At 41.2% G+C, this 144,179-nt stretch overlaps 1 protein-coding gene across 4 annotated transcripts; it reads left to right on the forward strand.

Annotated features, from left to right (window-relative positions):
* The first annotated feature begins 2,074 nt into the window (after positions 1 to 2,074).
* Positions 2,075 to 57,051, forward strand: pcdh19 (protocadherin 19). 4 transcript variants are annotated; one of them, XM_036549154.1, is made up of 5 exons: positions 2,075 to 5,400; positions 9,570 to 9,915; positions 34,314 to 34,372; positions 36,304 to 36,476; positions 55,347 to 57,051. In XM_036549154.1, the coding sequence occupies exons 1-5, from the start codon at positions 3,251 to 3,253 to the stop codon at positions 55,904 to 55,906; spliced, it is 3,288 nt and encodes a 1,095-aa protein (XP_036405047.1). In that variant the 5' UTR covers positions 2,075 to 3,250; the 3' UTR covers positions 55,907 to 57,051. The 4 variants fall into 4 exon arrangements, with proteins under 4 accessions (XP_036405047.1, XP_036405049.1, XP_036405048.1 ...); XM_036549156.1 differs by having other exon boundaries at positions 9,570 to 9,702; XM_036549155.1 differs by having other exon boundaries at positions 9,588 to 9,915.
* The last annotated feature ends 87,128 nt before the right edge of the window (positions 57,052 to 144,179 follow it).

Below are 144,179 nucleotides of genomic sequence, written 5' to 3' on the forward strand. Positions count from 1 at the left end.
GAGCACATGTACAGCTGCACAACATCGTATCCAGGGCCATCTTTAATTTTACAAGAAGAATGTGAATTGTAGAATAAAAAGGCAAGGGATTTGCTCTGTACTTCCCAATAACATTTTAAGGGAAACTTCCTGAGTCCTGGAATTGTGTGAAAACTTAATGAGGAGCAGTCTGTATGACTTCAGCGAACTGTTCTTGTTAGCAGACAGAGTGAAGTAAACAGCTCTTTCCCAAAATCACAGTGGGAGAACGCCTTGTTTGCACCATCTGTGCGCATCGCAACCACACTGTTTCGGTTTTAAAATGGGGCCGGCTCATTTTCTATCAGTCACATTCGAGATGATATATAGCCTGAGAGTCATTCACATCACTGATTACCTTTCATAAGTCCTTTCATTACTCCAATAAATAGTTTTAAGTGCATTTGCAGAATATACGTGATGTACCCCCAACCCCGACAAACTGACACAACTTGCACACTTTCTGCTTGTATCTTAAATATATAAAATTCAGATTAAATCCATACGTTTCTCACCTCATACCATAATTAAACATCTACTTTGTTTTAGACTGTACAAAACTCAGAGAAAAGCGTGTGCGTGTTGTTGTTTATATCCTCGCTGTTCCTATCAGGGATCAAACACAGAGTTTATCCCTGTACCAGAAGTTATCTTATGAAGTGTGCCTGTGACCGGCCAAGCGATTGGACATTTAAGAGGAAAAGTGGCACAAACATGTGTAAAGCTCGAAACAAGCTAAACAGACACAGAGACACGGGAAAGCTTTTAATGCTCAAAGACGTAAGATGCGATGAAATGTATAACCTTCGTTGAGGGTGTCGTGTTTTACTCGCTTTCGTGTTTATAAATGGAGAATATTATCTCTCTGCATTCATTTGTATTCTTATCAGCATCTGCGGGTTTGTAGAAAAGGGAAGTGATGAATGTGTGGATCCGTTTCTGGATGGCTTTATTCCCTACAGAGCTATCAAGTATAATTAAGTGATTTTGCTCTTCTTAACAATAGACATAGTTTGAAACTCTCAGTGTTCATTTAATGACAGCTTCCTTCACCACGATATGGAGAATTCCAAGTGAAAAGATCTCTCGTGTTTTTAGCGACGCAGGTAAGAATGATTTTCACTGCCTAATACGGACGCTCCCTTTATTGCAAGCTAACTTGTCGTAAAATACATTTTACGCTCTTGATGGGAAGATTATGTCACCTGACATTCCTGTACGGTAGTTTTCCTTTCACACTATGCTTGTGTTTCAGTGTCCTTGCAGCATCAAGGTGAACTTTAACGCACAAGACTTGCCCTCGAAATCAATGACAGTCTGGCATTCCACAAGTAGTCGTTTTATCCGGTTACATAAAGCAGTTTAATAAAAGGGTGATCTGATCAAAGCAGTGACGTGAAACGCCAATCGTGCCAATAGATCATCTTTAATTGTAGTTTTAAAATTAATGGTTCAGTTTGTAACAAAATGGAAACTGAACAAACATATATTTTCAGCTTTCTTTCAAACGCTAACGTTTTTACGGATGAGTTTCAATTTACGCATGCCGGGAATCTTTCGAGGAATTAAGCGGCTGGCAGGTGGCGTGGAGGAGGGGTGGGGTCTGCAGAGGACTCTCGAAACAAATACACACCCACTCTATTCATGTATTGATACGTTACCATTGGCGTGATAAAGCAAGCATCCCGACATGCTACGTTAAAGAAATCACGAACAGCAGGTGCCAAGCACCTAAATTTGGAATAAATTAAAAGCGACATAAAAAACTGTATAGGGTATCACGTCACAAATGTATTTAAGGTTTCGGAAATGTAGGTAACCCCATACAGTGATGCTTTAAAGCTAAAGAGAAAAACGGACCGAAATATGTGCAATTCATTCACCCAGAGTCTGGCGCTCAGTTAAACGAGTGCTGCGAAGTTTTTCTGAGTTTCAATTCTGTGGTTAACTCCGCCCACCACCCAATCCATCTTTCAGTATAGGCTCTGATAGGCTGAGAGCGTTGCGGGTCCTGAGACTGAGCGGCGGGCACTAGGCTGTGCATTCGACAGTTTGCACTGGAGAAAGGAGAGGAGCGCATACAGGAGCCAGCTGCACTGCACACCGCGGTTCATTTTGCGAATCATTTACAGGCTGGATAATTTTAATGCTTCTGATTTCACCGCTAGCCTACCGCGAGCTGCTGCTTATCAAAGCGGCATTATTTTTATTTATTGCAGCGGTCTTTGATTGGGAGATAATTCGTACAAACTGAACTGGAACCAGTTTTTAAATGTTTTGTGTCTTATCTGAAGAAATTTATTAGCTGCATAAAATCTGACTTTTGAAAGTCTGAGAGACCTCCCTCTGCCATTCTGGAAATACTGGGTGTTCGGCACTGTACGGGACTGTTAGCACTAAGACGTGTTCGTGCTCCAGCACCGTTTCCCTTCTCTCGTGAGGTCTCCGACTGTTTTTTTTTTTCACGGCTTGATACATCAGTTTTATTTCTCAGTAAGGATTTCTTTTTTTTTTTTCTCCGACCAGAGGCTGCGCGATTTCAGATAAATGTTGTTTGAGAAAGGTAAGAAAACCTTTCAGAAATATTCTTAAAAACTGGATGGAGCAGATGCTTTAACAGAATTACTGAAATTACATCTGGATGCATCTGCAGTCTTACGATGCTGCGAAGAACCACATAGATACATTTTTAGCCCGCTTTTCTTAGGGCTTTTTTTTCTTTTCATTTTATGGACTAATTTTACGGAATTCTTCAGTATTATTTTGAGGCTATAAGCTTTTTTCTTTGCTCAAAATGGTCTGTTTACAATTCCAGTCGTGGCTCCCAGTTTGTAGCATATTATGAACTACATTTAGATTTACAAGATTTACATGGGTAAATTCTTGTTTATGAATACTTTGAGAATGTGGCGTTATAACCCTTCTTAATAGCATTACTTTTATTTCCATGTAGCACATCGAAATGTACAGTTATTCGAATACCATATACAATGTCAGTGCAATCTAGATATACTGTACAGTATTTAAATCAGATCTAGGCGCATCCCTTTTTCTATCGGTAGCGTTACTGCTTTATTTTGCCTAAATTTGACATTTTCTTCAAAACTTTTTTGATGTAATAAGCGCCTTAAAACAACTTGAACGTTGATTATGAAAAGCTCTACTGTAAACATATGTAAATGGTAATAGCAGATGCAAAGACTGATTTAAGGAAGAAAAATCAACAGGTACAATGTCCTCTAAGGAAATGGATTTTGTACAGATCATTCTAATAGCTCTCTCGTGCTGGACTGTGGCCGAAGCTGTGATCAATCTGAAATATTCGGTGGACGAGGAGCAGAGAGCGGGGTCAATCATAGCGAACGTTGCAAAGGACGCAAAAGATGCAGGATTTGTGGATGATTCTCATCAGCCTTCCTTGCGAGTCATCTCCAATTCCGAACCGCATTGGGTGGACATCAGCCCAGCAGGACTTTTGATCACCAAGCAAAAAATTGACCGGGATGTAGCTTGCCGACAGACACCAAAGTGTTTTATCTCTTTGGAAGTGATGTCCAATTCAATGGAAATCTGCGTGATTAAAATTGAAATCAAGGATCTGAACGACAATGCGCCCCGATTCCCCACAGATCACATAGACATTGAAATTTCAGAGAACGCGTCCCCCGGCACCAGGTTTCCCCTAGAGGGGGCAAATGACCCGGATTCGGGGAGTTTCGGCGTACAAACATACGAGATCACCCCGAATGATCTGTTTGGACTAGAGATTAAGACAAGAGGGGATGGGTCCAAGATTGCCGAGCTTGTGGTGGAAAAGACGCTGGACAGAGAAACACAATCTCACTATAGCTATGAAATCACCGCTGAAGACGGAGGAGACCCCCCAAAGTATGGCACTGTTCAGCTTAATATTAAAGTCATAGATTCGAATGACAACAACCCAGTCTTCGATGAGCCCGTGTACACAGTTAACGTGATGGAGAATTCTCCTATTAACACGGTAGTCATTGACTTGAACGCAACAGATCCAGACGAAGGCACAAATGGTGAAGTAGTGTACTCGTTCAACAGTTACGTCACCGAGAAAACAAGGGATGTATTCAAAATTGATCCTCGAACCGGTGTGATCACTGTAAGTGGAGTTCTGGACTACGAGGCAATGCATATCTATGAGATTGATGTTCAAGCCAAAGATTTAGGTCCCAATTCTATCCCGGCTCACTGCAAAGTGACTGTAAATGTAATGGATGCAAACGATAACGTGCCAGTAATTAATCTGTTGTCTGTGAACAGCGAGATAGTAGAAGTCAGTGAGAACGCGCCACTAGGATACGTCATAGCATTGGTGAGGGTTTCAGACAAGGACTCTGGTGCGAACGGAAAGGTGCAATGCAGACTGCAGGGTAACGTCCCTTTCCGGCTGCAGGAATACGAGAGCTTTTCCACCATACTTGTTGATGGCAGGTTGGACAGAGAACAGAGGGACATGTACAACCTGACAATTCAAGCAGAGGACAGTGGTATCCCATCACTGAAAACCACAAAATCGTTCGCAGTAAAAGTGACGGACGAGAATGATAACCCTCCCCACTTTACTAAACCGTATTACCAAGAGATGGTCTTGGAAAACAACACCCCTGGCGCCTACTTGCTTTCTGTGTCCGCAAGGGACCCTGACTTGGGTTTGAATGGCACCGTAACCTACCAAATTTTGCCATCACAGGTGCGAGACATGACCGTTTTCACCTATGTGTCAATAAACCCAAATTCTGGAGACATTTATGCCCTGAGGTCCTTCAACCACGAGCACACCAGGACTTTTGAATTCAAAGTTTTGGCTAAAGATGGTGGAAATCCATCTTTAACCAGTAACGTAACCGTGCGAATTGTGGTATTAGACGTGAACGACAATACCCCAGTCATGACCACTCCGCCATTGATAAACGGTACAGCTGAAGTGTCCATTCCAAGAAATGCTGGAGTTGGTTATTTGGTTACCCAGGTAAAAGCCGATGACTACGACGAAGGTGAAAATGGAAGATTAACGTATTCAATCTCGGAGGGAGACAGGGCTTATTTTGAGATAGACCAGGTGAATGGCGAAATTCGGACTACGAGGACGTTTGGGGAGAACGCAAAGGCGACCTACGAGATAACTGTGGTGGCTCACGACCACGGCAAGATGTCTTTGTCCGCTTCGGCTTTTATCATCATCTACCTCTCCCCGGACCTGAACGCACAGGAGTCTATCGGACCCGTAAACTTGTCCCTCATCTTCATCATTGCCCTGGGCTCTATCGCAGCCATCCTGTTCGTCACAATGATTTTTGTGGCAGTGAAGTGCAAAAGGGATAACAAGGAAATTCGGACATATAACTGCAGGTAACGCAATACGTTTTCCATTTCCCCCATTAATATTTATAGCCTAATGTGTTAGCATTAATATTTTACCGCCCATACTAAGTTATCATTATTTCACCCTGCATCCAGACATACCAGGTCTTGAACAATCTGGCGCATGACCATAGCAAGCTTTGTGTCTGTGAGTGGGTTAATGCGTGCGTGCACGTATGCAGAGTACATTTAGTGTGACATGTTGCCTAGAAGGAACAGCATTAACTGGAGGAGCAGCGGTAGTAAACAGCGATGTCTTATACGCAAGTTTGTCCAATTTTGTTGAACGGAACGTGGCTGATGATGCGGTCCACCGTAACTCCGGTGATTCGCTGGCGTCTATGTCGCTGGTGGACTTGAAGCCGTTTGATGCAGCTGCTCGCACAAGCCAAATGCCACGGCTTTATACGGCATCCCGCAGTCTCTCCCCCTCCCTCAAACGCACTACCTGCTTTACACGGATTTCACGAGATCCGTAAACACCCTAGCATAGTTCTTGTTTATATTTGATCAGATCGCTTGATATGGGTGGTGCTCAATACCTACTGAAAGAACAAAAAAATAGTAATCATCCTTTTGGCTGCTCATCAGCCAGTTCCACAAAGTGATAAGTAAATGTGCTTTAGTATTAAATCTCATTGAAACAATTTATTTATTTAATGCAAATACTTAAATATCTTACTTGAAAGGATGGACTCTTCAGTACAAGGGAGTATGAAAGCAAATATTGCAGTTTCGAGGGTGTGTCAGTATTTCAGGAGCGTTTTCTAGTATTAAACTGAGAATGAGCGGCTGTTTTGTAATCTGTAATGCATCTGGTGAGTCAGCATATGAGACGCTTTCTCAGAAGTATTTTACAATATTTTACTATATTGCCGCATACAGAACTACACAATCGTGCGCTTTTCTTATTTTAACTAGGATACGTATGTAAAAGGATACAAGGCAGCCTACTCTTCACACGGACTTCGCGACGAACCTCGAACTCAAAATACATGTTTTTGGGTACTGAATTATAATCTCGTTGATCCTTCAGCATTGCTGAACAGCATCGCTGTTTTACGGTATAAGTAAGGAGAGTAAGGATTATCCCATTTCCCAATTGTTTACCAATACGGAGTTCAATCGATTATTTTGGTAGATTGTGAGCTATAACGCAAATGAAGATCGTGGAATAACTGGACTCCGCATATTTCTGTACTTTGTAATTCATATTTGATTATTTAGACGTTTTTTTTTTAACACAAACTGCAATGTTATTATCTTGGTTTTCCAGAACCATCACTCCCCACTTGTTCCCGCATTAATGGCCCTATTCACCGGAACCCCAAAGTGCCTCATCCTTACGTTTTCAATTGTGTGCACAATTTTCGCATCTTAAACCCCATTGTTGTAAGGTGGTCGGTGAAAGGAGCAAAAATTGTATGCCATGAAAAAAAAAAAAAATCTAAAATTTAATAAAATCCGTCAATCAAATTTAAGGACAAGCCACTCTGGGATTAGATTGAATGAAACCAAGCGTGTACGCAGATAACTTACATTTGATGAGATAGATTAATAGCGTAAGATTACTGTTAGATACCTGGTAAACCTTGCATGTAAGTGATATAAATAATGTCATTAAAGTTTAGGGTGTAATGTATAATTAATCACGATGTACCAGCTGCTAAAATACAGATAGACTATTCAGTGTCTGAAGTAGGGCAGACTATTATTTTCTTAATCTATCATCATAATAAAAAAAAAAAATCCTTCATTATTAATCCATAATATAAGATCCCAGGTTGATTTCTCGTCCCTGCATTACCACTCGACATTTCCATATAAATTACATTTGTGAGTTTAACCTGAAACAATTTCCATATTTTAGACTGCACATAACTTTTGTTGATATTCCAGAGACGTGATGTTATAACTGAACACTTTCACGGTGATGGGAATGGATATTTCACTTACATATGGAATAACGTTCATCTTAAAATGCAAGCAATTAGAAATAATTTTAACACAAGCAGAGCTTCAGTTTACATAAGTCAGAGGCCAAAACGGATGTATGGGCAAAGTGATGGAGTCAGTAAATGATAAGTGGAGACTTCTCTGTTCTCAGTAGATAGTCAGGTGGAGTAGCTTGTACATTTTTGCAGTACATGTGTGCATTATTTGCTTTCTATCCCCTATTCTGTGTTGACATGAGCATACATCTTGGGTGCTCGCTAGTTGTGTGGTGTGGCTTCATCTTCATGCTGTCAGATTCAACTGAGAAATTTCCATACAGAAAACACAATTGCTGAAAAAAGAGCCCTTTGTGTTCTAAAAATGGAATTCATCATATCGTTGAGAAACCCGGCACCCATTTTGAGTAGACATAGAGGCTACAGTTTTTAAGCTTAGGTTGTAAGTATTCAAGATTTCAGAGTTTGTCATTTTTCTTCATCTTATTGTGTACCAAACAGACTGTTCTGGGTAACTGATTCAAGTAACTCTTTAGCGTTAGCTGCCTTGAGGTGCTCTATAAAAGATGTGCAAAGATAGTGCAAAATGAGTCATTATTGTGGCTGCCAGATTCTAATTTGGTGACTCCTGATGCCGCTGGTGGAAAGGGCCTAGCATTATTTGCAGTTCTTGTCTTTGTCTGAGTTTTTTTTTTTCTGGTGACATGGAGTCTCCCCACCCTTACAAGAATGTGCTACATTCCTCTTAATTGATCCATCCCATTTTGAAGCAGCACAGAGTCAGATGGTTTGGCACCATAAACATTGCTCCTAATTATGCTCATTAAGGTAGTGGTTCCATTATGGAATCCAAACCATAAAGCTACCAGATAAATATTAGATGGCACATTTCAAATTAAAATAAGACCAAAGCAAAAGCAACAGAGCAAAGAGAGAAAACTAATCCCATGTGCAAAAAAAATGAGTTCCCTTAACACTCTCTTTTCCCTTTCAAACAAATGTTTTTGTTTTTTCTTTCATTCCCCTTATACGAAGCTTTACCTGCTGAGAGCTTTAAACTATATTGATGTGCAGTGCTTTTTAGGTAGCAACCTCCTCCAACGTGCACCCTACTTATTTGCAATTTGCCGTTCACTGTCGGTTCCACTAAGGATTTTTCCTGTCTGCTTTCGATTTAGAACACCAAAGTAGGGAGAACAATGACAGAATGAAGCACTTTGATTCCTGTTATTACGACAGACCTGAGCCACTCTCGCTCTCTCTCTTTTTGAATCAAGAGAGGAAAACAGTTTTGAGATGCCCTTAGAAAGATAAGGTTCTGCGCTGTTATTAATTTTTTTTTTTTCCTCAGCAGCAACAGGGAGGAGCAGGCAGGCACAGAGAGCATCTCAATGAAAAACGGAATGTAGAACTCAAAAAGATGGAACCTCCTGGGGTTAGGGGTGTTATTTATGCAGAGCCAGTGTTTCATATGCATGTCTTAACACTGGGAGGGGAAAAAGTGTTCTCCATCCAGCAAGACCTAAAAAACAAACAGACCGTAATAGAGTGTTGTGTAAGGGTATGCAAATGTGAAACACTAAAAGAACTGTGTGTTGTAGGCCTGGGTCAGAGAGGGACAGACCGTGCTAAACGCAAATGGCCAGTCTGCATAAAACACAGCTGTAACTTGAAAATTCTTGAACAGAAGCATTGTTCCATACACCAAATTGTTTATCAGCTGCATTGATGAGAATCAGAATGCACAGCGCTAGCTAAAAATAGCCACATTGCTAGGCTAAACTGATTGGAATTTACAGATCTCCTGCGCTCCTTAATGCCAGCAAGTGCTTTAGGAATGAAACAAAAAAAAAGGGGGGGGGGGGGGGGGGGGCTCATATGGGCTGTGTTTTAGATGTGATTGCTTTGTTCTGGTAATGCTCGTCAGTGTTGTTTGTGCCTGTATGTGCGTGTGTGTGGTATGTGTGCGTGGTTTAGTGGTTTGGCATGTTTGCATTTACGTGTGCTTGCTTTTGACATGTGGATAGCAGAGCATGGAATGGATGATTACATCAGAGATCACAGCTTCATTGGTGGCTGGCGGTTACTTGATCACAGCCTTTCTCCAATGCCTCCAATGAGCTGCGGCCTCAGCGCCATGGCTGGCCATTATGGCCGCCTGGCCTGTGGGGTCAGACGGGACACTGCTATATTGAGTCTGTTCAGTTTCTTCTACTTGCGTAGGGTGGCGGAGTACTCCTACGGTAACCAGAAGAAGTCCAGCAAGAAGAAGAAGCTGAGCAAGAACGACATCCGGCTGGTGCCGCGCGACGTGGAGGAAACGGACAAGATGAACGTGGTGAGTTGCTCGTCGCTCACGTCCTCGCTCAACTACTTCGACTACCACCAGCAGAGCCTGCCGCTGGGCTGCAGGCGCTCGGAGAGCACCTTCCTCAACGTGGAGAACCAGAACTCGCGCAATGCCGCCCCAAACCACGGCTATCACCACAACTTCACCGGGCAGGGCCCTCAGCAGCCTGACCTCATCATCAACGGCATGCCGCTGCCAGAGGTGAGACCCGCTCTGTGTCGCTGCCGCCTGGGGGGAGGGGCTGGGGTGGCACGGGAGGGGACTTGGGGTGGGGGGGATTGGGGCTGTTTTGGGCCTGCCATTTCTCACATGGATGTATACAGAAGACCAGACGAGTCCTATCATTATGTCAAAGCTACACCCGGCATGCGTCACATCACTGTCACATCCATCAGGGTTGTGTTTTATGGAATCTACCAAAAATGGCGAGTGGTACCCAGGGGGGTTAGCAATATCATTGGTGCCAGTCATTTGCCCTCACGGGCCACATGGCAACTACTCTGGGGAGAATTTATCTGACTGCTCCTTTCGGCTTTCTCATAGATCTTTCTTTCCATGCCTTATATAAAGGTTTTTGTGCTTTATTGATTTGTAAATGTGAGAAGGGCATCCCTGACCATCTCTGGGAACCCAGGTATGAGAATGGACATGTGGTTATGATAATGGAGCCAAGTGGAATTTGGAGTGTTGACAAAATGTACCGTTTTTGGCTTGCCCTACCTTACTTGTTTTTGTGCGTGGAGAAATTACCGAAAGACAGGTCTTGAAAACCTGCCACGTGACCTTGCCAGTCAGCTGCACCTCGCACCATTTTCAGATGTCGCTATCAAGAATCATCAACACCTCAATACAGAGAGTGCAAACAAGCTAACAAGGCCTGTTTTCCATTTTTCTGCACAGTACACACTGTTCAGTTTCTCTATTTGTAGCAGCAAGACATGTGTCATGTGTAGGTTTCTCTTCTGTGTGCAGTTTCCTGAGTTGGAGAGACAAGGCCGCACAGCAGAGACTATCAAAGCTGACAGAGTGTGTGCAGACCAGCTGATCTTTAGTTTATGGATTTTCGGCTCTATGAACTGGTCTATCGGATTTCTCAGACAAACCCTTTTCTGACCCAGTCGTTTCTGCGTGGGCTGGTGTGGGTCAGGTGGATGTTACCGCCACATGCAGAACTAATGATGAGAAGAAGAAATAAAAGCTCAAGTAATTGACACAATGACACCATTACTGCATATTCTCGGGAAAAATGTAAATGAGAAGCACAAGAAAGGCATCTGTCTATTGACTTGCCAATCCAATAACGTGGATCCGATGGATCGCAGGGATCGATGGGGCGCACTTAAAGTAGTGGTGATTTATTGCGGATGCTGATGATGAGGGGTGGAGGGGTGGGGGTGGAGAGGGGGTAAGGGTGGTGGTGTGGGGGGGGTGGGGGGTGGTAGGAGCGCCTCTGTGTCCGTTGATTGGTGAAAGGACAGTCTGGTAGTCAACACATGTTGTTTCATTTACCTGCTGGTAGCATGCGGGTAAGAACAGGAGTCAACAGGGGAGTAGACTGGACGGGGGACAAAGGAATTACGCAGCATGGTGAAACTGAGCACGGCGGTTTGGCATGGAGGTTTAACCATCCAACAAAGGGACCTTTGTAGCAGGTTTAGCAGGCACCTATTTGTGTTGCTTATTTGTAATAGAAGGGTATAAAGAAAAACAAATAAGATCGCGGATTGATTTTGATAACCTCACAGGTGAAGCGTATGTTTCTGACGGGTCCATAGTAGAGGGGTGTGCCGGTTGTGGGGGCCCCATTTTATTGTGTCTTTCGCTCCGCTCTGATCCTGGCCTCATAATAGCGGGGACTGCTTTGCATGCAGGCTCCATCGTGAGCCGCACTCCGTGTGACGTTGACAAACATCTCTTTGACCACAGCCTCGGTGCATTTGCTGTGGGCAGACAAACAAGGTGCTGATGGGTAGGGGGGGGGGGGGTGAACGGGTGAGGGGGCAGCTGGCTAACGACGCATGTCACGCTCACCCCAGCATGTGCACAGGTACTAGCTGCTGTTCACAAAGCCAGCAAGACAAAACAAAAGTTATTTTCGTAAAAGTCGATGTTAAGAAAAGCAGCGCTCGCGTAATTACCTACCTATTTATATGAGGCACAAATGCTTGTGCTGTGAAATGACAGATAATGGCTCTGTCATGGTGAGCAAGCCCAGGCTTGAAAGCGCCTAGCTCCACAGGTCCTTATTTCTCAGAAGCCCTGCTGGGACAGCCTCACCATTTTGTGATTAGCGTTGTCCCTCTGTCCCAAATTATCTCCCTTTGCCCCGAGGGCACCTTGCAGTTGTCCCAGGTTTTAAAAGGATTTCAGGGTGAGGTTTAAGTACTTACTCTGTGGCACCCCAAATAGTTTAATTTCATGTCTGTTTGTTTTTTTTTTTTTGGCAGGGCATTCGTGGTACTAGATTATCATTTTGACAGTGACTGAAATAAGGTCACTTCCTGGGCACGGCGGTTGTACAAATGTTAATCGCAGTCATCATATTAAAAAAAAAAAAAAGAAATTTAAATCAGCCAAAAATAAAACTAATTTACGCATGCAGACTTTGATGGATTTTAAATTAAGCTTTGATAAGACACACGGAAACGAATCACGAACCGTGGTTAATTTTTGGAACGCTTGAAGCGCCCTTTATCTAATTCCTGTAGTATTGCCCACAAGAGATTTAGGGTTTAAATGGGAATTCTTTTTTACTGGGGTGGAGGGGGGGTTGGTGCCCATCAGATTAGCAGCTCCAATCAACAATGAAGGCTACCCTCTTACTGCCCTGCATTTTGAATGGAGCATCTTTTGGACCAGGTTGACAGAACCTGGCCGGTCACCACAGTGGGCACATTAACACTGACCAAGAGCCAGACAGACTAACTTTTGTGTTAGATGCAAAACAACAGTACCTACAGTTCACTTCACAAGAGTGAATGCGGGTTGTTAGTAATTAATCCTTTCCTTAATGGAGTTTTACAAGCCCCAGAAGAATCCCACCCTGCAAAAGCAATTGTTTTTGGAGTATCAAAGGAGAGATTTGTTGCTGGGACCTGCAAATGGTTCTCAAGGATGAGATTTTAAAAGGATGAATGTTAGTGCATGGTTCGGCCTTCTTTCAGTGTTATCAAGTGGACCATTGAGGAGAGAGATGATTACATTGTTGTGTACAATGGGTACTCTAAGGAAGTTTTTGACAAACAGCACAGCCTGTAATGCATAGTTGTAAAATGGCCGACTACCTGCGAGTTTACATGAAGAAATAAAATGTCCATTCAAATATTGATTTTTTTTTTTCCGCACTGACCTTATGTGTGCAAAAAAAGATGGCTGATATGAGTAATTGGACTGCATTTTTGTGCTAAATAGAACGGAAAAGCAATGCAGCCTTCACATCCTCATATGCACAGTATTTGATTTTGTGGGGAAAAAAGTCCAGCGTACCTCTTTTCGCTTGCTCTACATTTTTGCCAAGTTTTGTTCAATGTTAATTGAAGTGCTCCTCTTCCAGATGCCTCCATTCTGCTACCTTAAAAATGGTTACATGACTCTATTGTAAGCATATGGCACTTAGATACAGTTTAATTTGTGGGTTTTGTTGCATGACAAGGAAAGGTAATTTGATCATTGGCACACTAAGTGTGGAAATAATGACTCAAATTTCTATTCTTGAAAGAAGGGTGTGAAGAGTACCTGGTTTGTAAACAAAACATGGTGATTTAAATTGGTTTGCCCATAGTTTGTGCACACATTAAATAAATACTTTAATTCCATATATTTAAAATGACAGCCCTGTAATGGACGTGAGGTTTATTTGCAATAAATACATTTAAATATGTTATTGTAAACAGAAAGGTAGATGTTATGCTATTGTGACACTTAGCTGTCTCATGTGACAACTGTTGCTACTGTTGATTTCCTGCATTTTTGTCATTAGATGCTGTTTTTTCCTCTCTTGCCATTTTCGAATGTTCTTGCTGCGAGCTTAAGAATCAGTGTGTCTGCTCTGCTACTAAGCCTGAGTTACAGTGTGTTCAGTTAGAAGTGCTGTAGAAATTTAAGAGGACACTGAAGATTCAAATGAGTCTCTCTGTGGCCTAGCCTGTCTCTCGCAACATTTGAGCAAATCCCATCCATAAATCTTATCAGTGAGCTAATTGCACTCATGGCTTTCCCTGAAGTGACTCTCAGTTGTTCTGCTCTGAAGTTTGCTTGATTTGCTTTCTTGACCTTGTACCTACCTTAAGGTACCTACCATTTCTGTGTTTATACACACTGGAAGCAATCGGTTTCATGTCTAGACTGTGTGATCCTATGAATTTATTTATTATCCAAGGATCTAAGCTCAGGCACTCTTTAGTGAGACCAAGAGAAGGGATGTTTCCCTCAATCTGTTTTGTCTCATTTTAAAGCCACTTAAATGTGATGCATATCATACAGAATTTGCTGTGAATTATTAAAAAAAAATATTCTCATCTTAACTTAATAGTCTGGGCTTTGTGTTTCTCTTAGTTTCATCAAACTAATCCAATTAATCAGTCCAAATCCCCAAAACAAGATGAAGGAAAGGTCACAGCATGCTGTCTCTCTGAAAGGCTTTGTGCAAAGACTTCACTGAGCTTAGTATCTCTGATGAGATGGTGTGATTTCAACTGTTTCAAGAGGTGGTGCAGTGCACCGCCGGAAGAGGAAAGCTGAGAAACAGAAATGTAAAAATAACTAATTGGAGGGAAAAGCAGTATCTGGTGTCAGCTGCTTGAACTCAGATGGTTTTTGTTTGTTTGTTTGTATTTTCTTTTTTTTTTAATCCACTGATGAAGTAGCTTTGTGCTTCAAATGAACCTCAGAATAAAGCATCTTATCTCAAGTGCATTCAGATGCACGTGAACTGAATTCAGGCTGAGGAGGCTGAAAATTGTAAGTGTATGTGAGAGTTGAACTCTGCAAGAGACCAGTTTGGCACCTTTTAAGCATTAAGAAAACATGAGAAAACAAAGAATGTACCAGGATGGCCATATACAGAATATGGGCTATGACCTTTGGCGAGGTACCAACACAGTCTTGACAATACTTGACTACTTCTTGAGAAATGTCATAGGCCATAACTTGCTGAAATTCATTCATGTCAAAAAAAATCTACATATTTTTTGTTTTTATTAGATGTTTGCGGGGGAGGTGTAAACATGTCAAAGCTGGGGGCAGACGAGCAGCCCAGAGATGCTTTGGCCTCTGTGGCCATCTGAAGCCTTGGGGCTGCAAACTCTTGCTTGGATCAGTGAGTGCGGGCCCTAGACAAAGTGTCAGAAATGACATGACAGACACAGACTGACATAAGCATGTCACTACATTGTGCCTATAATCAAATGTGATGTTGGCTCTGTCTGTGCATTGGATTGAGAAAGTGCACAGAAACAGGAATAAAGGGGGGGGGGGGGGTGGGAGAGAGAGAGAGGGGGGGGGGAGAGGATATATTAAGATATATGTCATATTACTGTTTTTGCCTCCATGTGTCAACAAGATTTATTTTAGATTTTAAAATGATTCATGTTCAGAGCTAGCACAGATTAAATGTACAGTAAACAGTGTCACTTTGGTACACACAGCCCAACGCTATGTGGTACCAATTCCTAAAACAAATTCATTTTTTTTATTTTGCAATTATTTAGAAGAAAGAAAAATAAGTTGGAATTCACTGTGGATTTTCAGTGGGCCTTTCTGCTTGTGAAACAAAACAAAACAATTCAGTTCAGCGGATACACCTCCTTAAATTATACACTCAAAAATCTGAAAGTAAAAAAAAAAAAAACATTTATCCCATAACAATTTTTTGAAACTTTGCACTTCCTTCCTTTGAAGTAATGGCCAAATACCAAAGGTGGGAAATTTAAGGTTTTTTATCTGTTGAAATCTTCTGCTGTTCATGTTTAACTATAATACTGTAATGGCATATGATAGAATTTAACCATGTAAACAGCTTCCACATTGCTCATTAATAATATATCCTCATATTTCATGGTCTTCTCTTTTTATATAATTTCCATAATTGCATTTTTGAATGGTGGAGACATGACTTGCACAACACATTGGCTACAACAGCATCAGTTGTGGGGGCACTGTTCAGCTCGTGGTAGCAAGGAAAGGAGAGTCAACTACAATATAAGAAGTGGCGAATCTTAAAGACAAATCAAATGACCACAAATCAAACCGTCTGTACCAAGTGCAAGTTCCTTTTCTTGCCAAGGTAGCCTTCTGTGGCTGAATATTGGAGAAACCACTGTCTTCTTATTTAATTTTACTAATCTCATTGGAGATACCATAGTAACACACATCATTGACCTCTACACTCATTTGCAGCATTCCAAAATGTGTGTTGACATTGAATGAAAATCATTCTAAACCTGTGTTGATAATAACCACAGTACTTTTGAAGCAACATTGCAAAAAGTGCAATGCAGTGCTTAAGACATTTATGACTAATCACAAGGTGCTACGTGAAAGGACTGCTTGTTACCATAAAAATATGAATCAGTGGAAACATTCCAAAATACCACATACTGGAAATCTGAACCTGTTGGATTAATCTGATTATGGTCATTAAAAAGTATTCCTATAGCTGTAATGATGGCAATGATACTTCAAAGCTGCAATAATAACCATGGAAATACACATGAACATTTAAGAGGGCATGAACCAAGCTGAACTGTAATAACCTTGGTCTTAGCAATATCATGTAAAGTGAGGGAGGACATGCAGTCTTCTTGTCATATTGTCATTTACATGTATCTGGTATTCAAACCAAATGACACACTAGCATGTGAAAAGTATTTCTGAAAACTACAGTATTTTTATCCCTGGAATGGGTTTCAATAATTGCTTTTTCATGGATGTGCAGCCGTCGGTTTAGGGAATAGCAAATTGAGCAGAAACAATCACATGAAATCAAGTAGAAGAAGCACTTTAAGAACAGACAAATGAAGTAAACACGATAACAGGAGAGAGGAAAAAAGGTTCATTACCAGGAATGATACATGTTGATAAACCTTTAATTACCTATTTAAATTGGGTTACTGCAATAGCTTTTTTTTCCAGCAATACATTATGCAGTACCTTGACACCAGTATGCTACATGCATTTTCATTCATGTAATCAGTGTTTCCTCTAAGGCAGATATGCATTCTTCACAGCAGCAGTAGCATACACAGTTCAAGGTAGATGCATTACCTTCACGGTGCAACAGATGTTTCCCACCGGCATTTTTTTCACCTTGTTCATCAGCTTACAGCCTCAGAAATATAAGCAGAAATATAAGAAACTCTGACATTTGCTGTGTTCAGACTACAGTGTGTACACTTTTGAGTTCATTTCTCAATATTTAAAACCCCACACAGCCAAAGCAATATCAGTGCTACTGGAGAATCTGATTTATAGTAAATACAGTGTTCATGCATGCACGTGAATATGTGAAAAGTGATGATCACAACACATATTTACACTAATAAAAATAATTACCTTCTGAACAACCTTTATTTGATATTAATTTAATAATATATGACATATATAATGTATATCTTTTAAGCATATTCCTTCAAAGGTTCCCATATTGTAATAATACTTACAGTTTATAAATCAGTACTGCAATGACCAGTCATTAAGAACAGTATATTGGCAGCAACAATTTCAGTGAGAATGATTTCACACTCTCCAGCGCCCAAGTTGGACGTGTGATATTTCTGAGAGGCATCCCTGCGCTTTTTCAAGGGGCATGATGGTATGAAAGTAGATCTAATAAATCCACCCCAGTCTCAGGATATCTAACTTCATTAAATATTTTTCTCCCTCTTAACCTCAACTGTCATTAGACAGATTTTGCTGCCAGCTTTAAAAATGCCTGCAGTTAAATTAATGGGATACGAAAGGTCGTCTTACATTCTTTAACACTAGATAGACCAGTTGTTATTGCCATCGGCTAAGGAGAAAGGCTATTGTCCCCCTCATCAATATTAAAGAAATTGTTGTGTATGGGCTAATAAGCGTGGCCATTTTTGGAGGGCGAGTCCACAGCAGTCGATTCTGAATCCAGTGATGACTCATGAATGGGGGTGTGTATATACATTTGGTGAAAACAAAAATCTGTTTATTTACCAGAGATAATACGGCAATGTGAGTAATGGCTATTTCTAATCTAAGCCTTTCCCTCTAGATATCTGAAGCGTGACAAAAAAAAAAAGTATTTTGGTTGAATGCACTGAGTGTTCTGTGTGCAAGTGGACACCGTTCCAATGTGTTTGCATCCTGTGTCAGATTAGACTGGCAGGGGAGGTACAGGCAGTGGTTTCTAAAACAGGCTTTTTTTCCCCTCATATTGTGTTTGTGGGAAGGTGTGAAAACCAAACCTGAACCCTCTAGTGATTTGGAAGCTTTAATTTAAATAACTTTGGATCACCATCCTTAATAATAAAGCTCTAGGATTTAATTTTACTGAAATGCAAGAGAAAGGGTATTTGCTTTTGTGAATGAATATTCAGAAAAGGGGGATGGGAGGACAGGCTGAAGCTCAGACAGTGTTTACTGGGGCACTCTGTAACTGAAGGATTATACCTGACTCCTGCGTCTCTTCTGTCTGTCCTGTGACCTATGATCTTTGCTTTAAGAAGCCATGCAGATGTAGATGCTCAGAGGCAGGAAGTGGGAGGAAGTTGTCAAAGACAGCTATGCGTGCTGGGAGAAGAAACGGTATGAAAGCCCTTATATTTGAGGCAATAAACTGACACAAGTGGGGAATGACCTTTTAAATTGTCCTGTTTTTTTTTTCCTTTTTTGCCTTAAACAAAGGAAGTAGGAGGATTTTTTGTTAACGTTTTCCTGATGCTGTTAAATGTCAGATTCTGCATGCATTATGGTTGCATCGTATAGGAAATATACAAGATAGCATGGACTGCTGGAGAAATAGGCTTTTTTCATTCCAGCCTCCTTCTTGAGAAAAGTCAGCATGAAGCAGTTTTATTAAGACCAGCCGACTGCTGCCGTTTGCAATCACTGATTGATGTCAATAATGGCAATCGCATGTATTGATTTGGTTGACACATCAGAGGAAATGTACCTCTTATCTTCCGCTAACTCTGGCTGGTGAAGATCTGCAGTGATTGCAGTTAATTAATGAGGAAGACTGGAGCTCCATAGTACACCTAAAGCACTAATAAGCACTAAGATCTAATATTATGTGTTCACAAAACAAATGAGAACAGGTGACAATTTGACATGAGGTTTAATCTAAAACAGCCAGCAGGGGAGTTCTCGCTGCCATGCCGATAGGTGCTGAAGGTCTGTATTCAGTCTAAATACAATTATTTGTCCTTGAAAAAAGTTAACACAATTAAGCATTAAACATTTTCTGGATTCTTGCACATTTTGTTCATTTATTCTCACTAAACACTATTTTATGTGTGGAGAAAAATAAGACTTGGTTAAGTTTGTCACTGAAAATTTAACACAGAGTGCGATGTGTTTACTGGTCTTATATTAGCTGTGGGGATTTTGTTTTGGAATTCTCAAAAGGGATACCTAAAAAAACAATACCCTGTGGTCATATCAGAACATTCAAAATCAGGCTATTTATTGACTTGCTCATTGTTTGTGCTTGTCTATGAAGGGGAAGACTGTAAGCATTAAAGCAGCAGCGTGTTTGGCTGCCAAACAGCAGGATGGCGTAATGGTGCATTGTTCATCCACAGAGCAAGAGGCAGAGCATGTAATGAGCTGTAGCACTCTCTCACGTCCGGCCTAATGGACTATGACCAGGCATAGTCTTCTCAATGATGTTCTCTTCATGTCATGACTGCTCTACGCTTTCTCACAGGCACCGTCTAGTCTCTCTTTCTCCATCCTCCTTCACTCTCACTTTCAACCCTCTCAGTTTCTCTGTCCTCTCTCTCTCTCCAGTAAACTCCCTCCCCCAATCCATTTTCTTTCTTTCCCTCACTCTCTTTCTCACTTGGCCCAGGCTGTCTTGCACCACTCTACTCACAGTCTCTCTCTCAATCTGTCTTCTTCCCTCTCTTTGTTCCTGACTGTCTCTCTGTGTCCCTTTATTTCCCCCCTTTCTCTTCCAGTTCTCCCTCTCTTCTTTTCTTTCTCCCACCCTTCTCAGTTCATACCGCCTGTCTCCCCCCTCCCTCTCTCTTCCTCCTCTCTCTCTCTCCCCATAGGGGTTCTGGACCTAAAGAACTTTTGCAGGGTCTCTTTTTCTCATACAATGCAGCCTATTGAGAGTTTCAAAATGACCTTCACAAAGAATTCTGGGGTAAAATAGTGCAGACTATCGATTGGGAGGATCTGTAGTAGTACATGAAATAAGCAAAACAAAGCAATTCAACAAAAGCAAACAAACATGCTGATGTTAGTCATGGGATTTTTGGTTGGAGCTCAGCTCTGTGCTTATATTCTAATCCTGTTTTGCATTTTGATTGCACTAGTCACTTGAAAATGATTCAGGTGGGCCTTTTTCATTCCGACACGTTTTCCCTGGAACAGGCTTTTTAGAGTGGGCCCAGGTATCTTGTCTGCACTCATCCCCAATTTCCTGGCTAGGTTGAAATATATTAACGTTGACCGAAATGTCCTGAAAACAGGTCAGGTTGGCAGGACTAGGAGAACAACAGACAAAAACTCAATGTTCCCAGCAACAGAAAACAGAAATAATGACTATAGCTATCACTACAGACATCTGACAGAGCTATTCTGAGTGGTCCGGAAAGACATTTTTGGGGTCTTTGGAACGCAAAAGGTGGTGGCCTAAAATCTGTCTCGCTTTCGGTGAATGGCGCCCCAACATAATTACAGCTCAGCGAATGAAACCAAATGGTGGGACCTGATTGGCTCTGGTGTTTTCAACGCGGCAATTTCAGCTTTGGTTCCGCTGGGGGAAGCAGCTGTTCTCTGTCCCGGCTCAGGCGGGGCGAGACTGCTGCCAGTCTGAAGGAGGCCGTGGAGATTGCAACTTGTGTCTCCACTGTAATGACGGGGATTTAATGTGTCTCCAGGGAGAACAGGACCAGGTCACCATGGAGCCTGCTCTGGTGCTCTGACTAAATGTAATTGCTGAGGGATCATTATCCTAAACACAGCTGACAAGTCCATTAATAGGAAACACACATGAACACTCCACACCCATTTGCACATGTGGGAGCGTGCGCGCCCTCTCACACACACACACACACACACACACACACACACACACGTACACACACGTACACACACGTACACACACACGCACATGCACACACACACAGCTTGTCCAAGAATTTCCCTGGCTTATATAAGCATAGTTTACGTTATCTGAGTCACTCGTAGCCCTCATATTTTACACCATCTTGGGTGTGTCATAACATGAGATAGCGTAAAGAAGGCGTTCTCTGGAGGGTTTTTACTGTGCTGGGTTTCTAACTTGAGATGCCTTCTCTAGAGGGTATGAGTAATTGTTATTGCACTCAGCCTATTTTTTACTGTTCATCCTGAGCTGGGGCGAGGCATTGTTGGCAGTAACTCAAACATGTTGCCGTAATATTTCTTAGTGTGCCTTGCTTCAGTAACAGCATGTTGTTTTGTTCCACATTTCAGACAGGGAAAAGGAACACTCAGCAATACATCGAGCGTCTAATTCAGATTCTGCATGGAGAAATACGACTGCTCTCTGTCCTTTCTTCTCCCTTTCCCTGTCTTCCTCTCTCTGTGGCATTGGGTCTGCCAAAACAAATTCCCCCTCCTCTGTGCATATTTTGACTTTTATTTGTTTACCGATGGAGGAGCAGACAAACACTGACTGGGAAATAGGAGTGGCCTTATGACTATTCATTTGTGTACTCGTTTTAATAATGATTATAAATTTGCGAACTAAGCCCAGATTTGGCCTTGTCTTGCCTCAGAAGCTGAGACAAGAGGGGATACTGCTACCGCCCACCCTGGCTAGGAACACTGTCTGGAGCTAAGCTGGATGGCTAAGGGAGCCAGGTGCAGAAAATGCAAGACAATGGGCAGGCAGCCGTGTGAGGCCAGCTGGGGAGAGAGTCGGCCGGGACGGGGGGTTTGGCTCGCCTCGTACCTGGGCGCCCCGGGCCCTGGTTACTCGGCTGGAGACAGAGAGCGTGTTTCTAATTATAGCCCTCCGGTCGCCTTGTTGTGGTGGACCATGCCAAGCTCCGGCTTGCATGAGCAACTACAAAAAGCTGACTTTTGGTTTAATTTGGAGGACTAGCAATAATCCAGACTAAGTCTCTTAAAGCTGCAGCTTCCCTTCCGCTGGATTAAGAGAATGTCTTTTAAAGGATCAGGGCTGCTTATCAGTGCTTTCCTCAACATTACTTAGCAACTTCAAAAATGGAAGAAGGTAGGTACCCCTCATCAAATACAGCAGGGTGTATGGCATTTATGTAACCAATACTGCCTAAACAATTGGGATCCATAATAATGTTTTAAAAACTCTCAAAGCATTGTGAAAACACTTCATACAAAAAAACATTCCTATACTACATGATGTTGTATACATGAAGTAGCAGTAGAAGTCAAGCTCCATGTATTCCAAGGTCCATGTATTTTGATTAGCTTTTGTAATCACCATGCACTCAACAGGTCACATAAAGGAGGTTTAACTTGGCTTGTTTTTTCCCTCCAAAAATATGACACTAACGGTTATGAACATTTCATTAATTCATTTCATTAATATTTTAATGCTAGAATTGAACAGATTAAAACCATGTATTTAAATTCAGTTCATTAGCAGCATTTTCTTTCTGCGACTTTAGCAGAATAAGTAGCCCCCACAAAAATGCTGCTCGTCCTTGTTGAAAACAGCAAATTGACAGTGAAATGTCATTCTATATATATAATTTTTTTGGATGATGATGATGAGGTACAGGAGAAACTTCTTCCAATTTAAACCTGTTTGTCTCATTTATCACTAATGAACTGTTGTTTCTACGGTTGACTAGTTGTCAGGGTTGCAGAGGGAATATGCACTGTGCTTGTGCACGTTGTTTAAACGAATACGAAAGGGAGAGCCAGTGGCTTGTGTCATGGCTGGGGGGTGTCCCCTTTGGCAACTAACAAAGAGGGGCTGGGGATGAAGGGACAAGCTGTTGTTGCAAAGGGACCATGCAGAAATAGAGGCAGCGGTCCATGGATACTTGTTTACAAGGTGACACCTTTTAGACTTCATTCATTAACCTCTACACCTGAGAGCTGGAGAGATGCACCAGAGCACCAGTCGCTTTCCCTCACAAACAGCATGTGGAGGACTGCTTTTAAAAATAAAATAGAAAAACATCTCTAAAACCTCCAAAATGGAATCCTTATGAGAATACATCAGTATTAAATAAGTATTAAAGCATTAAGCATTAGCTGAAGAAAATGCACGTTTTTCCACAAATTATGTATAGCTGTAGCTCTATGTAGGCCCAACCAAGAGTAGAACATAGCTCACAGTAAGTGCTATGTACTTTAATACTTATTTAATACTGAGGTATGCTCCAAAGGATTCCATTTCCACAGCCACTGTGCTTGTAAGCCTAGATCTCTCCTTTATGCCCCCTCTCTGAACTCGTACTTCTCCTTCAACATGGTTCACTGTGTTGTTCTGCGAAAATGTTGTTTGTTTCCTCTGAAAACAAAAAGAGAAGGATAGCTATGCAATGAAATTCAAGAAGTGAATCCTTTTGTCCTCATCTGCACCTCGGTCTTCCTCCCATTCCACATGCTGCCTGCATCCTCACTAAATTGTTTAGCATGACCTTTGGTACTGTAGTGCTAATTATTACCATCACAGGGACTCTGTAAACCAGACTGGTAATTATGTTGGATTTATCTGAAGGGACAGTTGTGCTACTCTTTACAGTTCAAGTCATAGCAGCAGCCATTGAGGGCAATACAAACTTGCATTGTAGAGGCCAAGTAAATTTGGGTGATTAACACACTTGCTACTGCCCCCTTATCAAAGGGATCTGTGAGACAACTGGATCTTTGAATGACTTTAATTTCAATCAGAATCAGATCTCTGATTTCTAATAATTTCACATTAAAATAAAAATGCTTTTAATTTAAAATTTACAACAACATCTTGGACTACGACTGCTACTAATGCAACTACTAATGCTGCTACTCCTACTACTACTAAATAATAATAACAATAATACTACTACTACTAATAATAATAATAATAATAATAATGATAATGATAATAAAAATAACAATTACAAGAGGAGTAACTTGAACTGTCAGTATTTCTCTGCTATCTGGGTATTCTGTGCATGGGTGGCTCCACAGACGCACACATGTCTACCAGCCATCCATCAGAAGCAACAATTATGCCTGTCATTTTGGCAGTGTACACATATACAGCAAGTGTATAACGGCATGCCCAATTACATACCGGTATCACAGAGAAACAGGGGAACGAGAGTCACCACAGGAAAAATGGAAATGTTGTTGCCAGACGGTAATCACCTTTCTGGAGAGCCAGACCATTGTGAATCTCATCTTGGTACCACACATAGCCATTCAGCAATTACCACCAAAAGACACAGCGCTTTCAAAGATTTTTAAAAATTGCTCATTAATTTAAGGTCCTGCACCCTGGGGTGTCAGATCTCTTGCATTGCATGACATGCGGTTATCATAGGAGGTAATACATTTCAAAGCTCAGACATGAATGAATGGGGAAGAGCTGGAAAGCTCTTTTGGTCGTCGTTGCATTACTTGTAATGAGACTAAGCGAGGCCCAATTATTCCACTTAGGATAAAAACAGGAAGGAAGAAGTACTTTTTTTCTTTCTTTTTTTGTGTGACATTTTTGACAGGAATACCTTTTGATGGAGGCGGAAAAAAGTGGGGACTGCTTAATGGTCTTGAACCGTCTAGTGTTCTCCTCCAAAGAGGATCAAGGCAGTTGCCTTCTCACATTAGCTCTCGTATTATTTTTGGTTTTGTTTTTTTTATCTGCCGGTAATAAAGCGAATTTCCTTTTGAACATGGTACATTAGCCTCCTTGCTGAACCCGTCTTTGTTGAGGTCATTTACAAGGGACAAAAAGGACATGTTTATACATTCAGAGCTTCAGAGTGTATCAGACAGTGGCTTTCGTGTAGTCACAGATTTTCACAGAAGCTTTTGTTGAACTACACAGCGGGATATAAGCTACTTTGATCCACAGTGTAGGTCAGACTGTAGCGTGTCACCTCAGATGCTCAGAGATTTTCTTTCCGTATTACTTCCCGTCACATTCGTTACAGTGAAATAATTCCTTTGCTCCTGAACATGACCTTGGACGTTAGACAAGGCCAAACACTGAAAACAAGGCCAAATCAGAGATTTCAAGGCTAATGCAAGGATTTCACTGCTGTAGGGTATCAAATCTGCATCAGCTAGAAAGTAGATGAATTGTTATTTAATTATGGAAAAAGGCAAAAAAAGGCACCTTTATAGTAAAATCCCCAAATAATAGATAAACATCTGCCCTTCAGATATGTTTTGAATAGATAACTGCTCTACACATAATACACACAAAGACTGCTTTGATAAAACAGCAATTACCACAGGTTGTTTATGGTAGCGTGACAAAAGGATTCCAGGTCTTAATTTCAAGGAAATCATGGTGGTGAAAGTTACGTTCAAGGTGTATTATTCATATCAAAGTAAATTAGGACTTTGTTATGTCTAGGGAAAGCAGCTGCTGAACCGTAAACAAGGTCTTATCAAGATGGGCTGACAGGGAATGCACCACGTCCATTCTCTGTTGATACACTGTCAGAGACGGAGGTCATGACTGTGTACTGCGTCTGCTGTTGTTTGACTGACCCCTGGGTTTTACCCTCTCCAAAACCTGTTTGCCCCCCTAAGACCGCCTAATACAAATTAAATGAAATGAAGGCCGAGCGGCTAATCCCTGTGTGTTTCAGCTGCTGGAATCCCTGATGAGCCCATGGGTCAGGCCTGGAGCATCTGGCCCCACTTGGCCCGACCAGCTTTCAAGCTGCTATGCTTTCCCTGTGTGAGAGCAGAAGGCTGGCCCCTCTTTCATTGTCACCCTCAGGGCCACTGCAGCATAGTTGTGTGTGTATGTGTGTTGTCACATATTTCCATGTGTAGTAACAACTGGGTAACTTCCTAACAATAGTGGTAGAGACACACATGCGGCTGCTGACTGTGTAAGTTTCGATTGGAATGACTTTGTTTCCCATTAGCCTTGATGGGGCTGCTGACAAGTGTCATAAGTGTCATTCCTTACCTTACAGAATAAGCCGAAGAGAAATATGAGCAGTGTTCACAGGACGTCAGTGGATAGAGTACCGTTCAGTCCTGTTGACGGCTGACATTTGTAATTAAAAGCTGGTGTTTTTGAGTCTGCAGATGTGCGGATGATGTGTTGAGGGGTAATGCGCTCTGCTAAATCCCGGTTTTGACAGCTGCTTAAAAAGACCATCCGAAATATTAGTAACAGATGTGCCTCGCATTTTTCAACCTAGCGACGGGTTCAGAGCTAACTACGCATGCTTTACTGGATCATGACTTCTGCTGATTGGCTAACTATGCTGTGGTCAGCCCCAGGTTTACATTACCATCTGTCTGCTTAACCGCTGCTGTGTGCACACAGCCCATTGTAACAAATCTCACCCCTATCATATTTACCAGACATACAGATACTCTCGATCTGTAAAACAAAGTTGGCCAGCAAAGTGTGACACAGATGCTGCCAGAGCGGTATGGAGAGAACAGTTCAGGAACTGGGCATGTAACCAAAGGTAGACGAAACTAAATAATAAACAATACTTCTGCGTTTCTGCAAAACAAAAACCATCTATTCAGAAATTCATGTAGTCAATTTTACTGCATTATCTAATTAATGCAGTGGTACCAAGATAGAATCAACAGAATTACATTTTCCCTCTTTAACCCTCACGTACTTCATGGTGGATATATGCAGCGTGTAAACTGTTGTCTACTGAAGTCAGTTCTAACTTCAACGTCAGCCATTGAACAGTAAATACAAAGAGGGTGAACATCTCAAAACAAACTGTTTTTGTGAAAGTGATAACTGACCATTTAATGTGCCTCCAGTAAAAGAAGTTAAATCAGTCATGATAATCGTTAAAAATATGAGGATACTGGGATATGAAATTACCATAGCTTCAGATGTTATAATGACACACACTGCAATCATTTCACTGCATGTTTGTGTAACAAAGAAGAAAAGAAATGATTTCCCAGAAAAAGTAAATAAGTACATAATAAGATGTTCCAAAACAACATGCCAACGGGGGCTGGAATTGCCAGCTAGGGTATTGTTGTTGCACGCCTGAGCAAAAATACCAAAGTGATTTGGTAAATACCTCACTGCATGAAAGGATATTACGGAAAAATGTGAGCTATGCATGTCACCATGGGCGAGGGCATCCACAAAGCAAATAATGTAATGTAATTCAGACTGCGGGGGGAGGGAGACCAGCACCTGCTTGGGTGTTTTGAGGTCCAGTGTGGAATCGTTCCTCACCAGCCAAGATTCAGGGTAAACACCATTTGTTTGAGCGAGTCGCCAGGGTGCCAGTATTAATGAAAGATGATGAAGTTCCACCTGTATCCTCTCTGCGGCTCCCTGCCTGCCGGAGTGGTGCTGATGCGTCTGGAGGCGGTGACTCATCGGTAGCCGAGTGTCAGATTAAGGGATGTCAATAACAAGACCGACTCAATCCATCTCTGAGTGAGAGCATCCACACGGTCCTGGAGAGCCCGGGAGTCTGTAATGAGGTGTTGCAAATCTCCCATCGAACAAAAAAATGTCGGAAAAGAAGCCTCATCATCTTGATGGGAGGAGCAGGGGGTTTGCAGAAAAAAATCTCCATGCTGCTGCACTGATATAGACTAAGTGTTGGCCATTAATGCAGGGAGGCTGCCAGTTATTTTGGCAAACGGATCGTGAGAGGTTATGTCATTATTTTGGAACACACAGTCAAAGAGCCACTTGATTTATGACCTGAATTCATAGTTCTTCACACCCATTAAATAATCTCAAAGTGCCAAACAGTAAATATGGCATCAAAGCAGGAGACACAGAATATACAGAATAATGGTGTTTTTTACTTTAAATCAGTTTTTCAATCTAAGTACGCCCACACTATTATCATAGAAACAAGTCGTTTATCCACAGTGCTATGCCAATGACATGCCGTATTTAGTATTTCCCAAAAATTAAAGTATTTAGACTCTTCATTTCCATCATCATTGTAAGCACAATAACTAATTACCCTCAACTGTCTGAAATCAGTGATGGCCTATTTAAGTTTGCATCAGTATAATTTCAGATAAGGGCATGAAACTGCCAGCCAAAATACCTCGGGCTCCTTGAATGTAACATTTGAGTTCCCCTTTCGCCATGTTAAACAGGTAAACAAACACACATCTAATTGAAACAAATGCAGACTTAATTGAAACCAGCCTTCAAATATCCTTGCTTCTAATTCACTTGGAAGGCAAATACTGTGGGTATCAGCTACGATTTGTCATGCTTATTTCCACAAGAATCGGGAGCTCTGCAAGTCTACAGGGATTAAATCTGCCGGGTTCTATTTGACGGTGGATTTTGGGGCCCGTTTGGGGAGTTGCTATCCACCTGTGTCAGGTGACAGCAGAGGATGCCGTAGGATTTCAGATGAGGGGCGTTCAGGTTTTTCTCCTGACATCCAAATTAAGGAGAATCCTCTGGGACAGCCCCTGGGAAGTTACTACTTTTTTGGGTTTGCTTAGGTTCCGCAGGCTTAAAGAGAAGTAAGCCGATTTATCCTTTGCAAAACCGTTGCGATAGCCAAGGTTTTTTTTTTTCCTTCTTCCCTTTTAGAGTGTAAACCAAAAGGTCTTAATCGCATTTCATTATTTAGGCTTTCTCCGAAACAGGGAGGCAGATACTGTAAGTCTCCACAACATGCACATGTTAATTCATGACACGAGCAAGCTTTCAAATTTAACCACAGTTATCTCGTCAATTTGCCTGGTGTTTTGTGCTGGGAGGCAACAGGGCATGATGTATGCAGAAGCACCGAATGTACTCGCTGCTCTCGGCAAATACATCGTCTAAGTGATTTCCATACACCGCAAAGACCAACTGAAAACAACACAGGTGCTATTCGATAACATTCCTGACTGACAACCTGAAAAGAAGATGTGGCTGGTTTGGTCATAATCCACTGTTATGGAAACAAAAAAAAAAAAAATATATATATATATATATATATATATATATATATATATATATATATATATATATATATATATATGAGAATGCACCACATCAAGCACAATGTAGGAATTCAGACGCAAGTCCCATTATGTAGCCTTTTCATCATCTTGAAAAGGGGAGAGCTGCCTTGACATTGATGACCTCATGACTTATTAATGCAGTTGCTATTAATGTATGTATAATTAATCACGTCTTTACTGACTGAACACAAATGGACCCTACAGTCCTCACTCTGATGTAGTTGCATCCTGGAAATGAAACTATTACAGGATAAAACTTCAGGACGTTCTCTCCGTCTATATATACTCCATGCAGATGCAGAGCAGAAAAAAGGCCTATTCCCGCTTCCTCAGTTTACAGTTGTGGACAGCGGGTTGGGGAAACAAAAAAAAGGGGGAAGTCATTTGTTTCTGTCCACATGGACAGGCCGAGTGTGTGAAAGAATGAATCAGGAAAATACATTGTGTATAGGTCTCTTGTTTCTTTGTGTTCTCCTGCCCCTGAGGACCATGAGTTTCGTTGTTAAAAACAATGCTAAAGCTGCACATTGTGGGATAAGACCCAGGACGTTGTTCTATGCAGTTCAGGACTAAGCGTTCAGTTTCCGTTGGGAACAGCACAACTTCCTGCCCAAAACAAAAAATGGCACAACAGTAGAAGGGCAAAGGGTTTTTTTTTTGCTTTAAAAGTGGGACAAATGTTTAAAACCAGTGCATGTTTCAGTTGCATGTCCCGCAATCCCTTACAACCTCTGCTCTCTGAAATAACTCGCTTTTCAAGTAAGACTGATTCACAGTTGATGGGAGAGTTGGGGGCTGTTGGGGCTGCTGAGGGGAGTGCTTGTCACATGAGGTTGCTGTGATTGATAATTTATGATGTGAGTTTGTTAGGTAGCCGGTTGATATGAAATGTTCACATGTCCTCTTATTCATCATGGCTTTCCTAACAGGGAGAAACAGAAAATGTAATCTTATCCAGAACCGAGGGTGCGCCTGGGGCAATCCTTCACCCCTTTTACTGCTGAGCCTCCCTGGGGGTCTCGGCGTTCTGACAAGGAGAGGAAATCTATAATCTACCAGATGGCAAAGGATCTATGTGAAATTCTGTAATCAGGGGTTTGGCAGCTGTACAGTGGTATAAGAAGCATTTCCACCCTCTAAAGTGGTAAAATAGCGCTAATCTGCTTCTGCCAGGTGCGGCGTGTCCCAGACGAACCGCGGCGGTGGTCTGTTCCGTTGTCACGGGTGCCACACAGAACCAGGCGGAAAAGCTTAGAAGTGGTTTTAAACTGGGAGTGGCGGCAGCGGTGTGTCGGAGCGTGACTGGTGGAGAGGCTCAGAGATGAGTGCTCTTCCACCGGGGGGTACTGAGGGCGTGAGAGGGTGGGGTAAACGAGGCGGAGCAAGCCCCTCTCCACACACACTCCACTGCAACAAGCTGTATCACTCAGAACGACATAGGAGCGTCCTACAGTCTGCACACTGTAGTGTATACACTTCTTAGAGGAGAAATACAGCTAACCTACAGTCCCGTCCTTTCCCATCTCACTCTGCTAAAATCCCTACCCTCGTATACGCAGCTTGCCTTGCTGGTGTGGGTTGTGTTATTACAGCCAGGAAAGGCTTGCTCTGTTGCCTTAATAGGTTTGCCCCCCCCCACCCACCCTCTCTTTTCTGAGTCCTACTGGCAGTGCTTTTCCAGGGGGAAGTGTATATAAACACCAGGCCTCATTATGTGAAACATTTCCTTCCTGGACTCGTGGGACTCCGTGCAGAAGCTGCAAAAATTAGTAAAAAATAACACCAATAAAACTGCTGAGACAAATCAGACAAATGAAAAAAATGCACTGCTGTCACCGTCTAATGACAGCTTCAGTTCTTTGTACCTTTACACCCCCATATTCCATGGTGTGACACATAGGTGTCACACTAATTCTTGCCGTTTACTCTGTGATTGTGTGTGCGTGCGTGTGTGTGTGTTCGGGAGGTGCTGCACAGGACTGCTGCAACCTACCAAGTAGCGTTCATAGCCTGTGTTTTAAGGATAGGGTTTTATTCACGCGACACTTTCATTCCAACGAAATTCAGGAGCGTTTTTGTCATCCAATTAAGTGTTTGGCTCTCTGAAATAAATTAAACGGCGAATTAGCAGGCATTTTATCCATTGCTCAGAAAATAAGGATACAGCCTGATAATTAATAATTTGCTGTTATAGCATGCTGCTTCAATTAGTCTTCAATTTTATGCATCCTACCATGTGCAATTGTGAGTTTAATGCTGCCGGCTGAAGTATTGGTCTGAACGGAGATAATGCAGAAGACTGAGGCAGCTGCATGGCGGGCCTCTCCTGGGCATTTGTCTCATGCTCACATGCTCACATGCTCCACGCGCGTCCTGCTTGCATTACCTGCACAATGAATACACTTGCATGAGGACTGCGGAGCCAATTGTCACGGCGGGAGGAAGGCAAATCGAATCACACGGCAGCAGCTAAGCGAGGAGATTGCTTTTCCTCCTCTCCGGAGCATCGGCAGCTCTGAGGGAAGGGTGGAGGAGTGGAGTCCCCCCCCCAGCCGGTGCTCAGTGAAGACGGGGTGAGAGGACTGGCTCCTCACGAGGGTCAGATCTCATTTCCTCCCGGACCCGTCAGCCCCGGCTCGGCTGGCCTGTATTTGTGTCCACTCCAGACAAAACGCCACAACGGCCGTCTGGATTGAATGACACCGACTGCGGAACTGGGGGCCAGAAGGATCACAACAACACACTGTACAACCTAATTAAGTGGCCATTTGTGGTGGCCATGGGGCAGTTAGGCAGCCCTCACCCTGAGGCAGGAAACTCAACCTCTGAACAGGAGATACTGACGCACACTCTTATTTGATGGTTGTCAGAGGCAGAGGCATGTAATACATTTCTTGACATGGGGCTGCTGTAAAAGCAATACATTTTTCCTTCAGAATGTGCTGCTTTGAGTTCTTTATAAATGTTCATAGCTATGTCCTCATATGTTCAGTGTTTATTCATTGCTATTTAGGGGGTATTCAAATGCTGAGATTAAAGCCTCCTGACGAGATCCTCATTAGGCAGTACATAATAAAATACAATGCATTATGGGAAACGTGGCCATGCGGGCCACTGTGGGCCCATAGATCCAGAGTGAATCACCCCCTTGAGTCAGTGTTCCTATAGCATTTATTTTGTAGGTTCAGGGCAGAAATCATTGCAATGTTCGCTGTGTCTTTAATGCATATTCCCCTTTGTTACTCGTGCTTTTCCCATTCATTAAGCTCTCATGTCGTGCCACTGTAAAGAGAGAAGCATTATAATGAGTCCTCATAGGGCCCAAACAGGAGCACAGGTGGCATGTTCGACAAAAAAATAAAAATAAAATATATTTACATACCCTGAAAGAGAGCAGGAATAATTGCCAGGGCCAATTACTTTGATATTAATGGACTCAAGCTGGACAAGAACAAAGAAGTGAGTTACTACCTCATGAGTAGCGGTGAGAACAAGCAGTGTATGCTTCAAATTAGGGGCTGCTAATAAAATGTTAATTAAAATTGCTTCTTACAAATTACCTCCTTGATAACAATGAGTTAAGGTTTAATTAGTGGTGAACAAAAAAACCTTGACGTTAACCTTCAGTGCATCCAGATTGCATCGCCATCTCACAAATCTCACTCAGTGGCCTGCCCTGCTATCACCAGTAATTAAAACATTATCTCGCTGTGGTGATAATTAAGAACTGCGGAGGTGAAATAATGCACAATGCCTTATTTGCTAATGATTGAAGATACTGTGGCATGACTGGTGGAAAATGTTGCTTTCAGAAATAACATTTCTGAAATCAAAATGTGCATGTCTGCATCGTTCAACTTATGAATGGAAGTAACGGCGCGGACCCCAAGATTTTAAATAATAGCTGTACAGCAACAAAAACATCATTGCATAATCCGAAGCATTATGGTCTTTGAAGCCTGGGGAAAATGGCAGGGATACTGAGCATAAACCAAACAATGGCTCGCATTTTCAAAGCATTAACAAGCTGTTACACATTTAAAAGACCACAGTGGGTCATGGGCGGTTATGAGCTGGTAATAATAATAAACACACGTATTGCTGCCATTTTAAAAAAGGACTGCAGTGCATGGGGAAGTTTTTTAGTCAGTATGTCATGGTGCAATTAAAACAAGGTGCCAATTTTTTCAAGAGGGAAAGAATATGAATATAAATGTGATTATAGTTTTTCATCAAAACACAGTTTCTCGGGCATAATGACCATGAAGGCATGTCAGAAATGTCAGAAACAAGTTTCAGAAAACCACGACTGCGCATGCGGGTTTATAGTACCCTCATGATTACCGGTGGCCTTCATCATTGTTTGCAAAACTTCCTTTTGTCAGGATGGCATTTCTTTGCTCTTTAATCTCAGTGTGAAATCAGCAGAGTACAGGTTTATAAAAGAGATATGTCTTGTGTGTAAGGTAAACACCTGCAACTTGTCAAAATATCAGTTGTAAGGGTAGTATGCCATGCTTTTGTGTTTGATGAGAAAGCAACAAAGAAGAAAAAAAAAAAAGCTTTGCAAGTCCTTTTAACACCGTTTCTATCAGAACATCTGATTGCAGGTTATTTTGATATGCATCAGGCAGATTTAATGCTGGTTCATTTCCCTTTTTTTGTTGTTGTTTTTCATGCCCATATTTTACACCCTTGTGTCCTTTACAAAATGTAAGAGATCTTAACTGCAAGATGCCTTTGAACTCTGTTATTCAATGTGGGTCAGATATCCAGCGCATGCAGATTCGTCGCGCTTTTTCATCCAAGATCGCTGCATTAGAAAATCCCCTGACACATTTTTAATTTCTTTCCCCCTTAAACATTAAAATATTTATATATTAACGTATCCTCAAAATTTTTAAAAAAAAAAAAAAGATTTTTAAAAAGAAAGAAACTTTTTTTTTCCTTCTCTCTAACTGCATGATGTACCATCCTCCCTAATGACTCCATTTTGAAGACTTGGGCCTGACTGAGTGTTTAATGTTGGGGGTGGGGGGGGGTTTGCAGTAGTGAGGCAATACTCACTGCACCACTCTGCTTAGCGCTGCGCACATGTGCTTTGAAAGACAATGTATTCTGCCTTTGAAAACAGAGGCAGCTCACGGGGGCCTTTGTGTAAAATAACATTTCTATTGAAAGGCAATTACCGGTAACATTATTTTGGTCCCTACGTAATTAAATGCATCTCTGTTTTCTCTCCCTCTCTTGCTTTCTTTCAGACGGAGAATTATTCCATTGACTCCAGTTATGTAAACAGCAGAGCGCACCTTATTAAAAGGTATGTCTTGATTAGAAGATTAGGGTAATTCTGTCTCACCCATTGTGGTGCTTAATTGTTCTTGTTTAATTTCATAGTCTACAAATGGTGAAATGGTGCTCAAGTAGAGCTGTCTAAAATGGTTAAAGAAAGTGACTGATACTTTTGTTGAAGATATGATATTTGCAATAAGTTCAGTGAGCTGACTCATTTTGGTGAAATACATCACATAACTTCAGAAGTGTAAATGTAACTGAATTTCCCATATTGCAATAGGCAGAACTGTTAATGTCCTTCTATGCCCTCACATTCTAAGTGAGTCAGGATGGTTAACATTTCAGAATGCGGATTCTCTGATATGAATAATTCCATCAATTTCCCATAACCATGTATTCCTTTTGCATGATAAGGAATATTAATATTGCAGAATTTCGACTCTTTAAATATCTAATAATAGTGTATAAACAGACAAAAAAATCAAAGGGAATATTTAAACTCTGTTGAAATCATATACGTTCGTTTGAATATGAGAAAAATGCCGCAGAGACAAGTAAGATAGGAGCACCTTCTCAAACAAAGGGGCATTGTGAAGACAAGAAATCATTACTTTAATGCCATTTGCCATTGTTGGCTGAAATAACAATGAACAAGGGCTTCCTTTGTGAGCCAGAGGACAGGTCAGAATTCCTGGTTTCACCTGGAGGGGGGTGGGAGGCTGTTGTGACGACCCCTAATGACCGCCCTCCTTCGCACGCCCGAGGGCACCGCAGTGAGATCCGGACTACAGGACTATAATTTGCCTTTTACCTGCAGCTACAGAACAATCTGGCCTGCTTTTTGTGTCAGGCTGTCTTGCATTATTTTTCTTTAAAAGCCATTACAGCAATTTCCCCTCAAAAAGATTCCTGTGTTTATGTAAACAAAGAGCATTCAAGTACAGGCACTGCAGTTCACTACAAAGAAATCCCCTCAGGAGGCCCTAGTCCTGTGCTGTGGGACAGGTGCAATTACACTGATAACATCAGAAATCCAGCATTACCGCCACTGCAGTCTGGGCCAGGCGCTCACTGAATAAAGCAAGGGGGGGGTTGTCCGCTTTCTCATTTCAGCAAGGACTGCAATGGCACGTGTTCATGTACACATTTATTCCCACCCATCCACTCTACCTGTACTCTGTGTTTTTTGCTGTTGTTTCAAAAAACAGAATACATTCTGGCAGCGTGGCGTCGATCAAATGAGGTGGGATCACACCGCTGCTGCTCTGAAACTGTAGTTAGCCACCAAAAACAAGACAGATGTGGAGATGTTCGTTCTCTGCCTTGTTTCTGTAGCGGATTTCAAGGAATTCCTGACTAAGGCAGTGTTTTCCTTGGCAGCGCAAACTGAGGCCGCCCACATTTAGATTAAACCTGCTCACATTACCCCACTCCCCTTAAAATGAAAGCCTCCATCCTGTCCCTTTCAGAATCGGTCAGACCCTCTCTCTGCTATCACTGGACTGTTAAAAAAAGAAAAATATCCCCTTAATCCAAAAGCCCCGAGTACAGTTCATCTTTCCTCTCTACTCATGAGGATTACTCGTTAGAGCTGGCACATTTCCCCCACACAGGGAAATGGTGGGCAACTTTCATTCCAGCAAAAATGCTGAGCGCATAATTCATACGGCCCAAAAACTCTTTGACCCTCGGCTTACTTCTGTGCAATGTGGTCACAGGTGACAGAGTGTGTGTACTCAGTCACGGTTGGACTGGACTAGCTCAGGCTAGCCAGTCATTAATCAGGTGTTTCTATAGGCCCTGGCTGCATGCTGTGCTGTGTCTCCTGTGATGCTCACCTCCACCAGAAAGGGGAAGCATGTGTGAGAGAGAGAAGTGTCACATGACAGAGCTTGATGTGAGGCTAAAGGAAAGGTTTTCCTCCTCCCCCTCTTTCCCCCTCCTGCCATGTTGTAGCACCTCCACGTTCAAGGACATGGAAGGGAACAGCCTCAAGGACAGCGGTCACGAAGAGAGTGACCAAACCGACAGCGAGCACGACGTTCAGCGAGGCCACTACGCCGACACCGCCGTCAACGATGTGCTAAACATGAGTGCGCCGCCCAACGGCTGCCAGCTCCCAGACCAAGGTAAGACGACCTTGTCCCGCCTGTGGCCACCTGTGTCCAACTGCAAGTCGATCTCGTGCCCTTCGGCAGGATCCATAAAGCATGAAGGGAGAATTGCAGCCTAGCTCGCACTTTGATGTCTGAAGCACTAATGCAGGATGATTTCTCAGAACCAAGAGCTTCCTTGACGCAGGCCCGATAACATCACTGCCTTTAGTTGCCCTGCACGCTTTTGGCCTTCCGATGCCAGGACCACACATATGGCAACAATTAGGCTGATGAAGGTTGAATGTAGAACTTTGCATTTGGAATGCGATCTCATGCATTATTCAGAGGAACCGTTTCGTTTGGGATTTAACGTTGATGTTTCTTTCTAACTTTCCATTTAAGAAGACGACCGATCTGTTGTTGGGAGTCAGCTGAGGGGTCACATTTGTACTGTTAATCAGGGTATACTGGAGTGATGAGGTGTTCAGCTGTGTTTTGCCTCGCGACTTCTTTACCTGGAAACCTTTTCAGACCTGAATGTTTCACCTATGTTCTACTGTGTTTCAGGAGGTCTGAATATCTAGCTGCAAACATAATGTCAACCTTTCATTAATCTAACAACAAAGTGCTTTATCCTTATTTGATAATAATTATAGAATTAGGGACTGTTTAAATTGAATTAAGGCATTCCCTTGGCAAAGTTGTCTCTTCAGAAAGGAGGAAATGGACATCAAAATAATAATTATGTGCTGGCTGGCTGTGAATCATGAAAATGTAACTAACTGAACTAAACTAAATGTAACGTAACTAACTAAAATTCTTTTACCTTATTCGTATGTGAAACAAGGCCTTTCACCTTAGTGACTAGAAAGACAAAGCCTCTAACAGCCATGTAAATGTGTAAAAACTGACTTAAATTCACATATTTATACTGTATATCCGTGTGAAAAGTTGTTTCCTCAAAATTTCTGTTTGAGCTTTGTATTAAAAGAAAATCTGGTAGCAAGTGTTTTCATGCAATGTGATCGCAAGGCACCTCTTACTTTCTGCCAGGAATAGACAAGCTTAGTGGAGATGTATGTTGGTGGTAGGTTTTCATTTTTTTTTTCATCTAGCCCCTCAAAGCTTTTTTTTTCCCCTCCATATTTTCGCATACACTGGAATTTGTAAGTCCCTTGGAAATACAGACCCTAGACACAAGGCAGAGAGAAGCACACATACCCCAGACGCAAGACAGAGAGAAGCGCACATACCCTAGACACAAGCCCGAGAGGAGTGCATTTCCACATTTCCATCATTTCCAGCCTGCATTTTGTCCTCCAGCTTCTCTCTGCCTTGCTCAGGGAAGGAAAGTTTAATGAGTGAAGGACAAGAGGGAAAAGGAATCACACTTTTTAAAAAATGTGCTAACGGCTAAGAAATTATTTATAAGATAGAGGAAAAAAAATTCTCCAGCACAAGCTGAAATGTGAGGAATCGGCAGAAGAACCAATTAGGCCCTTGTTAACACTGGATCATATGCCCCAATGGCTATTCCAGTAGACTAATTAACCGGTAATTTTTCTGCATGCTTCTTTGAATGGGAAGATTTAAATGCAGGAGGCTGTGATTTCCTGGATTTCCAGACCAGCTCTGAATCTGCAAGTGTGTAAATTCTGGTTTAGCTTCCCTGACAGTTGGTAGATAAAGTAATGTGTGTGCTAGGATGACTGCTTGGACAGATTAACAAACCAGAGGGTGCTGGGGTCAAGGAAACATTTGAGGGTGGGTTTGCTGCTACCGTACTGTCAGATAGTAATACTAAATGATGATAAGTGAGTTAGCTGTCTATTGGTTGTCTTCCATAATTACCTCACAACCAGAAAAATGCCAGTGCCTGTAAAATGCATGCTGACAAGCCCTTCAGTCTAGGGATCTCATTATTAGGAACAATTAGTAAGAGCGTACATGAGGAATACTGCTAATGAGAGAAGGTCTCTTGGTAAGCTTTTCAAGACATCGTTTTCTGATTAGTGCTCAAAGCGATTACATTTATTTCCGACAAACTGACATACAAACAGACACATTAGTCAGCTCTGTAATAATGGCAAGTGAATGATACAATATCACACTGTTGTCTATAATTTTGAATCTAGCTGTAGCAACAGATTTTTTTAATCCATAATACAGAATTTAGGGCACTGTTTTATCCAGCTATTGCCACGCAATTTGTGTGTATTTTACCTACTGACAAACACTAAACACTGAATAAAATAGTGGTGTTTGAGTCTTTTCCTTCATTGTCTTTGAAATGAATCTGTCGTAACGTACTGACTTGGCAGTAATGAGAGCTGTTAATAATTATTAAATGGATTGGCCAAAGGCCCTTACCCATGCAGAAAAGTAATGACATTGCGAATGGAATTGTCATTCCATTACGAGCTCAATGGTCTAATTATAAAGTTAAAGTGCATGATGGGGCTGCTTGGCTGGGCGGAGCTGACACCAGGCACAATCGAATCCTCCACACTGTGGAACAAGGCTTTTGTGTTAACCATTATTTGTGGTTTTGTGGATTCATTTCAATGTGGAATTGCTTCAATGACACTACTATATATATATATATATATGTATATGGTTAGTTCAAAGTTCAAAGTTATTGGACATTAATCATTAGCATCACTAGCTAATCTGAAAAATAATGGGAAAACAACTGAACGCAAACAGAAAAATGCACAATGCTCAGCCATTTAAGATGTGCGCTGGGAATACTTCACAGCTGCAGTTTGCCTCTCTGGTTATGGCGACAGAGATTAATCGGAGCAATTGCCAGAGGACACAAATACAAGCTCCTGTTACGAAGCCTTCCTTTTGTTTTTTTTTACTGTTGTTTTTTTATGTTTTTGTGTGTAAAGGAGACAAACAGAAAGTAGAAAGAAGCACTGCAGTAAAAAAAAAAAAAAAAATCCCTCGACTTGGTTCTCAGGGCGTTTTTACAAGTGTCAATATTTACTGTTCTCGTAGTGCCTCGCTGAAGGTGCTGTTTGCACAGGGGACACGTCGTTACCTTTGTTCGGGGAACGTCCGCTCCTTCTCTCACTGCAAGGTAGTCTGTGGGAATCCACACATAACAAAACCATTCATGAAAACTCCCCGTCTCTTTACACAATAAGCACATTTCCTCCACAGAGCTTCCTTTTATTGCTTTGATTCTATTACCTCAATTTTGTCCATTTCCTGCAGACCACCCCTCCACACACACACACATTGTCACAGACACACACACACACACACACACACATACACAAACACCAGTCCCCACATACACCAAGCTGGGTCTACGTTTGTAATTTTTGCGGTGAAAAAAAAACAGATGACCCTTTGACCTGATAGAGCGGAGGCACGCAATGCTGCAAAGCTAAGACAATGGCTAGACAGCCTGACAGATTGATTTAGTCGGATTTGACAGCCTAGATGCACCAAAGAGGGGTGGGATCTGGTCCAGTGTGTTGTGATCAGCGGCATCCTGACACTGGAAGGGATGAAGGAGCAAAGATGGGCTTAAGGTTTCATTCCTTGGAAAACTTTAATCTCCAGAGCCCCTGCGTTTTCAGTTCATTAAGTGCCCCTACCCCTCCCTCTGAGAGCAGCGGAGAGTGATATCAGTTGTGCTTAGTGGTATATCACAGCGTTAAGACGAGCTGGGTGAGTGGGTAAAGCCGATGTTGCCTGCTGTTTGTTCCTATCTGCTGATGAGCATGGCACAGACACCATACCCGTTTGCATCGATACACACAGACAGTTCTCCATTTGAGCACTTGCCACTAGGGCTGACTGTGTCAAACGGGCATTGATTGTTTTTCCCAAACATTTTATTTATTCTTTTTTTTTTTTGAAGACACTCCCCACATGTCTGGATATTTCTCTGACACCTTAGGGATTGTTGACTAATGTTTGTAGGTTGAGGGAAACAGTCCAGGCTCTGAGCTTTGCATTGCAGGCAATCGCTCTGCCAATAAACAATCCACTGTCACTAGAAAGCCCCCTCCCCTGCATGTAGCCCAGAGGACACAGGGCCGCTCAATTAGCGGCAAGTCTTACTCGTAACATATTCCATCTCCCCTGAGCCTTTTATTCATCAGTCCCTCAGTCCTCCACTCCCGATAGGCATGTTCCTGAAGCAGCAGTCCGGCGGCGCAGAATTCCTGCCCGTTCACCGCACACCCCCATTACTGCGCCAACCACCAGGGGCCTGCTGCTCCTAATTGATTTTGATTTTTTTTTCCCCTCTTTCCCTTTCTTGTGTCGGAACATCCATCTTAACCGCAAATCCCCACTTTTCAACTTCCTGCTGGTCTTGCCGCCTCCTGTCGTGCGGAATTTAAGTGATGGCAACACGGATCGCTTGTTTGCAACTGTAAACTCAACCAGGGCCCGACGAGGGAGAAGTAATAATTTGGGGTCCTCCGATCTGCTAATGACAACACTGACACAAGTGTCACAACTGGGAAGGAGGCCATTGCGGGGCTCCTCTGAGAGACTGGAGTGGAAATCTTCTAAAGAATACAAAAGGAATAGAAAAAAAAAGAGACAGGCACATCACAGAAACTGTTTTTGAAATAAATATTAACATGCTAAATTAAACAAAAGACCCTATTGCAATGTATGCTTAAGTAGTCCAGAATCTGAGCTGTCTGCTGATCGGTTTAATTAAAAAAAAATCATACAATGGGATCATCCATTGAAATGTTGATTTGCTTCGTCAGATGTTCAGGGCGTTTTAGATTAAAAAAAAAGCACTGGCAAGCATTTGACGAGCGCACATGCTCACTGCACCACTCATTCCCAAACAATAAGCGCAATCATATTTCAAAACGAAATGATACTCAGGCACAAGATAACTTGTTTGATGAGGTAACGTGTGAGTCTCACATTTTTCTCACATTATTGCAGATGTCTTACAGTAACAGCATGTGCGAACTGTGCTTTTGCAGAAGCCAATAACGCAGTTGCTTTCTCTGCTTCCTTCTGTGCTTCTGCACCCCCTTTTTCCTCTCCTCTTTTTTTTTGTGCTTTCTCAAAATGCAGCTAGCGAGCAGTTGACTGCCATGCTAGGAGCTGAGGCCAGAGGCAACGGCAAACACGTCCGTGGCCTTCTATATGTCTCACCGGTATCGGCATCTGCTGTCGGGACAGGGTGATGTTTACTTGTTTCATAGTGGGTTTTGTCAGTTGGGCTAGTTTATTTCCCCTAATGTTCATCTGTGTAATCATTACACAATAATTCCCATACATTAGATTTACTGTGACAGGCACTCAGGTCAATACCCTGCTGCTGAAAGGACATTTTCCCATCACTTCCACTTTCGTGCACAGAGGCTGTTCTATTTTTCCACTTTTTCACCCCTTTCAGCAGAAAAAAAAAGTTCACGCCCCATGGCAGACACACTTCCATAGTTGATTTTGCAGGTGTCCTTAAATAATTACTGCTTTTAAGCCTTGAGCAGATTCATTCAGTTCATTGGATGGTTAAGGGTGCAGGAGAATGGGGGGAAAAAAAACCTCAGAGGCCCTGAGGCCCACTCTCATCTCACACACACACACACACATACACACACACACACACACACACATACACACATACACACATACACACACACACACACACACACACACACAACCCTGAAGATCACATGACTGAGTAATAGTAATGCTATAATGGCATCCCCTGAACCACAGGCCTCCTGAATACATAGATTGCATTAAATCAGCTTGGTTTTTTGGCTCCTTATCTGCATTGCACTTGTTATGGCTAACATATAGGATGGATTGGAGGGAAATATAAGAAACAGCTCATTATTTCCAAGGCTAGCAACAATGCTGATCTCACTGAAAGCCCTCTTACTGACAAAGCCCAATTCTTGACAATCCTTCACATTTGGTCTATGGGTGGAAAATAAAACAGCGAATTCTATTCCTTATTCATGATGCCGTTACATCAACGTGTGCTAATAATCCCCTCTGAAACCCAGTGAATTGCAATTGTTTGTAGAACATATATGTCTGTATAATTCATGCCGGATGGGAATACGGCGAGACCAGGCCCATCCTGAACATAATAAGAGAGGCTGAAAGCTAATAATGGGGGGGGGGGGGGGGGGGGGGCGCGGTAGTGGAGGGGGGTTGGGAGTGACTGAGAGAGAAAAAGAAGAAAGAAAGGAAGGAAAAGGGGAGAGAGAAATCCCCTGGTCCTTTGGTTCTTGAATGCAGGCTGCCTGTGGGAATGTGTGTCTCTGGGTGTGTGCGTCTGTATGTGTGTGTGCGCATGTGTGTGTGTGTGTGTGTGTGTGTGTATGTGAGAGAGAGTGATTAAAGGTTAATGAGAGAGAGGGGAGGTTTGAGGGGGGAAGGAGACGGCCTGTAATTGGAGTTGCCCAGCGCTCTCTACAGTCTGCCGGGCAGTTGTGGGCCTGATTATCTGAGCAGATTGATCAGAGTTTGAGGTAGGGTGTCGGTGGCATGCTGGGGCTGCAGAAGGCGGCTCTGTACCCCAGGTCCCATCGCCCCGGGCCCATCTGTCACTGCCCTCTGGGGGTCTCTCAGGGCGTGGCCTCTCTCTATCCTAGTCCCAGTGCAGAGAACACAAACTCACGGGTCATAAAACCCCGGGGCTAAAGACACCTGGAGGTTTGGATCAGGGGATCAGGGACCTGACAAAGCAGCAGATTTGCACCCAGCTCTTTAATGCTTTAATCAGCGAATGAATAATGGTCAGTGAAGCGGATGCCCTCCACACTCAAAAGCTCTTGGCCTTGGTCCAGGGCAGTCGATTCTTTAGCAACTCTAACCTCAGAACCCTGTACAGCTCCTGGTGGATCCTACATTCATATATATATATGATGAAACAAGTCATAATTCAAGGCATAACTGCCAAATCGGGTCGCGACATCACAAATTGTCCTAATAATGTTGATACCGTGGATCTGGGTTAGGAGCCCCCCACCCATCTCCCACCCCCCAACGCAGGTGGGCTGGTTCGGGTCCGGAGAGGCAGGTTGTGCTAGAACTCGGCTCGTGTTTCTTGGATCATGGGGTAACTGACACGAGGCAGAGCTCCCTCTGGGTCCGAGCAGGGCCTGGCAGCCTTCCCGCTGCAGACCACAGCGAACCCCATTAAATCCAGCAGGCTCTTTCATTTCAGAGTGAATTAACTCCCATAATGATGGCCGGACTGCGTAAAAACTCTGCTAAAAGCCCACCAAAAAAAAAAAAAAAGCACATGCACATTACTCAGGCCAAATTTGTATTTTGTGTTTTTTCCCCACTATTTGACTTTGATATGATACATGAGCAGTGTTTTCATGTAAACTGATAAAGATGGCAGCTTTCCTGAACATGACAGTTCGCTGTAATATTCAACTGCCATTTATCCTGAGAAGCATGATTAAGCATATAGTCTGCACTGTTTAAGGAAAAATCAGCTGTCTTCTGACAAGTACATTGCAGCCTGCAGTTTTCTGTCCAGAATACAAAGAGACATTTATCACTGCAGCTGGGGATAGAGAGCTGCTTCTCCACTGCGGCAGCGAATGCATCACGAATTTAAACCCCACCCACAGACCACAAAATAGGGTTTGGATGGAAAAAAAATGTACCTTCTTTTACATCGAGGGAGAAAACACTCATTGTTCTCCACGGGATGCCTCTGCTGCCATTTCTGTTTTGATTTATCTATTTATTTAGTTTCTGTTCATTTGATATGTCTGCAGCGATTTACTCACCTCCACTCAGAGTCTGCACTTGCATCTACTGATAAGGCCTGCCCTTCTGTCTGTAATTAAGGTGGTAACGAAAGGTTAATACCCTGGGCAGTTGGCATTTCCATGTCCCCGCTACGCTCATGTATATTCAGTGAGAATTATTTATTTCATTAATGTTGATTTGTTCTGAACACAGACCCCCTTTCAGAGAAACAGAGCATGCAGGAGGCCTGCTAAGAAATGTAAGCTGGCAGACACCGTCCCACAGACTCGTGTGTAATCTGAGAGAAGGCACAAGGGCAGGTTAAGGAGCCCTCAGAGTGATACACCTGCTCCTTGATCCCCCCTCTAATCAGCCACTTCATCCTCTGCTCCGCGCAGATGCGCCTCGCCACGTTCAAATTCTGAATTTTGATCAGTCCTCAAAAGAGAGGATGAATCCAACAAACATAATGAGCGGGGCTGGAGTGGATTATCACCTATTGATGAAAGATTTGCTCAAAGCAAGTGGAGGACATTGGTGCATTCCTTTGGATCTGGGACAGCCCCCCTGCCTGGAGGCAGTGTGTCCGTTCCTGATACACAACAAGAAAGCCTCCCCGCCCAGCCCGTAACTCCCCATCGCCCCTCCCGCGACTCATGTCCACAAACATTTGTGTGCAAATGCGTTCCTCTGTCAGAAAAGAACACTTTGTCCCAGATTTAAGCAATCTCAGACAAAAAGATAGAGCGCCAATCTATGCATTTTGTATTTAGATTGAGTCCTCCCTCCCATGCCCCCATTTGTCAGAGTTCTCCATTATTCTCCCATTGGTTTTCCCCCATTTTCCCTTGGAAAGGATGGAATTCAATCACTTCAACCGCTGAGCAGCTAATTAACCTTTATGATTTCAGAGACTCCCTCTCAACCCCTCAAAAAAAAGGATAAAAAGCAATGGAAAAGGCTGGCTGTTAAGTTTAATGGCAGGCAAGAAAGCTTGAGGGCGGCTTTTTTTTAATGATGTAGCCGTTTGCTTGTACAACCTATTAAAGAACACGCCGAACTGCGGCTGAGGAACAGTGTAGACGGAACAAAAACAAATAGCCACAAATTCATAGCTGCTACAGTGGGGGAAAAAGTTGTTTTGTCGTTTTATGGCTACAAATAAAAGTAGTAATATGTTTTGGTATTGCACCATATACTTACTCCTGCATTGTAAAGGATCAAAACAACAAACCTCAGTGGCAGTAAATCTTGTAGTCAGGGAATAGCATTTCCCAGAATTTTAGCTTTCTCTGCAAAAATGGTATAACAGTGTCTACATTAAACCCAAAAAGAAAAACAGTTTTAAGCTGAAGTGAGATCAAGAAACAGAAAAGAGAAAAAGACGGGGAATTCAGACAAGAGTGTTACAGCTTGTTAGCTGACATAAATTCAGTTAGGACATTTCGGCACCTGCAGCTTTCATCTTTAAGATTGTCTTAGATTCCAGAATGAGAGTAAACTAGCTACTTTAACAGATGCAACTGGTTACCTTGATACTGCAAGTGGACTGGTTAAGATTCCTACATTAATGTTTGCTATCCATTATCACGTCACTTTTGTCACTGCCACACATCATTTCATTTATCGTCCATTTCATTTATCATTCATTTCTTTGGTGAATAGAGAGCATACATACCAATCCTCTTGCTGTATGCTATATTGTTTTCCAGTTGTAAATACAAAATACCCAGCAAATGGATTTGATTGATAGTTTTGATTGACAAAAAACCCTGCAGGAGTCAACTAGGCCAACCGAATTTTGTCCGGATCATTGTTTACAGTACTCGCTGAAGATACAAGATATTCCTTAAGAAGGTCAGCACTCTTCATTGCCTTCCCCACCCCAAACCTTGTTGTTTATAATCCCTGGTACTCGGCTTGTTGTTATTGACACGTCCTCCCCCTCCCTCCCCCACTGATGCCCCCCAGCCAAGGCTCCAGAAGGGGGTTTTTCCCCAGCTGGCACAGAAAGATGCTGGGTGCCAGGAAGAGGGCCCCCCCAGGCAGGCTGTGCTGCAGCTGAGCCATGGAAGGGGGCACGGCGGAGCCGCCACGACACGTCACTGTCACTCTTACTCTGCCCCGCTCCCCTGCCACAGATAAGGGCATTTAATGTCACAGCCCAGCATGCATCCACAAGTGGGCACAGGGCTAAGGAAATCCAATTACAAGTAGCAGTGCATGGACTGCATTGTGCACAGCAGAGCTACCCCCCCCCCCTCCTCCCCCTTTCCCCCACCATGGTCGTGTTCCTCAAATTGTAAAAGATGTGGGTATTGGTTCATCTTTTAGCTTCATTAGTTTCCCCTTGCAGGCTGCACGAGGCGATACCAGCATCTCCTGTTGTTGAAGACTTCTGTGTCAGTGACAATCCTCTCTGGCGTGGCAAGGGCTTGTGGAAAAAAAAACCAGAGCCAAGGCTGTGATATCGAGATGCATGCACAACAGGCCTTTTCATTTGTGAATAAGGTTGAGCCTCTGAGAATGCTGGCATGCGTCAAGACAGCAAACAAACTGGCCTTTTTTTTTTTTTAAGATAAAAGACATCCCACACAATGACCGTCATAATACTTGTTGGAGTTTGAGTTGTGACGGACAATGATTAAAAAGTTTCATTTTGGCATCTCCAAGGACAGATAGGCCACTGAAACAAACAAAACTTTTTCAGCATAAAACAGTGCAAAAAAAATAAAAATAAATAAAAATCACACAGTGTTTCTGTGCATAGGGATGTGAAGCAAAGAAATTTCTGATCTCTCTGTCACTGCAGCTACACCTGGCTGGGTTTGCCTCAGTGAGTCCCAGACCAGCGCAGCTGTGCGGTCCTGATCAAGTCCAGCGCCAGGGCCCAGCACAGGACAGTATTACGCCACTCTCCCGGGGGCACCGCAGTTAAAACGCTACTGCATGCATGGGCGGCCATCCGATATTCAACATCCCACATTGTCCTACTTCCAAAGATTGTCAAAGATGCAGGAAAGGAAGAAAAAAATAGCAGGATGAAATGGTTGGGGGTGGGGGGGGGAGGCGAGGGTGGCACGTGCCTGCTTTAGCAACAAGATAAAACGGAATATAAAACACAGAGTACAGGCCAACATAGATCACACAGTCCACGGCTGAACGAGATGGCACATTACATTAATTATGTAAAGGCTCCATCCATGCAGGCAGCATTTTCTGACATGAAGTCTGGAGATGTTAGTGTTCTGGCAGAGATGTTTGGGGCCCAGATGATGGAGGAAGACACATTGATTTATCAAGATCAGGTTACTGGACATGTCCAGGTGGGATGCATCTTTACTATACAGATAGGCATAGGGTCATTTGCATACATTGCCACAGAATAGGGCAAGACACTTCACAGTTAAAAAAAAAAAATGTAAAGGGATCAGGGTAACTTCATTGTAGTGCAAATGGAAACCAGTAGGTATGTGAATGGACCAAAGCTAACAGGAAAAGGAAAATCGCTCTTTTCCAAAATGGTCCACTTTTGTAGCCATGATGTAGAATTGTGCTGGAGATAAGATAAGGCTCAGCAGTTTTCAGAGACAATCACTCCTACCCCTTGCCATCTCCTATCTTCCTGCCTGTAATTCCAATCCAGATTAAGGTGACAGATTACTGGCATTAGAATTTGTTTCCTTGCCTTTTGGTGCATGTGTTGGTTTCATCAGAAAGCCTGACAGTATTTGGTTGCTTTGGGTACTTTGACCTATTTTAGTTTCTCTGGCCTGCCTGGATATTTGAACCTTTGGAACCTATTATATTTGTGCTATGTCTAAATATATACAGCCCTCACAAAGGGCAAACAAGTACTATGCAAGGTAAGAATAGGACAGTGTGGTACAAGTACAGTAATGGTGAGAATATGAAAATGATCAGATGTAGGTGGATATTCAAGACACACTTACAATTACAACTCATGTTGAAAACATAATGTAAAGTGCATGTACATGAAACAGAGTATGATTTTAGAATGTATTTGAGATCATCCTGACAGCGTATGGTGAGTGGAAACTGAAAATAGGTCCTGCATTCATCATTACATGCCTGTTTACATTCTCAAGCTTGAATGCTGATCTGAAGAAAAATAATGACTCCACTAAGAGAAGCATAATACAGGCCTGCCCAAACAAAGGCAGTCCAGGAGATTCAAAAGGGGTGGATTTAAGCAATGTGCATCTCTCAGATCATTTCATCATTGATGATGCTTACTCTGGTCCATTCTCCCTTCCTCTACCCAAAAGCCCAGCTGCTTCCCACATAGACATGACTTGATTTGTCTCTCTTCCTCCCCACCATCTAAATTAGCAGCAAATTATCCAGATAGTTTTGTCTAGATTACCAACAGCAGAACTGTTCTAGCAGAGTATTTAGAGATTGCCTCAACAATTTGCAAAGACGTATAAGCACCAGGACTGAGACAGCATCTGTGTGCTTGTTCTCTTGAAGGTTTGTCAGTGAGTACATCATGTCCCTGATTTTTTTTTTTTTTTTTTTTCCACGGAGCAGAGCACGGATAATATTCAATCTACCATCAGAATTCAGAAGGTTACCTTCACAATAGCTTCCTCTTTATTGTCTGTGTTTAATGAATGCGTGTGGAATTTCCGTGCCCCATACTCAGGGGAATAAATTGCATACCCTGACCCTCAGCAAACACATTGATGATTAGCTCTCTGTGAATGTAGCCTACGACTCAGTTTGGAGGCTGTTTGGCTGCGTGGCTGCATTCATTGCCATCTCCCTCATCACCCTCTCTTGGGAACGCTGTCCGGTCTCCTGGGCTTTGCTTCTTCTGCGTGGCAGGGATGCGTCACAGTCCACCAGCCCTGGGAGAAATCCCGGCCTGAGGGGAATTTGTGGCTTCTCCATGCGGCCTGCTAATCAGACACACAACCCAGCGAAACTTTTCACTGGCCGTTTTGTACTTGATTGGTCTCAGTTTACAGCATGTTGAAAGCACCATACCTAAAGCCATTGTCTTTGTTTTGCCTGCCGTTTTTGCACCACCATAATCAATGTTGAAAAAGTAAGGTTGCTGTCAGCTTTATTTTTCACTGTTTCCACTTAGAGCTGGGGTTTGTGACCTTTCTAGTGTGTTAAGGAAGTAAAAAAGCTGGTTCCCTTTTGCAGTGGACAGCTGCCTGTGAGTGAGAGAGAATTCGTTCCCAGCTGTTAAATCCAGCCCACACACGTGTGCCTTCATGGCATTGAGCTACGCTCATTACTAGAACATAAAGCAACCCGTTGGCTTGCACTTTTACTATTGAGCAGCAGCTCTCTGTGATGACAGTGTGATTTATAAAATAACACTGCAGATGCTTTTGTTTCTGTGCAGTTACACAGCTGTTAAACAGATACCGTTTGTACCAATTTAAAATCCAATGCATTGTTTGTCAACACTGCTTTAGAGATTCATTCATTTACCCAGGATCTGCCTTGTTATGGTCGGCGGTGAAGGCGCACCGAATTTGGCAAGATTTACAGTCAGCTTTTATGTTAATTAATGAAAGTAATTCTTGCAAAGAAAAGGCAACATGGTGTTGACCACAGATATAAGTTACCCTGTCAGTTTGCATTACGTTTTAAAGAACCTCGGTGCGGCTTCATTGAAGTGATTAGCTGTCAGACACACTCACCACTGCTCAACGGCTGAGATCATGAATCGCTTCCTGATAAATTGACTGGTACTAATGCAAAGAAATGGAAGTGGCCCGACAGAACACTTGATTTACCACCCGTAAGACATCCTTTGCGAGGCCTCCGAGTTACTGTAATTTCCCCACTAATTAATATTTGACTGTGAGGGGGCGAAGAATCCTGTCAGCTCAACTGTGAAAGCAAATGTTTGTTGGAAAGTTGTTTTAGGCTAAAGCAGAAGTGTGTGTCAGCAACAGGAGAATAGATGAGAGGATAGATTAACTGAAAGATGGAGGGATGAACCGGGGGGAAAAAGAGAAGGGGGCGCCGTGAGGCAAAAGGACAGAGGTGTGTGGGGATTCATAGGACTCTCTGGTTCAGGAAGGGTGCTCCTCCACTGTTTGTTAAAGCAGGACCATCACACTCCATCTTGTGATCCCACAGGACTTCATGCTCCAAGCTATGGCCTGATTTATGGCAGAGAAACATGAATTGCTCGGCCTGGAACACGGCAGCATTTGGATACTGCCTGGTGGGTTCTGGTGGGATCCATTCCTGCGTGGCCTATCTCAGCCTGGGCATAGCAGGTGCAGCATCAATCCAGAGCAGGCTGACCTTTGTCTGCATGGAGACTGAATGTCCTATCATTTCTTCATCAGCCCCCTGGAGCTCAAAATGATGCCATTTTCCATTTAGAACAGTGCTTTGTAGGCCACTGCTGTAGCTGTTAACAACTGTGACATCAGCTTTGATGTCATCCTGATAATACAGCACGCAGCTGGCAGAATGAAAGGGATTACTATCGAGGGCATTCAGATGACAATCAAACTGTTGATTGGGACGAGATGTTGTGACAGTTTAGATCAACAATAACCAAAGCACAGAAATCTTAGATAATCTCAGAATTAACACAACATCTCTGCTGTTACTGATTCATGGTGGCCGTCTATCCTTAAAGAGGTTGAAGGATTAACTCAGCTTTCCCTGGCACTGTCAAAGAGCAGAGAGTAACAAATAAAACAGCAGCCATCATGTCTGCCCTTTCCATTCCAAAGCTACTTATTTATCTTTCGTAAAGACTGACTCCAAAAGCATTGGTCCAGCCACTGGATTCAGCTTCAGGGGAAAACAAGAAAGTATAAACTAAAAACAAAAGCCAGCTCTTAAAAGTGAATCTCCTGGCTTTGCTGATTTATGTTTTTTTTTTTCTTTTTCAATTACGCCTGCAAGTCCGATGAGTGTCTCTGTTTAAAGAGGTTCCCACCTTTCAGAAATTCTGACACTCATATGTTGCTATTACTGTTGTCTATTTTTTGTTCAGCAGTCAAGAGGCTTTGGCAACACTATGCTCATGTGAAACCACCATAAGTATTCTTGTAAACTCATGTTCAGGAACATCATAGCATGTCATAGCATTCCCCATATTCATTATTAACAGTTGTTCATGAACTCTGGATATGGTGAAAAAGTATTTATCTTTAGGTGTAATACACACAGACAAACAAACCCTTCCACATGGCATGAAATAAATATCCCAATAGGAATTGCATTATAAATATCCTAAGCACATTTCCTTTGTACATGTTAATGGCTAGAATCTAAATTTGTAAGACTAATAATGAAGGGGCATCTGATAACTCTAATTAGCAGCAAATGGTGGCCTTTTTCAGTATGTTTTTTTTTTTTTTTGGTTTAATGTGTGACATTTTTCAAGGGGCGCATGGTCACATGGACAGAAGACCACCAATGAAAAATGATGTATGCCTTCATCTCATGGAAACTCTTAAATGACAGAGAGGATCCCCACAGTCTCCACTGCGCTCCTCCTGGAAAATGCTTGTGTCCTTTGTGACCCTGTCTTGAGTAAAAGCCGCCCCTGGTGTTCTCCTGTCACCCCGCCTCCTTTTACCAAATTACAGCAACATTTGAACCTGGTAGTTCCCGGCTTTTTTGGAGGGAAAACAAGATATGTTTTCCAAGCCTAACAAGGCGGAAAACCAACGGCTGCCAAACAGAACAAAAATCCTGGCAAAGGCTCAGAGAATATTTTGGATCTTTTCTTAAAATAAACACTTATCCCTGTTGTCTTAAGGGATTCCAACCCTGGTCTTCCACTAATTCATTCCTTTGGACAGATTACCATTAAATAAAAACATTAAAAAAAACTACAACGTGAACCACAGGGGAATTTCGAGTTATGGCACATACTGGAGATCACAGCTTTTTAGATGATGGATGGTTCAGGAACAAGCTGACATATACAATGGTGACCATAGGACTTGCCACCTTACTTTCATCAGAGGAATCAAAGCAGAATATTTCTGTTTGATAACGTGCTTGATTTTTAGTCAGACCAGTTAAGGGAGTTGAAGGGAGGCAATGCGGGTGGACTTTTCCCCCCGCTGATTAGAATTGATGTTATTCCAGGTAACTACAAGCAGTGAACATGGTAGACTCTATCTAGGGGTCTCAGATTTTGCATTTGAAGTGGCAATATTTATTATTCGCCAACAATAAATGTATCCGGGCATACATTTTTAAAGTAGTCCCCTGATGGCTGGAAATTCTTTGAACCCTGGTTCTGATTAAACCACATAATTTCACATTTGTTAGCTGTGCAGAGGGACTTGGATTCTCTTGAATTATTTTTTTTTCCTCTATATTGTTTTATGTGTTTTTTTTTTATTTCAAACCCAAAACCGCTCCGCTTCCCAGTGGAGTGGAATCGGTAATTGGGTATTAAATCCTAGATAGGAAATGTTCCCACTGATGTGGTTCTTTGCCGCATTCTATGGCTGTTCCTGGCCCTGATTGGCAAGCTTATATTCCTGATGATTTTCAATAGGCAATCACAGCAGGGGTGCCTCTTCTTCACCCATTGCACTGGTTGGCCCAATTCAAGTGTCAGCAGTGCAGAGTGTTTAATTGCTTCATTTGTTAGTGTTAGATTCCTGCCTTTTTCAAAAAAAAAAAAAAAGATTTTGGTTTGATTATTATTTTTTTCTGAATGGGGTTCCTCAGCTTGTCATTTTTCATTGCACTTTGTTATGTAGTTACTGGAGACCTTTGAGAGCAACATCTGTGTGTCATGGGCTTCGAGAAGAGGCAGGATGCAGAAAGCGCTACGTTAATGACGTTTTTGCTTTCTGAACGATAGTCATTTACAACTCAATCGCAACCACAGAGACCCCTACTGGGATCGGGGAAAAAAGGATATTTGTAGTGTGCCTTGCGTCCCTCTCGGTATAGAGATGTGGACACTTGACAGCATTCTGTTCCCAGATTTAAATTTAATGGAAATCTATTAAAAGTGTCACATTTTGAAGGACCGGATTTTTATGATTCCATATTCCTTGGAAACCGGAGGACCGCGGTTTGATGAACGGAGTCTTGAAGGAAATGGGTGCAGAAGCAGGTGTGTGAGCCAGTGGCTGTCTCTCTCTCTGTGTGGGAAGCGTTAAGGCTTACCCGTGTTGCCATGGCGATAACATTGACTATTGGCGATGAAAAGCCCTTTCAAGATGTGGACTTGCGTGTGTTCGCAGGGCTTGGTAATTACAGAGTAAATTTGAGCCACTCGAACCAGTGCAGTCATTTCAGCACTTTTATTTTCCATTTTATTCTATCTTTCCTCATTGTCCCAGCCTGACTGTACGGGTGTACGTGCATAAGTGTGTGCCTGTGTGCTGGAGACACATCCAATCCTTGGCCCCCACCCCCACCCGAAGACACACACGCTCAGCCATCTACACACACACACACACGCACACACACACACACGCACACACACACACATACACACACACACACACACACACACGTGTATGCATGCATGCGCACGCACACACACACAGTGTAAAGGGGAATGAGATTTCGAGTGCACTCCTTCTGTGAAACATTGATGAAAAATCTGAGGCTCCTGCCACCTCGCCGGTTGCTGCTCCGTGACCCCTGTACCAGGCTTTGATACCTCCGCTGACATCTGACATCAGCCCATCAGTCAGCCTCATCAGATCATAGTTTAAAGGAGGCAGCGCTGGCAGTCATGCCCCCAGAACACCTGCCTCCGATCTTTAAATATTGATCCCAGACCTGGAGCGGACGTGCCCCTCAGAGTCACAGTCAGGGGTGGGTGGGAATAATTACTAATTTTAATTGGGTGATTTGTCAAGCTGGGGACGCCAGGCGTAGACGCACACCGGGGTCGATGCTGGGCTCCCTACAAGCCCTCCCTGTCACCTTGGGTTGCTCTGTCTCAGGGTCCCACTTCCCTTTACGCTGAAAAACAGTGCATCCATAAATGCACAGCACAGTGAAGAAGAGCCAAAAGCCTACCAGCACACTATAACTCCACCCACATGTTGTTCACTACGCATTTGGAATGCCCGCTCACACTTGCAAATCTTCCTCCATACCAAAGCATTGTTTTCTGCTATGAATAGCAGTTTGTAGTCAGAAGGAGCTGTAGCTAACCAAACAAACACTCGTATCTCTAATACTAATCACTGCGCATTTTTATTTTGTGACCATGTGTTTGTACGTTGTTTACAGTAATATGTGAAGCACTGCCTACTTTGTGAATGTTCAGGACTTGGCTGGGAAAACAGCACACATGTGTTTGCATAAACACGTATAACCATCTTGGATAGCCTTGTTTATAGAGAGGTTATCCTTACAGATGGCTAATGATGTAATATGTATGCATTCAAAAGATTTGGATAAAAGGGGAAAAAAGCTGAACCGGCCAACTGTATAAATAAAAAAAAAAAAGAAAAGTTCCTTGAAATTTATATAATGCATCTCAAACAAAACAACAACAGGAATGCAAAAGAGGACGACAGCTCTTGAAGTCGAGCGGGGGAGCTCGGAGTTATGTTCTCATAATGATGCAAAAATCTAACAGAACAAAAAGGCCAACTGTGTGTAGTAATACACCCAGACTGTTTTTTTTTTTTCCTTCTCTTTAACAAAAGCATTAAAACATCATTACATATTTATAACTCTGCCAGACAGTGTGAGATGAACCAGGCAACAATCTGTGACTTTTCTTGTGTCTTTCACTCTGATTTCGCTGATTACACTGTTTGAGCCTTGCCTTTCATCGCATGTTGCTGCGCAAAAAAAAAAAAAAAACAATTACACCCAAGCTAGGAAATGGACTTTTGATTTAACAACACACCCTTTAATTGGTATATCAGAAATGCCTCAACCTTCAGTTGTGTTCCTTTAGTCCTCTGTGACGTGCAAACAACATGAAGGCCGCCAAGAATATATGTTGTGACAGCAGCTTCATACATGAAAGAGCAGATTACTTTAAAAAGAATAAAATGGGGCTGCTCAGATTGAAGCCGACTCCTGTTCTCTCTGTTTGGAGGTAACATGCAGGATCTCGAGCAAGCTATGTTGAGCAACATGAAAGGGTGAGGAAATGAGTGAGAGGAGCTGAAACGGTGCTCGTTTAGCAGACGGACCTAACGCTTCCCCTCTCTTCACCAGGAGACTCCACCGAGGGCTTCCACTGCCAGGACGAGTGCCGCATTCTGGGCCACTCCGACCGCTGCTGGATGCCCCGCGTGCCCATGCCAGCCCGCGCCAAGTCCCCAGAGCATGGCCGCAACGTCATCGCCCTGTCCATCGAGGCGCCCACCGTGGACGTCCCGCACTACGAGGACTGCGGCACCAAAAGGACTTTTGCCACCTTCGGCAAGGACGGGCCCGAGGAGCCGGAGCGGGGCGAGATGAAGGCAAAGAGGACAATGGAGCCCCCGGTGTGCAGCCCCAAAACCAACGGGGCTGTCCGCGAGGCGGGCAACGGGCGGGAAGCCGCGAGCCCCATCACCTCCCCGGTTCACTTAAAGAGCCCCGTCTCCAAGCCGCCCTCTGCCTACAACACCCTGAAATGCCGGGACGCCGAGAGAATCGCCAACCACACCTTGCTTCGGCAGCCGGAGGGGAAAGACAGTGAGCCTGCCATCCGGGAGATCAACCAGCTCCTGCAGAACAGCCGCGACAAGGAGTCGCCCGGCAACAAGCGCCTGAAGGACATCGTGCTCTAACAGCATGGAGCAGGAGCCAAATGGGTGCACGGAGTACATGCATACACTCACGCACTCACACACACACACACGTGGACAAAACTGTGTGTTTGTGAATGAGAATACGAGAGAGAGGAAGAAAGAAACACACCCACAACACAGCAAAGAGAAGGTGGAAGTTGTCCAATGACGGATAAAGAAGTGGAAGATGCTGAGATGGGTGTTTGCCGGGGAGTAAAAAGCACTGATGTGGCTTTGTCTTTACAGCAGTAAAATGTGTTTCCCCCCTCCATTCCACTCTCCACTCCAGGAGAAAGGGGACCATGGGGTTATGGTTCTGCTTTTGTTTTTTTGTTTTTTTTTTGGTTTGGGGGGGGGGAGGGGGGGAGAAGAAGGTGACATTCAGCTGAATTTGTCGGAACACCTGTGGCAACGGATATAAGTAGTCATGCCTTTAAATTTTTATTTTCTATTTTGTGCTATTGCCTTTTTTGGGTTCACGGTTTGGTTCAGCTGCCAGATTGTTCAATGTTGAAATAGATTCTTTTTCGGCGTGAGACCCCAAAATGCATCAAACTACAGCCAATCTTTTCATGAACTTCAGTTACGATCAGCTACTTTGCTCTATATATCATGTAAAATAATGCTGGCATTAAAAAAAGTTTCCGTTTCAGTTTCCATTTGTCTTATAACAGAATCTCCTTCTGCGTTTCCCTGAAGACATTCCAGCGTCATGAAACTGTGAGGTCTTTGCGGTATTTATTTTTTATCACTGATGGAGCAAAATGAACTCTTATCAGCTGGAGTCTACTGAATATTGGAAGTGGGAAAGACTAAACTGAGACTGAAAAAAAGACTTGTTTCTTTTGAATCTCCTGTGCCCATTCTTGATTGTAGCCAATGGGGCACGGTTTACTAGAACTTCGTGCTCTGGTCTTGTACTTTTTTGAAATATTGGGCTAGGATAGAGGGGTTCGTCACTCACATGTCTTGCTATGTGAAACTCTGTATAGGGTTTAATATTATCATTTTTTTAAATAACCTGTTGTTATGTGACAATCCCTTTAATGTTTCGTTTCGAGAGAGAAAAAAAACATACATTGGTGTTCAACTGAAGCTAAAGTAGCGCGTTTGTTACACAAACACAAAAAGAAAAAAAAAACATATATGCCAAAATATATTTTATAAATAATTTAAAATGTATAATGAGAATATTTAATGCTGTGTAGTTATTTTATTAGTAAGTTATACTTGAAATTAACAGGCTTTTTGTTCATTTGTTCTTATTTTTGGTCGTTTTTTTTTTTTTAATGATTATTTTTATTTTCAATTTGATCTTGACTTTTTGTTTACTGTGCTACCCCTGGCAACTGTTGACTTGCAGTCTACCTTGTTGTAAAAGAGTTTCTTATTGGTCAGTTCTTGTGCCATCAAGTTTCTGTGTGGGCAAATAGAAAAAGAAAAAAAAAGACAAAAAAAAGCAATTTCAGCACCAACAGTAGTGTGTCAGTTCAATGAGCTTAGAGTGAGATAGCAAAAGAAACCAAAAAAAAAAAAAGATACAAACACAACTTCAAAGTAACAAAGGCAGTGGTTTAATCTTGATGTTTAAGTAAATGAATGGATTAAACTATCTTTGTAAGTTGGGAAAGTGATTCCACAGATTTCAAAGAAACTGCTTTCTGAAGCATTTCTGAAGATCCTTAGAAGTGGCCTCCTGGAACTAGTTGGATGTCCCGTAACACAGTTGGGGAAATTAAGATATAAACATGAACAGACTAACTATGACATCCTAGCTTATTAAGTTCAAAACTTAATAGTTCAAACAGGAGGAATGAAGACTCTAGTGCAAAGCTACAGGAATGCAATGAGGAACAGATTTTTGTGGAATCATACATCAGATGCAAAAACAGTCTAAAGGATCGTCATATTGCAAAACAATACTTGTGAATGTTTTTTTTTTAATTATTATTATTATTTTTTTATTCCTTCGGTTGCTTTGCAATATAGAACTCTTGGAAAAAATCTATGGATGAAAAGGACAAAACGTTTCTAGTGAAAAAGATCTTGTAGCTGAATGTTTTGCAGGTCTCACCAACAGCTTCTGGCAACATGAAAATCGGAATAATCACTGAATGTATACAGCAGCTTATTATTAAACTATTAAATGTTCTCCACTTTGCCTCCTTGTCTTTTTGAATGTGTGGCTTCCTGTTTCCCTGATCACATACCTATTAATGTCCCATCAGATGGGTTATGATGAAAAGCATGTGTGTTGGGGAGAGAAAGGGAGACTGTGTGCATTGTTGTGAATTAATGAGCATAAGCAAAGCACTGCATACTTCAATTATCATGTTTTAAATCTGTCTGCTGATAATTCACTAAAATTCACAATGTGATCTAAATATCTCACAGAAACCTTCCTTGAAAACTGCATAATAATGTATGTACGGATGGCTGTTTTTTTTTTTCTATCATAATGAAAAAGCAATTGAAAAAAGCTTTCAAACATTAAAATTGATTCATATTCAGGGCAGCAACTAGTGTCTCTCATTTTAAGAGATCTGTGACATCATTTTCAAATGTCTCTCAATTCACTAATTCTAATGATTAAATGCGTAAGCAGAAAATATACAGAAAGCTGCCAAAAGACAAACAGCTCATTGGGAATGTGGGTGTTCCAGCCAAAGGGAGTCTATTAGAAATGTCTGAGCCTTTTTAATTTGCAGGAGTGGGGTGTAGCAACGATTTTAGAGGCATAAATTATTCCTTTAGTTTTTGCCTCACAGATTTAAGGCAACAATCCATCAAAATAAACAAAAAATAACAAATAAATAAACAAATATAGGTGATGATGTCTGTGGCAAGGACCTTCATTACTATTTGCATTACATTGGCAGCAGGGAGGAGTTTATGAACCAAGTTCTGGCACTGGGTTCATGGCAACTGTGTGTATTATATTTTAACGTGTTGTTTTCCATCACTTGTGATGGAAAAAGCATTTACCTGTGGATAACCATCAAAGCTATCCTGTAGTACTTGAACTACTGCACTGATTGGCTGATTCACTTATAAATATTGGTCCACCCCACAACCTTAAGAAGTCAAAATGAGAACGACCAACACCGAGGAATAATTCTTCAAGAAAGACGTCGGTCAATCAATCAACCACAATCAGGCAGTCAGTCCAAAGCTGCAATGAAGGAGATTTCTCATAAGTACAGACAGATCACTGGTTGTACATCGCCTGCCATTTGATCACTCAGAAGGCCTGTCTGCCTCCTTTTTGATGGCCCTGGCTAGCACTGCACTAATGGGAAAAGGAGGGTCTTGAAGGAAACATGTTGAAGTCTCCACTGCCAAAAAAAAGCAACACAGATAAGCGTCTGCCACACAGCTGTCCTCTCAGATAAGCAGAGGGGGCATTTTTTTTCTCTCTCTCCCTCAAATTAATTTCCCATCGCCTCTGCCCTCCGGTTGTGCAGACATGAAAGTTTGTCCAAATGTATGCGCCTAACTCCTCCTCCACCCCCAATCTATAATCCCATCTATTAGGAGGATCTTGTTTCCCCTAGCCAGGGGTTCATATTTGCCCAACTTCGGAGACATTTGGGAGGATGACTCATGTTTCTGCGATGGCGCGTCTAGCCTTTGGTTCCCATACCTCGTTCTCTCAGACCAGGGGGGTCCCAATTCGTTAAGGTCAAAACATGAATTTCAAAGAGGTCCTTGCCCTTATCTGTAATGTTAGGATTTTTAAAAATGCAACATAACAGACTGTTTACTCTCCCAACCCCAAAATGGAACCTTGCTGTTGTGTCTCCATGGCAGCGCTGTGGTTCTACCTCCTGACGCTGGATTTGAATTCCAAGACATCCTCAAATGAGGCCCGTTGTCTGCTCGTGTTTAATTACCTCTGATTCCCGTCAGTCGGGGAAAATTCTCCCCCATTACAGAGAGATTTATATCAAAGGTCTCCAGGACACACATCCTATTAATGTCCTATTAATGTTTCAATTATCATTTTGTGGAATGTAGAAAGGGGAATCAGTGGACAATTAAAATGATTTATTTCTGACACAGACGCACACAGAAGAGAGGAGGAGAGGGCAGACGCAGACTCCTCCAGCGCAAAACAGTTTGTGCTCTGCCCTTTTTGGTTTGCTTCCTTCTACCCAATCAGCGGCGAGTGATCTCCGCTCGTGCGCCGACCTCATTCTATCAAAGAACTGTAGCTCAGAGTCCCAGCAATTTCTCAGAGAGAGAGAGAGAGAGAGAGAGAGAGAGAAAGACAGAGTGAGAGCTCGTTTTGGCCTTGTGTTGGCCCACTCTAAACTGACTGTGGATCTCTTGTCCAGAAAATCAGCAGTCAGAACCAGCAATGCTCACTGTATCGGTTTGCTACATCACACAAAGGACATCAACATAACATCAAGATTAAGATCCAGGGATGCAGTTTTTAGTTTGCCTTAGATGTACATATTTGTAATGAATCTATTGTTGCCTTTAAATCCAAATTCAAACTCCCCTACTTAAAGAATGATTGAAATATATCTTTTTTTTTTTTTTAGATATATCTGATTTTTTCAGTAACTTTTCACGTCTGTTATTGTCCTGTGTTTTTCATCTGTTTTTGTTTTTTTTTTTCCCCCTTGTACACATTGCTTGCCTCTGCCTTTTATACATCATTGTGTATGTGTTCATGACATGTTTGCGCGCAGTGCTTTGGGTTTGGGTTTAAAATCCAATATATAATAATATCCAATTACCATATAATAACTGCAAGTTTAAAGTGCATCTAAGACCATTCTTGCAAAAATTCTACATTTTACATCCACACATAGCTACATACCACCCCCCTTAGGAGTATATTTACATGCCAATCACACTCACACACACCATGTCAGTAAACTCTGCAAGGCTTTTGTAAATGCTCCATAAATGAATCCAAACACATGTCCCTTGGTGTATTTTAAACCATGTTGAAAGTGATTACTTCCAGATTCAAAGGACTTGGTAATCTGGAGCAGGGGTGAGGGAAACACCTTCGCCCGACACGAAATCAACATTCTCCACCCGCGCTCCTTGTGTGGGGGGTCCATTTTGTAAGCAAGGTCGTAAATATTCAGGCTCATTTTCGTCTTTTTTTTGTCTCCACTACGCACACTAATTGCAAGACACATTATCTCTTATGCATGCAAATGAGGGTCTGGGCAAGATTACTGCTGGCTCCTCACATATCTTTTCTTTGATTTTGTAGTCAGATCTCAGCTGGAATCCAGAGAAGCTGGAATCCAGAGAAGACAAACCAAATACCGCATACCGATTGTGATAGATAAATAGGCAGATAGGTAGGTAGGTAGGTAAGTAAGTAAATAAATAAATACAAAAAAATCACAAGAAACACTTAAATAAAATCTTCCAGTGTTCATATTTGCTTCTTTCTTCTGGCAGCCACTTCCCAAAGCCTTTGCAAATTAAAAACTAATTAGCGCCTTTTAAGACTGTTTTGCAAGAGAGGTTGGGTTTGCCCTCTCTTTGAGCAGGCATACAAGTGCAGTTATCTGTGTCAGGGCCTTCTGCTGAAGCTCAGGCAAGGGGTAGCAGGCAGGTCTCTCCACACCTTCAGGCTAGGCCATTACCCTCTCTGCAGGAGAGTAATCGGACCAACCACCAGCCCCCTCTGCATGTGACCGTGCTATCTGTTTGTATGGGGCCTTAGGGGGGCCTAGGGGGATGACAGTGTTTTGTCAGAGGGTGGGCAACATAAGCCATTGTCATCAATTGCTGTGAATATGGAGTACCAAGAAGGCTAGGAGGAAATTATTCCATGACAACACAGTTTTTCAATTTAAAAAAGCACTAGGCATGAAACACCTGTGTTTCCAACTGAATTGGAGCTGGGGGGCTGGCTTCTCATCTTCTGTCAGTGGAGGTGTCTTTTCTCTACACCTCATTTACAAACATGGGCAAGACCTTCAGTTAACAACATCACTTTCCTGTTTTCCTGTCATCCTTTAATCTCTACCTCAAAAGATTCCTGCAAGCATCTCTAGTTGATTATCTTTTTGTATAAGTGTATACGTGGTTTGATTATACTGCTTCTCACAGTGTGGTAAAATAATTATTTAATCTGTAACATTTTACACTGACCTACAGAGGTCTGAGGACTCCAAGCACATTCAGGTTGTCAATGTCACTGGTCTAAAAAGAACAGAGCATTCCCTGCTGCTGTGCTGGGTACAATAAAGCTTTAATCAACTCAACAGCCCCAAGGGAGGGAAAAAATGAAACAATGGCATGTATTCTTTGCACTTTGCACAGATTTAGTTGGGAAAGAAGTCTCACACTGGTAATTGGTCCAGATCTTAGACGTAAGATATCATAACCATTAGAGATGGCTGGATAAGAGCAACCCAAGAGCATTGCTCTCAGGCTGTCTTTGTCTGAGGGGCCCGCACTTCAATGAGACCGGTTTTCAGCTGCCATTCTGAGGGGGCAATCAGATCCTGACCTCCGCCACCTTCCGCAGACCTAATTGCACAGAATGTGGAGCTGGTGCTGAGAGACGGGCGCTGTTGACCTACTCTCAGGAGAATAAAAGCACTGATAGCAGGGGCAAGAAATTAAAGAGTGTGGCCTTTCGGAGCAGCCGTTATTATCTCCTGACACCGGGCAATGAATCTCCCTCTCTCGACCGGTGGACGTGCATTATAGGAAGGGTTGATTAGTTGACCCAAACTCTCTTCCAACGAATAATTTATTTTACTCTGACTCAGGAAAGTTCACTGACCCCTCCAGTCCAAATGCGGGCAAAAACGCCTAGCTCAGACAAAACTTTCTCTGTGCGGACAGACATGCCTCAGTCGGTTTCCTCTCACCACATAGCGGAAGGGAATAAAAGCTTTCACTAGCAAAAGAGCACAAAAGCATACACATTTGAAACAGCTTTCCAATCCAACCTTTCTCTACTGTGTATCTGACCTTAATTTGTTCTACTCTTCCTCATAGTAGGAAACCTTTTTACACATGTGCTGGCCATATCTAGACGGATGATCAGAAGCAAAAGTTCCTGCATTACAGTGAATCAAAAAGATGGATCATGAGCCCCTGTGCATCCAAAGGTATGCAAGGCATAAGCTGAAATTACAGGAGCATGTCACTTAAAATGTCACTCCCCGCAGTCGTTTCAGTATGTACCACTTCAGGTATTGGCCAGGGGAGAAATATCCGTAGAAGTCAGCAGTATTTTATCTGTGCAATTCTCTTGGATCTTTAATGGATGAGGATGAGTTATGGACCACTATTCCTTTCTTGCTCTCCTGCGGCTAAAAGGCTTAATCTTGGGCTCTTATGTCAGTATGAGGACTTGCACCTGTGTCTAAATTACAATATTGATAACAGGCTAGTTGAGATAGTGACTCTGAGGTATATAACTACAGCACATAATGAGACCACTGACCCAGGGAGCCACACAAGATAATTGTACACACAACGGTTTACTTGGAGGAATTTAAATTGAATTTGGAATTTATTAAATAGAAGGACATCAGATGTGCTACATAAGCAAGACTGAAGTGGGGAGACCACAAAAGAGGAATAGTTCACAGGTCAATCTTTGCCTAAATGAACTCGTAGGGAAGATAAAACGCAGCACTCACATAATTAAGAAACAATACACTTGCATGGTGACCTCATTTCACTAATTTATGTCAAGTAACAAAACAGAGCCAAAATTTAGTCACACTAATGCATTTTGGCTCCTCTGTGACCTTCGCTGTATCACGACTCAAAGTTTCAAAAAGCTGTTAATTTGAAGTTGTATTTAGTTAGTGCAGTTACTGACATCTGTGATTCATTCTCAACCATATGTACCATCCATGATTTAGCAACACAGAGCAAACTCAATAAGCTTTCCAAAAGCAGACATTCAACATTATATGCATCCTTCTGTCATTACAGAAAATTCTAGCTGTGTTGTTGCCCTCAGTATGTATTCCATGGCTGTCATCCCCTTTGAGTTAATGAAAGGTAGGCAATGCTAAAGATACTGACGCAACACATGAATAAATGAATACATTTTTTGAATAAAAAATGTATTCAAAGTAAGTGTAAAAGTTCATTAACAACACATTTCATAAGCTCTCCTTGCAGTCTGCTCTCGAGTCATCATTTTGATAGTGTGAATACCCTTCACATATTTTACGTAAGACCTTCAAATTTATCTCAGAAATTTTCATAATTGGGGTGGAGTAAAAACAATGCAGTCGACCTGACATGTGAACACAGTGCTGTTGCTCTTTAATATCTGCACTTACTAACAAAGGGTTCTGATTAAATGTTAGTGTGAACAGAAAGTATTATTTAGTGTACAGTGTGCAGAGTGAGGGAAGTTGGACAGCTGACAACTTTACTGGCCAGGTGTGCTACCTTCCATTATGAAAGCAGAGCACATGGAAAGAGTGCACTTGGGTGAAAGTGGAGTGCCCTTTATGTTCATATAAAACTGCTCAATCTGTCTAAGTAGAATGTGAACACCCCTGCCCACGACTCTTTCCGGACAGTGACACTGTTAGGGGCACAAAACATACTGTATGTGTGTAATGTATGTGTGGTTATACGCGATGCGACCTCTGTGTACACATACGTCACAGCAAGTAATAGCGCAGGCTTAAACCCACATGGGGCTCATCTTAGTACAATTTTAAAACAACGTGTCTAAAAAGTGTCACTTCATTCTTTATCTCTTGTAAAATACCTCCCTGTCAAATATTACGTTTAGTAAAAAAAAAAAAAAAAAAAAAAAAAGTGCTGTACTGTTAATTAGCATTATATTGACAAGCGCACATCAGAGTACATTTTTCATGTCAGTTTGGTGTAAGAAAAAAAAATGGAATGAGACAAAAAAATGCAAATGGATTCCTTCGAGCTAAAGTAGAAATAAGACAAGAGTTACAAACATGACAATATTTCCAAGCAAACAAATCAAAATAAATCTAGAGAATATATTTTGAACTGAACCTTAAATGAATGAATAAAATAAAAAGAAAACTAAAATAGCACTGTTTTTGTTGTAGGCATGTTTTTGTTTATTAATATATCTTATATGACTTGGAATGCTTTTCACCAAGTAGAGGTTAGATTAGATTTAGTTAGAATAGATTAGATCTATTGACCTTAAGGAGCTCTTGCAGAAAATAACAAGAAACACGCAAGACGTTATTATAGACATACAAACAGATAAAATATGGAAAAAATGTTGTGCTGGAGGTGACTGTATACTTTTGACATTCAAACAATACACAACTCAAAAATGTTGTTCTAGTGACAGCCTGTCAGTCAATTATTTATTCAGGATGTTTAAAGCAACAGGAATAAACCCTTGCTGAAGTAAAAATTTCTTCAGCACAAACAATGTTTCAGTACCTACTGCCTGAAGCCATATTTTCAAAAGATTGATTAAGGAGAAGATGTGTCTGCTGGTGTTAAACTAGTATTGCCAATAGGGACCAAATAACTACACTCTTAAAATCAGAAATGTTATGTGTGGGAAGCCTAATTGTTTCTGAGGCAGACAGAGATTTTTAGAAGATATGGTTAGTGGCAGAGAGTATTGAAAGAAAGCTGATTGGTTTAGAAACGATGGGAAAGGCACAGGGATATATGTGACTTAACAGAAAACGGCTGCAGTACCACACATATTAGAACTTCAGTGGTGAAAAACCATTGTGTCATAAAAGAGTGTGTGTGTGTGTGTGGGGGGGGGGGGGGGGGGGAGCAGTTGAGAAAACTAATTAATATAGAATTTAATATAGAAATTTCTATATAAAAATTAATATAGAAATTACAAAGAAAGTCACACAAGTTCTCCCCATTTATCTCAGGCTTTCAAAGACCACAAAGTAGAAGCCTTCTTAGTGGCTCATGTTCTAACTATAATATCTATCAAATATACTATAATATATCATAAATTATCATGGTGCTAAACAATCCCCTGCCAAACAAGGGTAATATCACCTGGCAAAATACGAACCTGCTGCTGTCTTTGCCTTTCCACAATGCCATAGACCATGTTACTCCCTCTGAAGCATACCGTAAAGGATCTCACAAGATAACATCTTTACTAAATGCTAGAAATAACTGCACTGAAAGTGCAAATCACCAGTGTAGCTCTTTATTTTGTTATAAATAACTCAGCGCATGCAAAATGTCACATCAGATTAGCCCTTTAAATCATGCTTAGGTGAAAAAAAAAATTGTTTAAATGAAAAAGATATCTATATATTATTTCTCCCTTATGTGCGTGATTAAGTTAATTAATCCACCCACTGAGCTACAGTGTTCAAAACTCTGAGGGGTAAAGATGGAAAATGCTCATAATAAACATTGGTCACAAGAGCCACAATAGACTAACTGAAAACAAACATGTCCTTTGGTCAGGAATTCATAAGTGATGCTACGCTTTATCATCAGTAAGCTTAAGTGCAGCAGCTCAACACCTCTTGATTGGAAGTTATAGCATTCCACAATTTCCTCCTGGAAATTTACTCAAAGGTGGTGCAAACCATACAAGGGGGCCTCAATGTTGGAGAGGCATTCGCAAACCTCAGACTGAACCAGGAGAAGATGACCATCATAGATCTGGAGGACCAAAACAAGGGATTGTGGGAAAAAAAAAAAAAAAAAAACTTCTAATGACTTCTAACAGCTCAGGTACGATTGTAATCACACAAAGAAGCAACTAGGTAAAACTCTCAAAACGTATTCAGTCCTAAACATTAAATGGCGCCGAACATCAGAGGTGTTTGTGGAGCTGGTAATTATTCACACGTACAAACACCAGAAACAAGGCAGAGAGTGGGACTCTCTCATTCTGCTGCATACATACAGTATTTCCATCAAACAGGAAGCACAAAGGCAGGAAATACATTTGCATGAGAGGTGCAGGAAGCTAGGTGAAGGAAAGGCTTTTTATAGTGGTCAGACATAAGGCTGTGATACACACAGTGGGAAGATGAAACACTGGCTGGAGAAAGCAAAAGCTCATTTTTTTTTCCCTTGTTTGTCTCCTAATTAATTTGCTGTTGCCTCCCTCTGCGGCGTGAGCTTTGCTTTCAAATGGGATATGGCTTTGAGTCCTGTCCAAAGGGACTTTTGAATGGAAAGAGAAAGAGAGGGGTATCTATTAATGAGAGCTGTTTACTTTGGTGTTACCAATAAGTTGGCCTTTGGCTTAACAAATAAATAAATAAAAATTGTACCCTGTTGCTGAAGCTGGACTTAAATGATGAGGGCTCTATGCTCTTATTCTTTCCTCAGGAACACAGGTGCAGCCTTGGTAAAAAATAAATTAAAAATTCACAATTCAAAGGGCATATTGAAAAATGTCACAGCATGCTGAAAAATGAGAATAAAAAATTTTAAAAAGTAAAAATGAAAAATACATGGGCAATTATGCATAAGCACATCCACACACATACATGTGCCTGTTTATGCATGCATGTGCGTACGTCTGTGTATACACAATGTGTGTACGTGTGAATGTGTGCATGTGTATTCATGTGTGCATGTGACTGAGCGAGTGTGTGTGTGTGTGTGTGTGTGTGTGTGTGCGTGTGCGTGTGCGTGTGTGTGTGTGTGTGTACACAACGCTTCAATGCTTACAGCTAAACATTTCAATGCTTGCAGCTAAACATTTCTCAGATTCTCTAAGCTACTTACAAAGCTGGGGTTTTATTCTGCAGCAGTTCAAGTTAAGAACCTTGGTCAAGGATAAAGCCACAATGTTCCATTTTAGATGCCTGTATTTTGAGGAAAATATACAGAGATAGATGTTACTGTCATTTAGTAAGGCCTATGAATTACAAGTATGTACTTACACTGTGTAAGTTACATCTATGTAACATCTATGGTTTTGCAATTCATTGCATGCTGTTCTACATTAATAGATCAAATGAGTTTGATATCATAACATTGTTTTTTTCATTATGTTTGAACCAAGTCTGTTTTTTTTTCTCTAAAAAAATTAAAAACAAAATAGCATTTAAAAATGCTTCCTGCTTATCCTCCACTATTAAGAGGTGTGTCAGTTAAGCTTTCACAGATGGGGGAGATAACATATTTCACAAGTCTATGATTGGCTGGACGTGTTTTTCAAAAGGAGCCACCGGGACTTTGAATGTCTTATTATTGGTATATATTAGAATATTATTGGTTATATATGAAAAAATGCACACATGACCAAAGCACTCTCCCTGCATTGACCTGACTATGTATAGATATATCATAATTATAATACTATAATTTTGTTCTGATTCTTTTGCCTGAGAGCAAGTACCAACAAATAACAGTTAAACTAATCAGCTCCAAACACAGTACACAGCACAGCTGCTAAATATTGTCATATTGCATGCAAATAGGATTGCAATGAGAAGGTATTCCAGATTGTTCCTCGTGCACCGAGTTGCACTGTACTGTAGTTTATCTCACACATTCATTATGCAGTGCACAGTATTGAGGGAATTTAGCATCCTACGAAAGCTGTCGATTTTCATTCAGCGCAGCATTCCCTCAAACTCCGCGTTCACTGGGACTGATCCAATCACTAATCAAATGGCATCTCGCGGTTATCCCCCCAGCGAGCAATCACAGCCTCCTGCCAATTAAACGGCCGACAATCAGGTGCAGCTGTGCCCTAGCAGGCGCTGCCCCTGTCTACAATTAAAAGGGGAAAAAAAATGCTCATTTGGAGGGACGCCATTTTGAAGAGCAAAGCATTTTCACAGGAGTGTCGGGGCTCCAGCCCTCCTCAAAAGTAGCATAGCATATTGGGGGAAATACCTGGACAAAGTCCTGCATTGCATTGTGGGCTCATTGATTTGAAGTTATGGGAGGCACATTTGCCAATGGCTGATGCTGTGAGCCTGGCTCTCCTCAAAAGCCTAAAGCCCTGAATATATTCAGGTGGACAGACAACATGCACTTGTAGGCCTACTGGCCTCTCTGTCCATGCTATTATAGGGAAAGAAAAAATACTGCTCTGGTAAAACACCTCACAGGAAAATAAACAGGCCACAGGCATTAAAATATTGTCCTCGCTCTTTGTATCTGAGGTTCCTGAACGGCAGCGCAGGTAGCCTTCAACAACAAATGCCATGGAAGATGAGTAGTGGCAGTTCACTATATCATGGCAGGTTACTTGTCATCAATACCACGCGCTCTCCGTGATACACACCTTGACAGTCTAACCACACGCGCAACCTGCACTGCCTCTGCTTTTCAGATGTTAATTAAATCTCTAAACAAAAGGCTGGCGCTTGCCAGGAGGTCTGAGGACAGGTGCACGCAGCTTCCAGTGCAGCAGGTGGAGTAAATTGGATTTTGTTTCTCCCGAGTCCATCTATTGGAAGATTGCTGGAGACAGATTTCTCCACAAAAAAAGGAAGAACAGAAAAAAAAAATAAACAAAAGAAAAGAAACTGTTATAAAAAACAGCTATAATTCCATGTCAAGTAGCTGCATCGATAAAATTGCACTGTATCACTGGTTTTCTGTCAGCTGTATTTGTTTTCCAGCAGAATTTCAAAAAAGATGAAAAAATAAATTATCCGGGTGCCAACCAGCACTGATGTGAAACAATATGCTTGTTTGAGACAGACTGAAGAGTCAGGCATTTTTTATTTTCTGCAGGTAAAGCCTGTCTGACTGAGAGAAAAAGATCTCAGAGATGAGATCTGTGGAGTTGTGGAGTTATGATAGTTCACAACATTTTAATATCCACTGATCATAACACATCATGCCTTCTTAGAAGAGCAAACTTAAAGTCAATAACCTTAAAAGGAAAGATGCAGCAATCTACTGAACATCAGCTTTAATCTGAACAATATTTGAAGAAAAAAAAAACAAAGCTACCAAATGTTACAAAAATGTATAAGTTATATCAATGTTCTGTACGTATCATTACCAAACATTGATGCGAAAGAAGGGCAGGCGGCCCTTCAAGCAGCCTCAAGAGCACCACTGTCCAGCATAACACAGATGAACACTAAAATTTCAATACTGTGTATACCCTTCTGCTGTCCACTATAGCTATAGATATTAAAATAGACTGATACCATCCACCATGTTACATGCAAAAAGTATTGCTACATAAATTACACTGTGCAAACAATCTTCATAAAGATGTCCATTAATTAAAAGTATTTAAACATAAACTAATTTTAAATTGGATTAATCGGTTTGTGCCAAGCAATAAATAGGTTGACTACACAGAAATGATAAATAGTAACAGCAATAATTGATAGGTAATGATTAATCAGTGATGATTAGCTGGTACATTAATCCACTGATGGCAAATAACTATAGATATTTCTGACTGACAGCTCCAGATGAACCATGGATGAGTCTCCAGAATGAAAATACTCTCCCTGGAATCAATTACAAAACATTTTTCTTTTGACAGATATTATGAATTCAGTTTAACACCCAATAACATACCTATGCTACACATACAGATGCATAGATGCGCACACACACACACACACACACACACACACACACACACACACACACACACACACACACACAAACACACAAACATATTTCAGCCTGCCTGAGGACTATTTTTCCCCATTATATTTGATTTGCGTGTGACAGTTCATTAATTGTAACATTTTATTGATAATTTAGCAAATGACAGCTAGTGAGAAGCATACGTCATTGTCAATTGTAGAAAAATAAATAAAACTCAAAAATAATTTTCTCAATCCTTCTCACACACTTGTGCTGTGAATAATCCAGATGAAACTAAGATATGCAGTAACGTGGAAACCTGAAGGACAAGTTGTGTCAGAGAAGAACAAGTCAGGCACTGACTCAAGGCATTGTGATATTCATAGGCATAGTGTGAGTGGAAGTATCTGACACAGACTGCCCTATTTAAGCAGCGGAAACACCCAGTTCAATGATCAAACGTAGAGCACTTGTTTGTTATTTTGGCACAACGTATATACACACACACAAACACACACACTCTCAAATTGTTGTATCCATCTGCTTCTGGTGTATCATTGTTTCTTTCTACCTATCATTTCATGCTTCCAGATAAGCTGTGTACGCCCTACACATGCACATGATAAAGTCTAGCAGATAAAAAAAAATTAATACAATTATTACAATGATAACAAAATGGCTAAACAACTACTGTCATTATAATTATTGTTGTTCATTTGTTTGTCTGCTAAGCAAATAATTCTGACATTCTTGCCCAGGGGTGAACTACATAGATTCCATTATGCACATTATTTATTTATACAGTTGGATAATATCCATAAATATTATTTGCCTAGGAACTTTGCTCCATAGCAAACTTTCAACAATGTTGATTCAAGGCCGCTTCTAAACCCAATGCCCCCAAAATCATAAAAACCACTGGTGTTTTAGTACAGTAAAATGGTCAAAGATGCAGTGTATTATCTCCGCAATGCTGATAACTACAATGGCAGCAGGTTTTGATTTAATGTTATTTTGAGCTGAGAAGCTTAAAATCTTGTCATCAGTGGGTAAGTGATCCACTTGGATGGAGCCTGAAATTGCAGTGGTAAAGCCAGAGGAGATGATGGCAGTTTCAGGATGTCCAAAGCTCATCCTCTAAATCTGATACCTTCGTAGTCAGGCATAGGGTGGAGTCCAATCACATGCTCTGGCTAAACACAGAGTCCAGCCATTTGAGAGCCAGGTCACGAGAGGAGATGTACACATATTAGATTTGATTCAGAAGCACTCAACTACCCTATCATGTCCTTGGCTACTAGTTACGGAGCTCTTTGAGGCGTCATTTTCAATAAGACCGATTTGCAAAGACCCAGGTCTGGCAGACACCGGTCATAAATCTCTTCTTGGCTATCCGCTTCATCTACACGCACACTTTAACGGCTGTCACATGCTTTCTGGGAGAGTGATTAGCTGGTTATGGCCGCGTCTAACCCTCACTGCTGCGTAGAGAAAACAGGGCCGCGTGGCCGCTCCTCATTTGAGCAGTGTGAGCACGGAGGGTTGGGCAAAACCATAGCCGCGGGGCCCACGGGAGCGTTCAGACACACTGCAAACAGCCCGTGGGGAGAGCATTCTCAGCCAATATTGCTTCACCTCTCCTGGAGCAGTGAGGAAGTGAGGGCCAGGCGCCATGCGCCATTTCCCAACCCAGCACCTCCCCACATCGCCCCCTCCATGGTCCCAATGCCTGAGAGCTTCTCCACTACACTGGGGAGCACAAGCCTGAATTGGACAGGAACGGCGCTAATGAACCCGCACTTCAAATCAAAAGCAAACGTACTCTTTTAATGGAACAGCGTGCAGCCATTAAAAAGGATTCTTTAGGGAGTTTGCCAGAGCCATATTGCAACAAGACAGTTTGCTCGAAGCCATGACCATGACAAAAATGCATAAACAAAGTGATTGTTGAAGAGAGCAATTTCTGTGCATAGCTGGAGAGTAAAGAAGAGTGAGAATAGGGAAGGATGAAAGTAATACTGGCATTCATGGCAAAGTACCAGATTTGCTGTTTGACGCAGATCTGTGGATTATTTCTCTCTAAAACATATGATGTGGACCCAGATTGTGATGCATTATAAATTAGCCTAGAATGAAGCAGAATGAATTCCTGAGATAACAGATGTCTGCCTTCAAAAGATGCTCTGGCAGCAATAAGTATGAGAAATTATTGTCATCATATAGGTATGTACAATTACAATACATACACATACACACACAAACATGCAAGTTTTATCTGCTGAGATAAACAGCGGAATAAATTCTCTTTTTCTTCTTATAAAGCTTCCTGCTTTATCGCCATGTACATTCTGTTTTACCAAGTTGCTTAGAGATTTTAAGATTTTTATGTAGATGTTTGGCTAAAGCATCAAAGAGTCTTAGTTGTGTGAACTTCGGGGAACAGAATGGATTATCATGTAAGACAAAATTTAGATTGCCACAAGGAAAATGCACTGCATAAATCAGAGTATTTGACGACTCTCTATCTCTCTCTCTCTCACACACACACATACACATACATACACAGAGTCAAATAATCTCTGCACATATGTACATATCTACGTTTATGAATCAATCCATTTTGTATGGTTAATCTAAATTTTTGCAAATTCAGATGGTGTAATGAAAACGAGATGGGGGGAAGCACTTGTTGCACATTACTAGCAGACGAAAGGAATGCACAAAACTCCAGGAACAAAATCACTACACACATGTGCAGGTTTACAGGCCAGTGGTGTATGAACAGAAACAATCAAATATCCCAACTCACATAGGATACCAGCATCAGAGACAGGCCATCACAGCAAGGCCCACACACAGTCAGACAGAAGCTCACGGAAAAGGTAATGAGTTCCACAAGAAAATGCAGAGTTTGCTGAAAGAGGGGCTTCTCTTTGGTTGTGCTGAAAGGAATATGAGATGAGGCAGCTTTAAAGCATGTGTATTCTCAGCTGAGGCTGACTTGAAACAACTTTAAATAACTTGGGAGTGGAGCGGCAGCCCTTTTGTATAATGAAGATGATGGCTGCATTCTTGATGTTTGGTCAGAAATGCGATCCTTCGCACCACCTCAAACACAGTGTGATTGAAGGGAAATCCAAACCCTAATTCCAGAGAGAAAACTGCATAACTGAGAGCATGTGATATTTTTACAGATTTTACTTTTTTGTCAGAAATGAGCCTGGGAAAAAAAAAACAGCATTGTAGTCTACCTCTTGTGAAAATAGATTTCAGTTGCTTCACACTCAAAATTTTATTTTCTCCTTCTACCTAGAATCGCAACAGCAGGTCACATTGACACTCGCACTTGGCTATAGAACTTTTCTGGTGCTAAAAACTGTTCTTTTTGCCACTTCATTTCTAGGGGGACTGCGCTGTGTTTTCAGCAGATTCCTGCTCTGAATGGGGTGGGACAGTCACAGACCATCTTCATGGTGGTGGGTCCTAGCCTTACTGCTCACTTCCTTTTTGCAATGCTACAGTAGTTCATCTTTGGCTGTCACACTCCAGTGAAATGCCCTGGTCATTCTAACCTAACACCCCTCCCCCTCTCTGTCCCCCATGACACCTGAGGAACAACTGCACCTACAGCTTCATCACCTTGCTGATTACAATTTAGCCTGTCTCAATGGACAAGATGTACTATCACTACATTGTAAAACTCATAAAATCCTTGCCCTGGCCTTGGATGGACAGAAGGTTCCCCTCCTATTCTATCTTAAACCATACCAGTATAGCGCATTTAAGTGTAGTAGAGACACTTCAATGCACTAAGTGCAGCACTTTATGATAATTACCATGCAAAATGCGCTATAACAAATACAGCTTCACTGATTTCACTGATATTAAATACCCATTTAAACAAAACGTTTAAAAACAATTGGCTGAAGACTTCTTTCTGGGATTTTGGGTGCAAAAAATATTGGGCAAGCTACAAACAGAACAAAACAATAAATGAGAAAAATATAATGAACGCATGCCAGAGCATGAGTTTTAAATGTTTAAACCATTTTAAATCAAGGACATGGTTCAGAAGACTGCTGAACGAGGTGAACAGAAACTGCTCTAAGCCTGCAGAGCTCTGGTGATCACGAAGGGTTAAAAAAGGCTCCTTTGTTAAGCAGATGAATTGTACCATATCAGATGAATCTAGCAGACCATTGTTGCATTCATGGGTGTCAGGCTAAAGTCATTAAATACTGTGCCTTTCCGTACATAAGTATAAATCCTTGATTCCTGTAAAGGAAAATGAAGGTCGTCTCTGCCACTAGCTGCCTCTCATCAGAGGAGTGATATGCATTTCACCCAACTCTATTTATTCACTTTATTTATCCAAACTCCCAAGAAAGAATGCTGTATGTATGGCCTTGATAAAAACTAAACAGAGACTCTCGGCATCATCATAATATTCATCCATCTATTCAGAAGAAACGGACTAGTGGTGTGATGGAGGTGAGGCTAATACTGAAACTTTAAAACATCAGCAATGTCACATGGCTCCTATGAATTCAGGAAAACCTATGCATAGCTCAGACGATTCCCACAAGTCTCTGCCTGCTGGCCTGTTGTTGGCCTCAGTGAAATCAAATCGGCTTTTATCTGCCACCAAAGACAGACAAGCAATGGGGTGAGAGGAGCCTTAGCGAGGTTGCCATAGCAATGTGATTCTTTTAATGCTTGTACCCCAGAAGGAGGAGCAATACCCTGAAAATTGTGGCCATTATCACCATTGGTATACATGCACATGCACTTACGCACATACAGTACATACACATGAACATGAACACACACACACTGATGACTACAAATAAGGTACCTCCATGCATACTTCTGAATTACATATCTGCACTGGTGACATTCAATGGAATTATGCTGGCCCAAAAATACCACCAAACCCTGTCACATCGCTAATAACAACAATAATAATTACTATTATTATCCAGACATCAATCCACAAAATTGCACTTCTGTGTTTCTGCCGAACTGCACACTTTGTTTGGAAAACAAAGCGAGCTTTACGAGTCTGGTGAAGGCCACTATTATAATTGGTATTTGGCATGATTAATGGATACCTGTAACTCGTTTGCTACTGGATGAGGCTTTCTGCAGAGAATTCCATGAAAAAGTGTCTCGTTCTGTGTGCGGCTTGGGTGGTCCTCGCGTGTTCCTGTCAAACCAAAGACGATGCCGTCAAGCTGCATCACACCGCACAGCCTCAATGGACCTGCTCCTTGTAATTGAGTGAGTTATTTATTATTTCATCAAATTAGTTGGTTGCTCTATGTTTCCCTTTTTTTTTTTTGCGTGATCATTATTTTCCCATTCCGCAAACACTTTATCAGAGATAATTCATCTCTGCCCGCTTTAATGAAGTGATAATTCTGCAATAATTGCCGTAATCCTGCACCAAAGCAAATTTGCCTAATGACTGTTGTATGGAGAGAGGGAAGCAAGGGCGCCCACTATGGGAGTGAGACAGGCAGGGCGCCAGACCGCTGGAGGTGGAGGGACGGGGTATCGGAAGGAGAGGGGGTGGGGGTGGGCCTCAGTGAAATTTACTTTGTGACCTTACCGCTCTCCCACAGTGCATGGACACGCGTGCGGGAGGTATCGGAACACAGCAGCCCGAGTGATTGGGATTTATTGGCTGCACAGAAATCTCATTCCTTTACGGAAAGAAGCTTTGCACGGGCCAGGAGTGTGCCCTTTCTTTGTAATGAGATATCTCCCTGACACTGAAGGGGTGGGCAAACAGGTGAGAACAACTCCGGGAGTGGGAGATTAGTCGTTTTGGTCACTCGTTTCCTGCTTCCTCCTATGGTAGAATATACATTCAGTTTCTACAGGCCATACATTTAAACATTTTGTGTAGTCCATCACGGCTGCAGTGCTGATGTTATTCATTGCACGGGCTGTATTGACCCAATCTGTGTTTAGTAGACACTCAGGTCGATTCATTTTGTCTCCTCTACTCTCCCGGTTTTCTAGATGAATAGCTGTACATCCACACCTGGGAGTGAGCAGTGTCTGGCGATTTCCATTCTGCACAGATCTTCTACAAGACATAAAAAATAACAATAACACTGAAAATAATCCTTCATCATTCCTTGCCAAGGAGCAGAGGTCAGAGTAGATCCCTACATCCCGGTTAATGCAACAAAGTATGCTCCTTTATTCACGGATGGTCTTTGTTATGTCAGTTCATATGCCGTGCTGTGGGCTGCAACCCAAAAAGGAGGGCACTTCAACTGCCGACAGCAGCCTGGCTCTGTTAAAGCTGCTACTGTGAGGATTAGGCAAAGAACCAGAATATGGGAGATGCCCCCATCAAATGAATCATTAATACAAAATAAATGATGGGATTCAGACTGCTAAAACCCACTGCTTATATATATTTTGTGAGTAGTGCAATTACTTCATGAAAGCACACGGCTCATATTAAAACCTGAAACAGAGCCGCTGTAAGCGGACAGTTTGGGTTAAACATTAATGAACATGGTGAGAAAGCCAGCACATCACTTTTCCAACAATTAAGTCAATCGACTTTCTCTGGTTTAAGGGGGATTCCAACAGCTTCTGGAGCTGTTCACTTCAATCACTTTCTTTCCACCTTAGGAACAGATAAAGCAGTGCAAACTGAGGAAACACCAGCACCAGTTGTCTTCTGTATATTAACCATTTCAGTTCTGTTACAGAGGGGGTACAGGCCTACAGAAATTCAGTTCCTACCATCTACCCTCCCTGCTATATAGTACATGGTCAACATACTGTACTTGCCCAGAAACCAGACTCCATTTGCAATGTTGTGTTCATAATAGTCTAGACAGGCTTTATCGCAGTCAATAAGTATCTGATATATTTCTTTTTTAACATTAACTAACAGCAGAGATTCAATTTTCTGTAGACACAAAAAAGGAATTAGAATACTTTGAACAGTATTAGTTCTCTACAGCACTAGACGTAATTGGTCTAGACCCAGCATTAACTTCACTTTATATTGGGGGTAATCGCAAAGCAAGAAGGATGTCAATAGAATTTAGTACATAGTAGAACATAACATATGTAATCTTTCCTGTTTTTAAGGAACAGCTCTATTCCCAACTGTCTGTCAATTCTATCTAGAGATATCTATTCTCATCTCAGATTTTATCTGTTACAGGGATGATTCCAAAGTAATTTTTCTAAAAAAAAACTGGCCAAAATCTACCATGACATATACGCCATCTGTGTAAGCTCAACTCATGCCACAGACTGCAAAAATGCTTTGGTCCTGTCCCTTTTGGTCTTCTATTTTCACTGCTTTTCCTCCTAAGTGATAAGCCAATTGGCCTGAACTCTATTACTGACCTTTCAGGAGCCACCCTAGAGGATGCTCTGGTTCTACTCTCTCGCCTGCAGTGAGTCAAATAACTAATGACGCTCCTTTTCAGTAGCTGAAATACATTAGGATCAGCTTGTAAATCTAATTAAGTCTGGCAGCCATTCAGTCTTTATTTTAAGATACCTTTGTCCCCACTACATAGCTTAAAAATCTACAATTTAGCTTTTTTTTTTTTAAAGCATGTCTGTTTTAAAGTATTTAAAGCCATATGACATGTTTTATATTTTGCTTTTTATTGTCCTTTGCTTGGTCTTTCCATTTTTATATAATATCCATTACCCTCTTCGGAAGAACAAAAACATAACAAATACTAAAATGTGCAGAAAGTCAGCCAAGTGATAGTTCTTGCAGGAGTACTCGGTATACGGGTTGAGAATGTCTCTGATCTGAGGAAATGGACCTTCTGATGTGCTGGAGAATATGGTGACAATTGAGGGCAGAGGGACAGTCCTCACCACTGTGAGCCCCAGTGTTGACCTTACAGTGACTGTAAATTATACTTATTAATTCTACCCCTGGTTATGATTTCATTTGGTATGCCACTTTTGCTGGAATTTTGGCAGCACTTCAGCAAAATTATTTTTTTTTTCCTCTGAGAAATGGCAATAAAAGGATGCAAATATCCAATTCTATAAACTTTTAAGTTCATGTTTCATTGTTTGGTGGTAAGTAAAGTAACCATAGTAACTGGGTCAGGACAGCATTTTTTTTTAAAGAATAGCAATTATGTTATTATATTATTAGGAATGCACAGAGAAGCATTGTGCTCATTGTTATTCTCCACATTCGGCCTTCATAGATACAGAAAATTCTGTCCTAATAGGTGAAACGATCAACTTTCTCCTCAAGACATGCCCCAACCCCCCTGCCTAAGACAGATGGGAAAATGAAACTAAACTCATCATGTCTGATGAGAATCAGATCGATACTTTGTTGTGCAGAAAAGCATTCCACCTCATGGCTATCAGGTCACTTCATGGATGTGACTTGACAATCTGAGCAATCTTCCATGGAGAGCAAAACTATACTTTCATTTTACTTAATGAAAAAAGCAGCAGCAGGAAGTTGAAGCCACTATAAAAAAGAAGAAAATAAACTGTTTTGAACAAAAGTTCACTTCCATTAAAAACCAAAATGACTGTCCTATTCAAGAAGGCCACAAAATGTTACAAAAATCATTTTGGACTGCATTTTAGTGCTTTCATTGAAGAAGGAATATAAGTTATTATTTCCCAGAATTCCAGTGGCCACACAAATAGTAAAATATGGGACTTGTGCAGGTAGAGAGAAAATACCACTCATTTTTCTCTGAATAGTTACATGATGTTTAGTTATATTATGTCCTGGAAACCTTTCTAAATGACCAGTGTTTAATTCCACACATCATCTCCCAAATCACTTTAACTCCATATTTACCATGTCACTGAGCCCTCTTGAATATTTTATTCAACATTGATGTTAGGTTTCCAGACTTTGCTTAAATTCTTTATTCATTCATTTCACTTTATGCTATGATTAAACTTTGATAAAACATTGCTAACTTTGTTAAAAATCCAAAAGCATCGGGTAGACTTTTCCAATTGTATTTCAGCCTCTTTCCATTCACCTTCGACACAAGAGCTGCAGCTTCAGAAACGAGAGAGAGCTGAGCCCGAGCAAGATTATTACTGCTCCATCAGAACAATGAATGCCTGGACAGCCGTCTGGTCCCTGGGAATGTGCCTGTTGTTGTCCTTACAGCAGACCATCGACTCCTATTTCATCAGTGGGAGCAAGGCTATCATCTCCTAGTATTGACCCTCAAATGGAGGCGAGAAGCGTCTACTGTGGAAACACAATTTAAGGAGCGGAAAGTTTGATAAGTGGATGTATTGACAACAAGGACTAAAGGAAAGAAAGAAAACAAAGAAAAAGAGGCATCATGAAGGAACCCGTGAGGGAAAACTAATAAAAAAAGAAGAAATAGTAGGAGGGAAAGAACAGATACAACTGACTGTAAAGTTTTCAGATGGCCAACAAACAACAGTGAAGATGCATCATCTTATCTTAGTCCCGCTGCAAACTTTGAGCCCCATGGAGACCAGCTGTGGCAGGAGAGGAAGATGAGGGTCCACGCATTAAAAGCTCTAATCTGGGGAAGGGGACAATGGTATGTCGATCTGCTCTCCGTTCAATGCCACCCAGCAAATCCCCTTTCACTCAAGAGTTTTGTATCAATTAAGAACCTCGCTGGGTTTCTCTTGTTTAAAGGGACTGGATAATCTAAACAGCTGGGATCAGATCCCATTATCGGAGGTGACATCACGGTTGCACTGGGGGGAGCCCGTCTCAGCCCCAGCAATGGGCCTATTGTGTCGGCATTTAGAGCTGTTCCAGCCTGTTGATCTGCTCAGACGTGTTGCATTCATGGAGCGGGGGGAGGGGGGTCACAGGTGACACAGATTAGAGCTGCTGATGAATGGCGAGCGTCCCTCCAAAAGGTCTACAATGTTTTAGCTGCCCGAGATTTGAGCCTTAAGCCAGAAGTGACTCGAGCAAAGGGGGAATCAGAGGGGGAGAAAGGGGGCAGTTAGTGCAAGATGGGTGAGAATGCCATGCACTGCCCAAGAATTACTGGGGAAAGCACACACGCACACACACAAAATCACTCAGAACCTCTGGGAGAGTTCCGACTGTCCTCAAAAAAGAGGAAGTGATAACATGTAAAGTACAATCCAACAACTTCACTGTACAGGACCTAAATCAATTAATAACAAAGCCACATAACACTAAAGAAACGGATTTGAACACATAATATCTTAATACCCTTGATACAGTGGAACAAAAACATGATTTAATGGTAGAAATGCAAGTGTGAACTCTTAAAAACATGCAGTCATGAAAACATGTACAAAACTGCCAAAACTGTACACAGCACCAGCAGGTGTAATGTGTGTGCTTTTGTAATTAGTTTATGAAGTTGCTTCGGCTTCTGCAAAACTGGAAAGTGAAGCACTTCGTAAAAGTGAGACAAGTAGAAGTGAGACAAGCAGAAACTGTGGCTCCAACGCTTCCATACATCTGAACAGCTGCTCTTCCCTAAATAAAAGTCATTTTGATCCATTGCCGGGGAGATCAGTGTGAAACAACTCAGTCCCCATGAATGTGATGGGCCCGCATTTGGACTCCAGATGGTTAATTGAAGACTTATTAACTTTGCTCAAAGACGACTGAAGAAAATGGTAATTTGACTGCGGGCCCTGTAAGAGTCCTTTACATTTCAACATTTTAAACCAATTATGGCTAATTTTCGTTCTTCTTTATCATTAAATAGTTCATGTGGAAACCTATTTAATTTGACCTTCGCATTCCCTTAGTGATTCTGCTCCAAGGACTCCAAGCACATTTCTCCAGTGAGAGCACTTGCTATTTTTTAATTAATAATTCATTGTTAACTAATAGGAGTCCTGCAGTAAACTTGAATGGAAGCAATGCCTTTTTAGTTGCAGGGCTGTCTTCCCCTTAATCCCAATTACTTTCTTGTTTTTTATTATGTTTGTGGTCCCATACTAACAGACTCTGATCTTTGAAATTTCTAATTAAACCACATCATCTGCTGCATTTGCTGCTACTACTTCTTTATGTTTTTCCTCTCATATCATAGTAAGTAATGGGCCTCTCATATTGTACCCCTCCTCTGTAGATATATGCACGTGTGAAGCTTTTTTTTCTTTCACTTTTGATGGGAATGTATGTTGTATGTTGGAAATCATATCCGAAACCTGCTTATGCTTTTATATACGCATTTCAAAATGATCATAATGCTAACTTATGAAAGCTTAATGGTGAATTCTCCAATTAAAATCTACAACACTTTAACCCCTATGCACAGCATAATGAAAGTATTGTGGGAATCTGTTCTGATTTCTGACCAGATGCACTCGGTCATATCCATGGCTGCTTCTTTCCAAATTAATTCTGCTTCCATTTTAATGCAAATTTGTCTTATCCTTGATATTGTCCCCAATTATGGATGCGCCACCCAGAATACATGAGGCTGGTATTACTAGGCCTGGGACAGGCCCCATTGAGACACTAACACTGAATACAGGGCACAGGGGTATTTCTGTATAAAATGGTAGCGCTATTGCCCAAAAACTTGTCTCACAGTTGTGCGACAGTACATCACCCACTGAGAGGGGGTCACCATCCTGCAAAAGGTCAGTGTTTGTGTGACTGAGTGAGGCTGTGGCCTTATGTCTGCCCCTCTGTGCGTCTCCCTGGAGTATGGAGTTAACCGAGGTCTGGGAATCACGGCAGTTCTTATAACCAAGTTCCCATCATTTCAGCGTGGCTGGATTGCTCATAATCTAGATAATTGCTGAGGACGAAGAAAGGAAGAAAGGCTGTAGATAAGAGTCAGACACTATTTCTGCAATAGACTGTCTCTGCTGTCAAAGTGACTTTTCATTTTGTGACTATTTATTATCTGGCCTTGTCTTTCCTTTATTTTGTACATATGGTAAATATACCCGTTTGCTCATCAATATAAATATTGCCCTACCATTTGTTCATTGAATTTCCACACAGTTTTGCACTATACCTCTGTCTAGACTTCCAATTCTTTGTCATCTGGTCAGACAGACTGATGAATATACTCAAGCTATCACAGACAAGCATATTTAACCAATTATATACTGTCAAAACTACAGTCCTCAAGACTTTTTAAACATCCAAGTATTTTATAACATAAAGTAAAAGCTAACAGAATAAACAATTAAACTCCACTTGGTTAAACAGTCATTCATGGTTGACTAAAAACATGAGTCAGTTGTATTTTTATAACAACCCTAATAACCACTTTTGCCAGTTTTCCTTCACTATTTTAAGAATACTAGCGATATAGTAGCTCAAATTTGTTATCTATACAGTAGTTTTCATCTTAAAACCATTTGTCATTTTAAAGCTCATTCAAGGGTATGCGCCTGTATGAATTATAATGTAATGACTTAGGAAACATTAACTGTCAGGAAATGTGACAGCATTCTGAATTGCCAACCTCATCTTTGTTGTCTTAGTCTTCATAATCATATTCATCACTATCCTAATCGGCATCAACTTCACGTCTTTATCATCATCATATTCATCACCATTTTCTCCACCCCTAGCATAATCATTTTTACATCATGATAGATGGCCTTCATAAATATCAAGAACGCAAAGCATATCTACACTCCGAGATGTTTCAGCAGTCTCCCCAGAATTTTTTTTACTAAGAAACAAGCATGCACATCAAACAAATTTCATGTGAGGTGCTTAAATGTGAACTCAAGACAATACCAACCATCCAAAGACTATATGGGCAAGCACATATGAGCATCAGTATAGACAACCCCACCACCTTCCACTGATGTAAAGACAGACAACTCAACTTATAGGTGCTAGAGTCTTTTCATAATAAGTCCATAAGTGTATAACTGTCCATTAAGAGTGCCTCAGTGTCTGCAGAATGTTAGGCATACAAACCATTAACGCTTTCACACAATGATAATAATAATAATACAGGGGATGCCTTATGATAAAACAATAGCAGCAATGACACACAGATTCAGTCTAAAAAATTAACAAAAAACCATCCCATTCAATAATTTAATCAACAGCTTCTGGCTTTTTCGACCAAAGACAAGACTAATTGTGATCTTTTCACATTGATTAGAATTCCCTTCTAATTAGGAGAGAGTCTAATTACCCGTGTAAAGGACACAAAGAGGTAATCGTGAAGTAGCTCAATTATAAGCTTTTCATTCAAATCTATCAAAAGCAGGTTCCACTTTTTTCTTGCTAAAGCAATATTTTGGCCAGAACGAGGTAATAAGTAAGCAAATAGCATTAATTACCCTGTAATTTTCTCTTGCCTTTCAAAAGTCGTTGGCACACACTGAGCATGCACCTTTCATATAGGGTCACGTTTATCATATGGAAGAAGAGGAAGGAGAAATGCCTTACATCATTAAGAATGTTGATTAGATAAAATTATACAAAGCATGCTTGGATCCTGAAAAGGGGACCCAGAAACCATGACTGATAAATTCAAAAACAGGCTCAAATTGCCTACCCCCCACGGTTAGTGCAGTTTTACGTCTGTGCGATATTAATATTCATGTTCTTTATTTTAACGAAGCAGGCAACAGGCTCACGGCGGTCGGGAGGGGTGTTCTGGGTTTGGCATCGGTGGAGACGCAGTCAAACAGTCAAACACAGGGGAGGCAGTTGACTGTCTCCTTCCCCTGGGCTCCATATTAATGAGACAGCACCACGCTGCAGCCAATTACAGCCACTCCCAGACAGATGCCTTTGGTCAAAGCGTTCCTTACACCCCCATCGCCTCAGATCTCTCCTTAGGATCATCTATACATCAGCCCCTCTTAATAACATCTTCATTCGTATTTATAGCATTGTAAATGGGGAAGAGCACCGTACGCCGGACATAAACACAGGCACAAAGTAACTCCAATACAAATTTACACGCAAAGACACAACTGTTGCAGTATCTTACCCTGTAGTACAAATTTTATTACTGTTCTACAGCTTTCACATATCCCCCATATTGTTGGGTTATGTGTGATGAGTTAGGGTATTTCTGACCCCCCCCCCCCCCAAAAAAAAAAAAAAAAAAAAATAATAATAATTGAGAAAATGTAACAATAATTTCTTATTTTTGTGGAACATTCCACCATGACAACACAGTGCAGGGAGGTCCAAGAGACTTTTAAGGACAGCTTTACGCGTATGTTGCCTCCACCACATTCAGCCTGATAGATAAAAGAGAGGCAATCTTCTGTGCTGCTGTAAGGAGCATGTAAAGACAAGCGAATCCAGTCATTGCAAGGGAATCCAGTCATAGCGTAGCATAGACGCTTTTATAAAACACAACCCCAAGAGGGGACAGGCAGGCCTTGAAATCGCCTCTATAGTTTCCAAAATTTGCATCACATCCCATTGTGTCCTTTCCCACATGTCTGCATTCAAAACATTCCACACTTGCCCGCTTTGCAATTTTTTTTTTCCCCCCTGGAGCATTTTCACTGTAAAATGCAAAGCAGGAGCCTTTGACAAGGTAAACTATCTTATCCACATTATGCATCTTGGATGAGGCACTGTTGTGTTGCTTTTACTGTAAATGAGGTTTATTTTGGCCTCCTGTAGACTACCAGGCCTTATGTGGAGTTCAATCAAAGAAGACCTTGACAAAGCAGGCATGTAAACTGAGGGATGTAACAGATTTTATGACTGCTACAAGCCTCAGTCAGAACAGCTTGGCAAGGCAACACGTAACCTTGGTATCAGGGCTCAATAAAACGAAGCTTGGAAGGAAAAAAAAAAAAACAAGCAGATTTGAAGATGCTCAATCATTTGTGTCATAAGGTCTCCCTCTGAATACATTATCCCACTTAGCAAAGAAATTTCATTTCCTAATTCCTCATTAAAAATCATCACTGTAAGTAAAACATATTGCCAATGTGATACATATGGCCAAGTTTGCAAACACAAGCATTGTGCCTGCAGTCAGTGCTAGACCAGTGACTGTAATGCTGTTACATAAGGCCCAACATGTACTTGAATGATTGAATTAGACATGTCCATTTTTGTGGTTAATATAGCAAATACAATCCCATCAATTTCATTGACAGGCGTGTACTTTCTTAACATTTCTTATAACTACAAGAAAAAGATATTAACATGAAACATGAAGCAGCTGAGAAAAAAAAGAGATGTATGTATTGTAAATATGTAAAACAAGCCAAACCTTTATTTCCCTACATGAAGCACCCCACCCCCACACCACCCCAAGTCCCCTCCCACCATCTCTCTTCTTGCCCTATACAGTATTATGAATAGGCTTATTAATTATCAACTTAAAAGAGGGGGCCGACAAAGAAAGGGCTACCTGCCCAACATCAAAGCAGGCACTTTACTGGAGGACCTGGGATCGGGGATCTGAACGATGCAGCTCCTCAGTGCTGGAGCTAAATCCATCTCCCTCTGAGACAGCCGCCATTGTCAGGCAGCTGTGGGCTGAATGGGAAATGAGGTCCCCGGACAGTGGCCACTGGGGGGGGGGCTACATTTGCAGTCAGACGGAGACTCACAAGTGCATGCACGCTCACACAAATGCAGCACAGCTCCGCTGTGCATCAGAGCACTATCCTGGCTGGCCTGTTCACTCTGATCACTAGCTGGGATCAGAAGGAAAGTTTTGCTTAGATATTAAAGCTGCGCACTAACTCAGGGCAGAGGAATATGGTGTTACCAGTTTTTGACTGCTATCAGTAAGTCTGGGCTGATTAGAGCCAGCAGACCCACCTGTACTGGACACAATACTGAGCGCCATCCTGACAGGTCAAGCAATCTTGTCCAACCCCACTGCCAATCCAATTGAAAAAACGGTCACATGACAATGGAAATCAGAGTCTGGAAACAATAACTGGGTGTTTAGCGCATTCATCAGAGGACACAACTGTTGTAAAACAAATGCGCCACATTTCATTGTATACAGGCATTTCAGTGACAGCACAACAAACTACTACTGCACTTTATGATTATGTAGCATCTCACTGTCATATCACAGCCAACAAATGTACTTGCAAATTGAAATACGTTTTGTTGGCAGATTAGTTTTCTATTCATTTGTAAAGAAAGTCAGAAGTTTCCTGGCTCAGAAAATGCAACAATCACAATACAATAACATTTTATGAAACACGGGAGACAGGCACCTGTTAGGTTAGCTAATGCTGTCTTGATAATCAGGTACACGTTGAGGTTACAAAACTTTCAAATGACTCAGTCTATTTGCAAATGCATACTACTTCCTGCATAACAATGATTCATATTCAGAGCTGTTTCCGAAAAACAGAAAAACAGCCATAATTGGACAATAATAATAAATAATTGGCGGTCTAGGTGTCCATTTTATCCAGCATCATTTAGCTATGACTTGACTGTGGATACCGCTGAAGAGATTGGACATTTGGACTTTAGCCAGCTAGCTAACTGCAGCCCTATTGAATTCCCATCAATTCACATTTGTGTTGGACGAAAAAAAAAAAAAAAAACCCAGGAAGAAGCCAGGAGGCCATAAGCATAACCGTGAGATCTTATTTGTTAGGGGGAAAAAAAAAACCTGACCAGAAGAGGGAAATGAGTACTAGACAGATTATTGACACAGACAATGTAACTCTGGAAAACTGCACAAATTTTACAAACTGTGAAATAATGCCTCACCCTCAGAGGTATAGTTCATTCCCCTTCACACAGATTGTCAAACTATCTGGGATCCCATACACTATGACCTCAGAATGTGTGCCAGGAACACAAACAGCACACACACCTGTAGGGTCTGGGCCAAGGGACTGGAGAAATACTCTCGCTTGGCTGGTATTCAGGGTGCATCGGAGCTGGCAGTAGGATGCAGGGACCAATACTGTGGGGCCGTGACTGGAATTAATACGCTATGATTGAGCCGATTGCCAAGGTTACAGGCAAGAATCAAACAGCAGAATGTCATAGGAAGTCTTTTGTTCAAAGCACATTCACACAGGTCACTGCTCTGCCAAGCAGGTATTTGTGCCAGCATTACCTTGAGTCATGTTAATGGTGACGATTAAGGGCTTCTTTTTTTTCTGCCCCACCGGTTCTGCCACCTACATCTGGTCAGGTATGTAGCCTCATCAAAATAATAGCCCTTTCGGAACATGCGCTTGTAGTGTGACAGATTTTTCTCACTGCTCTAATGACAGCAAAAAAGTTATACTGCTGTTTTAATAATGGTTACACTAAATTGGTGATTTATGACAGACAGGAAATAACACACAGCAGGTGTATGGATGTGCACATTTCATATATAGTACAGTTTAACCAAGCCTTCAGAACAGGTTAAATACAATTATCAAACATTTCCACTTTCTTTTTCAATACTTTTTCAGATATCAAGATTTTATAAATGTATTTTTGAGATATTAAAACATAATTTGTATCATAATCACTCCCACTGGACAATAATTGCAACATGCAAAAATTAGTTTAGAGTTAATTAGTTACTTTTGCAGTATTGCAGTATATCCAGTATAACAAAGCCCTATTAATTGAAATTAAGTTGCTCTTTGTACTCTCAACACTGTCCACACATGCAGAGCAATCACTAGTCCGCTTCTGAATAAAATATGTTGGGTGGCACGCTGCTGCTCCACAAGTATCCAATTTATATCACCCAAGAGGAAGCTCACATTTAAGGTCAAGATGGGGTTAAATCTGAGTGATTTGGAAAATTTCAACCGAATCGCTTTCTGAGCAGCAAGATCAACACTTTGAAGGCAATTTGCACTGTGCAAACTGAAACAGGTACAGAGGAAGAGAGAGTGAGTGAGACAGAGGGAGAATGACGAGGTGAGTGCCAGTGAGAGAGTGAGAATTAAACAGGGGTGTAAGTGAGGGATCGGGGTGCGGGGGGGCTGGTGAGAGATGGGGGGAAGGGGTACTAAAAGTCTCATGCACTTAAGGAGACGGATGATCTCCGAAGCAGGAGTCTCACAGCCCTCTGTTGAAAGTGTTTACTGAACTCCAGGTAATGAAATCTCTCCAGTAATGAGGCCGCTCCGGGATGTGCGGAAAGGGTAGGGCTGTTCAACAACCACCTCATTCCGCACTCACCGCCCGCACGGCAATAAGGTTTCCTTCCATCTGATGTCTGCACTATCAGTACAAGGGAAATAAGCTGTTGCGTCCCACTGTATAAAAACAGCACAAATTCAGCTGTTTGTGTGTGTGTGTGTGTGTGTCTGTGTGTCTGTGTGGGTGTGTGAAAGGGATATACACAAAATTCCAGTTTCTGAATGAAAACCCAAAGAGCCTACTCAGGCCATATAGCGTGGTCATTTACTAGCCTGGAATAATGGGATTGAAGTACCATTTAAATGCGTAATGGACATTATCATTTAAATCACAGCACATAAATACCCCTGCATAAGAAGTTAATTAGCATACAAGCTTGTGTTTTTTTTCCCCCAAAACAGTTCAAGGCCATCTACTCGTAAAAGTCACACTGGCTTCAACAAATGACTATGAAGACGCACACCAGGCTACCACAGGTCCATAATTCAGTATCCAAATGCTAGCCCCATCTCCAGCATGAACACATAATGAGGGACAAAAATAGATACTTGTGTTTTTGAAATCAAATACCCACATTCAGAGACAAACTGCAGGAGGGTTCATCAGACCCTCCTTCAAAATGACCCATGATGAGCAACGGTGCACATTTAACGGTGCATTTCTTAACTAAGCGGTTGATATTAAAGTATTTAAATTAACTCACTTTTTTTATTGCTACCTTTTAATGAGCCGAGGCCTTTCATGTATGAGTGGGTATGTGCGTAATGCACTCAGGTGGAAGATAAATATGGTAAAAAAAAAAAAAAAAAAAAGGTCGCATGAATTACAAAGCACTTTCCATCTGACTGTGGCACTAGACAGAGAGACAGTCCCATCAACTGGGGTTACTTTGCAATTAAACTGGTATGGTTCCCATAATGAGAGCAGCATGTAATGGCCTGTAATTACATAGTAACTACTGCCACCTGGAAATTGCTTAGTGACAAGATTTCTCTCTCTCTCTCTCTCTCTCTCTCTCTCTCTCTCTTTTCAAATATTGTTTTATATTCACGACACAGTTTAGTAGATTGGATCATGGGAAATAGGTTATTCAGGGTCAATGAATTCCAGACGCCACAGGAGTAAAACTTTCAACATTAAGAGCTATTCAGACTAAAACACGACAAGAGACAAATCTGTTGATAAACTGCATGGTAATGGATGTGGCCGTGTAGATCACAGGCAGGCAACAACAGAGACAAATGCTGAAGCATCACAGCTATTGGCTCTTACCATAGATGCCAAGTAAACACCAACGTACCCAGATAATGCACCTATTATGTGCTATATGACCTATGCATTTAATGATATAATCTATATAATGTAATAATGTTTAATAATGTAAAATCTGTAAGATAAAATGCATACAACAAGCCACTTGTTGAAACAAGGCTGATTTAAAGTTTGGTTGAAGTTTACCTTCCGTGCAATGTGTCCCATTTTAAAGCAATAAACTCACAGATTGATTTGACAAATAGACAAGAATATCATTATTACAACATTCTCCAACTGAATATCAATAACACCTGGCCTTCTGATCCCTGGAATGATGCTAATGTCATTCAGCAGCAGACAAAAATGTTCAAATTTGTGGTGGGATGCATTTTTCTTCATGCATCAGGCCCACTCACCTCTCATTGGCCCTGACACCCCACGTAGCCCATTTAAGCTTATTAGATGTGACTCAATACTAATTGCAATGAAAAAGGCAAAAACACCTCAACACACGACTGCAAATTTACATAGACAGGTTAAAGACTATTGGCATATAGCTATCCACATGTGTTGACTTGACTTTACGTAAACGTAGTGGTTCCGGTACAACACGTGCTGCCACTTCTATGTTATGTGAGGTACCATAACATGTCACTTGCAGGTCAGGGAAAGCTACCATGAAGGCTGTCAGCACCACACTGTAGTAATTCCGATCCTTGGCAAAGCACTGGAGTAACAGGGAGAGAGCAGGGATAGGGCTGCACAGACAAAACAGACACACCGGCGTCTAAAGAACAGACCGGAAAGGTAACCACAGAAAGACAGGCAACAGATCTGTCCTGTGTCCTTATTACATGCACATCTTGGATTAGTACTTTTCTCTTTTTAGGACTTATTCGCTTCTTGAAATATGACAGTTTTTCGTGTGAGAAACTCATGCAAACAGGAATAAAAGAACAAACTTAAATCTGTGTACATGCCACTTTCTTGGCTAGGTGCACAACTTACCGGCCTTTTTTTTTCAGAGGTAATCTTTAAGGTACTTAAATTGAATGCACAATGCAAATTCAGCAATATAACCATAATATTATGCAAGAAAATGTCTATTTTGAAGCATTTGATTAATTTCTGACAAGTGCTTAATATTGCTCCTCAACAACATTGGCAAGAGGCCATTAAAACCCAGCTGCAGCATAAGAAATATTTTTGTCAATCAACCAATCCATTAAATAATGCAAAATAGTTGATCAGTCATCTAGCTGCCCTGATATTTCTACAGTGACATTTTTTACAGCTACATTAATAGGTTTACATATTCTGAAAGGTCAGCAAAAAAAGTTAAAACTCCACGGAAAAACCTTCCTTTCACTTTATCTGTTACGTATGCTTTACAGCAGTCCTTGAAATGAACAGGATGAGAGATCATTGTTCTCAATGACACTTATATCTCTAAACTATTGAGCTGCTAACAAGTTCATTCAGTGCAGAGGCAGAGCACACCAGACACAATCACAAAGCATTTGTGTAATGCTAATCACATAATAAACTTTGATATTTGGCTTAATTTATTCAATTTGTAGGTGACCTTTGGAGGTAAGTGCAATAAATAATTCCTCATTGTTTTTCTGTTAATGACATGGTGACAGATTTCCCATCTATCAGAGCTAACCAACCAGCCAAAAAAAAGTACCACTGAGAATGAAAATTCCCCCACCCTCACCCCACCATTACCTGTGAGGTCAGCTGAATAGTTACAGTTCCCTGGTGGTATTTTTTGATACTTTGATACAGGTTCAGATCATGACCAAAGGCAACCTCTGGTTTAAAACAACTAACACATTCAAAGAAAAAAAAAAGTTGTTCATTTTGATTCAGTCAATGAAGAGAATGAACTGAAAATCATCTATCATTTTCCTTGAGGATTTCAATTAATTTCTTGAATGAATAAATGAATGAATGAATAATAAATGACCCCAACTCTGTATCAAATCATGCTACATGCATAGCCATTTGCTCATGTCTGCTTGTAGCCTAACACAATTTTCAGATCTTTTGAATTACCCACGCCAACACTTTCAGTCCTGTGCTGCGGACCCCATGTTGTACACAAAGAGGTATGCTCCAGCAGAATCTACACCATCTGTTAGAAACAGGAGCTGACCACATTTTATACGCCACTCCTCCACTGGTCTGTCTGCAGCTATGCAGAGGTCACTCTCTCACCTGTCTTAAAAGATCTGCCTGCAGATGAGGCTGTCCTGCAGTGACAGTTAGCCACAAAGCTTGAGGCATAAAAATCTAGGCAGACGGACCTGCTCTGTCACTCCTGGCTGCTCCCTGCACGGCGAGGGGAGGCTCTGGCAAGGCGGAGGTCAAATCTCTGTTCAAACACAGCGCGCATCAATTGCCTAGACTGCAATCACCTGTGTGTCATCTATGTCTCTCAGACAGGGACCTGCTCTTCTCAAAAACACCCTAAACACAGGAAAAGGAAAACAGCTTTACCGGCAAACAGGGGAGGGTTGCAATTTCAGGAAGACAATCATAAGCCCTTTATTTCAGCGACAGCCATCTGCAACTGGAGATCTTGGAGAGATGGAGCATCTGAGCTCTGAAACAAAAATGTAATAGAAGTACCTCACATAGGGCCTCTGCCTGTGGAAAATAATGAAGAGTTCTATGTTTTGACTATCCAAAAATTCATCCCTCCACATATTTATCACAGAGCAATACAAAAATATTGAATTCATTGATTGACTGTAGACACCACCCTGTACTTAACTCTTGCTTCACTCCAATGAAAATGGGGTTTATTTAAAATGGTGATGACCACTGCACACCAGCCAGTCCCACATGACCATTTTGGACCAGATGTTAGGTCCCTTGTTGAATACAGGACGTTTAACACAGAAAGAAACTGTCTATTGGCAATGGCAGCTTTTCTTTCTGTTTTTTCTCTGCCGTTTTTTTTTTTTTTGCTCTTCAATCCCATACTGACAATTCATCTGGTGACACTGATCTAATAATGCCAACCAGTAGGGAATGGGGGAATAGCCAAGATGCGCATGATTTCATCAAAGCCACAGGTAATGCTTTCCACAGCAGCAATTGGATCAAAGTGACCGTCAAGTTCATATGAAACAGTGTGTCACCACGGCGACGCGGCATCCCTGATCGAGGCATCGCCATGGTGAATCATTCTTGGGCTACGGGCACTCAGGGTCAGCCTGCGAACCGGCCAAATGGGCCGCTGAATGCATGTCCGTTAATGGAACAGCTGAGCAAACAAGGAGCCACGCATTCGCCTGGTTTTTATTGGCCATTTATCAATGTTGCACCACGTCGATTTCTCAGTTTGAGCCTCTGCCTAGAATCACATGACTCACAGACATCCAAGCAAACCAGTGTTTTGTGGATCTCAATGGTCAGGGGGAATGTAAACATACGCCGCTGCTGCGTGTCAGAGTTTATTTGCAGAGCTGCTCTTCCTAGTCCATCAAAAGAAATCCATCCGTATATCAAAACAGTAAGCCTTTGATAGAGCAAAGAAAATAAAGAATGAAATAATGAATTATTTTCAATCGAGTTGTTCCATTTCAGACCATTTGTCTTTCATTGAAAAATATGTCTTCCGTCATGCAGTCAAATTCACTACACACAACCACAACCCCACTTGCTGCTTCAAAGAAAACCTGTAGCAAACAACCACTAGTTTAAATCTACTGGAAAATGGTAGAAAAATATTAAAATCTTTCTTTTATGTGTAACATTTTCCATCTAAGACCCCCCTCCTAACAGCACTTGAATGAATTTTCAAGGGCACAGGCTTGAGCAAATATTCCATTCCCCAAGAGGATCATCAGTCAATATGCAGCCCCGCACCTTGTCTGCAACTGAAGGGAGAGGAGAGATAGGAGGAAAAAATGCGGGTGACGATGACAACTTCCCCCATATATTCTGCTTGTGTCAGATTTCCCATACATCTCAACTGACAGTCGGTAGAATCCACCTGCAGACAGATCTCTTTATATCCCCAATATCTTGCGAGACAAATCAAATTTCCACAGACACTGATGCACAAACCTAGATGGATATAGAGTGCAAACGCTATTGTGCTCTGTGAACACCATCTGTGCCCAGTTCATTTCTGATCTTCCTCTGTTGCGCTAATGGTCCTTAGCATTTTGCAATTATTGCTACAGTGCTCTCTGTGTGCCCCTTCCTAGTGTATAGCCTTGCAGCAAAGCAAGGGCTCTTTTGTCTTTGCAACGACGTCAGTTTGGAAATTAAATGAAAATGACTTTTTGCGCAAAGGGCAGCTGATCGTCAACGTAAGTCACCGAACTCATGCCGACTTGCCTCTGTAATTGCTGCATTTTGTATTTCAATCGCTTCTCCCAACTGCCACAGTATCTATTTTTAATTGATCGCGCCCATCTCAGGAGGTTTATCCATTAATCATTTGAAGGAGTGAACAACATGGCAGCTACCCAACAGAGATGTAAATAAGGCTTCAAAGCTGCAGTTATTTTTAAACTGGCAAGCCAATGATTGGTAGCTAAGATGGCAACATTTTACTACAAAGACATTTCCGCAAATATATTGAGACAGAACAAAAGGCGATTTGTAGCCTAATAATACATTCCGTTCCTTTCCATTATTGCCACATGTTGAGTTTGACTTGCACAAATGATTAATGCACTGAAACAAACCTGTTTTATTACATTACTTTGAGTCAATCATTATAACAATCGAGTTAGAACAGTCTGAAATTTCCCTAGAGGAGACTGGATGAAACGACAGACCGAATGCGCAATCTTGTGTCTTAAAAGAGCAATTCATGTTCAAGTGACTCTTACTGTGCTCTGTCAGCACGTATAAAACCTGAGCTGGTTGTGTTCAGAAGAAGACGCTCCTAAAATGATTTAACCAAAAGCGCAACCGGAGACAAAGGAGCTTGAAAAGCAACAGCACAAGATGAGGTAAATGATAACAGTAATGACAATAAAGCTGGCACAGCTTACGATTTACACTTAATAGGCGATAGGCATCTTGGAGTTTTCAGTGGCGCCTTATAATTTGAGTGTCTGCCTCTGCCACTGCACCAAACATTTAGACATTAGTGACTCTTCTCCCTTGTCTGTTCTATTTTGGGTGGGGGGGTGGGGAGCAAAGCAAAGCGCGTGTGTAAGACAGGAGGGCGCTGGGGGTCAGCAGGCTGGCGTCCTCCTCATGTAGAAACAGTGGTGCACTCCCACCGGGGATTAGACAGGGAAAACACAGCATTAGCCCGGCTTTGTTCCCCCTGGCCCTCTCCCAGCACTCCGTTCCCATTGTTCATGCTATCCTTGGCCATCAGTGGAAAAGGAGACTCCTCCAGAGGAGGGGGGTGGGGGTGGAGGTCAGACGACTTTCTAAAGCCTGGCGTCTCCGTCTGCCACCACCCAGCTAGGAGGGAAGGCAACTGTTGCTATGCTATCATAATGCAGCAGTATTAAAGCTATTTATCCTGACTGCCCCCGCCCCCCTCCCCCCACACAGGCGGAGACAACGCAGAGCGGCCCTGATGCATGCTAAAAATGCTAATCACACTTTTTTTTTTTTTTTTAACAGGACCCCCACGCACCCCCTGCCCCCTGGCCCACGCCTCCAGGCTGCTTTCTGTGGGTGAGCTCTGGGCCACGAAGGGACTTGTTTATTTTCAAATGGCAGTGGCCACCTCTGAGAGACGATGCTGTGCACTCCCTGTGCATCCATCTGGTGGCCTGCCCTAGCTCAGGAACACTGTTGGATGTGCAGGGGCACATGGGATTCAAGTAATTCCAGGTTTGTATTTGAATATAATTTAAAGTAAATGTTAAATACTTCATTCATTCGATATCTACAGGAAGAGTACATATTCTTACTCCAGATATCAAAATAATATTAACAGCTTCAAATAAATATTTCTTAGGATAATTTCTATTTTTTTTTTTCCCCAAATATGGCTAATTTAATAAGTGCATGCATGTATTCCATATTAAATAGTGACTACACAACATATTGTGTGCAATTACATGCAAAGTTCACCACACAACAGAACATAACAGCCATGAACACAATGAACTGTCTAGTGTAATTATATAAAATACATGTATGAAATCTTAAACCCAAATGCTTTAATTTGCCTTAAGATTACATTACACATGCATTTATGAATGAACTATATCTGTTTTCATATTAAGTGATCCCATAAAGACTGTCTCAAATTTAGAGCAAACCCTAAATCTTCACATCAATAACAGACATCATTATCTTTCTTTCAGTTACCTACGTACAAAAAATTATTAAAAACTATAAACATTTTCTTAAATGGCATAATATGTGGAGAATACGGCCCTTAAAAATCTCAGTTACGGTATAATTAACGTACAACCTTATGTATAATTGCACATTAGTCAAAAAAAATCTGTGAGGAGAGGGTGATGGCCTGAGTTTTAACGAGACTCCATTCTTTTAACGATATATACACTAAATATTTACATACCATAACTGTCACGTTTCCACTGGCTTCATCATTAATGACACTGGTGACAATGGACACTTGTGTCATTAGCTGCTGGGCCTCCAAGTAATTCCATTACGAATCTCACCTGATGCAACCTGTCAAGGTGTCAATTTTAGGACATGTTCATTTCTCACTCATTTCAAACAAATCATGTGGTTTTGTGGTCAAGAGTCTGGAGTCACTTGTATCTTATTAAAACTAAATTACATTACATAGCAGATGCTCTTACCCAGAGCGACTTACATAGGTTACAGTTCTTTACAATGTTATCCATTTATACAGCTGGATATTCACTGAGGCAATTGTGGGTTGGGTACCTTGCCCGAGGGTGCAGCAGCAGTGTCCCAGTGGGGAATCAAGCCGGCAGCCTTTTGGTTACAGGGATCGCTCCTTAACCACTATGCTAAACTGCAACCCCCCCCCCCCCCAATGTGTGAATGTCCCCAGTCGAGTAGAGAAGAGGGGCATAAACTTCACCCATCATTTCAGTGTCCTCGGGTTCATGGTTGTTCACAGTTTAACGTGAATTTTGTTTACAGTAGCCCACACTGGGAGACAGACAAGGCTTGGCTAGATCCCTTCACAGTGAAACACATCTCCGTCAAAATGGGATTAATTGTCAAACTGGCAGTGACTGTAAAGGACAGATGTAAGGCCTGAGGAGGCTGATTGTTTGCCATATGTACACTGGCATCCATTTTACCTGCTTACAATCTGCCCTGTGGAATCCACAGCACAGCAAGACACGCCGTGATCTTAACCAAAAACAAGAATGGAACAGGCAGTGCTGGAGGCTGCGACTGTATTGGTAGATCATGGCACTGGTGTCGTTTTTGCCCTCTACTGATATTGTAAAGGTACTGCCACTATGTTGGGGAAGCCACTCAGTCACTCAGTCAGAGAATGAGGGCATGACCCGAAAAAAAAATACTGTGGAACAATCCCAGACCTCAAGCATAAATTCAGCCATCCAGTCACACACTTTCCTATGCATCAACAGACTAACATCAAGTGCATCCCCTGTTCTCAAGATACAGCAGCCTTCAAAAGCATCTGTGTCTTTTGACATCAAAATGAACGACGCTCATTTGTAATGTGTGCACTTAATCTTGCAGACAGATAGATGGGAGGAAATGAAATTCTGCACAATAAAAGATTCTCCAAACCTTTGATCACTGAATTACATTTCCAATGTTATTTATAACCTACTGTGTGTGTCTTTGTGTGCAGTACAAGCAAAATGCAAATGGTTGCCCTCACTGTTTGCCTGTTTGATATTGCATATTTACATTTGATATGACAGGGAGCATTAAATATTTGCAACATTATCTTTTGGGTTCACCTTCATACGATGTACAGTATACTGCCTGAAAAAAAATTTAAACTGCAAGCACAGGGCAGTACTGCATATTTCGATTCTGAAGTGAAACACTGCATAAACAACACTATATATCAACACAATATAACATTCATATTATTTGTTGAGATCTGTAAGATCTGAACAACATAATTAAGGGAAAGTATGCATTTGAAAAACAATCATCGATACAGTTGGGTCAACATGGATGTACAGAGTCCTACACCTATACTTAGCAATGCTCATTAAAAACATCAGTACCCTCAAATGCAGTAAAAAAAAAAATGCATGGATGCACACACATATGAATTATTGATATGTGTCTGAAATGCGTCTTTAACTATTTTTTTTTTCAGAGTCATCTTGACTCCACAGCAGATGGGGTGAGACACTGAAATCAATACAGGGAAGCATGTGATACAACAGAGAGAAAGGGCAGCATTAATTCAATCATTTGGGGTACGCATCAGAACAAAAGGAGAACGCTTACTGAGGTCAATGAGATACGCATGGCTATCAACTATAGTGGCATTTTTAATGTGCACCAAACAGGACTCTACAGTGTTTAATGAAAACAATCCACATTGACAGCATAATAAACTGTTCATGCCTCAGTAGAAGCCCAGCTGAAATATGGCAAATATGGTATTACATACTAACAAAAACGAGACAAAAAAAAAGAAAAAGCAGACATGAACATGCAAATATGATGCATTCTCTCTCTGTGTTTCTTGATTTTATCCCCTTGTATTGCAAAGAAAAATGAAACAGGCACAAATTAAGACAACTTAGATTCCAAATATGCACCGCCACTCACTCCACCTAGTCCTGTAAAACACCACATCAAATACACTGACACTTACAAGGCAAAGGCTGAGCATGCTGCTTCACCAATGCCTCAGAAACAATATCAGAACAAATACTGTGTAGATAAGAGACTGTAGTACTGACAAACCAACAAAAATGCAGCAAACAGCAATATACAGTAAGGCACTCTGCTTAGGACCAAATCAATTGACACTTGCAATCTTAGATCCACACACATTTTGATGGCTCCTACACACCAGAGAAAGGAAAATAATGATTGTTTCAGTGCCTTAAGGAAAACTCTTACAAAATGGTTCCATACGAAGCTTTGTTCAATTCATCTTTGACCTCTCTGAAAAAAAAATTTCCCCAAAGATTATGGTAAATTTGTGGCTAATTTGTGGTAAACCATTCATCAAAAAAATTCAACAGAGGTTGACATTTGTCAGTATTGGGAAATTTCTGGTAAACCTCTGGTCACGAAAGATTTGACAGTTGCAAGTGGTAAGGGTATTATGATGGACACATTACGTCTCCGTGGTTACAAATTTGAGATTTCGCTAAAAATAGGCAGTGCTGGAGTGACGTCTTGACAGTAGAGAGGTGCCTGACAACCATAAAGCAAAACAGACCATCAGTTATAGCCTTGAATGAAGTAGGGAGCTTCTTTAGTTGTACTTTTAACAGCAATCATCAGATCAAAATGTACAAAATGCCCACATATAATGAAGAGGATGGAGCTTGCCTATCAGCTAACACTGGTATCTTCATAAGATAAGTATCTTATGAAGCTAGCAGCAATTATTTAGTTAGATAATTACAGTTAAGTACAGTCATGACCAACTTAGGTGCTGGTGTGTGTGTCCAGGCAATGAAGCAAGTTGACTAAACATCTCTCATATTTAATGATGGCTATAACATGAACAGCAGTATGCTTCTAATTTCCATTTAGCACACACTCTTACCCAGAGCAAGATAAATAGTAAATATGACAACTGTATAGAGTAGTATAGTAGTAGTATAGATATAAAACACTGCATAACACAGTTGAAACATCATTGTACAGTATAACCCAATGCTACAATCAACACACTATTATGCTCATATGCCACAGGGAAGAAAACGACATAAAATGAGCTAATTATAATGCTATAATAAGAATCACAATATGGGGCAATATGTGTCATTAAATATGTTAGTGTTAGGTGAGAGAAGAATCTGGTATCAAGGAGCCAAGATGCAAGTGGGCATGTTTTAGGTTTGCATAAGAACATGGACAGTGGCTGTGCTGTTCCAACGGATGCAGAGAATTCATCGCTTGCTCAATCATAGTGGGGCAAGAATTGAGAAAAGCCTTGATGAGGATATGAAACAAAAATTCAGTGTTGTGCCAAAAATTATAAAACCATGGCCTCATGTACCCCTCCACACACAGGAATCCTTAGACAAATAACTGTCATTGACTGTATAAATAAAAATAAATCCCAAATTTAGTAGACAAAATGTAGACAAAATAATGGGAACACCAAAATTATTTATTAACTGGACCACGCTTGAACTGTTTTTAGTCAGATACTGGACCATTCTTCAAGAAGGAAAGCCTCCACTTCTCTGAGATAAATGAGAGATAATTCTATTCTGCACTCCACATTCCAGAATGTCCCATAAGGGTTCAATGAGATTTAAATCTGATTATTGGGGAGGGCAGGTTTTGACTTCATCCTGGTGTTCATGAAAACAGTCTTCAATCCTCAGTGTGAATGAGGGTGTTTTGTCTTGGAATATGGGATCATCTTGTGGAGACAATGCCTTAAATGGCTTTGTATTCGTTGGCCACATTTCTACCATGCAGAATAATACTCAAACTCAATGACCCCAACAAGGTGGCCCACACCATAACAGATCCACCACAATGTTTAACAGTTGGGAACAGGTGTTGTGTGTTAATGTGGGATGAAGGCTTCCTTTGGCTTTTTCCAAACACAAACCCAACCACATGCAGGAAAAATGATTAAAAGACAACTCATCAGACCATAATACTTTCTTCCACCACTCAGAACCACCCCCTGTATATTTATCTGTTTAATATAATAAAGGATGTTCACACCAGAAATGTTTCTGGGTTCACATCAGAAAAGTGAAAATAAGTGGACAAAGATTCATGTTAAGGATGGATACTTAAGATAAACATGAAGAGTTGACAGTGAATACAGTGTACTGTACTCCAGCTCTATGCAACAACATATTCAAGTAGGGCTGGATTCCCTGCTCATTGTGCATTTAAAACAAAGCACAGAGCCAAACTAAACTTGAGAGAAGCCCCACTCTCACGTCGCATCAACACCTGACCATCTCTGCGGAACACAGCAGGGCTGAGTATCTGCCTGAAACCATAAGTTTAATGCATGGATCAAAAATTGAAAAGAATGAGGCTGTGTGCATAAAGTTCACTCTGAACAGTCTGAAGCTCTTGCATAGCTTTAAATACCCGAGTCGAAATTCTGACAGCTTTGCCCTGTGAAGTTTGCTGCCTTCTTCTGCTAAACAGAAATGAAAGAGGTGAACAGAAGAGGCTGTTGATTGCATACTGGTGGCTATCGGCAAAGAGGGGAAGAGAGCAGAGAGAGATGATGATCACAACATCGCTGAGAAGTGCTGCGGCGCGTGCCAAGGCTACTTCAGAGGATGGGTTTAATGTAGGAGGGGGGGGGGGGGGGGTTGGGGGCGTGAAGTAAAATATTTACATCAGAAGCGGAACTGCAGACCGTCCTGTGTTCATAAAGAGATTAGACCAGATTGCTATTACTCTCTGTTCTATTCACTCTGAGCTCCGTTAACACTACCATATGATTAGCAGATATCAGCCAGCTGACAGTTACCAAACAAACGGATATCAACTATTGATACGTGGGGAGCTGGAAAAGCTTTTCTTCTTTTATTGAAATTACCGAGGGATGGAAACTGCTGGAAGCTTAGACTGATGAAGGCTCAGATGATGCCTTGGAAACGCAAGAAGTTCATTTAATGTGCTTTCACAAAAACAAATGCAGATGTTATTCAAAGTATGTCAACGTATTTTTACTTTTCAGGATGAATGCAACAATAAACAAATATTGACACTATGTTGAAATTTGTAGGGGGCAAACAGCAGAAAAGGGTGCATAAGTTAAAGGCTGCTGAAAAGAAGGTTGAAAATCATTTCTGTAATGATTATTTGACAGAAGCAGGACTGGAAAGGTTTTGATTTGCACAGCTGATTAAAAAAAAACAAGCACACGCACCCAGCTGGTGCTGTACAAAGCACATCCTTTCAAATGAAGTATAACAAATTTTAATTATTCTGCTGGGGAAATAAACTTTATAGCACGTTGTACTGTATTCTATTGGGGGAGCTGTAACAAGGATCATTGTCACTGACAAACTCCTGTCACCTGCAAAGCTTAACAAAGGCTTCGGTAAACCCCACACCTTTTTGGTGTGGGGGTGAGAACAACATCTTGCTTTGTAGGGAATATGGTTTTATGGTACTAAAAGTAGACAAAGGCCCTTGAGATGAATTTCTATGAAGAACAAGAAAACCTTGGAGGACTCATCTACGACAGCCATAAAAAAAGGTAACAAAATAAACAGAGAGGAAAAGTAATACGATAAAATTCCCTTTGTACAATATGGATCGTTTAGCTTCAATGTTTCCCAGGCAAAACTGCAAATGACTACAGGGCAATACAGTCCCAAATACACGAGTGTGCAGTCAAAGCTTTATTTTAAATCAGAAATATCAAAACTTTTCCAAGCACCAAAACCAGGATCACTGGCAGGTAAGTAAAATCAATTATCACTCTGCAATAAAGCAAGAAAAATACTAACAAAAAACTTCTATTATTCATATTTTCAGATAAATCTTTGGCTATCTCTGTATTAATTCAATCTCATTACTGAGCAGAGAATAATGAAAGCACTGTTATCAAATGATGTTTATGGGTCCTTATTTATTGATGAGAGTAAATCTGAATATAACACCACATCGCAATTACAATGTCTCTCTTAATGAGCGCCTCAATTTTTACTGGTTGATTGCCAAAGAGAAAATGTTGTTTTCCTGAGCCCTTCAATAGATCATTTAAATTAATCCTGTAAATGCCCAAGATAAACAAACAATAAACATTATTTATGATCACAGCCACATATTCAAAATGCTTTCCTGAGAGCATCATTTCTAAACGAGATAATTCCAAATGGTTCCACAGTATTTCATAACCTGTCTACCAACAGTTGCTGATGTTTATTGAAAGGTAGTGCAAACTGATATAAAGCTGTGTTCAGTAACGTGGATAGCAAGGTTAAGTAACTCACTCAAAGTTAGGACAGTGGTGTAATATACACACAATGGCGTAGTATCTGTGCCTCCAATTCTTACAGCAAAATCCACAACCTTGCTCATAACCTCATGCATGAAGCAGTGGATAAACATTAAGTGGCATTTTGAGGTATCGTGATGGAAACTATTTAGTAAGCAGCACCACTGGCTCTGATGTATTGACATGAATGTTGTAAATTGTTGGATTATGGCTCAAAAGACTGAGCCAGCACTTCTTTTTGCATTTCTTTCTTTAAATTACTGGCTGAGTGCCAATCTGCAATTTTTTTTATTTTTTTTTATTTTGCTCACTTGCCCGAAGCACTTCCCCTAGAAAAGGCGCTGAGTCACATGGTCGAGGGCACCCCAATCCAGAAAAAAGAGCTTTCATTTGTCCTCGATTGCTCCCTTTGACAAAGTGTACAAGCATGTACCCTTCATGTGTGGTGTGGCATCCCAGAATCCCTTTCGTTGGGCATTTTAGGGTGCCTGTTTACGCAGTCTGCTTTTTTTGCTTATTTTTCAAGAGTTTGATTCAACTGCAGTGATGCCAAAAACACTGTTTCCAGACAGTATTGAATTTTACTGTATGAATGGACATTCATCACTCACAGAAAGAAACAGTAGTAACACTAGACTGAATGATTCCAGCGCATTTTAATTAGAAGGGAACAGAAACTATGACAAACAACTTTGCATTTTCGTTTAATAATTTACCAGACCTTTTATCCCGAGCGGCTTACAAAAAGTTTGTTAGACTTCAAGACTCAAACTAATCTGAATGACTGTGACATGTATGTGGTTATGAAATGAAGATTGTCATTACAAGCAACTGACATTGCCTAGAATGTAGATAGTTCACTGAAGTCTAATCCAAACAATATAATATTTAAATTGTCACACTGATTGTATAAAACTGGGAGATGTAATCAATTGGGTCTCTTGCAAGTACTGTTTTTTTTTGCATTTCCATATTGATATTTTGCATTGAATATTACTTCCTGCAGATTGATTTAATTTTACCTTCAAACTTTCCCTTACTAACTGCTTATAAACAATAGGGAAAATCAACGTTGGAGAAGCCAGGATTTTTTCAAAATTGTGTACTGTTGAAATGCACTTTCAGATTCATGATGCCTTTCAACATTTCAACCGGATTCTGACGTGCTTTCCATATATCACCACTTCTGCCGTTTCCATGGTTTCGTGTAATTTTTTTGTAGTTGCTTGTTTCATCGTGAGTCACGGCACTAGAATGATGACAGCAGTGTGTGTTTCTATTCACCCCCCAAATAACATCCTTCCTCTTCCTCCTCAAATATGAACTTAGGTGGCGTCACAAGAAGCATGGACTCGCTCACTCGGTTTCCCTTCTCACTTGTGGATTGGGACAAAACCACTGATTCATGCATCCTCTATAGGCTGTCATGTTCAGGACCCCTTCTCTGAGAATGAGGTGTCCTGGGATCGGCCCAGATTGTGTTGCACACACAAGGATGGCCGAGTGGTTCCCCTCGGACCCTTCGCACCCAAATGACAGCCCAGGAGGAAATAATCTCCACTAACCCTGAACTGGCGTGCATGGTGATTCATCTCTCTGTCACAGTCTGCTTCAGTAGGACTGCAACATATGAAAGATGAGGCCAATACTTCACCCTTGTCTGACCTTTCCTTCCAGAAGACACATCTTCCCAGAAAGACATGGGTGTCAATGAAGGTGCCTGCAGAGTCACACATAATTCATCAAAGAAGCTCTGTTTTATTTGCTTTTAACCATTCAATCCAAAATGGTAAGAATGGGAGAGTGAAGCTTTCAGAACCCACTAAATCTGGAGGCTGCATCTTGGCTAACATTGGGTGTGCTCTAATTCCATGTATAAAAAAAAGTCACTTGGCCCGAAGCACAGCATTTGGATCCCACGACTGATGATCGTCTTCAGAAACTGCATCCAGCTTCTGTGATGAAACTGGTTAAACCGGCTCCATTTTTTGTTTGTTTCCTCAGACCAGATAGATTCCCTTTAATGACAGCTTTTCCACAGCTGTGTGAGAAATTCCCTCGCCTCTCCACCACATGTCCACTCCCATGCACACACCACAATTTCAAACAGAGACAGTCACCACTGCTCCAAGTGTGATATTTAAAGGTCACATACTGTTGGAGCTACGAGGATGCAAACAGATACGGCAGAATTAAAGCAGACCACCATTGTCATGGGCAAAATAAACAAAATAATTCTTGCATGTAAATAAATAAAAACAGCTCTGTTAGACGGGGACCATTAAAATTCGTAAATCATATGAGTTTTAATCCTAATGAGGGTGTTCCTGTTACTTCAATCAACTGATAAGATGTTCCAGCACTCGTTTTAGAAACATACTCTTGCCCTAAACCCTATCAAGAAGCTGTGGCAGTGATAGCATGGCTCCGGGTCCAGTAAGTGAATGTCTAATTAACTTATTATAAGGCATTTCGTAGCTGGCTATCAAATCCTTGCTTGAGGCACCAATGCATTCCTCTGACCTGATTTGATTGCGCAGTCACATAATGAGCTCCTTAATGCCCCACATACAATCCTACCTCATTCCACAGCAGCAGCAGAGAGCCGTGCAAAGATTAAGGGGGTTGGCGGGGGGTGTGAAGTTAAAAGAACAAAAACCCAGAATGTCGCAATTTCAATAAATCCACAACCGACTCAATTGGGCTGTACCGGGGAAGAAAACAGCCAGGACCCTAACTCTTGCTGATATTTAAAGGTTAATTTGTTTTCGTTAATAATTAAAAGGATGCCCGTTAACTTAATACTGCCCTTACATGTTTAGAAAATGTTAATTAGTGGGCCAATTTAAAATCCTGTCAGGTTACAGTGAGAGACGGGTGAAAGAAGGAGGGTGAGGCTTTAGGTGATCAGCTGGTATTTTTTCTGTTTATGAGAAAGAAAAAAACAAGCACACTCTGATGCCCCTGGCCCAGCAGTCATGGGAAAGACACTGTCTTATCCTGAAGACAGCAGCAAGCCCCTACTAGCACCATTAGTTTCTCCTCCCATGTGCCTGTGTGTATTTGTACATGTACAGCAGATGTTTACAACTGCTCTTACATGTGAGTGCACATATTTGCAGCCTGCTGAAGCCATCTTGAAAATATATACAGTAGCGGGGGAAAAAAAAAAAAAAAAACAGAATTAACATCTGAACTTGATTGTCCAGAATGGCCAAACTCTGCCCGGTAAATAACATTTTTTAGACAAAGTGGGTCTCTTGACAGGACAGTAAATGCGTTGTGAGAGACGAAATGCCTCTTGACACGAGCGTTTACATCACCAGAATAGAATTTTCCCTTCTTTTAGATTGAATTTGCTTGTTTTAGCCTGCTGGAGATTCAGTAATCCAGGCCTTGCAACCCAGGGGTCTTCTTACTGTCTTGCTTGTTGCCAGGCATTGCTGGCCATGCAAAGCTTGCACACCACAGTGCAACACTCAAAGATGACATTTCTACTGGCAGAGAAGTGTGTCCCCTGGCTCCACTGCTTCTAGGTTTGATCTTTGTTCTACTCCATCTAATCGCACCTTTTCAGATTATCGCCTCTCCCCTCATACCTGCAGAGTGGAGTGCCACTTTTCGCGGATCTGCCTGTTCGCAAAGGTGTATCGCAGCAACATGCATGTGAAAATCAGATCTCAGAGAACATGCACCTACCTTTGAAAATCGTGTGGTGGAGTTCAAATGACAGGTATAGCCTAGTGTATCCTATAAAAAAAAAAAAGAGAGTGGTCCTAATGCACTTTTCCTCACCGTTATTTTTGAAGGACTGGGAAATGCTGGGGGGATTCCTGAGGGAACTGTCATTTTGCTGAAATAGTCACATGTTGAAATAGATCCGCATTCATTTGACAAAGCCCAATACATATTTTAATGTTCTGTGACACTTTTGAATCCTTTCAACAATCCAATTAAAAAGCATTTCTATCCCTCCGTCTCATTGGTGGGACAAAACATATCTATGTCATAACAGCACTGGAAATGCATATGTGACTAAGGAGAGAAAGGAATTTGGCTGAATGTGTGAATGGATTTATTTGGTTACTTGGATGAGCAAGGCCAGCAGCCATGTTCACCTCTCCTCCCCTCCCACTCTCCACTTGTAGATTCATAGAAAAAGGAGTCATAGGAAGCTGGAAAAGTACACTTGAAAGACCACACATACCATTTTTTGCCTTGTTCCCATGCTGCTTAGAGACTTTGCTCAAAACTTTAACTTGCCCACTGACATTGTGTGTACCACACTCAGTGGTTTTTGGTTAGTATCCTTGCTTAGTTTGTAAAAAAAAAAAAAAAAGATAGAAAAAGCTGTGAAATTACAGGTCAGGGCCAATAAATCATTTGATAATTTAACAGTACTGACATCACAACATAAGATCTAATGCCAAAATCAAGAACCACATACCCTACACCTGTTTTGCTAGGTTCAGCTGATTCCTCATTCTCTAGGCTCTGTTGTGGGGAGTCTCTACCTCTTAGATATGATGATAAAATGGTTTTTGCTTTTTTTTTTTTGTTTTTTTTTATTTTCAGTTGCTACTGCTGATTAGCAGCACTGGTCACGCTGACAGATACGCTTTTGACTACAATATCAGGCTCAAAAAAAGAAAGTATTTTTGGACACTATTAGAGAACTAAAAAAAAATAATTAATGTGGCAGAAGCTTTAGGGATTAAGATGAGGCCCTTTGGACCAGAACTATAAGAGGCTCATCAACATGTTTGGGACAAAACAAACAGTTGGTTACCGCAAGTAGTCAAAAAGGATGCAACAAAACAAGAAACAAAGCAAATAAAAAGACGGGGATGCAGGGAACGTTCGAGAGGACCAATTAAAATTCCATTTGAAGCTTTGGAGGCTTTTGAAAAATAACAAACCCACCCCAATGCTGGCGACTCTCTGGCTCTATCCTCCCCTGAATTACAAAGCGCTGTTCCTTCCTGTGATCAGCCGGCCCCTGGCGAAACTGGCACCGCTTGGCTGTGTGTCGGCCCTGGGCGCTGCGCCATGATGAGAAACTTCCTTTGAACCTGGCAGCTGTGGGCTGCGGGATTGATATAATATTTAATATATTAATTAGATACACAGAAGAAAACGCCTCGGTTAGAAAGTGTACCTTTCATGCGAGGGAGCGACGCAAATTTGGTGCTAATGGGCACAACTCGATTTAACGTCTTGCAGCTTCGCTTCTGCTTCTCTTTTGCTCACTGTCTTTCTGTCTGCATGCTGCAGCCGTGATCCTGAGGAGAGTTTATTTACTGGATAGTGTCAGTAATACTGCAATAATCCTTTGTTTTATTGGTGGGTGGAGCTTAGTTAAACAGATTTTCTGGTAGGGTGCTGTATGGAACACATACTTTTTTCCATTCTACATGTGCACTACAAGTCATTTTACCTCTTACCTTGGGTGTGAACACAGTAGGTGGAAACTCCTGCACTGGGTTTTTCTTCCTGTCTTTGTGATGCATGCCCAAGATATGTTTGGAGACATCTGTTTTGCTTCCATTGAGCCACTTGCCAAAAAACACATCACACGCCTCCAGAAACCTACAGCTTGTCCAATCTTTAGCTTTCACATATTACTCATTCTTGAACCCAATGTTCTCAACAGTAACATTCATGTGTGCTACATCTGTCTTACAGTAAAATTCACTCTCTCCCCGTTGAGATAAATTTTGCAAGCTCTGCAGAAACTAACCAAGTCCTAGTGAGCATGTACTCTTTTCACAAGATGATGTTACACATGGCAGCTTCTACACATATTCAAACACAATTCCATGAAAAAAAAGTTTTGAAAAGTGAAATAAATCTTTTTGAAAAGTTTAAAGGGATAATAACTTTCTTCATCTTTAACCAGATTCAAGTTAATTTTGGTCAATGTTCTTCTTCACATTAAGTAACAAATTAGGGCAAGCTTATTTATTTTTTGGATATTTTCAGGAACTGCCATGGATTGATTTTTTTTTTTAATAAAGAAAAGGTGTAACAAATGATGGAGTCCATACAGTTTATCGTAAAAATAGCTTTACAGTCAACAATTTAGCTCGGTAACTGTTACAGACTGTTGCTTAGCAACTTCAATGCACCACATTTATCAATGGTGCCTGCTCCTCAAGGCAGACTCCATCTTGTACAAATCACGCAGTTCTAACTGGTCCGGAGGACAGGGTACAGCCCTGTGCGTGAACACTCATTTCCTGTCATGTTCCTTAAATGACAGGTAGCACTTGCAGCGTTAGTATTCTGCCTGTGAGAATGTTTACAAATCCACTGTTACTGGCAAGAATACAAAGCACATTGTGAAATATAGCACATATCTATCTTCCGGCAGAGGAAAATTTAGTGCCGAAAAGTATTTTGCAGTTGAACAGTGAATCAGCTTATACTGCCGATCAGCCCCAATACCTTACAAAGTAAATTTCTGCAAAGGAGCTGCTGGTATACTAAGGGCATTTTTTGTGGTCAGTGGCAATGTTTTACATAGCACTTTATTTTTGTTTAACACCGGTTTGTAATAGCATCAACACATGGCTCCTTGTAATTGTGATGATCTCAATCCCTTATTGATCAGCAGACCTGTTGTTCAAATTTCTGATTTCTATTAGAGCTGTCAGTATTTATGTTCTAAATCCTTTTTGTGTTCAGTTTTAGTTTATTTTATATAGATTATATTATTATATAGATTATATATTTATTATAAACAAACCCATCAGCCTAGACCCCACCATGCTTGTTTGCTTTCGCATTGTGGCAGTCCAAAAAGGCTATAAAGCTGCATGTATCACTTTCATGAAACAGCTAGCTACATTAGGTACATAAGCTAACTTGACATGTTGGCATCATGTCAAATCTCTGTTGCAAGGCTGGCAGGTAGAGGTATTTATCCAGTGACCTATTTATGACTGACAGTAAATTAGGTACTTTTGGACAGCATACAGTAAATTTAGCTAGGATAATTTTAACCAATTACTTAATTTTAGTAAGCTACTAGCTTCCCTTAGGGTAACAGAATGCCGGTGCTAGTGGATCTTCTTTTTACTTCCACAACATAACTCCCACAGATCCACAGCCCATCCCCACAGAGTTAAACTGCAGAGGTAACAATATCTAAATTGAGAGAGAGAGAGACCACAAAGAAAAAACATTGCATAGATCAGAAAGCACACAAAGAGACTGCCTGGGTGACAGATCTTGGTAAATTTTGGAGAGTTTGCTTTCTCACTCCACAGTTGCCCACAATTCTGTCCTGGTTTTCAAAGATTTACAGCCAAGAGGTGATAATGTGACAGTGATTGGGAAATGTAGGATTTATTGAGATGGATTGGAACCTGTTTGCTTCAATATTTGCTTTTAATAATTTAATTTCTGAGGCTCATGCATTTTTTATTAGGAACAGAGATGCATTGTTTTATGCATTTCTTGTTCTACCCTGCGGTTACCCCACAGTGGAAAGCAATGCTCATATTAATATAATTTTTGCTAGCAGACTAAACACCCCTTTAATTTGTCCAATCTTCCAACAGCCCCCACCTGAGGCCTTTTCCCTGCTTTTGTCTCTGACACCCCGTTTAAGCAGTAGGTATTGTAATACCTTTCATCCTGGGGGGGAAAAAAAGGAACAATGAAACAATTTCTACAAAAAGTTGAAAACTACAAAAATAAAATTCCACTGCAGTGTTTTCCAAAGGAACAGACTGGAGGGTAAATTTAATTTGTCATGAGGAATACACAAAAGAAACTGTAATAAGAAAAGCAGGTTCTCATTGCGAAGGCATTTATGACTCCCACACTTGAACATCACTCCAATACATTCTCTCTCAAAACACGCTGTATTGAGCACAGTGCCTGTGTCCAGTTTATATTATATCGTATTACACGATTAGACGCAAGATTACTGACAGAGAGGCTGTGCTACGCTTTCCTATTCAGGACACATTCTGTGTCATGCCATAAAGAAACAAGACGAAGGGAGAAAATGCAATTTTTCAGCACATTTACAGCATCAGGAAAAGAACCCATAGCTAATTAACACCTTCTATTAATAGATTTCACATTTGAATAGTCACTAATAGGTTCTGGAAAAAAATACCAGCAGCTGTCCAGCAGAATAAAATGTTTTGTCAAAAGCAATATTTACATACACATTACACACTGTAGCCATCATGCCTGTCAGGCAGGGTGATGTTGCCAAGCAGAGCTTCTTAGCAAGACATTCCAGCCTCACTGCAGGGACCTGCTGTTTGGTGATGTGGTGATGTTGCTGCAATGGGAAACTAGGGTTCAGTTCCCCGTTCCAGCAAGCAAGCTAGTCACTACCTCGACAACTCCACATTCACCACAAAATTAATTTACAAATTTACAAACACTCTACAGTCATGCTCAATACATTAATATGAAGTTGGCATCACAATATTCCTTGGATTTGTTATCTTCTTAGTTTTTACTTTACTTTAGTTTACTTTATTTCATAAATTAATTCACTATTAAATAGCTAAGCAAACACATTCTATAGGCAGTGGAATGTTTTTATACTTTGCAACATAAAATTAGAACAAAACTAATGCAAGTTTAAGCGTGGGTTAGGCACCTCTCTTTCTCTCTCTCTCTCTCTCTCTATACACGTACGCACACACTTTCTCTCACACACAGAATCAAGTGGATATGACAGTTACTAAACTTATATTGAGAAATCAGCAGAGGATGAAAGGTAGTTCACTTTAATCTTTAAGATATCAAAAATAATTTATAAAAAGATAGCTAATACTAATGATGTAATCTACAGACGGATGATGATGTCCAGCCAACTTCCCGATATTAAATGAATTGATGTTTAAGCGTCTGTGCGTTTGCAATAAAACAGAGAGGACAATGACAGACAAGAGTACAGGACCTGTTTAAAGGGGGCTGCACACATATATAGAATCGGGAAAGTGGCTAGGACTGCTTTCATAAAAGGAAAAGCAGGAATTGTTTATAAAACGGAAATCTAGTTTATTTGCCATATCATCAATAAGTATTTCAAAAGAAAGCTTTCCATCAAGCCATAACCCCAGGTATTTTGCGGGGAGACACATGATCAATGCATTTTGTAACTATTGTTGGAGAATGAAAATCAACAGTTTACATGACCTCTTGCAAAGATAATAAATCTGGTTCTCTAAGCATCAAAAGTTTCACAGGTCACAGAGGGCAGCCTGAATGATTACACACTGTATGTGAGTCATTCAATCATCTGGAGATCATTCTGAAAAAAAGTCTCTGCACATACGACATTCTTAATTGTAATGTTTCCAGTGCCAAGAAAAAAAAATCAAGGACACTGAGAATGCAACAGAAATACAGTATAAGAGACTGACATGTGAACCACTGCAAGAGACAAAAGGAGTTTAGGTACAGTCTGTACCAGCTTGGTTACAAGGGGCCAAAAGAGATTAATCATTTGAAGTGGCCGCATGATTGTGAAGGTCATCCATGGAGGCAGGCTCCGTGTCAGCTCCTCCAGGAGATGTCGAGCCTGCGGCAGAGCACCTCGGCCCTTCGCACTGATCCCCGACTCAGGAGAGAAAGGCAACAGGTCTGATAAAAGAGGCATTCAGCCGAGAACACCAAGAACCTAATCGTCAAAACCATTCTTAAGATTGTGCCAGATCCCGGGGGGGGGGGCAGAGAAAGGGGAGATAGGGGATTTCTCTTCCCTCACTAATAGTTTTTATTTATTTATTTCTTCTTGACACATCTCAAAAGAGATTAGGATCCAATTCAATTAACTTTTATCTGGGTGGAAAAAAAGCAAAAAAAAAAAAGAAAAATTGCAGGCAGTGGAGCCATATCCAGCCTGGTGTGTGGGGAAGAATATTTCATTTCTGTGTTGCAATGGGTACATGAGTTTGCCGTGCAAATTAAATCCAGATGGACCGGACTTTTTTTTGTTTTTAATGCCATCCCACTGGAAGTCTTTGAATCTTGGCTGACACTAACATTGATCTTCCTGTTCTGGTCTTTCAAAACCACAACCTGCTGACTGGGTTATTATTATTGGCAGCACAGGCTATTGTCTCCTTGGAGACCAACTGAAAACAGAAATGAATATGGACACAAAATTAAAACTGTAAATATGTGATTTTTTTGTTCAGTCACAGAGATTATGTCTTGTTGGATAAGGTTAAAGGATAAGGTTGATTAGCAAAGCCTCAGCAGGTATATACTGTAATTATGTAATCAAAGAGAATGGAATATATGTTTATTTCCCTTGAAATAAACATGACTTGCCCTGTGAAGAAACTGAAGCTCATTCAAATGTCATTCAAATGTCATCAGTCTTGAGAGGAAACTATAATACTCTTATCTACACCAGAAAAATATCAATTTTGAGCATTATTTTTCAAGCAGTAGGCAAATACACAATTTGAGATCAATTGTAAACTGAACTAAATTGATGTGGACAATTTGATATGGAGGTTTTTTTAAAAGGTGGAATTTGGAATGGGCAGCGGTGTAGCACAGTGGTAAGGAGCAGGGCTGGAGCACTGCTACTGTAACCTTGGGCAAGGTGCTTAATCCACAATTGCCTCAGTAAATATCCAGCTGAAAAATGGATGACATGCAAAAATTGTAACATGTGTAAGTCGCTCTGGATAACAGAATCTGCTAAATGACAATAATGTAATGGAAGGAAGTGGGTCTTCAATCAGAACTGGTCACCTAAATTTAACTGATTTATTTATCCCAGTTCACATCCAATTCCCAAACACATTCTTTTTTTTTACAGAACTAATTTACTAAACTGTTTTGCTAATATGTAGATTAGCTTGATGAATACAATGAGTATTTTCACATCTGTACTCCACTAATTGAAACAAGGGTACCTGCTCAGCAGCTACATTAAAACTTCAAACACAAATGGCAGATGCCAATTTCCATGGTTTACTTTAATCATAAAGCTAGGTAAGTGATCAAAAGAGTGAGATGATGTCTATGGCACATTATTGATACAGAGCACCCAGAGAGCCTGTTTTAAAATAACCCGATGACTGACAGTCTCAAAGGTTTGAGGATTTTTAAAGTGTCACATTTCATGTCAAAACCCAAAGCTGTTTTACCCCCACCTTTAACTACAAAAAAAGTAATAAAATCATTTAGATTCTGTTTTGATGTAACTCGTGCTACAATGATCTGAAAAAAATCACTTCATTTAATGCTTAGCAGTATTCAGCTTTCCACTTGAATTCACATAGCACATTTCTGAGATTGGAACATTTTTTCAGGAAGAATAATTATGCAAATCATGCAAGCATGCATTTTATAGATTTAAATACCCAAAATGTGTGTTTTGCATGCAATAGCAGCAATTGGGTCAAAGAGCAGAGGCTTTCATCAGTGCATATGCACCCTTGACAGCACCACAACAGCTCTGTCTACACTCCACCTCCCGTTCCTGTAGGTGGCTTTAAGCATTGTTCTCCTATTACAGCATCATTACTGATGGAGCAAATTAGCATTTGACATGAGTTATTCTTTTTCTTCACGCAATATCTAATGCAAAATGATTGTCAATGAATGTAAAAGATTTCCAATAGAACTATCCTTTGTTAGGGATTGCTGCACGTTGATTCGGAGTTGAGTCATTATTAATCAAATATATATTTTTAAGAACGGCTTCATCTGTTAAGAATAAAAAGAGCTAAGTGCAGCAATGTACATGGGGAAGATGCAAGTGGTGACAGGCAAGAGTATAAAGGAGTGCAGAATGCATAAAGTATAACTGCTGCAGATAGCGCTCCAACATGTCTTTAAAAAGGCAGTAATTGAACTGTACTTTGATATTTGTTTCTGTGATACTTTATGAATTGATAATTTGATAAACGCATATGCAGACATGCAGATGGACACATTTCCATTCATTCACAAACTAAAAACTGAAATTCATCTCAACAGTAATGCTCTTAAGTTTCAACATTCACGGTCAGTGCTTTCTTTTCACACACAACAATTTCAGGAATATAGGTTATAAATGATGTTGGTGAAACACCAAGAGGGTTATGAGCTGATGAATAGGTATTTCACATGAAATCCAACTCAGATGCTATAAACACCATGCAACATCTGTTTATTTCCTCAAATGGCAAAGGTCTTTGATCAGCTAGCCCGTTAGCTTGAGGTGGTTCATCATCACCATTGATTATACTTTTTTTAAGCAGTAAGCACATTTTAGAGGCTAAACAATGCAACCTAAGTGTTACCCTAACTAAACCCGGCCCATTCGGTTTGGGTAATTATCAAACCAGCTACTGGCCATATTGAAATCAATCAAAACCATGTTCAATAGCATACATATATAAAATTGTTGTACCGATACCTCTCCTTTTCTGTAAATCACAGTGCACTCACTGAATAAAGATCCATAGAAAAAATAAATAAATTTCTCTGTATTAAATGATCAGCAGCTTAACAAATAAGCAAAGCACAGTCCATAAGTGCTGGAAAAACAGCACACTACATGGTGAATAATGTCTGCACAAATGAACTAATAAAAATGGGAAAATTCAACAAAAAAAAAAAAAACGAAGTGCTTTTGAGGAAAACCAAATGCTTAGGCAAAAAAAGGCAAAAGAGGTTCTTCCTGTCTACATGACTAAGTAATTAATTAGTCCTCCACTCAAGCTCAGTATGTTTGGCAGCCTTGTTAAAATGTTAAATTATCCTTTGAGTATATGTCACTTGCTCAAAATCAGACTGTAGCCCAGAGTTTAAGCAAAAGTGCAAAACCTGATGTCCAGAAACAGTGAGCCTGACCTGACCCGAATCTGAATGCTATAACACAATTATAGGCCTGGACCAGCCAAAATCGAAACCTGTGACATCAGGCCTGTGGGCCTCGGGTTGGGTTGTAGGGCTTTAATGTGCGATTTTGTACAAACTGAAATTGGCAAAGAAAAACGGGAACTTATAAATTGAAATTATAATTATGATTGACAGCAGATTCCTATACATTTGGCTGGAAAACATAGCCATTAATACATCACTATATTTATAGATCTGACCACATAGACTTCCAGAAACTTCAAATCCGAAAGCAAGCATACACACACACACATATACACACACACACAAACATGCACACACACACACGGTTTCACAAAGTTGAGAGAAAGCACTTGTGTTTTCACAACCCAAGGAGAGGCGGTCCAAAAGCCTCAAATAGATCCAAAATAAGCCTACTGGTGCATTTTCAGATAACAGAGAAAATGGCAAATATACCTGTGGGCAGAAATATGTGACTTTCACGGATGTTCCTTTTTTTGCCAGTGATGTACAGAACTGTACTTATCTGTTGTGGGAACCATTAGAACAAAGTACACTGTGTACGAGATGCTGTGCATTTATTATAGATGCGCTATATATAGTATTTCCAAAATGGAATTTGGACATTATAAACTGACATTACAGGAAATACTTTAACACAAGGAACATTACAAAAAATATAGTAATGGATGTCTTAATAATAGACTTACAATCTTAAAAGGAATGTAATGACAGATCTCAATGAAAATCCAGAGATCCTGTTAAGCAGATGACCGGGAAAAAGCAGCAGCCACATCCCATCAGGCATGCACGTAAAAAATACTGAGAACCCTCAAAAAGCGGTGACTGCAGTTAACATGGCTGGCGCCAGATCTCCAAAACATATGCATTCTACAGAGAACAGAATTAAGTCCTTTTGCCAATGCAAATCAAGCGTCTGGGTCTCCTTATGCACCACCTGAAATGGGACAACATTGGCAGATTCACATTAAAGGCACGGCAAGTAGCTAAATAAAGGGAGAGTATTGAGAGGCCACCCATTGGCGCTCAGACCTCCAGGGCTGCACTGTAGGCCAAATGAATAGAAATAAATAACAGAAACCGCATTTACACTGACAGGTACTTCCACTTTAATAACATCTCAACAGTAGTTGAGAAGGCTTCCCACTGTTAGGGAGAGCTAGTTTCTGCAAGTTTCAAAACTGTGGAGCAAACATGTACTAAATCCTGACAGGTCAGTGTTTGTGTGAAACTTTTCGAAACATTTCAAGTAAACTGTACTGACCCTTAAAAGGGCAACTATACACTCGTCCAGATTTGTGCATGTAAAAAAAAATGCATATGCACATAAAATAACATGTAATCATATTTGCCAAGTACCAAGGTATAAGTCAGCTGTGGAGAGGCCCACAGGACATCTACTGTTAAACTGCCGGCTTCCATGCGGAATCGTTGACTCAAGTGTTTTTAATTAGATGCTCAGTGTGAAGCAAAATTTTTAATTTAGCATCAGTCTGCACACAGACACGTTTTACAGGTATCAGGCCTTTCTGAGGGAACATTATTTGCAGTACTTATGGGCCTCTTGTCCCAATTAAGAAGTTCCACAGTCAAGGAGCATAAGTTCTGTTGGTTATCTTCCTCTGTCAGGCGCAAAACCTTCCATTGGTCAGCTGGACTTTACAAGATTGCTTATTTGTAAAAGCCTCCTGGTAATTTAAAAGCACTCTCTGTACCAAGATAGAGTGAAGCATCCTTGCTGCTCTCTCTCTCTCTCTCTCTCTCTCTAGATTTGCATTATGTGTTCCCCAAACTCCCGGATGGTGATGGGTTGCCAATTAAATTCAGGATCATCGCTCCCATGACGAGGGTGCCAGCTTTCATTAGATCCCCTGTCAGGCTTCGGCACTTTTACATTTTTAATCGTGCTGTTCATTTGAACACCCTCCTCTAATTGTTTTAATTGTGTTTTTCTCTTGGAATCGCATGTGATGCGGAGGCCCAGCCCCAACTCCGCCGTGCCTCTGAGAGCAGCTTTTGGCTCTGTCTTACAGCCCTCCTTGAAGAGGAGGCAGATGCTTCTGTCTGATCAAAGGTCTCCCCCTTTTCAACACCTCCAAATCCCCACAGGCTTTTGTAATGCAATCACAAGAAAGGATGAAATTACAATGATACTTTTCCAAAAACTCCTCAACTGAGGGAAACGAAAAGCAGTTCTAAAATGGCAGGTGGATTGCATTGACTCTGTTGAATTGCTTTTTCCTGGCATACTGTAGATCACAAGATATCACACCTATATTGCAAAGCTGACTGGTTCGAATTATGTAGTCACGAACTTAGCTATGCTGCATATAAACATACAACAGATGATGCTTTTAATATGAATTTATGTGACAACCTTAATAAGAGGGTTAATTAAGAATGAAAGGGTTCAGCCACAGACTGCCTGCTCCACGTACACAAACGCACACATATGCACATGCACGCATGCACACTCACACTCACGCACACACACACACACACGCACACGCACACGCACACGCACACGCACACGCACGCACGCACACGCACACCACACACACCCCACACACCCCACACACCCCACACACCACACACACCACACACACCACACACACCACACACACACACACACACACACACACACACACACACACACACACACACACACACACACACACACACACACACACAAGCACGCACACACAAACACACACAGAAAAAAAAACATAAAAAACAAAATGCATACATTTAAAATAAGAAGAGGCCAAGTATTTAATATTCATCAAATAAAGCCAAATCCTGGACATACGGACCTCCTGGCCATTTCTATAAGCCATGGCAGGTGCGACAGCTCGATGCAGAGTTGCGCTAGTCGAGTCTGCTTTATGCAGCAGCCAATTTGGTCAAAGGCCAGTGAGGAGGGATTGAGGCTGAGGCTCCTGGACACTCCAGACAGGAGAGGAGTGATCTAAACCAAGCCGATCCAGTTCAATGTCCATTTGGACTGTTACCAGCCAACCTGGTCCCAAGGGGCTGGACAAAAGGGGCTACAATGACTTGCAACAGACAGATGGCGAGAGATCACAGTGTCCAGAAGAGTGGCCTTGGTAAACACCAATATTATCACCTAAAGTAGCCCATGATTGACACTTTGTACTGTTTTTGCTGGTGCCACCACTACATCTGTTACTTAAATGATTCTGAAACAATATTGCACAATATTTCAACATCCACCATCATTATTGATCCTCCTCATCCCAGCTGCAGAGTACACCGCGTGGACACAATCAGTCTTGACAGAAAGATACTTTTTCTTCCAGACAGCCAGGACTGGCATAGCATTGATGTGAGTGAGTGTCGTTTATCCAAGATAAAACTTATTCTTTAACAAGCTGATTGGCTAGTCGCTGTTTGTGAATCAGCTGAGCTACCAAGGCATCCTAAGGTGTGAACAAAACTTCACCCACTGCACCTGCACAGATAAAAGGCTGCCTCTGCCACCCTTCCTATCGGTATTTTTGGGTGTGCCAATGTTACAGAAGGATGGCAGTGACACAGACCCCAGTAAAGCTCCCGCCTCCCTCCCTCTGTCATCACTTTCAAATGGAGAAAGGAACAGCTTGGCAGAAATGACTCGCACGCCCGGAGCTTCTCACTTGACTCCGGCTCGCGGTTTTATCAAAATCCCTCATTAGCATTCCCTCACCACTGCTCTCCATAAATGCACCCGGCAATTCGCAGGGAATCTCCCGCTGGGTCCTGTTCCTCCTCTGCCATTATCAGATGCCTCATGCCTGTTTGGAGTTCTCTGCATGCTGCAGATTGCAGACAATGTTACGGTCACGCACTTATTTATTTATTTATTTATTTATTCACTTACTTACTCACAATCTGGGGGTCTTCCACTGGTCTGTGGTCCTTGCAGACGGCGTTTAATTATCTTTTCATTCAGAATCGATAGTGTGCACCGATAACTGCCCGGCAGCGTGCTCCTGGACACGGGTTCATCTTTCACGATTTACGTGCTCTGTCTTAAATAACAGGGAATAGCGGGAAATTATTTTCCACAGAGCAAGCCTAAGGAGCCGCAAACAAAGTGGGAGCAACAGTACATAAATAATGGGTGTGAGGATACTTAATGTATGCTGTTGCTATTTATAGCCGCATTCTCAATGGAAGCACATAGAGTGAGAGGAATTATTAGCATGTGGGCCCGGATGAAAAGTTGGGGTGAGATTCCACTGTGAAGTGTATTTTTAATGAAAATTTGCATCATTTTCACTTGGCCAATTTGCGTGGCCTCTTGTTAAAAAGAATTGCCCTCGCAAAACATGCCTTGGAGTTTGCCTAGTTCTACTTACGACTTGCAGTTTTGCAAGTAACTGGATTGACCTTCCCCTGGCATTTTCACTGATTTGGTTCCTGAAAAACACACTGCAAAATATTCCACAAATGCAATCTCTATCATTTATATTAGTCAATGTAGGGAAAACATACTGTTGTAGTAATGTTGTTGTATTTCAAATAAATGTTTATGAGATATTGTTTTTTATGCATAACACAACTACAGTGTATTAACACAACTAAATACCATAAGATCAACAAAAAAAAAACCAAACATGAAATGTGTGTTTCTGTTCAAACCTTAGACTAGGTCCAGAGATGGATATTCTGTCAGACACACAACTCAAGGTTATTTATTTGTATTCCATACACACATGCATATTCTAACACCCCAAACTCCTTTATAACTCCCCTTTTCAAGCGCCAACAGCATTTCTTTTCATTTAAAAGATTCCTGATAATTGTTCCAAAGTGGTTCAGTCAGTAAAGATGCCTACTCAGAGGGTAGACTGAGAACTACAGCCTAAAACATTGCACAGTTGAGCCTGGATTGTGCCGTTAACAGAACATGACGAGGAAACCAAAAGAATGGGGGAAAAAAAACTTTCTTTGTTCCATGGGGACTGGCTGGGTTAATGCCATTGAGAGTTTGTCACACTACTCAACAGTGGGATTCATCAGGCACATATAAGTTGAATCATCAGTGAAAGATACGGCTATCTTCCAATCAGCATTTGCCCTCCTGCAGTGGACTGTGAAAGAAACCATTAGCTATGGACGGGGTGTACCCACTACAATCACCAGGATTCAGCTCTCCTGTAAACATTAAGAGGGTGAGGGTTAACAAAGAGGTGATACATGGGGATCAGTGCAGTAAAAATTGTGAAATCAAAATTAAAAGATCATTTTCATTTAATTACTGAAAAACTTTGAGAAAATCTATTCCAAAAAGTCAAAAAAAGAAAAAAAAAAATGCATGAAAAACCCAATTTGTATTAAAGGTAGGAAATGATTTCTCCAAGCATTTTGAAAACCACATAACCAACCTGAAAGAATTTTCATTCAACTTGTCAGAGGAAATGTGAAAACACACACACGCTTGTACTGAATCTCATCCACAACGATCCACAACTTTGATAATGCTATTTAATAATTTCTTGAGAGCAAAACTACAGCTTCTGAGGCTATCAGCATGCAGCCTTGCTTTCTAGTAAGCGCCATGGTGATAATATTTGAATTGCAAGCAGCTTCCAAAGACATGTGGGTTGGTGATCCAATCTGTCCTACTAAATGTTCTCAATTCACATCAAGCCTCTCCAAAACTCCTGGCAAAATTCTGTCATCTCTCTCTTTCCACCCTCCCTCCTACATTGCATCGCACTGCATGTTACTTCCAACACGGTCATTTTGAGAACTCTTTTCCTTGGCCTAGGGGGACAGATTACTTGAACCTAGGAAACCTACAATCCTAGCTTCCTGTTCCATGTTCCTAATGTGGCCGCCAAGCAAGGGGGGTGAGACATAACAAGGTATCTGTCGCAACTCACTATCCCTCAGCACAGTCTACTGAGATGTACCAAAAGCAAATGACACTTATGAATTGAAGCAATCGCATGGTATTGTAACCATTGTCCCCAATTTCCTTTTTAACTGCATTTATATTCAACACACAGGCAAACAGAGAGGTGATAACAGGCTGATATCAAATGAACAAGTGATTTCACAGTAAACTAGTGATTTCACACTTTTAATTAGAATTTACGGATGAAACAAATTATTATCTTAGCTATAGAAGAATCATGATCTTCAGGCACAGGATGTCTTCTCTGATTTATTTCACAACACATCTTCCTAACTCTTCAATTTTCATTGCAATGTGATACAACTCACCCTTAACTCCTAACTATTTAATTCCATTTAATGCTGTGTTTAAAGGCATCTTGTGCCAATTCTGTCATTCAGTAATTGACTTTGTGATCATCGTACATCTTGTATCTCAGATTTCCAGCAAGCATTTGAAAATGAGTCTGAGTGAAAATATTGAGCTGGATATGCCAAGTACTAAGGAAGCACTGGGGTTTTCATATCCTATACTAAAATGCTTATAGGAATAAAGTATATAATCTCATTTGAGCAAAAAAAGGGAAAAAAGTTTAAGAATATTGTGTCTTTGTTCTTAATTTATTGAGTCGTGATTAAGTGGAGCAAGATGTATCTGTGCACAATGTATCCTGATAAAAAAGATTTGCCAATGAAATGGCACTGTATTTGGACAACTATGGACAAAAAAAAGAGTGCCAAAGATAGGTTCAGAACCAGTGAAGCTGATTAAATTGATTCTGAGATGCCCTGAATTTTCTACTGTATGCCCCTCAGCTATAATAATATGGAGAGCCACAGCTTTGCTAACAGAAGAATAGATTATAATAGTTGCTTTCCAACTAATTATTTTCTATTCAATGACAACATTCCAGAGGCCTGTCACATCCTATTTAGCCTGCGTAAGATGGCCCAGGCCCTTGAATTTTCACAGCTACACACTCTTTATTCTGTTAATTTGTGGAAAAATCTTTAGATGGACTCTTTCCAAGCTCAAAATGAATTTCTTTGAAAGGGCCTATCGATCCAATTCTTTCTCTTGTAATGGTGCTTCCTTTTTGTTGTATCCCATCTATGTCTGGTGCTGGGCAGGGAGGGTAGGCCTCCTTGGCTTGTCCATGGGTCCACATCACACCCTCGCTGGTATCCAGTCTGCAGTGAGATGAAGTGGGGTGCTGGGATGAGCAATGAAGGATGGCCCTGCTCCAGGATCATGGAGGCCTCTCCATTGTTGGGGCGATGAGACCTGAAGGGTGATGGTGGGAAGGAGGGTACGGAGACGCTGGCAGAATGCCCCGTATTCAGAGGGGATAGCAGACATGCAGCGTGAGCTTGGAGCTGACTCTCAACAGATGAGAATTGGATAGACGAGACAAGGACGGAGTCAACTGCAGTGAGGTGCAGTAAGGCTGTTGCTGTGGTGGACAGTGAAAAGTTAAGCAGTGGAAGACAAGGAACTCTTTCATAAGATGTCAAAAGAAATTCCTTTATTCGCCATCCAGGGCAGGAAATCAGCCCCAGACAGGATGTTCCATAGCCTGTCTACAAAGTACAGACTGTACATTTGCAGAGAAACACAACAATAAAAATGACTCATTCTTATGAGCGAAGACAAAACCTTTATTACTGCATTTTTAGTAAATACAATGAACAACAAGAATAAATACTGAATGCAATAAAATTTGATATAATGGGAAGAGCAAACCATAACAAATTCCTTCAGAAATCCTTGAAAATGAATACAGCTACTAAGCCCTCAGTAAGAAAAAAACAGAAATACCCAGAAATAGGTATACCTTGGAATACCTAAAATACCTAGAAATACTGATGTAAATAGCAATGCAGTTTTAAATAATAGTACTGCTGAAGTCTTGCAGGGCAAAGCAAACATGGGTCTTCTTGTATTTAGTTTGGTTTCACACAGGACTATCCATAGTTTATCTATAGCCTGGCAATTCCTAATTAAAGAGAAATGGGGCTGAAATTCCACCGAAGTGATACAAACAGATTAATGTCTTGGAAGGCAATTAATAGCCATTTAATCAAGCAACTATTATGTCTTTAATTGATATATCAGCAACTAAATGAGGAAGGAGTGAGGCAGAAGCACAGAACTGACTCTCGAAATTCCAAAAGAGAGCCTGATTTTGCATGGCCCAAGTAACGTACAAATACAAAAAATAAATCCATTACGGAGAGCGGGCAGGTACGCAAGTACAAATAAGTGAGCTCACTATATTTCCTTTTACTTTATATCTAAGGCCTAAGTAAGCCCAAGTCTAATGTAACTACCATTTTGCCAGTAAAGCCTTCCAATTTAAATATCACAGTGGTATCCAAGTATTAACTAAACATTTTTGGACTGTCTTTCACAGGATTTTCAAAATGAAGGATTTAACCAAACACCCAGTAAACTATGTTGCTTATTTCAGTATGTCATTGTCAGCTTACACTGAGGAATGTGTAATGTACTGTACATTACCAGTGTATGGTATGCATAGTATAGAGTATACAGTTTTTCGGCAGTTTCTATTTGATGTCTTATATTATAATAATAATCAGCAGGTCAAGATGAGCCTGCAGGACAACGAGGTGGTCTGCTGCAATGCAGGAGGGACTGATGGTCTCTCATGTCAGAACTGTGAAGAGTGGAGCTTGTGCATGTTTTTGCAGTCTTCACAAGCCAGTATGCGCCTTGATGCCAATATACCAGTCTCACACATGTGGCCGGAAAATCCATTCATTGTTTTGCCAAAGCACATGCTCTGTAGACAAATCAGGCATTCGCAATGGCTGGGCAACACACGGTATACATCCAGCCAACATTTAGCATTATGAAGCAGAGGGTCAGCTAAATTACATTTAGAAGTGGGACCTGACAGTAAAGACAAAAGAAATTAGGGTATTGATCGTACTGAAAAACACTTCTGTGAAAACAGGATTGACATACTGGTATGACTGCAAACGCTTTCATTTATAGCTCACTTGGTTTTAGGTCTTCTTTGCCTTTCCTATGCCTCTAACACTCATCTGTTCACAGGTAGCCACCTGCAAGAATCTGCCCTCAGGACCCTGATTCTCATCGACCGCTGGCTTGAAAAAAACACACTCGCCGTGTCAGTCTCCACTCTAGTTCCCATCCATCCCCTTCCCCAATTTGCTGTCCTGCGCCAACTGTGTCCCTACACAACTTCCTCACATCACAGCACTGCTTATCCTCTCATCTGGCTCTTAAGCGGTGGAATGAACTGCCCATCTCCATTATAACTTGCCATTAGACAGTACCTAGGCACCTGAATCTGGCACCTGCTGGTCCTTGCTTAAAAAAAAAAAAAAAAACTGCCTAACCAAAAAAACCTGTAAGACCTTTCCTCATGAAAAAGCTAAAGTCATCACAATATTCTTTGAAGCATACATAACATGAGACAACAAGAAGGATCAAGTGTTGTCTTATTTAAATAATATCTGTTTCCCCTACATTTTTATCATTGCAAAATGTACTTGTCATTAATCTTTTTTATGTATACTAAAATATATTTGTCAAGTGATAAAAATGTAAGAATCAGATGTATACAGATGAATTTTTCTATGGAAGTAAATCCTTGCTGTAAGCAAGTTTGCTTATTCATGGTTTATGACTTTATGATGAGATACTACTGTACTGACAGGACAGATCAAGTTAAAATGACCTCTGCATATTAAGTTCCCTGATTTGATACTTCTTTGTGCTGCTAAACAGTTTCCCTTTATTTCCACTACAAATTAAACAAACATATTTCATAAGTATAATAAATCAGACAAAGTTTTATAATAATTATAATCATCAGCATCATCATCATCATAATCATCATAATCATCACCATCACTATCATCATCATCATCAGTTTTGGATATTGATTCTAAATGCTTGATTTGATTGCTTTAAAAGGTTTGTCAATCACAAATCCCAACAATATTGCCAAGTGATTTTGACAGTTGCATAAGCACCATACAGCTGCATAAAGCGCCCCAGATGGCCCCCAGCTGGTAAGATATTTTCATTTCTGAATATTAAGGCAAGTGAAAAACAAAAACACAAAAACAGAAAGAAGCAATGCAACCTGTTCATGAAGAGAACTATGTCTCAGTGCCATCGATTAGTTTATTGAAGGCACAATGTTTTTCACACTGCAAGGTCTTCTGTATCAGAGGTATCCAAAATGTCTGCATTTTACAGATTAATGCAGAAATAAATACAGCTGTACATATGTACAAGTTTTTTGATGCTCAGTATATACACCGATGAGCCAAAATATTATGACCACCTGCTTAATATGCTGTTGGTCCTCCGTGTGCTGCCAAAACAGCACCGACCCGCCAAGGTATGGACTCTACAAGACCCCTGAAGGTGTCCTGTGGTGTCTGGCACCAAAGCATTAGCAGCAGATCCTTCAAGTCCTGTAAGTTGCGAGGCGGAGCCACCATGGATCGGACTTGTCGGTCCAGCACATCCCACAGATGCTCAATCGGATTGAGATCTGGAGAATTTGGAGGCCAGAGCAACACCTTGAACACTTCATCATGTTCCTCAAACCATTTCCGAACAATGTGTGCAGTGTGGCAGGGCACATTCTCCTGCTGAAAGAGGAATTCCATCAGGGAATACCATTGCCATGAAGGGGTGTACCTGGTCTGCAATGATGTTTAGGTAGGTGGCACATGTCAAACTGACATCCACACGAATGGACAGAGCCAGGGTTTCCCAGCAGAACATTGCCCAGAGCATCACACTCCTTCTACCGGCTTGTCGTCTTCCCACATTGCATCCTGGTGCCATCAGTTCCCTAGGTAAATGGCGCACACATACACAGCCATCTACTTAATCTAAAAGAAAATGGGACTCATCGGACCAGGCGACCTTCTTCCACTGCTCCAAGGTCCAGTTCCAACGCTTGCGTGCCCATTGTAGGTGCATTCGACGATGGACAGGGGTCATCATAGGCACTCTGACCGGTCTGCGGCTACGCAGCCCCGTATACAGCAGGGTGTGATGCACTGTGTGTTGTGACACATTCCTCCCATAACCATCATTAAAATTTTCTGTGACTTGTGCCACAGTAGACCTTCTGTTGGTTCAGACCAGACAGGGTAGACTTCGTTGCCCTCGCGCATCGATGAACCTTGGGCACCCAAAACCCTGTCGCCAGTTTGTGGTTTGTCCTTCCTCAGACCACTGTCGGTAGGTACTCACCACTGCTGACAAGGAGCACCCCGCAAGCCTTGCCATTTCAGAGATGCTCTGACCCTGTCGTCTGGCCATAACAATTTGGCCCTTGTCAAAGTCGCTCAGGTCTTTACTCCTGCCCATTTTTCCAGCATCCAACATGTCGACTACGAGAACTGATTGTTCGCTTACCATCTAATCTACCCAGACCTTGACATGTGCCCTTGCTTGGAGATGATCAATGTTATTTGGTTCACCTGTGAGTGGTCATAATATACACTGATGAGCCAAAACATTAAGTCCTCCCTTCATATAGGCAGGAGAAAAACAGGTTTCAACAAAGAAGATGGTTGGTACAGGACCTGTTTGGAAAGGATATATTATGGTGGTTATGTAATGGTTTGAAGAACATGAATTGTTGATGAGCAAGCCACACGCTGAAGACAGTTCCTGTTAGTTGCTCAATTCCTGAATAATTTGCATTGTTGTTGTGTGAATGTGGTGAAATGGAAACATTCCCAACTTTGAAAACAATGGACCTTCTGGAGCACATTATACCCGCTATGCTAACATACCAGACAGGTGGTTTGATATTTCCTAACAAAACAGAGACACAGACATAGATAACGGGGTGTGTGTGTTTGTGTGTGTGGGAAAGGGGGTGGATTGCTTTGCATTTTCAAGCAATAATATCAAAATCAATTTGAAAAAATGTTTTTCCTGTCAATAAGAAAATTAGCTTATTCCTTCACAGTTTCATTCCTTCATGCCTTAATGGACACCAGATATAATCTGACATCATTGGTATTGCAGAATTCCGGGCTCCTCCCTCCAAGGTCACAGCAGCTGTGTCCTTCAAAAAATAACAAAAATTTCTAAAAAATCAACACCATATCCAGCCTTTTTTGATTTCACCATTGTTCATTCAGGATCTGGAATGGCTTATTAACTCTCTGACTATAAGGCCGCAATTTATTACAGCTATTAACATCGAGTCTAATATATTTCAGGATATTATATCACTTGAAATCCAAGTCAAAACTGTTCAAATATGTGTAACCATGACTACCAGAAGTTTTAGAAAACTGAGCCACTACAAAGAGAGTTGATTTTTTGTTCAAAATACAGCATACTACAAAAGCTTAGTAATAACATTCAAATCAAAACTGTAAATTGTATACATTTTAGTATTACTTTATTACATTTATTATCATCTATTAAGGTGCATTGCATGGTCATTCGTAGCTATGGAGATATGAAATTCTAAGTGCATCATTCTAAATGTCATCTGACATACTAATAATACTCCAAACATTTTTAACTTACTACAGGCCAACAAGAATGTTTAAGTGTACGGTATGAAAATTCTCACATTGTCAGTGGCAATTAAGAATTGCTTTATAAGATTTATAAATAAATTCCGGCTTCTACTGACTCATTCATGGAAACTGTAATAGCCCTTTGCCCTGTTAATGTATTTCTAATCGGGGTGGGAAGAGACACACTAAAACACAGAGAAAAGATGAAGTACCTCCCCCAAAAAATCATTATCTATTCCAATATCAGTTGCGAAGAGTAAACTCAAAACTTTATTACATGGTCTTTTGACATTGGACTTCACTCAGAATCAGCATTTTAAAAGTGTATTCCGGAGCTGTGGGAACCAGTGGACCTCAAGTAGAAATGGGGGGGTTAAACCAGGTTAGGGAGCTTGTGTGCAGTATAACTCCAATGTGTTGTGATCGAACGAAGAAAAAAAAAAAACTGATTTCTTTAGGGGACCTACTCAGGGAGAACTGAACAGATTGCAGGGGAACACGTTCTGCATGCTAGTGCCTGAGCAAAGGCAGTGCTGTATAAGTTATTCTCAACAATTACAGCCAAGAGAGTGGAAAAAGATAAGGCTGTGAGAGAGCGCTGCATTTTGAAGGGAAGAGGTCAAAAAAATAAATGTATACTTTACGTGGTGAAAACATTATGCAGTTTGGCTTGAAAGGCAGCACTGCGTGGTCTGTCAGCTGATGTAAAATTCAAATCCAGCCAGCCTATTTCTGCAGGTCCTATGCCTTGGAAAGTCACGGATGGTCACTAGTAATTGATTAAAGTGAGCCTCAAGCAACAGACAGATAAGCAATTTTCAGCAGATCAGAGCCCCACATATAAGGATGGACTAGACTGTGCATCTGCTTGGAAAAGCAGGGGCAGCATTGGTCATTCTCTGTGAACCATGACAAATAAACAATATCTATTATTGTACCTTCTCTTGAGCTCAGGGATAAATGACTTTGGGGCAGTAGCGAATTTGCAAAAATAATGTGGCCGAGAGACGGCACTGATCACGGCACGAAAAGCACGACATTATGGCCACAGGGTATGACGATCAGGAAGAATGGCATATAAAACTGCATTACTAATTGTACTAATGGTACAGATAGATGAGAGTCATTATGGGGAATCGACTGTATTTCATTCTTGACAAAATATCATGTAAGGCAGAGATGACCATCTCACGGTCGCCTTTCTTTTCTTCTCTACGACAGGTAAATGGATACAATGTTGACAGCAGGTCTGCCAGAGAAGCATACCAATATAACAGTATGGATCACAATTACACTTGGAGTATCCAATAAAAAAAAAATAAAAAAAAAAATCACATGCATTTCCAAGGAGACAAGGCTTTAGTACCGGTTCACAGAAGCTGTCAAACACGTACAGTGTAAATAACAACACATTTCTCAGGATGTGATTAAACTGTTCCCATTTCAACGTCACTTGAAGGGAATGTGTGCTTGGCACGACTTCTGAGGTTTCACCTCAACAAATGGCCTAGGAAGAGTGTGAGAGGTAGGGAGTGGGGGCGTTGATTTGATGTCAACTTCCCTGTGGGAGGCGTAAGCAATCTGGTACACCAAGAAGGCCGTTTGAACTGTTCCGTTTGTGAAATGGCACTTGGGACAATATTGATCCCTCTATATATTTTTTTGCATTTTTAGGAAATGGAGATCAAAATGAGTTCTCAATTTTTCAGTTATGTGGAAAAACATTGACGCAAGCCTTCATATATTATGCAGAATGATACCAAACTTAGCTTGAATTTGTGAAAGCATGTTATATTGATCATACATAAGACAACATAGCCTCCCCACTACTGCTTTTATAATTCTTAATACATATCAAATATCATGATAATACCTGGCTTAGCATTACACAAGGATAAAAAAAGACCCACCAATGTAAAAATATGGCGAACACAGACAACTAAGAATTAAATATGCATCAAGTGTGTTCGTGCAATTATGTTTGAGGAACAGACCGGTACAATATCAAACCTTCCTTTCTGAAATTACTCTTACCTTTACTTTCACGGTCTGAGTGTGCCTTTTTTGCAGAGGTGTACTTACTCTGCTCCAGTTATCTTTTAGCCGTTGAGTGAATCATGCCCCAGCTCTTCGTCTCTCGTGTTTTCTCTGCTTGTCACGTCTCCAGTGCAGATACGCTGTAAAAGAATGAGATACACTTCCAATTGCTGAGGCACTTATTTTTAAGGTTATTTTACAAAGGTATATTGCAGTGTGTAAAAAAAACATTTTTTTTTTTTTTCCAAAGCCTATTTTAACGACGCTGTGTAGGTTGTGAATATGTCACACAGGCAGAGTGGCTAGCTATTACAAAGCACTGCACATTCACTAAATCATATGACTCTGCCTGACATATGCTGTGACAAATAAAACACATTCCCTTTTTTAACCATCAGAGAAAAATACTTGGTGTCCTTAAATCCTAACCACCCCATTCATTCTTTATGCTATTAAATAGACTACTAAATATATCTAAATATATCTTCAGCTAAGGCACATTGCCTTTCATACTCAAACCATGAGTTGAATTTGGTTTGAAACAGATAGGTATACTGCAATATTGAATTATGAGATACAAATGTGTCATAATTATAAAGGTATACCATGATGATGTCACATAACCAGGTATATCAAAATATATCACCTATCACAAAACTGAGGAAAAATGAAAGAGAAAATGAGACTCCAACCTGTCAAATGACCATAGCTAAAGGACAAAATATACCAAACCTAGCTGGCAGGTGCTGCTGCATAGCTCACCATTTAAGGCATTGGAACCTGTTTTATCAGGTTAGATCCCATGCATATCATCAGCTGACAGGCAGTATGAAACCAGGAAACACTACGTACAACAAGCTGACTGAAATGTACTCTTTGAGTGATTACTCAAGATCACTGAAATGCACAAAAATGACAAAGATTCAGTAACTGTTTCACCCTCCACCCCCACCCTGTTTCATTTCACCCTCACGTTGAATCATATTGGCATAAAATGACACCACGATGTCTGCCTTTTGTTTGTATATCTAACCTAAATAAAGACACCTCAAGATAAACAGTGGGATACTTCACACAAAAGGAAATGTGATCTTGGGAATAGATTTGACTTACACCTCCACCATTGACAAGGTATTCTTGAGTCTAAAGAAAAAGTGTATTATAAGATAAAACCCAATCTGTTAAATCTTGCCCATCAGTGATATACACAAAGCACCAGGCTGTGCTGTGATGACAATACTAATGACCACATTACGCTGAGAAATGATGCAAAAGCTTCGGGTTATGAAGGTTTGTTTATCCATTTCAAAAAACTTTTTTTGTAAGAAAGATTCACATTTTAATTTGCAATTAGAAAACAGGTGTGAATTTCTGAGAAATGTTAAAGATTTGTAATGTGTTCAATAACAGCATCCTTTTTATGATTCAGAAGCAATTAGGAAGAAACTCCTTTAGGTAATCTGACTGAATTAGGTAATCAAATGACAAATCTTCCCCCACTTGTGTTTGAGATCTATAACAACAATGCTTTCAAGCGCACAAAATATACTGTATATGGTTTAGAATTTAGAATTCACAGAGCATTAGAAAAAAAGAGTTCTGATGCTAAAATACTAAACCATAGGGCAAAGTTAGCTGAGAGAACGGTAGAAAATTGGGCACCATTCATTTGGAATAGTAGCCCTTTGTGTGTGGTGATATGAGTAAATGCATTAATTGTAAAATGCACCAAATCGATATTGATACTTTCAATGGCAGAGCTGTTTTTGCAAATATATATGTAGTGTCATCTGAAGAGTACATGATTTCTACCTGTGAGAAACATGGCATGTTTTTTATAGATATCATGTCATCTGTGTTAAACTGACATGAATACCATGTTGGGAAATACAAACCAAACAAATGCGTACAAACATGTAAAACACACGCTAAATGAAATGACTTGCAAGAAAACATATAGAATGGAACACATAGTGAGGCAGTTATACAGCAAGGGGATCAGATTTCTGATTTTGTGGGTTTAAGTGCGTTTAGAAGGTACAGAAGAAAATCTCTGCATTGGGTCTGACGTCAGGGTCATTGTGCTTATTTTCTATGGGACACACCTGAAAGGGCCTAATCTTCTGTGCTGTAGAAGTGTGAGATATGCCCCACCAATCTGCAGCATGGCATTACATGGCATCCGGGGCATCTGCCAGCCCTGCTCCTTAACGGTGGAACTGCCACGTGTACGAGCTTGCAGCGTACTTCATGGCATTGAACTCCTCTGTATAAGGGGAGGGGGTTCAATTATAATGCAGTAATGTGTACAGAAGCATTATTCTTAACATAGTAATGCTCAGGCATTAAACCTATTGTGTCCATTATGGCCCATTTAGAATCCTCTCAACAGTATTAATGCCAATCAGCATTCACCTTTCCCAAAAAAAAAAAAAAGCTGAAGTGTTTGCACCGATGCACTGCAGATTTCAGCAGTTGTAACCTCAAAGACCCACTGGTTTCTTTGGGACCCAGGCCCAGTGTCAACACTGTGCTAAAACACAATGCAATAAGCACTTGTGCCACAGTTGCCTAGCAACACAAGCCACTTGGTTATTTGTTGAATAAAAGAAAAAGAGGAGAGGGGAGAGTTTAAGATACAAAACAGAGCTATTATTTATGCAAATAACTGTTATTTGGCAAGCCTCTCTCATGTCTTCCGGTAGAAATGTTGGGGAAACCATGAGCTACCAGGTCTCCTCATGGGGGCCATCTATTTGTGGATTGTTTTACTTCACAGCCGATGCTCCAGACCCCAGTCACACAGCTGGGCTTTGTCTTCAAGAGCTGTGGTCATCTGGTGCGAGTGTTTGCTTGTATGTGCCTGCACACATCACAGTGTCCACAGGTAATGCTCCCGTAAACTTCAAAAGATATGGTAATGGCAGAAAGCAGCAATTGTGAAAATACAGTACTTTCTCTCAATGAGCATATGGACAGGGAGGATAAACAGAAACAGATGTGGAATTGAGGATTCACCTCTATCAATGTTGAAAAAGTGGAAAGAGGAGAGTTGGGAAATGGTATCCACACATTGTTGGAGCATTTATTAAATTGGTCTGTGCTTCATCAAGAGTCACAAGCACACGGTCACAACACCTTGGCTCAGATGCAAAAGGGGACGGGACAGTCCTGGGTGACTTCATAGAAAGCACTGCCATGTTAATTCCCACACCATCAGTACTTAAACTACACTCAGGACCCCTCTCCCAGAAGACGATTTTCATCGTGTTCTCCTCAGTAACACGCTCATGGCCACATCCATCTAATACGTCCCCACACAGGGATTCGTTTACGACAGCGAGAATGTAGGTCATCAGCCACATCCTCCCAGCTCAAACATGACCCGAGTCTTCGAGGTAAAGAAGTCTTTTGCTTCTTTTGCTAATCCACGGTCACAGCAAGTTTTACATTCAAGCTCAATTTTCTCATTCCTGAGGTACTAGGGCCCCAGAGAGGTCAAAAAATAGTTTATGACTAATCTAAACAGCTTCTGCAAAGGAAAGGGACTGATCCCAGGATACAATGATGCCGGATCTGTGCTTGGCAGGCTTGTAATCTCAGGTCAGACAGAAAACCCAGAGTGAAGACAGGCAGTACGACTGAGAGCATATCTACTGTAAGCATGCAGCAATGTTCTGTGAGAGATGGTACGAGAAGCTGTATGAGGACCGTGTGGTAAGGTATTTGGTATAACAAATGATGTATGTGTATAATGTGTAATTCTTTACTCATACAGCAAGAATTCTTACTGATCATTTCCAAAACTTCGAGGGGAAAAAATGTAATGTATTTCAACAGCCACATATTTTAGCCACACGGCTGAGTTAACTTTGTTGGATGTGGCCTTTGCTAACTTTAGCCATAAACCAGAATTACTGTTGACAGAGTGCACATAGAAGGTTGGTTGATTCAGTTGATGCACAGTGCAATGGATTCACGCTGTTTTCTTTACAGTTCTGCTGAGCTCAAGCTCCATAATTTTCCCAGACAACCGGTGTCTCCAGGTTACGGACACACCCCTCAACAACTATAGAGTGGGGTTTCTAAGACTGGGGTTTCTGTGGCTCAGAGCAAATGAAGGGGATGAACTTGGACAGATTACAGGGATTTGGTGCTGTAGAGGCCAGTTCAGTTTTCATCAACATTTGCGCTTGACCTACGTTAAATATCACAATGCCAGACAGCATTCACAAAGCATAAGAACTCACCAGTTTAGACAGATCTACCAATGCTTAAATCGTAATGCAACCTTCAAAAGAGACAACTGTAATGTCCCCTCAAGTTAATCAATTTCAGGAGACATAATTATATTTTGCAGTTAAGGTATGGACAACCTACATCAGATTGCAGCAAACCACAGGGGCAAATCTCAGAGGGCAGGTAACCCTCTCCACGAGTAGGTTGCTGTGTTGCCCTTCATACAGCATGCATTCCAGCAGTGTGCTCACAATACACACAGAGAACTATCATTATTTCCCCATTTAAATTTTTGACAGCATTTTGATACAGCAGAGTTGTCTCCACCTCAGTTTTCCCATCTGATTGTGTCTGTGTGAATTTTTTTCCTGCATTCCAGAACTCCAAATGCTGAAACAAAATCAGATGAAAGACAAATCTCTGCAAATTAAGTATACCACAGACAAAAAAAAAAAAAAAAAAAAAAAAAAAACTTCATTGTGTTAAGTAGTTGATCAATACGTGTTGATGTGCTAGAGAATGAGTAAGGATGCATTCGAGCAAAAGCGACACACACAGGAACAGAATGCAGACAAGCATCTTATCTTCATTTACAGTGTAAGCACATTCAGACAGGAATAACCGCAGTGCGCTCGTTCAGCCACAACAGTGCAGAGAGAGGCGACGTTGACTAATGAAATTCTTATTCATCAAATGACTATCACCCATTTTCCTGGAATTAAAGGCATTACAAGGGAGGGGGGGGGCTTAAATCACTCACATTCCAAAGAGATGAGCAACCCCCCAGTGCCAAAGCTCACATCCGCTGTTCTTTGTGTCCAAATTCCAGGCATGCAAAATGAAACTGCTGGGCCTTGGAATATGACTGATACAAATCTCAATTATGGGATGGCTGTAACCAAACCCATCATCATTCCCAAGTGAAAGATGGTGGCACAGCTATGGTGGCTCACCATTTTCTGTGGTTGTATATATATTATTACAGTTAGTCATTTAGCACATGCTCTTTTCCAGAGTGACTTACAAAAGTACACACAAGACAGCTACAGACTTACAAAAGTACAGGAGCAGACACCAACCCATGAGTGTCACAATCTGATAGCAGAAGTTATACAACATGTCATCTTCTCTTCAGTGCTATAGTAGGTGCAAGAGGAAGGTTGAGGATAGAGCAAATGGGTATATTCAGAAAATATAGCTGTTGAGACTGTTGAGACTTCAATGTTAGTTGAACCAAGATGCAGGTTGAACAGATGTGTTTCAGTCTGCAGTGGCAGATGGTCAATGATTCGGCAATTCTGACTGTCATGGGGAGCTCATTCCACCACTAGGGGGCTAGACTTGAGAATCGGTACGACTGAGTAGATGGACCCTTTGGATCAGGATGACATGGTGACCTGAGGTCGTGGAGCAGAGCGGTCTTGCAAGAATGTATGGTTTGACGGCAAATTTGTGGTAAAGGGGTGCAGTTTGACTTGCTGCCCCATAGGCTAAGATCAGAGATTTGTATTTTAATTCCCAACTGGTAACCAGCAGAGGGAGATGAAAGACATGGCAGGTGTGTTTTGGCTGGTTATAGACATCCAAATATATATTTGGTTGATTATTTGCAAATTACAGGAAAGGTAAGTGTCAAGATACAAGAAAAAGATGTTCAATAACATGGGTCATCCAAAATATCTAATAAAACTGATAATTTATTTTTAACCTGGTCGTGTTTAAATTAAACAATACGTCTCCCATCTCCCTGATTTTGAATGTATTGTGTAAGAGGGGTGTCAGTTTTGAGAACTGGCAGACTACATCCAACTAGTTATCCACTTGCTCATTCCACCTTGTAAACCTTTTCCCAATTAAAAAAATGGTTTCCCAGGTGACCTTCCTGCATTTATTAACTAAGAAAGGTTCCTCCAGCAGCACTCTGACCCATATAGATGGTCTTCATACAGGGGGAAAATTAGGGGGAGTTATGATGTGCTTCAGTAGGATTTTCATGCCTAGCTGACAAGACAGATTTAAGAACTAAAAATAGGCTAGTGAAAAGGTAGCGCTCAGCTGGGGGGCAATCTGAGTTATTTCCCTGGTAAGAAAGAATTACCAGGAGGTGAGAAAAGCAATGGGGAAAGTGGCAGGTAGAAGTGTAGCAAGTGGAAGCCCAGTGTTGCACTCCCTGCTCAAGATGAGTGGGTGGAAGGAGAAGGAGAGGAGCTGGGCCTCTGAAGTCAACATCAGAGCTCTGGAAGATCCACCACAAGTAGCTACGCCGTAATGGGTTACTGGCATTTCATGGAGACTTCATGACCAGGGTCTCCCTACAGAGAGCTCTGAAGCTCTGCTGACTCTGACAGAAATCACAAATGGTACACCAGTGACTGACCTGCTGTAGATGAGGGCAGCTTCTTAATTTTTTACATTAGTCTGGGTTGCGTGTTCACTGCATGCATTATTTTTTAGGGTTTGGGGGGAGGGGGTTGATACCCCCCCCCCAAAAAAAAAACAATAATACAATAATTTTTGATAACCATTAGATAAGCAAACCTGGACAGGAATGGAGGCAGAACTAACATTCACTTCTCAAAATCACACTGTCTTTAGAATAATTCATTTCAATCTCTTCATAAGGTTCTTAAATCCACCTACATGAAGATCGACCTCTTTGTGAAATACAGAGTTAATTCATTATCATCACAAGCTGCTGCTGTCTAGAGAGATGTGACTACCTGATTAAATCTGGCTTTGGGAACAATCCCATGGTGACATTCACCTGTATTGAGGAATAATGCTGTGTTTATTACCCTCTGACTCACTGGCACTTTCTTCCAGGGTAAAACACATATACTGTGCAGAGAGCACATTTGGATATCACAACAGTGAAGCACATTCCTGAAGATACAGTGGAGCTGATTTCTTGAGGCACAGCTATACAACACATTTTTTGATTATTAAAGTGACTAAACTAATAATTCACCGGCTCCTTTCACATTTCAATTAGGTCAACATCAAATCCTTGAATCTGTAGCGCACTAAATTTGTATTACATGGTAAGGAAGCATGAAGAGAGACAAGATAGGACATCTGGGCTAATTATCAAAGCAATTTTTGCAGTTGGTGATTACTTTATTAAATAAAAACGGCGTCTACATTCTCCAACAGGATTCAATAAAATGAAAAGAACAGCCGACCAAGCCCAATAAGGTTAAATCACTCATAACTGCACACGTGTTGAAGACCTTATAATGTTCACTTTTATTGGTAAAATGAGAGCAAAACCTCAAGTTTAAAGTTAACAGAATGGAGGTCAAACTCACTAACATGTCCACGATGGAACTCATGTCAAAATTTTTTCTTTTTCTTTTTCTTTTTTAATCACACTGTATGATGGAGGATATGTCATGCCTTTTTAAAAAATGTTTTCTTCAAGTTATCAGATTTTCACACAAACAATGCCCACACAAAGAAAAATGGGGTGCTGGGCAAGATATATGATAGAACGAAACTAATGGCGTGATTCCAAGCATCAAGCCTCCAATTAAGGTCCAAACTAAAAGTACCAGGGCACAGCAGTAGGTAGGCCAGACACTGTGAAATCGTAGAGTGCACAAGCCGTGGGTCTGTGGCCACAGCAGACCAGCCTTCCGAGATGCCATGGCAGACAACCCAAGCATGAATCCATTACGACTGCCCTCAGGTTAAACTTATCAAGTATGTATTAGCCACAGTAGTCCTGAATAGTCAGGTGTCTCTTTATTCCATGCATGGAGCGATCACATTACGTTTCTCTGTTCAATCACTGGCCTATAACAGGCCTCCAGCGTGGGGCATTATTAGCCCTTCATGCTCTCCAAGTTCTCCCAAATGGTAATTATCTCACACTGTTCACAGGTGGTCCAACATGTGTTTCATTATCGGCAAGGTGGGACAGAATTTCCATGTCACTTGCCCATGGCAACCATTCGAATGAAATCAGTGGACAAAACACTAGCAGTGGAATGAATGTGGTGAGAGGCAACAAACTGCAGCTTTCAGATGAGACACTGAGCTCTGCAAAGCTGTATTTCATAAGAACACGCCATCATACACTACTGGAGATATATTGCTGATAGACTTTCAACAATTCAACATACATTACTATCATTATTGCACTTTTACATTTTATCATAATTCTAAAACTAAAAATAGTAACGAGCCAATACAAGGCTTTCACTTAGAAAGTTTATTATTATTATTACTATTACTAGTAGTAATGATTAACTAATTATAATTACTAATTAATATTGTAAATATAATTGTATATAACCATATAATTATCTAATATGATAAATTCAACATTGCCACTCTGGCAGAGAAAGTTACATGATCTTAAGTGCTCAACTGCATGATTTATGAGGTGGGTGGTCAATGGACTGATCCCAATGGACACGCAGCTCTGTGGGCAGTGGGATTTGACCGGAACACACAGGAATATTACAGACCAAGGAGAGAGCAGGAGGGACGTAAAACCACTCCCCAGATGATTAGTGATGCTTCTAAAACCAAAGACCCAGTAAGTGTTTCACGATTAATTACCAAGGTATTTACCCTTTATCTCCTTTCCCCACAGGCCAAAATTTGACATCAATGCTCTAGGTGCTCCTGTGAGGTTGTGAACCCGGGCCTCTGGTGTTAACCGGCATGGTGATAGCACGCCAATGTTGCTTGCTCCTGTAATCCCACGGAAATGACCATATATCATCCCAAGCTCGAAGCCGGGCGCGCTCCAGTAACCCAGATCATGAACTTATAATGCATTTCGGCAGACAACGCCGCTCCTGTGATTTGCCGTCAAACTTTAAATCAGCAGGCTGGCGGAACTCATATGAAGCGTCTGACGGCTGGCAATTCACACATCAATGGTCCTTCTTCACGCCTGAACAGCGTCCCAAACACACCTTCACTGACCTTGTGAGCAGCTATAAAACACCTGGAGGAATTCTCTACATTTAATTACATCTCCTATCATCCCCCTCAATCTTACTCAGGCTTTCTCCATCACTGGAACGTAAAGCATCTCAGATGTTTTCAAAAAGTGCCTTGCATCTGATGAATTCATTAATTCCAAAAGCTTTCTGATGTTCAATTTGTCACAGTTTGCCCATAGATATGTTTGGTCTCACTTACAAAAGATCCAAAATACTGAATACTGGCAGGTTGTGCATTCTCTGCTGTTAACACACAACTTCCTTGGGGAAGAGTGATAAGAAAATAAAGGGCAAAGGAATAATGTCCCGTGTTCAGCCATAATGAGAATATTGCCTAGATAATATGAATAATGTACGCAGGAATTCAGCTGTGACGGGGGTCTCCCTTTTTCTTTGATATCCTGCTTTGTGCTGCTGAGAATCTGGGCCCATTATAGAACTATCATTTACAAAGTAAAATGTCTATGGATAATATACATATAGCCATGCAATTACAGCCAAACATGGTAACAAAAGAAATTCAGGAACTGGACGCATTCCATCAATGTATACGATGCCTCTGAGCACAACAGAGGCTGAGTAGAGGGGGAGTAAGATGTCCTGCTCAGAAACATCCCAAATTAATCATCTCTGCTCTATGAACTCTAACGTTATATAAATGAAACAATGGACAGTCAAATACAATATGCAGGTTAGGAGGACTGCAGGGTTAAAGAGCCTGAGTTGCAAGTCAATTTATGAACATTTTTCTCCCACCTCAAAATCTCCAGGAAAAAAAAGTACTGTATTACTGCTAGATTGTTTAACAAACAGGAGGTTGTACAGGGTGAGCTTTATAAAAAGAGATGACAGGCAAATTATAGACTCACTTTGTGATACAAACCCCAGTTGAAGCTTTCCCAGAACAACTATTTCACATGAAATTTCACAGAGATCAGAGACAACCTCCACCTTTACCCATGACGCCAAATTCCAATTGAATTAATGAGGCAAGAAAAAACTTTTTTAAGAGCGTGCATTTGCATACAGACATCCATCTTTAGAGTGGCTTCAGCACTTTTCTCCTGTTCTTCTTTTGAGGAAGGCAGAGGGAGGAAGTGAGCTGCCTGCTCGTATTTTGGCACCACTGATGCATTGATGTAAAACAACATTTCTCCCGAAGCCTGTCCCTCACTCCTAGGTTCCAGCAGAAAACAAGGGCCAGTAATGAGGATGGATGAGCACTGGAATGCCCACGATTGGCCTACACACCGATTCCTCTGCTCTCGTCACGTCCCAGCTGCCCCTCGTTTAACTTCAAATCAATCTTTCTTTCTCGCTCTCTTCCTTGTCTCTCCCTCTTTTAAAAATTTTTCTTTCCCCAACCTTGTCTGTTTTGGGGAAAAATAAATAAATTAACACAAACCTATACGTATGTTTACAGAGGCACCAGTCGATTTTGCCCCTGTTTAAACTAACCTTTTGGTCAACTTGGTGAAATCTGATTTTAACCAATGAAGGACTTGTTACAATTAGTGCAGGTTTGGGGGTGCTTGTTATGGTGTATTTTGAGCATGTCGCATCAATGCAACATATTGGTTTGAAACACCGTAACATGTATTAAATAGAGTTAGGGAAAGAGCGAGGCAAAGAGAGGGAAAACAGGCACATGATAGACTGGATGAGACTGAAGGCAGAAGGATTTGGGTGAAATATAGTGCCTCAATGCCTTGAAGGCAGATGCGGGTGACTAGCCACAGCTGGCAGGAGTGACATGATTGACTAATAAGATGCTCAGAGGCGATAATCTCCACCCGTCTTTCTGGGATGCAGCTGTAAAACGCCAGGCACCACACAAGTAGCTGTAGGGACATGAATGGTGGCCGCTCTTCTTTATGGTTGACCTCAAGTCAGTAGCTTGCTCCTTGTATTTCATGTGACTGGGGATGAAAACCTCCCTGGTATAATGGACCACTGGCCTATCACAATGGCTTTCAATTGGCTTCCTGACCTTGGGTAATAGTCAATGATTTCACTTCCTCATTGTGATCAGCCATTGTGCAAGAGAGTTTACGAGAGTGGCTGCCACCTGTCTCTAATAATGCAGGGCACGATCACCTCTGAACTATGCATTACAGCACGGCATTGTGAGGCTGTTACTTTGTGTTTATAGCTTTATTTGGCTCTTGTATTTGGGAAAACAGCATGGTTCTGTTAAGTCATTGACTGTACTATAACTCAGCTTGATTGATGTTAAACAGACAGGAGTGATTGTTTGGCAAGGAACATGGTGTAGCGATATGTGAAACAGCAACACCACAGAGTGGAGGTGAGCTCAGTTTTGCATCTCCAAAAAACCCATCCTCCACATGTGCACATTTGAGTACCACATTGTCTGATTTAAATCTTAAATTGAAGTAGATAACACAAGTTTAAAGACAATGTCTGACAACAATAAGCCCTTTATAGAAATAGAAATTGATTTTTGAAACTACTCAAGCAAGCTAACTTGGCTGATGGCAAATTGTTTTTAAAGCTTTCCTTACATGCACCTGAAACCAATTGTTCCCCAAGAAGCAAAACATGGGTCATTACTTTCATACACAGAGGTGCGGAGGGGGAAGCCTTTTACACCCGCTAAACCAATAACAATTAACAAATCCACAACCCGCTATTGATCTTATGCAGCAAGCTTTATTGACATCCTCACGCTGCATACAATTTGTACGCTGCATATTAATTATCGAGTCAAACCAGAAAGACACGGAGAAGACCAACATGTTCTTATTAATGAATAATTCACACAAAAATTTGTTTCATATCAAACACAACACGTTCCTGATCGATAAGTCTGGTGGGTGTGATTACAATCACTTATCCACTACAAGCCATACTACAGGATTCTAAAAGAGACACATTGCTATTATTTTCACCGCTCCAAGTTGATCAATGGCAGCTTTAGGACAGTGCCAATGATATTTCAATGCTGCCATTGGAAGGCAGACGGTTCAGTGTAATGACCTGGCACATCTTTCATTAACATCATTACATGTTGTTACCAACGCTGCATTCTGTTTAATGCAAAGGCTGGTAAGGCTATATATAGCTGGTAACCCTATATAGGCTATATATATATAGTCATAGTGTGTACTGAAGGGAGACAATTCACTTGGCATAGATCACCCAAGATTAAACAACTATCCACTTATTTGGCCATGTGAATTTATTCACAGTTATTTCTAACAAAAATGAGCACCAAAGCAGTCTTTTCTCCTTTACAAATTGTCATGACTAAGAAATGCAGTTAAGCTACTCACTCAATACACAGAACGATGTGGTATAGTTTATATCATAGCATTCTCATTGGAAAGTTTGTATGTAGTGTTTTCCGGTGTGGTATAGATTTCCACATCCTCACAATGCAGCTATCAAGGGGCACTTTAGTTCCCTTGTGTACAATAATAAGAGTCTTGCTGTCTCTCCGTTAAGGTCCTCAATGATGGTATTGCTTGCTGCTAGTCTTTTAAATTCAATTACTTAAATCATTCACTCCAATTCAAGTGGACATGGTCACTGGTCAAGTGCTTTACATGGGCAACCCTTCAAATGAGTAAGGTAACCTCGCGATAAATGTCAGGTCATACACTTACATTCTGGTACTTCAATGCAAAAATTGCCTAATTTCAGTAGTTTAAGAATCCTTTTGTTACTTTAGATGTATGTCTATTATTTTCACATGGACAAGTGTAGTCATCCTTGGCTGCTTTGGCTAGAAACAAGGATAACTAAAGCCCACAGTTTTGTTCCTGGTGGAATGCTTGTGATTTAAAAAGTATAATTTAATTGAATGTTGGGTGAAATGGACCCAACCACTCCTCTTTTGTCCCAATTCCTATAATCAAGTGTCATAAATCACTCTTCCATAAAACACATTAAAAAAACATGAGAATCGTGTGATCAGTTTCTAATCTATGCTTCTTTTGAAAAATTTGGAACAGCAACTCAACAGCACAGTGGCCACTCATTCAATCAACAAATTGTGCACTACTACATGCACAAAATGAGATTTTTTCTCTCTCTCTCTCTTTTCTTTCCCATGATACTGGTAATTTATTTCGGCAGTTTAAACTGTGCAATTACCAGACAGTGGAAAGACTGGAGATGTGCAATTTTACTCGGTGGCAAAGCATTTTCAATTGGTCCTCCAATGTGCTGCATAAAGTGCCAGTCATGTTTCATTGTCAGATGACCTTTTGAGTTTTAAAAGCTTATGATAACACATTGCTATAAAATGTGAGCTCCTTTAATGTTACCATCCATTTGTGTCAGCATAAGTTCCAATGCTCTGATCACCTGATGCCATCAATGTAATGCATCCCTCTTCCATCACTGCCTTTCTTTTCCCTTTCTTTCTGTTGGTAGGTCTCTCTCTTTTCTCTTTTTATCATTCACAATCTCTTCAGCAAAATGTTCATTGGTCCCATCTGCAGTCTGGTCGTGGTTTCCAACTACAAAGACTTTTCCTTAATCTACATTTCAATCAGGAAGTATACACAAACAGCAATGTCAACAGCAACAGAAAAAAACAATATTAGAGAGAGCAGATTGCCTATGTCACAGATGTCCTCTTGGACAGAATTTTTCTTCTCTGAAGCGGACGAAGGCCACCCTCTATCCCCCTCCTCGGGACTGTTAGCTTGCTTAGATGGCTGGTTCAGGCAAATGACCCGAAATAAGGCTGCTGGAGAAGAATGCGCTCTCTGTGCCAAAGTGTCTCCAACAGGGACAAGGGGACGAACACAGCCATGGCTTTCAAGCTGGGCCCTCACAAATATCCCAATATTTCAGCTG

This window comes from Megalops cyprinoides, chromosome 16 (genome assembly GCF_013368585.1).
Source record: "Megalops cyprinoides isolate fMegCyp1 chromosome 16, fMegCyp1.pri, whole genome shotgun sequence".
NCBI lineage: Eukaryota > Metazoa > Chordata > Actinopteri > Elopiformes > Megalopidae > Megalops > Megalops cyprinoides.

What these genes read in the sequence shown, in the direction of transcription:
- pcdh19 (XM_036549154.1), top strand. Translation starts at nt 3,251, where the DNA reads ATGTCCTCTAAGGAAATGGATTTTGTACAGATCATTCTAATAGCTCTC. An exon ending in ATTCGGACATATAACTGCAG is followed by an intron (nt 5,401 to 9,569) that starts GTAACGCAATAC and finishes GAGTCTGTTCAG; the next exon opens with TTTCTTCTACTTGCGTAGGG. An exon ending in ACGGCATGCCGCTGCCAGAG is followed by an intron (nt 9,916 to 34,313) that starts GTGAGACCCGCT and finishes GCTTTCTTTCAG; the next exon opens with ACGGAGAATTATTCCATTGA.